This window comes from Pinus tabuliformis, chromosome 4_2 (genome assembly GCF_031772625.1).
Source record: "Pinus tabuliformis cultivar Carrire ecotype Pingquan chromosome 4_2, CPIR1, whole genome shotgun sequence".
NCBI lineage: Eukaryota > Viridiplantae > Streptophyta > Pinopsida > Pinales > Pinaceae > Pinus > Pinus tabuliformis.
In genome coordinates, this window is record NC_142304.1 from 830,088,506 (window position 1) to 830,232,684 (window position 144,179).

At 38.7% G+C, this 144,179-nt stretch overlaps 2 protein-coding genes and 1 pseudogene across 4 annotated transcripts; all 3 read right to left on the reverse strand.

The window, feature by feature from the left end:
• Nucleotides 1–3,502: 3,502 nt before the first annotated feature.
• On the reverse strand, nucleotides 3,503–90,612 carry LOC149172245 (protein HEAT INTOLERANT 4-like). 2 transcript variants are annotated; one of them, XM_089424272.1, is made up of 17 exons: nucleotides 90,358–90,612; nucleotides 89,987–90,199; nucleotides 89,763–89,801; nucleotides 87,160–87,468; nucleotides 86,902–86,940; nucleotides 83,209–83,262; nucleotides 82,942–83,005; nucleotides 82,700–82,758; nucleotides 82,470–82,594; nucleotides 35,993–36,052; nucleotides 35,457–35,515; nucleotides 5,764–5,840; nucleotides 5,619–5,657; nucleotides 4,792–4,854; nucleotides 4,609–4,656; nucleotides 4,002–4,130; nucleotides 3,503–3,807 (listed from the first exon to the last, which is right to left on the reverse strand). In XM_089424272.1, the coding sequence occupies exons 2-17, from the start codon at nucleotides 90,167–90,169 to the stop codon at nucleotides 3,760–3,762; spliced, it is 1,395 nt and encodes a 464-aa protein (XP_089280398.1). In that variant the 5' UTR covers nucleotides 90,170–90,199; nucleotides 90,358–90,612; the 3' UTR covers nucleotides 3,503–3,759. The 2 variants fall into 2 exon arrangements, with proteins under 2 accessions (XP_089280398.1, XP_089280399.1); XM_089424273.1 differs by lacking the exon at nucleotides 89,763–89,801.
• A 6,287-nt stretch (nucleotides 90,613–96,899) lies between these two features.
• LOC149172246 (chlorophyll a-b binding protein 8, chloroplastic-like) lies at nucleotides 96,900–111,204 on the reverse strand (annotated as a pseudogene). The gene is made up of 3 exons (XR_016259261.1): nucleotides 111,114–111,204; nucleotides 99,088–99,169; nucleotides 96,900–97,521 (listed from the first exon to the last, which is right to left on the reverse strand). The product of XR_016259261.1 is annotated as a chlorophyll a-b binding protein 8, chloroplastic-like (transcript).
• Nucleotides 111,205–118,109: 6,905 nt separating this feature from the next.
• On the reverse strand, nucleotides 118,110–122,861 carry LOC149172247 (photosystem I chlorophyll a/b-binding protein 3-1, chloroplastic-like). The gene is made up of 3 exons (XM_089424275.1): nucleotides 122,555–122,861; nucleotides 120,506–120,564; nucleotides 118,110–118,949 (listed from the first exon to the last, which is right to left on the reverse strand). Exons 1-3 carry the CDS (start codon nucleotides 122,738–122,740, stop codon nucleotides 118,334–118,336), a joined length of 861 nt encoding a protein of 286 aa, XP_089280401.1. The 5' UTR covers nucleotides 122,741–122,861; the 3' UTR covers nucleotides 118,110–118,333.
• Nucleotides 122,862–144,179: the final 21,318 nt, after the last annotated feature.

Here is a 144,179-nt window from a genome sequence, read left to right on the forward strand (position 1 = left end):
AGTTACCAGTCAATTTGGAACATTCTTTGGGAGGATATGGGAAGTTGTGGTTGCTCCATATATATGAGATCTATAATCTCATCATCCATATATCAACCTCCAATCTAGTCTAGAACTTGCACACGTGGAGTTTTGTTGCTCCATATATATGATATATGTAATCTTATTATCCATATACTAAGCTCCATTCTAGTCTAAAACTTGCACAACTTCCTTAGATAGCCTTAGATATGGTTGGTAGAAAATGTCTTTAGAAAAAAGTAAAAAATTCACTAAATAAATTTTAATAGAACCACATGTACTTGTGTTCTTATGGATCCTAGCAAGATACTTGAAAAAGTAGACAATTGACATCCCATAACCAACCCATCCCATGGAATGCATTCGCAGCAACACCTACAATGTTCAAAAAGTATCAAGGATGACCACATCAAGTTATGAATATGATAGTAGTTATGAATATGATACCTACAATGTTCAAAAAGTATCAAGGATGACCACATCAAGTTATGAATATGATAGTGATAGTGATAGAATGGTTGTGCAATTGAAAAAACTTATTTCTCCCATAATAGTACAAAAGTGAAACCCATGCATCTATGAGATGTGTCAATTCCTTTTTACAGTACAACCTACTTACCAAGGCAATTGCATACATGTATTATGCTTATAGAATAGTGGGGTATTATTTTTGTTATCTTCATCTTTGAATTATCCATCCTCATTATTTCATTTACAAATAATTTTATGATAGTGCTGATTGGAGGCAAATTCCCATCTGCAAATAATTTTTTTGTTGTGTTACCTGCCTGGAACGATGTTACGCATACGCCTTCAATTATCTATATAATTAAAATTCAATGGGACTGTTACAGCTACTTTCAGACTCTAATTGTTCATTCAACCCAAATATAGATATATATTAGTTATAACTCTATATATTAATTATAACTCTATTTTATCTTGTTGCATTAAAGGTTGCTGGTAACCACCAAAATGAAAGAGCTTAAAGGGATCAGGTTGTACATACAGTGGTTCCAAAAAGGTTTGTAATCAAAATTTTCTGAGATATATATATATATATATATATATATATATAAACACGATGAATTAATTAATCACATATATAAGCGCAAGCAGTATGGCCACACGCATAGATTAAGGAATGCATGGCTGTACATATTGATAATGAATTGAATAGTTATGTATCACGTCAGTTGTAGCTAGAGATTAAGGAATGCATGGCTGTACATATTGATAATGAATTGAATAGTTATGTATCACGTCAGTTGTAGCTAGATATTCTCATGCACGGCTCGAGGACGTTTGATTGTGTATGTACTGGATACATATGGCCGAAATAGCGATATCGTTGCAGGTGTCTTTATATGCTTGGTACAGAGCATACGAAGCAACTTCACGTTATACCAAAGCTCCCATCCCGTGCACAAACAGTTAATGAATGGATTAACGGAAGAATCGAGTTATTGGAATTAAAAATGCGATCAGGCCATCGCAATTTTTTGTCTTGTTAGCTGCCAAACAAATGAATAGCAATGATGTAGATGTGTATTATTCAGCATTTAAACAACTTCAATATGTCAATCATCAATTCAATTTCAGGGTCGCAGTTATCATTCACCAATCAGACGAATTGACAAAAATGAATGGCATTGTAGCTTATTTAATCAACTCAATCATATTGAAAAACAAAGTATACCTAAAAACATAAATGGAAAATCAGGAAAATGGGTTTTATTTTATGTTCATGAATTTATAATGGAATCTGTACATTTTTCTCAAGCATTCATGTATTGTTAATTGCTAACCACAATTGTGCAAATTCCTTTGGTTTACAGACCATATTTATTCACTATGAACCATTTTAAAGTTCCTTTATCTTTTAATCTTATAATGGACTCCATTTTTCTACTCCTACCCACTCTTCTTTCCAAGCTGCATTTTTTCTCTCTTGGTTGTCTTTGCATCAAGAAAGAATTGTTGTGTATTTTATTTTCTTGGAACACCAACTATCAAGGGATTCATTTCTTTGATATGAGATGTATTATTTGAGAAAGGTCATTGGACGGAAAACATATCATGCTTCTCTCAGTCACAGTGTTGGTTTATGTAATTGCAATTGAAGGTACTTGTGGTTTCCTGGTCTTTTGGAAAGCTACATGTAGCTTGGCTGGTGCCATCTTCTTCGTTGTCAACTCTAGGTAAAATTGAGCCATCATTTGGATGAGCCTCAGTTCTTACCAATCGTCCAACTAAATAACTTCCTCTCCCAAATGCAAGAGTTAACATTTCTCTTGTTCCAATTTGTGTGCGAGTGTCGTAGCATTCAACAAAGTGTTCCTTTAACAAAGGAAATAATTTTGCAAAAGGCTCAATGTCCTTTTCCAGTTCTGCTATTCTTCCCTTCAAATGCTAGTTATCCTACTTCAATGTCCTTTTCCAGTTCTGCCGTTATTCCGTGATGGGTCTACTTTCTCGTCAAAGTTGTCATGGATTCAATTGCTATGATACAACATAATTCGTAAATGGTAGGTTTATGGTTCATTTGTCTCATCAACACAGATGCTCTACAGAATAAACTCAATGTCTCTACTATGCCCATTTTCAACACTTAGTTTGTGTCTGAGTAGTTCCAAGGCCAGTGCTTATCCATCCAACGACAAAAAATCATTTAGAGCTTTGATTAATAGTGGAATTCCATCATATGTTGTTGTGATGAAGGACGTAAGTAATTGACATAGTGATATATCTTAAAGGGGTCCTTGTAGATACCATCTATTTATACATAGAGTGGTTTCAAAATAGTGTGCAACCCAACTTAATTTAATATATACATATGAGTTTTTGTCAATTCTTGAGACAATGAGTGAAGTAAATATACATATAGAAGACCAAACTTATATGTACATGCATGGATTGAAGAATACTTAAATATAGCTATTAAGAATACATTTAAATGGCCATGGATAGCATTCGCATTGGGTGGATAGCCCCACACGTAGCTTGAAGCAACATGATTGGAATAGCACAAGATTGTAGGTGTCTTCATACACTTGGTACAAAGCATATAAAGAAAGTTCAAGATGTACCGAAGGTTGTCATCTTTGCAGGTTGCCCCATTTGGGTTTCTGGGGTTTATTGTTTAATATGGTTGATTCTTGTGTGATTGAGTTGATTAAATCATTGCCTGCTATGGATAATGCTGACAAATGAGTAAATGCAGCATTTTATTATGCATCTGTCATTACAGGCAAGGGAAGCAATTGTCTGTCTACCTCCCAAATACTCAGTGGGTATGCTCCTCATTCATCAGCTTTTGAAGTGCTTAGTTTAGCCCATATGCATGCTCCTTCGGACTAACAAATCATTTTAACGTTGCAGATTGCAACATGGACAATTTATCTCATGCAAACATTAAGCTCGTTAGATGATAATATTCAATGCTACTATACAAATTGGTTGCACGATGCTCATTTCTGAGAAAATGTTGCATTTTATTATTAAGTACAGGAACTATAATACCTTTGGTACAAAATCTATCTCCCACTGCAGACAAGGCAAGCAAATGTTAGGCTTGCTCTCAAATACTGTCAGTGGGCACGTATGGCATTCATCAGGTTGTGAGGTGCTTTGTTTAGCCCATATGTATATGCTCAAACGGAGCAACAAATTATATTTTTTTGGCAAAATACAATATTGACAATTTAACCGTTCCTATAAGCAGCTTTCCTCTGTGCCTTACAAGACCTCATGGGCTTTTCCATAATATCTATTAATAAAGGGAACCTGCAGTAATAAAATTAGTACTTACAAAAGAATTCAAAAAAGTCCAATAACTACACTGCAAACATGACAAATCCTAGAAGAAACACACATACAGGATTATATGTAACAGGAGTGAGTACAAAAGAATTCAAAAAGTCCAAACAACTACACTTCAAACATAGCAAGTCCTAGAACGAACACACACAGAGGAGTACCTTCACATTGGAAATATCTGGAGTGTTTGGAGACTGGACAGGATAAAATTTGTAAAACCTCATGTTCTCAAAAGCAGCTTTGGTCTCTGGACTCGTGCTCTCGATAGCCTTTTTCCTAGCCTCCCGCACCTACAGAATGACAAAGCTTACTAGGCACTTGCCAAAATTGAAAAATTTAAATCACACATCAAACACACACAAAAGCTAATGGATGCAGCAATCCACAGATTATACAGGATAATTTTGAGGGTGTATATGAAGAGTGCAAAGACCAACGATTTCAACACTCCATGATTAGATGGCACTTAACTCCATGTTTTAAAGTTTTAAACTAAACTTGAATACATCTCATATCAAACTTGTCAAAGAAACTCAGATAAGATCATCATAATTATTTCAACCCTTTTATAAGAAAACTCAGTTGCATGACAGACACTTAAACCCAAAGAAGACTTAGCTATCTCCTTGGAATAGTACTTGAAAACCTTCCGAGAAGAGTTAGAAAGTAAAATCTATAATCTACCCATTTTTCTATTAGACCATAGGAGTCTTTGACTTGAAAATGAAAATACAATCGGTAAGATAAAAAGAAGTTAGGGTCACGCACTTCACGTTGCTTCTTTTTTTCTTCCGTTACCCGCTCAATAACAAATTTCTGCATCAAGTCAGTTGGCAATTCATAAGAGAAGGAGATGGTAAAATGTAGAGCCAAATTACTAACCACACCGGCGTAAAAAGATCTTAAGTGATCCACACTAAAGGCAACTAAAATTAATTTGAATTAACATACCTTGAAGTCCTCTTTACTGTCTTCTGTTAAAACTTCTTCTTGAACTAAATTGTCTGTAAATTCCTAATGTCATGAAGGAAAGCCATGAGAATGTAAAACAAAATTAACGCTCTCACACAGCATGCAAAACAGATATAGACAAGTAACTGCTGTGAGATTCTTCACATATAGACAAGTAACCACTGTGAGATTCTTCACATAGACAAGTAAACCCTAACAACAAATTTTAAAATTGACTGCATACTGAATCAACCATTAGTGTATGCACCTTAAATTAGTTTTTACATATTGAAAAACAAGACCCCTGGCCTTAAGGGTTAGCTAAATTGGTCCAGAACCAGACATGATTTTTTTTTATATTGTTGTGAGTTGTTTTTTTTTATATTGTTGTTAGTGGTTGCTAATCACCGGTAAATTACTTTTTACAGATTAGAAAAAAAGACACCTGGCCCTAAGTGTTAGCTCAATTTTTTTTGATATTGTTGTTAGTTGTTGCTAATTACAGGTTCAAAATTCCCTTAGGCAAGAGCCGATGGCTTACCCAACTTACTATCCACAAAATAAAGAGAAGTACCCCATATTGTTGTTAGTTGTTGCTAATCACAAATTTAACATTCACTTAGGCAAGAGCCGACAGTTTACCCAACTTACTATACACAAAATGTAAAAAAGTACCCCATATTTCCGATGCTTTCATTCCAAGTAAAAAAAATAAAAACAAGATCCACACCCATCATAAATTCACAACTAAATACCAGCATGAAATGCAACATAAATTCACAACTAAATACCATCATGAAATGCAACATAAATATGAAAATGATCACCTCAACATCATCGAGATCCCAATCAAAATCGCACACAACCTGCACAAAGATGAAACTAAGTTCAGACGATCAGTGTCTTTGCATTGGACTTTTGTAATACAGACAATATTTTATACAAGTTCATCAAAGATCCAAAATATTATACCGGAGGCTCTTTGGGGTACATGATTTGTACAACTGTGTCTTGCTCTATCTCATCCTCTTTGAAAGGTTGATAGAAGTCTAAATCAAAGAAGTAGCAGTTTAATTTCTCATATTCTAATAAAGAGAATAATGCATAAATTTTAAATTTTGGAACAAAATATATAAGATTTTAAGACTACCGAGTAAGAAAAGCTAATTTACTATAATATATGACACAAGTTTCAAGGCCCAACCAACGATACTATAAACCGGTTTCTTAGCATCTTTGAAATTGGCATACTGATCCCGAGGTTAAAATCAACCCCTGCAAGCTTTTATCTTCGGGATAAATTTATATAATCATCGATCATATTCGGATACGATGCGGTAAAGGAGAAAAACAATGTAAAGTAAAATATATATATATATAAATTTATTTATTTATTTCTTTATTTATTGTTTAAATATTTTATTTTTGAGTTTTTTTTTAAATTTAAGCAAATTGTGTGGTAAAATTAATTTTTTTATTAAATAAAGTTTATTTTTAAATATATAAATAGATTTAACATAATATATGTTTATAAAATATTAGAATTGTACATAGTTCACACATTAAAATTGTAATTTTAATAAATTTTTGTTAATTTTTTAACAAATTTGATTAAAAAATGTACTGAAAAACCTTCAAAACTTAAAACAGCATTAAAAAAATCTTGATAACTAATCCTTACTACCACCAATTTTTTGAAAAGCTAAGGTCTAAACATCACTGAGAAATAACAAATATATATATATATATATATATATATATATATATTCTTAAAATTTTCAAATATATTTATATAAAAGTTAAATTTTTTATAATGTATTATTTAAAAATAAGTTAATGAGACATAGGGCAGATAATAGGCTGTTTTGCAAATATCATTGATTCAAAATTTTATGAAAAAAAATCCAACCATGCTAAATCCAAGTATGGTCCCCAATTCATTTTGACGAACTAAAATATTTCTGAATCAACTAACCCCTCTATATATATAATAACTTATATTAAATATTAATTCAACCTGAACCATTCAATAATTTCGCTGCCGGGATCAGGTTCAATTATTTCGCTTTATTATTTACTTAAAAGCCTTACATTTTTCGTTCTCCATGTATTTCGTTGTCCACATCATGCTATCACGCCCCAAAAAAATTACATTTTTCTCTCCCCCTCACAATATCTCTAGATGGGCCCTCACAATATCTCTAAATGGGCCCACTTAAAAGAGGGCCTCATACCCCATCAATCTAATTATGGGTCTAATTCTGACCTAAATACGCTGAGAGACCTAAAGAGAATTGAACTCACATCAAAATGCTAATGACTTAGCAAAGAGTTTCAACCAATCACAACAAATCAAGACTTCAAAAAAAATTACATAAGCATACTCACTTCACTCACTCCCTCCCTATGTGTCGCCAAAAATGAAAAGTCTGCCAACTCATTGAGGGAATTAGGGAAGGTGAAAAGTCTACCCATTCATATGCAGGCCTTGACGTTTGGTGCCTTCACTCTAGCAATACAATAAAGGTATCTAAATAAAAAGTCTGCCGATTCGTCGAGGGACTTACGGCAGGGGAAAAGTCTACCCATTCATATACAGGTCTTGACGTTTGGTACCTTCACTCTAGCAAGACACTAAAGGTATCTATCACAATCGAATCAAATCAGAGGTATCGGGCCAAACAAATAGAATAATAATCCAATTCCGATCCGTTTCAAAACACTTACAAACCAACTTTGCCACGGAGCAAGTTTTTGATTAAGGGATCCGTGGATCCAGCCCCTCAGTCGCACGGATCCGGTAATGTAGAGAAATCCAGCCCTTCAGTCAAACAGATCCGTTTAACCTTAATAATGTACTACTATAATAATAATAAAATTATTTCTTAAAATTTTGGGTTTTTTTACATTTATTGGTTTTCCAAAATTTTATTTAAGTATTTATTGAGTTGTTGGGTTATTTTTTTTTTTTGTTTATGGATGAACTGATATCACAGAGATGAGGTTTATCATCAGAAATAATCAAAAACTAAGTATACCATATGCGCCAAATTTCCATATAGCAAAGGTCAATACAACTGTGTAACTATCACATTATAAAATGTCTAACAATATTATCTCTTTTTTGAAGAGAGGCAAACATGATATAAGTTTTATTTTAGGTTGTTGAGAGGAATAATTGTTATCTTCCCCACTTCCCCACAAATAATATATTGAACTCGTATTAAATATACTGTTTTAAGAGCTTTGAATTTTGTCATTGAATGACCTTAAAATAATATCTTACCTTTACATGAGATGAAAAGTGAAATACTTCTTAATTACATGGAAGAATACTTCTCAATTTCAAATTACCAATAGTCCAACATTATATATCATTCAATAATATAGGGCACACATTATTGAATGATAGATCTTGGTGATATTCCCTATATAGGAAGAAGTATAGCCAATTATGATCTGGTGTCAATCCAATAATTTAAGGAACACATCACAAATACAAGATCCTAGTAATCATAGAAACTTAGGTGATCTTTCATACTTAGGAAGAAGAAAAACCAACTGTGATTTGATTCTGCATTGACGTTTATTTTTGGATGGTTTTTTGAGTATGAAAAAAAAAAAAAAAAAAAAATTGCAAAGTTTTAAATCTTTTGGAAATGCAAAATTTTTTCCATAAGAAACCCAAATTCAAAATTAATCTTAATAATTAAAATTCTAAAACAACATTTATTATTGTAATTTTTGCATTACTTGAAAAAAAAAAACTAACTAACTAACTAACTAACTTTCTTACAAAGTTTTCAACTTTTTGGAAATGCAGAATTTTTCCAAAAAAACTCAAATTTGAAATCAATCTTGATAATTTAAATTCTAACAACATCTATTATTGCAACTTTTGCATAGCAAGATTAAACCATAACATCCTCATAAAACTACTAAAATACATTCAAAAACTACTTAAAAAAAACTAACTTACTTTCTTGCAAAGTTTTCAATTTTTTGGAAATACAGAATTTAAAAAAAAAAAAAAAAACTCAAATTTGAAATCAATCTTGATAATTTAAGTTCTAACACAACATCTATTATTGCAACTTTTACATAGCAAGATTAAACCATAACATCTTCATAAAACTACCAAAATACATTCAAAAACTACTACTCAACTACATTCAAAGAGGGAACAATTTTTTTTTAATGAAGAACAATGCACAAAATAACGACCTCTACTTGAGAAAAACCCAACTGTGACAATTATAATCATATTGACTCAGTGGCTCAAGCTCAATTACACCATAAGTTTACTTATTCCGATCTCGCTAGACATTCTCTGTTTATTTTTTCCACTATATGTGGTTTAGCTTGGTTTATATATATATATAAAAGTTATTATATATATATATATATATAATTGCTTATTTATATAGTAGATATGAATTAATTATATATAAATATGCATTAATTATATATAGATATGTCGCGATTATATATATATATATATATATATATATATATATATATATATAATTCTATTATATAGATATGTACATTTAGTCTTTCTTGCAAGTCTGTTTATATAGACAAAATCTAAATCTTATAATGGATATTTTAATTGCGCCGAGAAGCGCACTCTACAGCCTATTATGACGAGTATGATGTGTAGGGGCAAATCTAAAAACAAAAATAATTCATTTAAATGTTTTATATAATCAAAGTTGAAATTTTGCTCATGTAGCGAAAATTTAAAAAAAAAAAAATATATATATATATATATATATATATATATAATAATTAATTAATTAATTTAAATGTTTTATATGGTTATTCAAATTCAACATATATGATAAAATAATAACTATTAAATGCATAATATAATTGTATTGTACCTTCTTTTATCCTTTGAGGAACCAATAAAAAACAAACTATAATACAATTATCTTATGAATTTAATAGTTATTTTATTAAAAAAACTAAAAATAAAAATAATTAATTTAAATGTTTTATATAGTTATTCAAATTCAAGGTATATGATAAAATAACTATTAAATGCATAAGATAATTGTATTGTAGTTTTTTTTAATCTAAGAAACCAACGAAAAAAACTATAATACAACTATCTTATGAGTTTAATATTTATTAAGTTAATTGAACACAAAGAATTGAAAATCTTGCTCCAAAATATTTTAATTAAATATTTGTAAAATGAATCTTCAAAAGGAAAACCATATCCTACAGATACATTAAAATCTCTAGAGACATAAATGTCGAATATATAAATATTTCAACGTCAAAGTTGTAATATTTGAAAATTTTGTTATCAAATGTAAAAAATATCATTAAATCTAATATTAATATTATAAATTTAATAACTTAGGATTAATACTATTAAATTTAATATAATATTAAATTTGTTATTTTATAGTATATATTAATATATCATGATATATATTAACTCTAGATATATATGTGAGGGAAGAACAAAGGCAGAGTAATAGTAGTGGAGAGATAGAGGGAGTGAGAGGAAGGGAGAGAGATAGGAAGGAAGAGAGCAAGGATGTGAGAGAGAGGAGAGAGGAAAGGAGAGAAAGAGGGATATAAGAAAAAAGACACAGAGAGAGAAAGGTGGAGAGAGAGAGGGAGTGATAAGGGAGATGGAGAGAGAGAGGAGAGCATAAGGGAAGATATATAGAAGGGGGAAGAGAGAGAGAGAAAGCGAGAGAGGGAGGGAGAGATATAAGTATGGAGAAAAGTGTCTATGTTTTGGGGGTGATATATGTTAGTTTTTGTAGCATCAAATGTGTTCTAGCAATGAAATTTGGTGGAAAGGCTAGGATAAATGTACTCTCCAAAACCGAAAAACCGTTTCTGGAAATTCCACCTAGAGACGACTTAATTAAAATAATTAATCAGTTTTCTAATGTTTCTTAAGTCTAAAGTTAAAAAATATGATTAATTAAAGGGTATTAATTAAGTCATGGTGAGAATCTTCTACAAAAAGACATGGATCGAGTTCTAGTTAATCTTAGCCATCGATTAAGTTTTAATCATGGTCGTTGATGTCTCACCAAGAGATTATAAGAAGAAACTCAATGGGGCTCGGAGAAGACACACCAACAGTTCGATTTCACTGGCAGATCGATTTCTAGAGTAGCAACACTAAGTTGCGCCAGAGAGACAGCTAGTGAGCTCAAATTAGTGATAGAGGGGTAGGGATAGTAAGGTCGGAGGAAGATTTTTCAGCTCCGATGAGTGCATTGCAGAGAGGCAGTGAGTGCCACAAAGAGGCAGCACAGAGCCACATAGAGGCAACGCAATGCTTCAAACGGGATTCCGTATTTTGCTTGCGAGAAGCAGTGATTCAGTGCCAAAAGTCGGATAGAGAGTCTGGAGGCCAAGAGGATCCATCTTCCAAACAGTAGTTGATCAGATAGCGAGAGGGAAGCAGTTCCGAGTTGTGGGACGCACAGTGACTGCGCAAAGGTAACAGAGTGCAGCTCAACTCGAGCCAAGGTCAATGTCAGATCGCCAGTGGGAGTGGGATTTTTCTCACTAGATTTAGTGTCAGTCATTTCTCTGTATGTATTGCTAGATTTGAGCATCAATAGTCTTGTACTCAAATTTACTACTGCATAATATTAAAGCCCTTAGTTGTTGCACCGGTTTTGTCAGATCGCCAGTGGGAGTGGGATTTTTCTCACTAGATTTAGTGTCAGTCATTTCTCTGTATGTAATGCTAGATTTGAGCATCCATAGTCTTGTACTCAAATTTACTACTGCATAATATTAAAGCCCTTAGTTGTTGCACTGGTTTTCCCGAATTGGGTTTTTCCAGGGACTTAGTGCAAAAATAATTGTGTATTTGCGTGTGTGTGTACATCTATTCTTCCAGCGTTTTTATTTCTTCCGCAGTATTTATTTTGTGAAGCTTGTGTTGGACACGCATTGTCATTGATGTCAGTATGGCAATATTCAAGGAGTAGACAGAGCCACTAGAGGAGCAGATGGAGACGAGAGGAGCAAACAAAGCCATGGGACGCAACAAACAGAGTATTGGAGCCACAGAGGAAGCAGACACAGCGATCGGGATCCATATATCCACAGGAGCTATCGGAGGAGCAAAGGAGGCATTAACACTATCAGCCAAGAACTATGCATATATGGCAAATATACTATCGGAGCGGAAGACTTGGTTATATATGCAAATACACAATTAACAACAAAGAAACATGAGCCGTCAGATTTCTAGCGAAAAGATCTGACGGCTACCGGGGGATAAAGATGCACGGGAGATAGCGAGCGGGGATGGCGATAAACGGTATTGTTCGCACTGCCTTTGGAGGGTGCGCGGTAATCGTATGCGAGCGAGTGATCACAATCACCAGGTGACGCGTGGCAAATGGGACAGGGCAAAAACCGCTTTATCGCGAGTTAACGCCCGGGCAGTTCGCGGGATCAGGAGGAGCAAACGTCGTCAGATCACCTGATGAATGATCGGACGGCAGGTTTAACTTCACGTGGTTTTTGACTAATGTGACAGGAAATCGGCGGAGAAGTTTATATATATATCAGCGAAACCCCCGATTGCGATAAGATTGCGGACCCGACGGGAATATAAACCATGGTTAATACCATATCGCATCCGGTTCATCGGAGCAGTGGAGTATCGGCCCATCGACCATCGGTGATATCATGGGGTTGATGTATAAAGGACCTGTGGAAGCCTTGCGACTGCCGATTACGATTTCACTGTGAACCCGACATAGGTATAGATACGGGTGCAATGATCCTTGAAGTCCGCCCTTTAGCATGTTCACCTGTTTTTTGCTCATATTTCTTGTGTAATTGATTATTTGTCTTACACAGCATTTGGAGGGCAAAATACACTAAGGGATGCTTAGGATGGTTCAAGAAACCTGAACGATAGCTCAGAAAGTTAAAACCAAGCCAATTGCGATTCCGATAGGACGTGGCATGTCCGTTAAACAAAACAGTCTCGGTGGATGCCTGTTATCATTGAAAAAACGGGCCTGGGTTACAGTTTTAACACACAGTGACCGTAAAGCCAAGAAGTTGAATGGAAAGCCAGCACAGAGGAAGCCACAGCGACCAAGGAGGGAAGCTGAAAGATCAAGCGAGTCAAAGGAAACGACAGCGACCGAGGAGGAAGCCAAAGAGGCGGTGGAAAGCGGAAACGAAGAGTCAGAGGCATCTGAAATACATAAAAACATAAAAACAAAGTGAGATGGTGATTGATGGATGTATAATCAATGAGAGAGGAAGCCAAATAACCAGCAAGAGGAAGGAGTGGCCAAAGAAGCAAGAGTACAGGAGAAGAGCAGAAGCTCAGCAGGCTTGTGAGTAGAGAACAGCAGCAGAACAATTTATATTAGGGTTGGGTCGGAGCCCAAGAGGTTGGAGCCTCAGAACTGAACAGGACTAAAGTCATTAGGGGTAGGTGCTCCTAAGTGCAGAACCACTGCTAAACAGAGTTGGTGCTCTAGGTTGGAGCCTCACTAAAGTTCAAGTTAAAGCTTGGCAACCATTCACAATCAGATATATACTTATATTGTATTTATTTCATTGCACTATCTTGAGTTTTAATAAAAGCATTAATTACAGTTGTTGACTTCTGTGTTCAGTGTATATACATATCTATATATGCTTTTAACACAGTGACCGTAAAGCCAAGTTGAATGGAAAGCCAGCACAGAGGAAGCCACAACGACCAAGGAGGGAAGCTGAAAGATCAAGCGAGTCAAAGGAAACGACATCGACCGAGGAGGAAGCCAAAGAGGTGGTGGAAAGCGGAAACGAAGAGTCAGAGGCATCTGAAATACATAAAAACATAAAAACAAAGTGAGATGGTGATTGATGGATGTATACTCAATGAGAGAGGAAGCCGAAGAACCAGCAAGAGGAAGGAGTGGCCAAAGAAGCAAGAGAACAGGAGAAGAGCAAAAGCTCAGCAGGCTTGTGAGTAGAGAACAGTAGCAGAATAATTTATATTAGGGTTGGGTCGGAGCCCAAGAGGTTGGAGCCTCAGAACTGAACAGGACTAAAGTCATTAGGGGTAGGTGCTCCTAAGTGCAAAACCACTGCTAAACAGAGTTGGTGCTCTGGAGGTTGGAGCCTCACTGAAGTCCAAGTTGGAGCTTGGCAACCATTCACAATCAGATATATACTTATATTGTATTTATTTCATTGCGCTATCTTGAGTTTTAATAAAAGCATTAATTACAGCTGTTGACTTCTGTGTTCAGCGTATATAAATATCTATATATGCTTTTGGCAATCACTAGAACAATTAAAAATAAGAAATATTGATTCACCCCCCCCCCCACTCCCAGTATTTCCAACAATTGGTATCAGAGCAGGCTTCTTCATACTAGCCTAACAGCTTGAAGAAGGATCCGCAGCCATGATGAGAAATCACGAAGCATCGGGAAGACCTCCTTTGTTCGATGGCACTAACTTTGGTTTCTGGAAGAAAAGAATGACCTAATACTTAATGTCCCTTGGACCTGAAGTCTGGCATTTCGTTTAAAATGAATACAAAACGACTATCACTCTTCCAACAGACCAAGACGATAGGAAAGCCTACATCGCAAATGCAAAGGCCATGAACTCCATCACTAGGGAATCACTGATTCCAAGTTTGCAAAAATCATGCACTATACATCTGCCAAAGAAATGTGGGAGAAGCTAGTTGGCTTGTACGATGGAGACTCAAAAGTAAAAAAGGCAAAGCTTCAAACTCACAGAAGACAATTTGAAAGTTTGAGGATGGAAGATGAAGAAGATATTATAGCATACCTCCTCCAAGTCGCTGAAGTGGTAAATTCCCTAAAAGGATTGGACGAAAAAATTGAAGAAAGTACCATTGTTCAAAAGGTATTAAGGTCTCTTCCAGACAGATTTGTCTCCAAAATAAGCGTTGTAGAAGAAGCAAAGGATCTAGATACCCTCAAAATGGATGAACTCCATGGAATTCTCATTGCCTATGAAATGAGGAAAGGTGGCCCAAGCTCCAAAGATGCAGCATTCAAGGCCTCAAAGTCAAAGAAGGGGAAAGAAAGGAATGACTGTAGTGATGAGTCAAATGTGGAATCCGAATTGGCTCAATTTGTACGAAAGCTGAAGAGAGGATCTAAGCTTAAAGGCAAGTATCCTCTTATTTGTTTTAAATGTGGTAAAATAGGTCATTATGCAACAAAATGTCCTCATAAACATGACAATGATGATGAACGACATTCTAAAAGAACGACACACAAAAAGAAAGGGTTCAATAAGAAAAACTTCTTCTCCAAACAAGATGAGTTTGATGAGGATGAGTTTATGGTCAACAAAAATAAATCAGATGAGGAAAGTGATCATGATGAAAGCCAAGAAGCATTATTCATGGCACTGGTAGATGATGATGACTCAGGGCTGGAAGGAAATGTAGATGAATTGTTAATAAGCGCCATTGAAGAAAATGAGAAACTACGGAACAAAATCATTTCTCTCAAAGTGGAAAACGAGGAAATAAGAAGGAGAGAAGATCAATTGGAAGCAAAGCTTAAAGAAAAAAGAAGAGACTTGTGAAGAACGCAAGGCCGAAATAGTGTCTCTGAGAAAGGAGTTGGAGCAAATTAAAAAGGGTTGTAAAAGCTCTCAAATACCTGAGACTATTCTGAAAAATCAAAAACCTCAACATGACAAGTCTGGAATAGGTTTCAAAGGAGAATCCTCAAGCACTAAGAATAGTGCGAAAAGCTATACTGATGCACTTTCCTGCAATCCAAAAGATGAAAGAACATGTTATCGAAAGTGCATCCCAGATCCCAAGAATGAAGAGAGAGTTACTCCAAAGAAGAATGTGGAGTCGAAACATGGACACTACAGCAAATGCAAACCTGTACTCCACCAAGGGCCCATCGCAAATCCAAAGAACGAGGGAGGAGTAATTCCCAGGAAGGAAATCGACCTCAAACCGTGGTTGCTTCAACAAGTACAAAATCATCTTTCTTGGGCACTGCTTTCACTGTAAAAACTTCGGTCATCAAGCCAAACATTGTATGGCTCGCAAAAGTGAAAAGACAAAGCTAAAGGACCGAATAATCAACTCATATGCCCCCAAAAGGCAGGGACAAATCAAAACCTTCAATTCATTTGATCCCTTGACCAAATTTGATCTGATTTGCTCTTTTTGCTACAATAATGGACATTATGAACAAGACTGCCCACTCAAAGGAAGAAAGACGAGTAGCAAGAACTCCAGTACGGACAAGTGCGGCCTAGCTCTATATGCTCAAAATAATGAAAACCAGTGGTTTGTAGATAGTGGGTGCTCCAGACACATGACAAGAGACAGAAGGAAGTTTGTCTCATTGAGCAAAAAGGAAGGAAATGTGTCCTTTGGAAGCGGATCTGGTAGAATTGCAGGAAAAGGAACAGTTACTCTGATCAATGGAAAAGGAAAAGCTCAAGATGCTCTGCTGGTTGACGGACTCAAACACAACCTCCTGAGTGTCAGCCAAATCTATGATCAAGGACATAAGGTTGTTTTCAGCACCAAAGACTGTGAAATAAGGAACTTTGCCTCAGGGAAACTTGTGGCAAAAGAGGTGAGAGCACCAGACAACATTTACATCCTGAACAAGATTCAATAAAATAAATGCTACTTGAGTCAGACAAATGAGAGTTGGTTGTGGCACAAGCGACTTGGACATACAAGCTTCGAAAATCTGATCAATATTAGCAAGATCAAAGCTGTACGAGACATCCCAAGGCTGTCCAAACCAAATCAAGCAGTGTGTGGTCCATGTCAACATGGAAAGCAGACCAGAACCAGCCACAAGACAAAGGAGCTCTATACATCGAAGCCCTTAGAGATCATCCATGCTGATGTGTGTGGGCCAACTAGAAATCAAGCACTCCAAGGAGAAAGGTACTTTGTGTTATTTGTTGATGATTATACTAGAATGATGTGGATATATTTCATAAAGTATAAATATGAAACTTTTGAGTGTTTTAAGAATCTAAAAGCCCTTGTAGAAAATGAAAAAGATTTGAAAATTAAGTGCTTCAGAACAGACAGAGGAGGAGAATTCACATCAAACGAGTTTAGTGAGTTCTGTAATATTCATGGAATTAAAAGGGAATTCTTCGCTGCCAAAACACCTCAGCAAAATGGGGTAGTTGAAAGAAGAAACCGAACAATCCAAGAAATGGCAAGAACTATGCTATTAGCAGCAGACTTACAACCTAAATTCCGGAGAGAAGCAGTAGGAACAGCTGTCTATACACTGAATTAAACTCAATTAAGACCAAATTGTGAAAAAACTCCTTATGAGCTATGGAAAGGAAGACCTGCTTCAGTGAAGTACTTCAAGATCTTTGGAAGCAAGTGCTTCATAAAAATAAATGATGGCTCACCTGGAAAGTTTGATTCTCGGGTTGATGAAGAGATATTTCTTGGATACTCTACACGGAGCAAGGCTTACAAGTGCTACAATTATCGACTAAAGAAAATAGTGGAAAGCATTGATGTAAAGGTTGATGAAGATCTTCCAAAAAGGGAAAGTGAAGAACATGAAGATGACTCTCTCATTGAAGAAGAAGAACCTAAAGAAGAAGTAATAGATGAGGAAGAAGAAGAGGAAAGAGAACCACCTAATACCCCTTCAAAGATGAAGTATGTCCAAAGACATCATCCAGAAGAGCAAATCATTGGCGATAAAGATGAAGGTGTGCAGACCCGAAGAAGGATAACAATCACACCCAAGAGAAAAGTCATTGCCCTCCTATCTATGATAGAACCAGAAACATTTGCAGAAGCAAGTAAGGATCCTCATTAGGTAAAAGCCATGGAAGAAGAAATGTCCCAAATTGAGAAGAACAAGACATGGGAGCTGGTACCTCGTCCAAAGGACAAAAACATAATAGGAACCAAATGGGTGTTCAAAAATAAAATGAATGAGGAAGGACAGGTTATCAAAAACAAGGCAAGACTTGTCTGCAAAGGCTATTCACAAATTGAAGGAATTGACTTTGAAGAGACATTTGCACCAGTGGCCCGTATGGAAGCTATCAGGATGTTCTTGGCATTTGCTTGTTCAAAAGGATTCAAAATCTATCAAATGGACGTGAAATCAACATTTTTAAATGGGGAACTCAAGGAGGAAGTCTACATGGAGCAGCCAGAAGGTTTTGATCTAACAGCAAGAAAGGAATTAGTTTGTAAGTTGAAAAAGGCTTTATATGGGTTGAAGCAAGCTCCTAGAGCTTGGTATGCAAGACTTGATCACTATCTACAACAACCAGGCTTCAAAAAGGGAGTGGCTGGAAGTAATCTATACATTAAAGACAGATCAAGGTAAGTTACTAGCTGCTCTTGCTTATGTCGATGATCTGATTTTTGCTAGTAATAATGATGAAATGAGCCATGAATTTTCTCAAAACATGTCAAAAGAGTTTGAGATGTCAATGATAGGAGAGCTGTCCCACTTCCTTGGACTTCAAATATCTCAAACCAGAGCAGGATTGTGTATATCTCAAACCAAATATCTAAAAGACATGCTCAAAAAAATATGGAATAGAGGATTGTGCACCCATGAGCACACCTATGACCACAAACTGCACACTGAGCAAAGATGATGACTCCCCTCTAGTAGATGCAACTCATTACAGGTCAATGATTGGAGCCCTTCTATACTTAACAGCTACACGACCAGACATAATGCAAGCAGTAGGAATGGTGGGAAGATTTCAATCTGCTCCCAAACAATCCCATTTATTAGCTGTAAAAAGAATTCTCAGATATCTAAAGGGAACTTCTGATTTCGGTCTTTGGTACCCAAAGAACTCAACACTGACTGTAACTGCATACACCGATGCTAATTGGGCTGGAAGTATAGATGATCAGAAAAGTACTAGTGGAAATGCATTCTTCCTAGGAGACTGTTTGGTATCCTGGCTCAGCAAAAAACAGTCATCCATATCATTATCCACAGCCGAAGCCGAGTATATTGCTGCAGCAGACTGTTGTACTCAGATACTATGGATGAAGGAAGCTCTAAAAGATCTCGACATATGTACAGATCAACCAATTACCGTTTATTGTGACAACACAAGTGTTATCAGTCTCAGCAAAAATCCAGTGATGCACTCAAGAACCAAACACATCCCAATCAAGTATCATTTCCTCTGTGAGCAAGTAGCTAAACAAAACATCGTCCTAGAATATATCAGTACAAAGGAGCAGATAGCTGATATTTTCACAAAACCTCTTCCTTGACAAGCATTCAAACATCTGCATCAAAAGATGGGGGTTATTTCTTTATCATCACTCAAGTTCATTCATAAAGATGTAGTAGGACAAGGGGAGCAGTTTGACAGGGGGAGTCTGTATGCATTCCTTTGCCATTGATGTCAAAGGGGGAGAGAGCAGAAGAATATTGCCATCAATAACAAAGGGGGAGATTGTTGGACACACATTGTCATTGATGTCAATATGGCAATATTCAAGGAGTAGACAGAGCCACCGAGGGCCACCGAGGAGCAGATGAAGACGAGAGGAGCAAACAGAGCCATGGGACGCAACAAACAGAGCTATTGGAGCCACAGAGGAAGCAGACACAGCTATAGGGAGCCATATATCCACAGATAACACTATCAGGAGCTACCGGAGGAGCAAAGGAGGCATTAACACTATCGGCGGCCAAGAACTATGCATATATGGCAAATATACTATCGGAGCGGAAGACTTGGTTATATATGCAAATACACCATCAACAGCAAACAAACATGAGCCGTCAGATTTCTAGCGAAAAGATCCAACGACTACCGGGTGATAAAGATGCACGAGAGATAGCGAGCAGGGACGACGGTAAACGGTATTGTTCGCACCGCCTTTGGAGGGTGCGCGGTAATCGTACGCGGGCAAGCAATCACAATCACCAGGTGACGCGTGGCAAATGGGACAGGGCAAAAACCGCTTTATCGCGAGTTAACGCGCGGGCGATTCGCGAGATCAGGAGGAGCGAACGTCGTCGGATCGCCTAATGAATGATCGGACGGCAGGTTTAACTTCACGTGGTTTTTGACTAATGTGACAGGAGATCGGTAGAGAAGTTTATATGTATATCGGCAAAACCCCCGATTGCGATAAGATTGCAGACCCGATGGGCATATAAACCATGGTTAATACCATATCGCATCCGATTCAATGGAGCAGTGGAGTATCGACCCATCGGCCATCGGCGATATCATGTGGTTGATGTATAGAGGACCCCTGGAAGCCTTGCAACTGTCGATTGCGATTTCACTGCAGACTCGACATAGGTATAGATACGGGTGCAATGATCCTTGAAGTCCGCCCTTTATCACGTTCACCTATTTTTTGCTCATATTTCTTGTGTAATTGAATATTTGTCTTGCGCGCCGTCTGGAGGCAAAAATACACTAAGGGATGCTTAGGATGGTTCAAGAAACCTAAACGATAGCTCAGAAGGCTAGAATCAAGCCGATTGCGATTGCGATAGGACGTGGCATGTCCGTTAAACGAAACGGTCTCGGTGGATGCTTGTTATCATTGAAAAAACGGGCCTGGGTTACAGTTTTAACACACAATGACCGTAAAGCCAAGAAGTTGAAAGGAAAGCCAGCACAGAGGAAGCCTCAGTGACCAAGGAGAGAAGCTGAAAGATCAAGCGAGTCAGAGGAAACGACATCGACCGAGGAGGAAGCCAAAGAGGCGGTGGAAAGTGGAAACGAAGAGTTAGAGGCATCTGAAATACATAAAAACAAAGTGAGATGGTGATTGATGGATGTAAGTGAGATGGTGATTGATGGATGTAAGTGAGAGAGGAAGCTGAAGAACCGGCGAGAGGAAGGAGAGGCCAGAGAAGTAAGAGAACAGGAGAAGAGCAGAAGCTTAGCAGGCTGGTGAGTAGAGAACAGCAGCAGAACAGTGTATATTAGGGTTGGGTCGGAGCCCAAGAGGTTGGAGCCTCAGAACTAAACAAGACTAAAGTCATTAGGGGCAGGTGCTCCTAAGTGCAGAACCACTGCTAAACAGAGTTGGTGCTCTGGAGGTTGGAGCCTCACTGAAGTCCAAGTTGGAGCTTGGCAACCATTCACAATCAGATATATACTTAAATTGTATTTATTTCATTGCACTGTCTTGAGTTTTAATAAAAGCATTAATTATAGCTGTTGATTTTTGTGTTCTGTGTATACATATACATATCTATATATGCTTTTGGCAATCACTAGAACAATTAAAAAATAAGAAATATTGATTCACCCCCCTCTCAGTATTTCCAACAGCTTGTAGTGTATTTTATTCGATATTTGCCGTAGCACAGAAAATAAATTGTTTAATCGAATTAACATCAGTTGATGCAATAGATTCAGAGTTTTCCAAATTTTCACATGGTATCAGAGCACAAATTGGATGTCGGAGAGCTCAGTGACAGAAGGGAAGAGGAATTTCGAAGCTCTGTATAGGTAGCAATTCGAAACCCTCAGAGGCAACATGGTATTTAATTCGATATTTGCCATAGCACAGCAAATAAATTGTTTAATCGAATTAACAATTAGAAAAATTTACAATAGTTTATGCAATAGATTCGGAGTTTTCCAAATTTTCACATGGTATCAGAGCACAAATTGGAAGTCGGAGAGCTCAGTGGCAGAAGGGAAGAGGAATTTCGAAGCTCTGTGTAAGTAGCAGTTCGAAACCCTCAGAGGCAGCACAGTCCCTTTAGGCAGGAGGGTCAATTTTTGAGGAAACATTTATTTCTCTAAGAGAGTTAACAAAGAATAAATTTTCCATATCAAAGATTATTAGAGGCAGAGGGAGCAGTAGTATTTTCCTTGCAGAGCAAAACTTCAGCTAAGACAGGTATTTTGCATCAGTTTGTTGGTGCAGAATAGTGTCTGGAGATAGGAAGAGCACACACTAAGGGAATTCTTTCCTCAGGGAGTTTTCCAAATTTTCACATGGTATCAGAGCACATATTGGAAGTCGGAGAGCTCAGTGGCAGAAGGGAAGAGGAATTTTGAAGCTCTGTGTAGGTAGCAGTTCGAAACCCTCAAAGGCAGCGTAGTTCCTTTAGGCACGAGAGTGAATTTTTGAGGAAAATTTTATTTCTCTAAGAGAGTTAACAAAGAATAAATTTTCCAGACCAAATATTATCAGACGCAGAGGGAGCAGCAGTATTTTCCTTGCAGAGAAGATCTTCAGCTAAGACAGTTATTTTGCAGCAGTTTGTTGGTGCAAAATAGTGTCGAGAGGTAGGAAGAGCACACATTGAGGGAATTATTTCCTCAAGGAACTTCTAGTCTAGAAGTTCGATTTTTCATTGCAAAGCAACAGTGGTTGTGAGAATATTTTCCCACTCCAGCAGGAAGTGTGTAGAGCCAATCAGCAGCTGCGCAGAGGAGAAGAGGAGTTCAATTTTTTGTAGAGATGGCATCAGCAGGGCTGAGAGATCAGGATCGATTGGAACGAGCTTCCAACTATGTGATCTAGAAGGCAAGAATTTCCTGTCTTCTAGATGAATATGAACTCAAAGCCTACATCGACGTAGTGGTAGCTATCCTCACAGATGCAGATCAAATGAAGACCTACAAGAAGGAGATGGCAAAAGCAAAGAGGTTGATTCTTGATGAGGTCCGAGATCACGTGGTGTCTCACATAGTGGGCAAAGATTCTGCCAGGAAGATGTGGGAAGTTATTGCTACGTTATACCAGGGATCTTCTTAGCAGCGAAAGATGTATCTTGAGGAGAATTTGAGATGTACCAAGATGCGGAAAGGGGAGCGCATAGACCCCTTCCTCACTAAGATTCAAGATGTCTGAGACCAACTGTCTGCATTAGGGTCAACGCCCCAACTTACAGAATTGGTGTGGTTAGCTCTAAACAGTGTTTCTGAAGATTGGCAGGTCTTCGTCCAAAGTATTCTAGGTAGAGACAAGTTGCCATATTGGGATCGAATGTGGGTTGATCTACAAAAAGAGGAGATGACGCTAGATTTGGTGAAGAGCACCAGCAGCAACAGTGGGATGAAGCAAGTGAAAGAAAAGGAGAATGTGGCCCTCACATCTAAGGGGCAATAGGAGCAGCGCAAGAGGAAGAAGGACCTTTCCAAGGTCAAATGCTTCAATGTGGTGAGCTTGGCCACTACAACACTCAATGTCCTCTCAAAAAGAAGGACAAAGAGGAGAAGCAGGATCAGCAAGCTGCATCCGCAGAGATCGACAGGTTGTTCTCCAAATTGGAGGAAGAATTTGCCATGATCACCAATATAGTTCCACGAATGAGGTGTGGTGATTTGGTTTTGTAGCACCAAAGAGCTCCAAGATGGGCAGGATTCTTGAGAAGGTCCACCTCATGAATCAATACCTTGCTACGGGAGCCCATAGCATGCAATAGCAGGATGGATCAATGGCAGATAGTGTAGCCAAATGCTAGAGTGACAGATGTAGTAGCTAGTAGCAGTTAGATACCGGACAGTGCAGTGCAGAGTTGGCAGCAGTGCAGTTGGCACAGAGTAGGGTTAGCAGCAACGCAGAGGCTTTAGTGACAGCGCAGAGACTAGTAGCATTCACAGACTTGGGAGACAGATGCATCATACTGATCACAGTTGATTCAATATTTTGGATGTTTTTCAGTTGCAGAACAACAAATGGAGGGAGTTGCAGTGCAATTGCAATGTTGGCAATAGTTCTGCAGGGCCAGCAACAACACAGATACAGCGTATATCAGAGTTGCGCAGTAGTTGGTGGGCAATAGTAGCTAGACATCAACAGTGTGACAAGAGGTGGTGCAAAGACAGGGTGTTGCTTCAGTGGGTTGCAACACTAGAACACATTCCTCACTAAGAGGGAGTGCTATTTTTTGTAGCATCGAATGTGTTCTAACCACGAAATTTGGTAGAGAGTCTACGATACATGTATTCTCCAAAACCCATAAATCGTTTCTGAAAATTCCACCTAGAGACGACTTAATTAAGATAATTAATCAATTTTTTAACGTTTCCTAAGTCTAAACTCAAGAAATATGATTAATTAAAGGGTATTAATTAAGTCGTGGTGAGAATCTTCTAGAAAAATATATGGATCAAGTTCTAGTTAATCTTAGCCATCAATTAAGTTTTAATCATAGTCGTTGATTAAGAAGAAACTCGATGGGGCTTGGAGAAGACACACCAGCAGTTGGATTTCGGATTTCACTGGTAGATCAATTTCCAAAGTACCAGCACTGAGTTGCTGGAGAGAGAGTTAATGAGCTTGAAGCAATGAGAGAGGGGCAGGGTAGGCCATAGGAAGATTTTCCAGCTCAGGTGAGTGCATTGTAGAGAGGCAGTGCGGGCCACAAAGAGGCAGCGTAGAGCTAGGCAGAGGTAGCGCAATGCTTGAAAGGGGATTTTGTATTTTGCTGGGGAGAAGCAATGATTCAGTGCCAAAAGTCGGAGAGAGAGTCTGGAGGACAAGAGGATCCATCTTCTAGACAGCAGCTGATCAAATAGCGAGAGGGAAGCAGTTCCGAGTTGTAGGACGCAGTACTGCGTAGGCTAAAGCATTGACTGCGGAAAGGCAACAGAGAGTATCTCAACTTGAGCCAAGGTCAATGTCGGATCGCCAATGGGAGTGAGATTTTTCTCACTATATTTATTGTTAGCGAGAGGGAAGTAGTTCTGAGTTGTGGGACGCAGTATTGCGTAGGCTGAAGCATTGACTGCGCAAAGGCAACAGAGAGCAGCTCAACTTAAGCCAAGGTCAATGTCGGATCGCCAGTGGGAGTGAGATTTTTCTCACTAGATTTATTGTCAATGATTTCTCTATATGGATTACTAGATTTGAGCATCCATAGTCTTGTACTCAAATTTACTACTACATAATATTAAAACTCTCAGCCGCTGCACCAGTTTTCCCAAGTTGGGTTTTTCCGGGGACTTACTCCAAAAATAACTATGTATTTGTGTGTGTGTGCATATATTCTTCCAGCATTTTTATTTCTTCCGCAGTATTTATTTTGTGAAGATTGCAATGTATTTAATTCGATATTTGTCATAGCACACAGCAAGTAAATTGTTTAATCGAATTAACATCAGTTGCTGCAATACGATTCAGGGTTTTCCGAATTTTCACAATATAGAGAGACAAAAAAGAGACAAAGAGATAGATATATAGATGGAAGGTGAAGGGAGGGAAGAAGAGAGAGAGAGATATGGAGGGAAAAAGCATGTGTGTTTAAGGGTGATGGGTGTTAAATTTTGGTAGCATCAGATGTTCTCTAGCCATGAAAATTGGTGGAGAGTCTAAGGCACATGAGATCTCCAAGACCCAGAAATTGTTTGGGGAAATTCCGCCCGAATGGAGAGATATTAAAATAATTAATATTTTTAATGGGGTTCTTAAGTATAAACTTAGGAAAATTAAAATATTAATGTGTATAATTATAATATGGGTGAGAAAGTTCTAAATAACGAGGATCAAGCCAGATCTAATCTTAGTCAATGATTAGGGACTTAATTTTGGTTGTTGATTCATCAACAAGAAAAGTATAAGAGGAGGCTTGAGGGTCAGTTGGAGATACACCAAGTTGATCAGTCAATTCAATTTTATGGGGCAGGGTTGGCTAAGAAATCAAGTTAATGATCTATTGCAGCGAGGGGCAGTTCGACAAAAGGCCGAGAATAGCAGAGAGGCAGTGAGAGTGTTGAAGAGACAGCGCAAAGCCTAGGAAGGCTAACGCAGAGGCAGCACTGATGCAAAGGTTGAGGAGGCCAGTGCAGAGGACGCTGAGGGCCAAGAGGCTAATGCAAAGGCTAACGCAGGCAGCACAGAGGGTTGTAGAGCTGACGCTGGGTTGAAGAGCCAACACAGAGGAATTTTCGTGGGGCAAACTAAGAGTTGGTTAGCTGACACAAAGCCGTAGAGGGTGACGCAGTCTTTGGAGGGTGACGCAATTCCTGAGGGTAGCTTGGAGCAACTTTTGCTGTCGAGCTAAGGGAGCAGTCGAAGTCACTGTGAGGCTATTCATCCAGTTGCTGATTAGTCGGAATATCTGTCTCCGAAGAAAGGTACTTCTGCAAAGGAAAATCTCTAAAGGGTGAGCCATTTCTGGCACCCTAGTTGTATTCAAAAAACTTAATAATAATAAAATCCCCATATCTACTGCATCAGTTTTACCGCATTAGGTTTTCCCGAGGACGATTGTCCAAAAATAACGGTGTCCCTTGTGTTGTCTGAGTTTATTTCATTTGTTGATCTGTATATTTTTGAAGGCTGCTATTGTGTTTATTACAATGTTTATATGATTAAATAACTTGTTAATGTAAAGAACAAGTAGGAGATAATAAACTAGAAATAGCAGTAGGGATTTCTGATGTGTTAAATTCATAAATTTTCACATGGTATCAAAGTTTATTTCATTTGCTGATTTGTATATTTTTGAAGGCTGCTATTGTGTTTATTTCAATCTTTATATGATTAAATAACTTGTTAATGCAAAGAACAAGTAGGAGATAATAAACCAGAAATAACAGTAGGGATTTCTGATGTGTTAAATTCAAAAAATTTCACATGGTATCAGAGCGAATGCAAATCGCAGGAGGATTGAAGACGCCAGCAAGAGAAATTTGAAAAATTTGCAACAGAAGTAGTTGTCCAGAGAGTGTTGTTCCATAGCAAAAGCAGCAAGAGAGGAAGTGGCGTAGAACCTGCGTCATCATTTCGAGCCAAGGGAAGGGCCAGCGCAGAGGCAAAGAGAGGCAGAAGAGGCTCACGAAGAGCCACGTCATCCTGCTCAGCCAAGTAGGATTGACGCAGTTGGCCGGAGGGGCAGATTCAGCGTTTGTCGGGATTGCGCAGAGCCTAAAAGGCTCAGTTTCTTCAGTTGCCGGGGCTTGGGGAGCTGTGGGCAGATTGTGATTTGAGGAGCTGGTGGGACGTTGTTTTTGTCGATACAGAACAGTGTCTAAGGAGACGGAACCAAGGTAGAGGGAATCACTACCTTGATGGATTTCTAGCCAAGAAATCCAGATCCGAGTTGCAACGGCAAAGGAGGATTGGAGAGGAGTGACTCGACAGTTGGCAGGAGGATTTCCAGGAGGGAAGTCGAGACTCAGAGGGAGTCTAGAAGAGGATCAAAGATGGCAATCAATGGATTGAGAGATCGGGATAGATTAGAGGGAGCTTCCAATTTTGTCACCTGTAAGGCCAAGATCCTAGCAATCCTGGACAAACATCGCATCAAGGACTTTGCCTTGAAAACCGTAGTTGTCCCAGTTGACCTGAATGCTAATGAGAAGTATAAGTTGGCCAAGGCAAAGGCAAAATGCATGATCCTAGATGAGGTCAAAGATCATGTCATACCACATATTGTTGAGAAGAACACAACAAGGGAGATGTGGGAGGCATTGACCACCTTATACCAGGGGTCTTTCATGCAACAGAAAATGCTATTGGAGAATCAATTGCAGTCATATCAGATGCAGAAGGGAGAGCTGAGAGATCCATTCCTTCTCAGGTTGCAGGAAATTCGCGACCAACTTACTTCCGTGGGGTCTACAATGGATCCAGAGTTTATGGTCAGGACTGCCCTGAATGTAGTCTCTGAGGAGTGGAAGACATTTGTCCAAAGTATTTTGGGCAGGGTTAATCTTCCCAGTTGGGAGGAGATGTGGCAGCTTTTCACCAGAAAGAGATCAAGAGGATGACCAAGGCGGGGAGTGGTGGCAAGGGAGGTCGAGTCAAGAAAGAGGAGGAGGATGCGGCTCTAGCATCTGCAGGACAACAAAGGAAGATGAAGAAGAAGGACATCTCCAAGGTCAAGTGCTTCCAATATGGGGAGCTGGGACATTATGCATCCCAGTGTCCCAGGAAGAAAAACAAGGGAGACGCTTTTGATTCAAAGGCAACTCCAGCTAAGGCGGAGAAAGAGGTCAAGACGGATGACGATTGTGCCATGAGTGTTCATGCACCTCTAGAGAAGAGGTGGGGAGACATCGAGTTATAGTCAAGAGGACTACATACTAGGGGCGGGATCCTTGAGGTGCCCAAACTCTTAGATCACATCCAGCTACGAGAGCCCTTAATGACAGTAGCATGATGACAGGTGTCGGGAGGAACAAAGTGTGATGGAGCGGTAAGGTAGGGCTAGAGTGCAAAAGGTTGTAGCAGCGCAATAGAGGTTGCAGTAGTGTGAGAGGCACAGAGGTCTTTGCAACAAAGGGAGCACAGAGGCAACTTCAGCATCACGAGGCTTCCAGACTGACCAAGATGTCAGTGGTTGGATAAAGTCAGTTACTTACTTCTCAGAAACTGAGTTCCAGTGCAACAGTTAGTAGTGGCAGTGCTATGGGCAGCATGATGCAGCATGTTGAGATGGAGCTGCAGTACAGATGTAGCAGTGGCAATGGCAATGGCAATGTCATGGGTAGCAGTACAAGGAGCAGCAGAAGATGTGAGGCAACAGACCAAGCATCAGCACAGGTATCGATGTGGAAGATCAATGTGACGTTTCTGTGGTAAATCATTACTAGAACACATTCCTCGCTAAGAGGGAGTGTTAATTTTTGGTAGCATCGAATGTGCTCTAGCCATGAAAATTGGTGGAGAGGCTTGTTAATCTAGGTTGTCATTGATGTATGAAGTAGCTGGGATGGAAAATATTCTTGAGATGCTACAATGTCATTGATGAAGATACCAAGCCACTAATGAAGAAGTGCCAAGTGTATCTTGATGATCTAGGAGCTCTTGATGATCTATGTCATGAATGTCCTTACCTTTGATAGTCTTGATGATCTTATGAAGTCATAACCTTAGATGTCCTTACTGTTATCACTCAGGTTGTTCCCAAAAGTTGTAAGAAAGGGAATACGGCCGAGGTAACCACAAACCAATCTTTTAGATACAGATTCTAGCCAATCTGCATCCAGAGAAAGCTTTCTCTTTATGATTTAGCTTTGTTTTTTAGGGTATTAGGCTAGTTATGAAGTTCAAGGGTTTTGTTTTGAGTTTGGGTGGTGAGATTCAATAGAACAGTGAGGTAAAACTGAAGAGTTCAGTCCATTGGGCATGATGGAGTCAAAGAAACAAGCTTCCTGGATTCGGTTTCTAACAGAGGATGGCATCACAAAGCAAGGTAGTCAAAACATGGAACAATTAAAAGGTTGGAATCAGATGGAATGGATGCAAACGAGTGAAGGGCAATTAAGAATCCTTCATCATATTGAAAGAGAGAAAATGGGTGATCACTGTTAAGGAGCAATTAAGAATTCCTTAGCAAATAATCAAGATGAGAGAATCAGAAAACAGGAAAAATTAAGAATTAACTGCTTATACTAATTCTGAAGAAAACACAGAGAATAATAAAGACTAAAAACAGAGTGCAGCTAAGCAAATTCTGAATTAATCTTTTTCTTTACTATTCAGATCATGAAACATAGATGATATAGTAAACAAGATACTGTAAAACACAAGGTAGAAAGTACTCATTGATCCAGGGGTTGATTCAAGAATTCTGTAACAAGTCCTCAACATCAATTCCTCATCCAATAGTCCAGATAACAAATGTTTCCAACAGTTTTTTATTCCAAAATATCTGAGTTACAGCAAAGTCTAGAAAATCTACACAGACCCAACCTCTTCAAAACTCTGATGAAGGAGGTATTTATACAACAAAAATATGTACAACAGATATCTCATAAAAGCTCTGAGATAATATCTAAGTTTAACCTAAAATAATTTACAAGAGAAGATAGAAATGGCTCGGAAAAGATATCTGATACTGTGCTGGAGGCTAGCTCTTTAGGGTTCGGCTTGCAGGTGTCCTTTGTAGCTCTGTGCCGACTATTTGTCTAAATTGCTCTTAACTTCTAATCTGCTTTTCTTTGTCGGCTCTGATACTCTTTAATTCTGATTTGATTTGCTTTTAATTCTGCACTGATACACTTTATGGCTCCTCTGATACTCTTTGACTTTAATCATCTTCTTTAATGCTGAACAGACCCTGCTCACCGCTTTTCTGGCACAAGCAAGACTGCGACATGTTATCTCACCGCCTTCCTATGGTAAATCATGTCTCTGAAGGTTTCTATTGGCCGGAGTAACAAAATATCCCTGTATATCTTCATTTCTTTCTTCTGTGAACTGGGAATCCTTCGGCGTTGCCTCGAACTATATTTAAAAGGAAGAAGACTGTGAACTGGCGGTTTGATTGAAGCCGCGAGCTCATTGATGGAGCCTTTGTAGTCCACAGGCAGTCGAAACGTTGGAACTGAGTCAGACGATTTCAAGCCTGGAGCGCCACTCGCAGAAAAAATACAACAAAATGACCTTTTTTACCCTTTATTGACAAAAATGAATTTTGGCGAGAAATATTGGTTCGAAGGACAGATGACGTCAGCGTGACATCAACATGGGGTATGGGACAGATGACATGACAGTGACATGGCAGTACGGATGGTGACATGGCGGGTGACGTCAGCGAGGGGTGATGTGGCAGGATGACGTCAGCGAGGGTCAGCAGGAGGGTGGTAAGTTGTTTTGCCCGCACCGCTTTCGGGCTTGGGCGGTTTCGGGCGGAGGGGCAGCGAACATGCTGGGCGGTCGATGCGTGGCACCTGTATGGCGCCGAAACCACCAATTCCCCGCAGCTTAACTTTCGGCAGTCGGGGGGTCGCAATATAGATCTCAGCTGTAGGATGGTGAGGTCCAGATCAGACGGCGGGCGTTGAATGGAAATGGCAAGGAGTTAAACAGCGGGGACCCAATCATTCAAACTGTTATTAATTATATCGGGGGCATTCTCATTGGTCTGCGGGGGAATGCTTAAGTTATTAATTAACCAAATGTTAATTAATCCTTTGCGCGGGAAGGGTTCTTAATAAATTCCAAACGAATGTATTAATCCCATTGGTGCAGTGATATGGTTATAGTTTAACCAGAGTTGGGATATTAACATTTGGGGATTTTTATTATAAATACATAATACGAGGATTGGTTATATTTACATGGGATTTAATATAATAAATGTTAATTTGTTAATATGAAATTTGAATTGAAGCGCTAAGTATAATGTTAGGCTTAGGGTAAAAAGAGGGGTTTATACAAGGAAGATGGCTAATCCCTAAGTAGAACAGATTCTTACTTACGCAATCATTTTGCAATGGAACGAGTGATTTTTAGGATATTAAGCAAATCTTAATACCTTTGGGGGGAATTAGTAAATGATTTGGGGAAAAGGAAGAAGGGGAGTTAGTCATGCCTCGCTTGAGCTGCTCCAAAAAATGTCTGCCACTATTCTTGTGATAGAGATGATAGTTAACACATTTTAAAAGACAAAACCTATCACAAGTCTCATTCTGCAACACCAAAACTGCCTACCCAGCCTACTTTGCCTAGCATTTTTTCCTCCTTCCACTTGGGTGCACTTAGACTAGCAAAGCCTCTCAATTTTTCTTTTCTTTACATTGTAAGCCTACCTAAGTCTACACTTATTTCTTCCAAGGGCTCCGATTAAACAGTTGAGCTTCCTTTGCTTCTCTACCTATCTACTTGTCTGCCAAGATTAAACAGTTTGGACAAAATTTTATTCTCTATCTCTAAAAACATGAAATTCAAACATGAACTGGCCAAGATTAAGCTGTTTGGCCATTCAACAATTGTGGCATGAAGTTAACAAGCTGCACACAATGCTTATTTGCAACAATGAAAAAGTAGTGGCATTTGGACTTGCACACTTTGCTGGTCTATTTTTATTTGGGGTTCATCTCTTTTCATTTTTTCTTTTGACCATTTTATTTTTTTCACCCTTTGATTATTCTTTGAGGGTATACCCTCTTTACATTTTTTAAATTTTTTTTTATTTTTTCATAATATGGAAACCTTTACAGCAAGGAAAGGATGAACATATTACAGAGCTCAACCAATCAATCATAAAATATGACACCTATTACTATAGGGGTATAACACTTACCTCCAATGATCTTGATAATGGAAGACTATACGATGATGACGAAAGACTACATGCTGCATATGATTGATGATACATCACTATCTTGGGGACATGATGACATTTATGAGCCTAGGAGCCTTGATGAAGAAACCAAACAAAAGTAAGCTCATCCATGAGAAGCCCATCCATGAAAAATGTTGTTGTCCTATATTTCTGCACTAAATAACGACCAGTCACATTAAAAATTAGTTTTCACCTCCTTAGAGGCAGAATCTTTCCATGAGACCTACACCATCTTTTAGAGCATAATTTTGCCTTTCCAATGAGCTATTACACAGCCCAAAACTCAAAGAGGTTTGAAAGTTATGAATTTTTGAGGTTAATTTATTAAGTCTTGACAGTGAGCCAACCTTAACTTGGCTTACTCATGTCGGCTAGCATCAGAGATGTGTCCCTTCATGTTTAATCGAAAATCACTATAAATATATGTCTAAATCTTCATTTTTCACCATGAATTAGATCAAGATTTCAGAGAATAATCACAGAAGAAACAAGAGGCCGAGGAGGACTACAATTGGGCAAATACTTTCTATGATTGGGCTAAACAAGGACGTTCTCCATTACAACTCGGACAGTTAAAGGACAGTCAGCATTTAGAGAAGCTCGGATTACTTACAAGCCTGTTGAAAACTTTACCTCACCTCAAATTGCACCTCCTTAGAACCTGTTCAGAACTCAAACAGTGGACTGCTACCACTCCATTACAACTCAGACAATGGTCTATAGCATGAACAGAACTGTAATTTATTATAAGTTCCAAAATTGTGCTATATTCTGAGCTTGGATCTATTATGATCCTTCTTCTGAAGATCCAGTGAAGTCTATTTTTTTTACCTGTGGTGGATTTTGTGTGAACTTGTGGTGACTTATTGTAGATTTGTGAGTGTTTGGAGGACCTGTAACAACACTTAGTTGTAATATCTTGTTATAGACCTGTGGAACCTTAGTACAGACCTGTGAAGGTACCCTGTTGTAGACTTTATGGACCTAAGTTGCAAACTTGTGGAATATCTTAACCAAACTTACCTCAAGGAATGCTCTGTTGGAATTAAAGAAACATTTGAAGGGTTCATTTGAGTGTTTTTCTGGAAGCCATCATTTGTGGGAGACTAGTGAAGACTGGAACTGATCTTGAACTAGACTTGAAGCAATATTTTGGAGCAGATCAAAATAATCTTGTGAGAAGTCTAAAAGCATATGTCAAAGACACCTTGTAGCAGCAAGATTGAAGGCATCATATGAAAATCTGTTGTGCATATTTGAGAGAAGTCATTCGAAGACTGTTTTGGAACAAATCCTTGTTGCAGCATCCTTGAAGACAACTTAAAAAACCTTGAAGTCATCGTTGAAGAATTGTTTTGAGCAACACTTGAAGCAGCGTTTGAGGACTCCTTGAAGCTGATCTTGACTTATTGCACAAATATATTAAGAATAATGGTTGGAAGTTCTTTAAAGCAGGCTAGATAGCTGGAAGTAGCATATTGAAGATTCGTGGAGATCCTTGGAGACATGATGCTTTGTTGAAGCCCTCATGGAGTAACCTTGAAGATCTTTGCTTGGGTACAATGAAGAGCAGTGGTGACACCCTCTATGAAACAAGGTTGTCATTGATGATATGGCGTGACGATTAAGTGAAGGGATTGCTGAAGATTGACAGGGCTCGTTGAAGAAGACTTTGCGAGCCGTGAAGTTCAACCTAACTTATCTTGACAAAGCAAAGCTAAAAGATTGGTGTCCTTGGAGTTGGAGCTCCTAAACTCAAGGTTGGTGCCTTGGATAAGATAGAGTCGAAGCCCTAGAGGTCGGAGCCTCACTAAAGTCCAAGTAGGTGCTTGGCACATCCCAGGTTGGACCCTGGGTGTCTTCATCAAGGGTTGGAGCCCTACCCATATTGTACTTGATTCGTTATAAAGATTATATTAATAAAAGTGTTTACTTCTATTGTTCATTTTTGTGTTCTAAATATAAGTGATCTAACTGGTAAAAGTAACAATTGAAAATAAACGTTGATTCACCCCCCTCTCAGTATTTCCAACAAGGTTAAGGCACATCAGATCTCCAAGACTCAAAAATCGTTTGGGGAAATTCCACCCGGATGGAGAGATAGTAAAATAATTAATATTTTTAATGGGGTTCCTAAGAATAAGCTTAGGAGAATTAAAATATTAATGTGTATTAATATAATATGGGTGAGAAAGTTCTAAATGATGAGGATCAAGCCCGATCTAATCTTAGTTGTTGATTAGGGACTTAATCTCGGTTGTTGATTTATCAACAGGGAAAGTATAAGAGGAGGCTTGAGGGTCAGTTGGAAATACACCAAGTTGATCAGTCAATTCGATTTTCTAGGGCAGGGTTTGTTGATAAATCGAGTTAGTGATATGTTGCAGCGAGAAGCAGTTCGGTAGAAGGTAAAGAATACATAGCAAAGAGGCGATGAGAGTGCAGGAGAGACAGCACAGAGCCTAAGAAGGTTGACGCAGAGGCAACCAAGATTGACACAAAGGTTGAGGAGGCTAGCGCAAAGGACGCAAAGGGCCAATAGGCTGACGCGGAGGCAGCAAAGGCTGACGCAGACAACACAGAGGGCTGCAGAGCTGACATTGGGATGAAGAGGCAGCGCTAACGAATTTTCGTGGGGCCGTAGAGGGTGACGCAGTCTCTGGAGGGTGATTGTATACTGTGAGCTGATTGCAATAGCTAAATGATGATAAGTCTAAGCCAATGTTCGAACTATGTGACACTGTTTGCAATAGCTAAATGATGATAAGTCTAAGCCAATGTTCGAACTATGTGACACTGTTTGCAATAGCTAAATGATGATAATTCTAAGTCAGCCATAAAGAGTTTGTGGACTGATTCCTCACTATTCCTTCTACGTTTTAATAGTTAAGGCAAAAGTGAGTTGAATTTTGAAAACTTATTTGTTATATTCCAGTTTTGGAGTTGTGAGGGCATTCTTTGTTTTAGATTTTCAAGCCTTCCAACAGTTATCAGTCTGAATTATGGTCACTTGACTTTTGAGAAAAACTGTTAGGCATAAGCCCAATATTTGTATACATCCCCTACAAAGAGGCCTCTACTAATAAAAAAATTATCTTTTCGGAACAAGGAAAACAAAACATCCTTTTCTTGAACAAAACAAAAAAAAGCAATTTATTTATATTTACAGATTGTCCCACATTTTGGCTCTAATTTTCTCTGTTGAGTAAAATTAAAATTACCCCTTTGTATCTTCTGCTAATATCCCTAGCAAGTTGCAATAAAATAAACATAGATACCAAATACTTTCCAGTTAGTGCTCTTTTGAATCAGGATAATCAGCATAAGTTATTTGTGACTAACTCTAACCGGTTTACTTGAACAGGAAATATGAAGCTATTTACAATGAAAATTCAGTGATGCATATTATCAACTGCAGGTGTACTGTTGAATAGGGAAGTTCTGAAGCAAGCAAATATACACAACAACAATTAAAAAGACAGAAGTCTCAAATCACCTTAACAAAAGGAAAATTAACTACATTCCAATAAGAATTTGAAATCTAGAAAAGGTATGTGTTTATGCAATGAAGAATTGAGAAAAAATGTTTACTGGAAATGACGATCTGAAATGAGTGTACTCAAGTTGGAAGCAAGGTGAGATGCTCACAAGGTAAGCAATATTCATATTTCTTGATGCGCTCTTGTTTCAATTGATTCAATGAAGCTCTGCAAAAAAACAGAACAAGGTACCAGGTAGAACAAAGAATAGGTCATTTTCCTCCATAAAAGATAAAGGACAATTCCGTAATCATATCAGAATGCCAAAACATAAGTACGGTACAATAATCAGAGAAAGATCCAAAATTCAAAATCAAAGGACATAGAGGAGTATTGAATTCAAAAACAAAGGAAACAGAAGAACTGGTCCACAGCTGCCAACAAGGTCAAATAAGACATAAATCAAACGGACTACATCTAAGAGGCAAGATTCAAAATGCTTTCGGCAAAAATATTATCAAGCTAAAAAGCGTTATTATAACAGAACCAACTCAAGACTTTGATAGTGCTTCCCTTCATAATGGATTGCTCTTTGACAAGACTTAAATGGTTATCAATATTGAAGAAATCCAGAACGAATTGAAGGATGATGTGTCATGACAAGACAGATAGCTACAATTATTAGAGGTATCAAAAGATACTCACCTACGCTGCATACATTGCAAGGTATAAATTCGAGTCTTCAAATACTCAATTTGAAGAGGCCTACAATTGCAAATTTTAAGTTATAAATCAATGAATGCAATAGCAGTGTCTTATCAAACTTCATTTAAATATACAATCACCAAAAAAATGGAGATTTGGGTAGAAATTCTATAGCACATAAAGTAAAATACAATTTTCTGATCTAATAATTAATGTTTAATGATTTTCAAACAGTACTTCTCATGCCACTGATATCATTGAATAATTACACAGAAAATATCAACTGTAAATGCAGCGGAAACAATAAAGATCATAGAAAGACAACCATGTACAATAGACAATATTTTTCACCTAGGAAATCCAACCTTGGGAGAAAATCCAACAATCTTTTCTTAAGGAGAAAATGTCATTTCAGCAAGGTTTACAAATTAGGAATTTGTAACAATATTACAAGTCAAAACAACAATCAAACCTGGTCAAACTGCTGCTAAATCAGTGAAAAGTCAACTCAATCAATGCTGGTCAAACTAGTAAAAATCAACTCAAAAATCTACTGGGTGATGGTCAACAATCAAACTCTACTTGTGGTCAAAGTCAAACTCAACATGCGATCAAACCCACAAGTGCAGATTGCGGTCAAAGCTTACAATCAACCCACACATGTGGCCTTGTGGTCACCAATCTACGATCAAGTCAAAATCTGCTTTAATAGGCTCAAGGGTGTGTCAAGATTTACGCCACAATTCTGATTTATGCTCAATGTAGTTTATCTCTCGACTAAGCCAAAGGAAGACTCTAATTTGAGCTCTATGTTAGAGCCTAGAAGGGTTGTTTCAATAGAGATATGTTCAACCACAGGAAGTTCGAAGTTAAGAGGGTGTCGAAGCTCATAACAGAGTCCCTCTCAGCCTACACAAACAGTCCTCCAATAGTGTTGTAGCTACAACACTTTATTGCATCCTTGTCTACAAGGAAGACACATCCAAACACAAGATATAAACACACCAAACAGTCCACTTATCCTTTACATGGGCTGCCTCAGAGTTGCGGCTCTCTCACCCAAGGAAACTTGCACCCAAACAGATATACTTTCTCTACAAACACAACTCCTTACTCTTGGACGCCCTTGCCTCAGTTGTTGTCCTGTACTTCTTTTTTTCTTCTCTGAATTCTCTAAACTTAATTTTTTTCTCCTAATCCAAACTAGACACAAATATACTTGTTTGCACCTGTGCAAAGGGACATGTCTATTGGAGGGACACGTCTATGACTTAATGAGCCTACCTGAGTCGGTTGACAGCCATGGTTAATGTGACATATATTGCATTCAAAAATTAATATCTCTATAATGACATGGAGTTAGGAGACAAGTTTATGCTCGTTGGAAGGGGAAAATGTCCTTTATAAGCTGGTGGAAGAATCATTTTAAGATGATGTCTTGAATGATAAGAAATATATTTTTTCTTTATGACAGTCCTAGAATATAGGACAGACCTTAGGATTTTGGAATAATTTTCTAGATAAGGGTTTATAAGGATTTCTCATTTCTCATACATTAATGCATTAAGACTAGGATATTAGAGTTAGGGCAAGGTACAAGGGTTCCTAGAGTTTGCATCAACAAAGGCAAGGGTTTCATTCATGCATGTGAAGGTCTTCTTCATAGGCTAAGGGTTCCATACACTTAGGCTTTCATTTGGTTGAGGGCATCATAACTAAGGCATCTTCTAGAGCTTAGGGCATCATGTAGCAATCAAACATCTAGGGCATAAATGCACTTAGGATCTAGGGTTTGCTCACCTAGGGTTTGCACATGCACATCTAGGGTTAGGGCATCATGAATTTGGCACCTAGGGTTTCTTCACAGTGTTAAGGTTTCACCTTAGGGTTCTCAACAAGCAATGCTAGGGTTAGGGCATTAGCATAGACCTAGGGTTTCCATCGTCTTCAACAATGACATCATCGTATTGACATCAATGACAACTTTGTCCAACAATCTCCCCCTTTGTCATTGATGGCAATACTCTCCCCCTTTCAAAATTCTCTCCCCCTTTGACATCAATGAAAAATGGGGTGCTTTTTCTAATAGTACCTTTCCATTAAGTGCTCATCATATTTTCTCCCTTTCTTCATCAAGGATAGTTCTTCATGATAAGTACGTTGCTCTCCCAGTTCATCATGTTGGTCTTTTTGTCATAGATCTACTTCTACTATTATAGTATTTGACTAGTGCTCCCCCTAATAGTATGCATGATCTTATTATGATGCTCTTAATTGATCAACAACAAGTATTGATGCCTTGAGTATTCAAGACACATTCGTTATGTTCTTTTGGTGCAACCTGCCTCCTTCTCCAAACCTTTCTGACTCTTTCCCCATCCTTGGTTGATGATTCTTCAGATTGTCTAAGGACCCACTTTGATTGGCAATCTCTAGCTAAATGTCAAACATTATGGCATTTGAAGCATTCAGTTTTGTACATGAATGGCAGAGCATAACTTCTGTCGGTAAGCTCATTGGAGTATCTCCTTGCACTTTATCGTTGGGGAACTGATTGGAGTCCTCTTTGTTATATGCCTTGCAATCCTTTGCCGTGAGCTAAAAATTTGTACAAGAGTAACAACAACCAAAAAATATACTTTGATACCTAGAGAATAAGGATTGTCTTTGTGCACTTCTGAAGTTGTTTTGTCTTGTCATTCTCTAATGATATTTATTGCTACCTGCAATATCAACATTTTTTCTTGGAGCATAGGTCTTACCAATGTTATTTTGACTCTTCTTGCTTTTATTGGAGCTGGGGGTATTAGCACAACTTTGAAGCTTCTCCGTGTTAATATCTTTTGATGCATTAGGGTTTGCATCATTTTTGCTAGAAGATTCACTTGCATAACCAAGACTGGATTTATCAAGAGGAGACCCTTGACGATTTAGTATATCATCCAAGGTTTGAGAACTCTTTTGATTCTTGTTGAGATCAACTTCTTTCCTTACAGAAACAATCTCTTAATTCATCTTTTCACGTTCTTCATCTTTCTTTACTAGTTGGTTTTCCATTGCTTCCTTCATCCTTATTGCTTCACATTTTTGGTCCTTAAGAGAGATGACATCTAATTTCAATTTGAAGATCTCTTCATCCTTTTCTTCTGGTCAACATGTCATGACATTTCTTTCCTTTTCTACTTCATCAATTTGTCTTTCCAAGAGGATTAAACCTTCCATTACATTGCGACTCCTTGTGCTTCTTTCTTCACCTATTCTAGTTGAGCTTTAAGGGAGGAGACTTCTTTCTTATATTGACCAATTTCTGCTTCAAATTTGCTCAATTCCTCAAGTCTTTGTCCAAGATGATTTGACAGATTATCTTCCCTTCTTTTTGCTTCTTCCAATTGACTTGTCATGGAGATGACTTCTTCATTGTGCCTTTTCTCAAATTCATGCAATTCCTCCTTAAGTTGGGTGAGATCCTCATCCTTTTCTTGTACTTCATGCTTTAAAAGAATAACTTCCTTCTTTGTTTTTTCAAGGTCATGATCAACATCTTGTACCTGCTTCTTGAGTTCCTCATTTTCCTTATTCAATCTACTTATCTCTTCTAGAGCAACTTCAAGTTTTTCCTTGAGATCTTCTTTGAGGTCTTCTTCATTTTCTTCATCTTCTAGGTCTTCCTTGCTCTTGGTGTCTTTATCTACCTCTTTTAACTCTTGATTAACTTCATGTTCTTGCCCACCATCTTCTATATTTGAGGTCACGAACAAAAGTCCTTTTGAATGAAGAAATTGAAGATTTTCCCAAAGCTTTTTTGCTGAAGAGTATTTCTTCATTTTGACTTTAATAGGATCTAGTAAACTACTCAAGATTGCCTTAATTACTCTTGCATTATATTCCTTGGACTCCTCTTCCATTGTGCCTTCGATAACTACCAATTCTCAAATTTCAGGGCCTTGAGCCATCAAAAAGAATTTCATTCTTTGTCTCCATGACTCATAGTTTGTCCCATAGAACAACAGAGAGCTTTCCCACATGATTTTCTTCTGTTTTCACGGTTGAAGAAGAGACATCTTTAGAAGGATTGGAGGCTTTCTTCCTTGGCTTTGCCATTTGTGTTCTAAGGATCTACCTTCCAACTGTTAGGCTATGAGTGAAGCTATTGGCTCTGATACCAATTGTTGTAAATACTAAGAGGGGGGGTCAATCAGTATTTTGTTTACAATTGTTACTTTTATGCCAGTTAATATATCTTAAATAGAACACAAAAACTTTACAATGAATCAAGTACAATAATAGATCAGGGCTCCAACCCTAGATGAAGACTCTGATCTTCAAAACACCAGGCTCCAACCTGTACTTTGTCAAGCACCTACTTGGTCTTCTTAAGTACTCTAATCCTCTAGGGCTCCAACCCTCTTAGCTAGATCAGGCTCCAACCTGGTCTTCTTGAGGAATCCAATCCTCTAGGGCTCCAACCCTTTGCTTTAGATCTTTAATATGGATTCAATGGTTCTTCAAGGTTCCCAATATCTTCTACATAATGGCCTAACAATATTTTCTCCTTCAACAATGCCCTCAATTGATCTCCAATACGCTTATCTCATCAATGACAACTTTACCATTTGCAAAAGGTGCCTCCAAGACTCTTCATCATACCCAAGTAGACTTCTCCAAGGTTATTACATGAAGGCTTCAATTATGCATCATGAGGTATCCACTAATGTCTCCAAGTAAGCTTTTAAAACAATTTTCAACAATACTTGCCCCAACAAGATGTCTTCAAGATACTCCCACTACAACTTTCAAGATGGATTTCCAAGATATACTAATCAAGAAGATCCCCAAGACTTCTTCAAGTTCACTTTAGGATGTATTCACCAAGAGTCTTCTTAAACAATGGTCCAAACTATGCCCAATATGTTGCTCTCAATGTCAATCCAAGTTTGCTTCGAAGATCCTTCAATAATTGCTCCAAGGAAGTTGCTCTAGGTCTTCAAATGCTTCAAATAGTTGTCCAAACTAAGTCTTCAAACCTGCTATAAATCCACCTTCAAAAGGTCTTCAATGTGCTACAAAAGGGTATATCATGACTGTTTGAAAAAAAAGACATTCAGCTGTTGCTACATCACTGTTTTTAATGCTGGAGCAAAACTGGATTCTAATAGCCTTAAAAATGTCGCACAAACACCTTCAATAAACTGTTATACAAAGATCTCTCCCAAACTGCCTTTAAGTCAATGCCCCATTGAAGCTAAGATAAAGATAGTCTGAGAAACGCTGCTTCTTCCAAGTCAAAATCAAGGGTGTGTCAATATTTACTCCACAATATTCTCAAAGTAGTTTAATATCTCCTGAACTATTTAGAATATGAACAAACCCTTTCTGGTTATTGGAGCTCTCATGTGCCCCAACATCTCCACCAAATTTCGTGGCTAGAGCACATCCAATGCTACCCCAAATCAACACTCCCCCTTAGCGAGGAGTGTGCTCTAGTAATACTCCTCACTGAATATCACCCTGATCATTCGACATCAGTGCCTGTGTTGATGCTAGGCCCGCTACCCACCATCCTCTGCACTACTGTATCCTGTACTGCTGCCCATGGCTCTGCCACTGCCACTGCTGCATTCGTGCTACTGCTGGTCCTTTCTCCCAGCATTGCACCTCCTCTCATCATGTTGCATCGTGCTGCCCATTGATGCAGTGCAACTCAGTCACTGAGAAGCAAGTAACTGATCTCCCAACTCTGACCTCTCAGTTGGGCTAGAGACCCTCCTAATGCTGAAGCTCCCTCTGCCGCTAACAAGTGTTCCCTCCCTGACCTCTACGCTGCTGCAACAACTCCCTGCATCTTGCATTTTTGCACACCTCTCTGTGCCATCCTACACTGGTGCAACACTCCTATGCCTCTCGCACTACTACAGCCTGCTAGCCTCGCGTTGTCTCGAGACAACTGCACTGTAGCTTTCTCTGTCGCTGACAAGTGCTCCCTCTCTGACCTCTGCACTACTGCAACAACTCCCTGCATCTTGCACCGTTGCACACCTCTTTGTGCCATCCTGCACTGGTGCAACACTCCTATGCCTCTTGCACTACTACAGCCTGCTAGCCTCGCGTTGTCTCGAGACTACTGCACTGTAGCTTTCTCTGTCGCTTCATCCGCATCCGTCTCTACCCACATCAGCCAGTCCTGCTACTCCTCCTCGAGGCTCTCGTAGCAAGGTCTAATCCAAGAGGTTGGGTACCTTGAGAATCCTGCCCCTCATCGTCTGTAGTCTGCCTGACTACAACTCGATGTCTCCCCACTTCCGCTCAAGTGGCGCATGTGCACTCATGGCACAGTCATCGTCTGTCAACACTTCCTTCTCTACCCTTGTCGGTGTTGCCTTAGTCTCGAAAGACTCTCCCTTGCTCTTCTTCCTTGGACACTGGGTCGCATAATGACCCAGCTCCACACAGTGGAAGCACTTGATCTTGGAGAGATCCTTCTTCTTCCTCTTTTCCTACTTTCCCTCAAATGCTAGGGCAACACCTTCCTCCTCCTACTTGACTTTGATCCCCTTGTTACTACTACCTGTCTTCGACTGCCGTCTAATCTCTCTTGGCGAAGAGCCGCCCACATCTCATCCTAAGGTGGAAGTGTCCCTATGCCTAGTATACGCTAAACAAATACCTCCAATCTTCTGAGACTGCATTCAGGGCCATCCTCAACATCAACTGTTGATCTGGCGTGGCTTCTATAGCAGTCAACTGATCTCGGATCTCGTTCAGTCCTCCGAGGAAGGTGTCGATCGGTTCTCCCTTCTCCATCTACTACGACCTAAACTAATTCTCAAGTAACATTCTTCTCTGCACAGAGGTATGTTGGTACAATTTCTTGAGAGCCTCCCACATCTCATATGTCGTTTCCTTCTCGGCAATGTGTGGTACTACATGGTCCTTGACCCTATCAAGGATGATGATCTTGGCCCTCGCCATTGCCTCCTCGTACTTGTCGTTATCATTGGGATTGATTGGGATAGCTATAACCTTTAAGGTGAAGTTCTTGACACGATTTCTGTCAAGTACGGATAAGATTTTGGCCTTCCAGACTGCGAAGTTCGACGCTCCGTCCAGTTTATCCTGGTCTCTTACTCCGTGTAGTGCCATGATGCTCTTCTACTTCCTTCCTAGAAGTTCTCTGTTCGACTCCTCCGAGTCTCTACTTCCCGTTTGGAATTTCTCTTCTGGACTCCCTCTGAGTCCTGATTTCCCTCCTAGAAATCCTTCTGTCGTTGTCGAGATGCCCTCTACTCTAATCGTCTTGTGCAACCGCACCATTGATCTAGGTTCCTTGGCTAGAAACCCTCGGTAGCAACTCCCTCTTCTTGGCTTTGCTCTGTCAGGTATTGTTTTGACTACAGTACCTCACCAACTCCACTTTGCAATATTCCCAAAGCCTTCTAAACCCCAGCAACCTGAAGGTGAGAGCTCCTAGGGTCTACGCAATCCTGGCACCACTCCTCATCCAACTGCGTCAGCCCTCCCAGCTTCTATGTGGCTCTACATGAGGCTCCCTTTGCCTTCCTTAGCCTCTGCGCTGCCTCTTCCCAGATCACCCTTGATGATGCAGGCACTGCATCACCCTTCCCTTGTTGTTGTTCTGCTAGAAACAGCTTCTGTCACCTCGGGACAACTATTTTCTGCTACTATTGCTCCGCTCGGTTGATGTCTTCAGTTCTCCAGTGATCTGCAATCACGCTCTAATACCATGTTGAAGTTTCTAAATCTACTTAGTTAGAAACCCTCCATGCACTTTATCTGATGTATTCCTACCTACTTGTTCCATTACTTACAAGTTATTTACAATGTAAATACAGAAAATAAACACTAGTGCATGCTCAACATATTAGTGCATGCTCAACATATTACAGATCAACAACTCAAAGAAACAGAAACAATCACACCATATGACACCATTATTTTTGGACCAATGTCCCTAGAAAAATCCAATGTGGGAAAACCGGTGTAGCTATCTAAGGGTTTTCTTATTAAGTAATATCAGAGTACAATCTAGGTGACGAAACTGACCTACCCAATAGAGAATTTCCTTGGCAGTAATACCTCTCAGTTTGAGACAAATCTCCAGGCTGAAACCTCGCATAATCCTTCTGGCAGCTCCTCAGCGCCAATCTGCCCCTGAAACCCCAGCGTCTGCCCTTTCTGGACTGCGTTAGCCCCTCTCTACCCAGCGCTGGCCCTGCATCACCCTGAATGGGTCTGCATCAGCCTTAGGAGGCCCTGTGTCAGCCTTCTGGCCCTCTGCATCAACAACGCTGGCCTCTCTAAGGCTCTGCGCAACTCCCAGCTGCCTCTGCATGGCCCTATGTGAGCCTTGGCGGCTACTATTGGAATTTCTAAGTCTAACCCATTAGAAACCCTTCATGTACTTTCTGATTTATTCCTACGTACTTGTTTTGTTAATTAACAAGTTATTTACCATGTAAATACTGGAAATAAATACAAGTACATGTTCAACACATTACAGATCATCAATTGAAGGAAACAAAACAAGCACACAAGTGACACCGTTGTTTTTGGACCAATGTCCCCAGAAAAACACAATGCGGGAAAACCGGTGCAGTTATCTAAGGGTTTTATTATTATGCAGTTTCTGAATACAATCTGGGTGCCAAAACCAGCTCACCCAACAGAGAATAATCTCGGCAGTAGTACCTCTCCTTCAGAGACAAATGCTCCGGCTGAAACCCAGGATAAACACTCCAGCAACTCCTCAGCTCCAATCTGCCCCACGAAAAACCCCAGCGTCAACCTCTAGGATTGTGTCAGCCTCTTCTGCCCTCTGCATCATCTTTCCCAGCAGTTCTGGCAGTTCCACAACTTCTGCCCTCTACGTCAGCCTTCTCGGCTGTTCCGGTAGTTCCCGGCAATTCCGGTTGTTTCTGGCAGTTCTCGCTTCTGCCCTCTGTGTCAGCTTTCCCGGTTGTTTCAGTAGTTCCGGTTGTTCTGGTATTTCCCACCAGTTTCGATTGTTCCTAACAGTTCTAGCTTCTGCCCTCTGTATTAGCTTTCCTGGCTGTTCCCGGTAGTTCCAGCTTCTGCCCTCTACGTCAACTTTCCCGGCTGCTGCGTTGATCCTCCCGGTACTATCTCTACCTCTCTGCTTCTGTATTCACTGCCCCTCAACTGCAACTCCAAATTACTCTCTCAACTTTCTCAGGAAACCCCGCCCCAGAAAATCGAAATCTTGATCTCTTGGTGTATTCTCCAAGTGACCCTCAAGCCTCCTCTTATACTTTTCTCGTTGACAAATCAACAGCCGAGATTAAGTCCCTAATCAACGGCGAAGATTAAATCTGGCTTGATCCATGACTTTTGGACCATGCTAACACAATTTTATATTAATTCACATTAATATTTTAATTTCCCTAAGTTTAGACTTATGGACTCTATTAAAAATATTAATTATTTTAATATCTCCCAAACTATTTAGAATCTGCCCAAACCCTTTCTGGGTATTGGAGATCTCATGTGCCTTAGCCTCTCTACCAAATTTCGTGGCTAGAGCACATCCGATGCTACCCCAAATCAACACTCCCTCTTAGCAAGCATTGTGTTTTAGCCATACTCCTTACTGTGTATTACTCTGATCATCCAGCACCGGTCCCTGATGTTAGGCGTGTTGCCCATCATATGTATTGCTGCATCTCGCACTGCCACTACCACTGCTGCATCTGTAAGACAGCTCCCTTTGCATCCATGTTGTTGCCCATGGCCCTGCCACTGCCACTGCTGCGTCTGCACTGCATCCCCTCTCATCACGTTGCATCGTGCTACCCATAACACCACCACTACTAATTGTTGCACTGCAACTTAGTTACTACGAAGTAAGTAACTGATCTCCCAACTCTAACATCTCTGTCAGGATAGAGACAGTCATGATGTTGAAGCTCCCTTTGTCGCTGACAAGGGCTCCCTCTCTAACCTGTGCGCTGTTGCAACAACTCCCTGCATCTATCATTGTTGCACACCTCTCTATGCCATCCTGCACTAGTGCAACACTCTCGTGCCTCTCGCATTATTGTAGCCTGCTAGCCTCGTGTTGTCCTGGGAAACCTGCACTGTAGCTCTCTCTGTCGCTCCATCCTCATCCGTCTCTACCGACATCCGCCAATCTTGCTACTCCTCTTCGGGGCTCCCGTAGCCAGGTATAATCCAAGAGGTTGGATACCTCGAGGATCCTGCCCCTCATCACCTGTAGTCCACCTGACTATAGCTCAATGTCTCCCCATTTCTTCTAAAGTGGCACATGAGTACTAATGGCACAATCGTCATCCCTCAAGGCGAAGGCCTTGATATGATGTTTATCTAGAATGGACAGGATCTTGGCCTTCTAGACCACAAAGTTGGACACTTCGTCCAGCCTATATTGATCTCTCATCCCATTCATGGCCATCTCTCTACTCTTCTCTGTCGACTCCTCCGAGTCTCTCTACTTCCCGCCTGGAAGTTCTTGGTTCGACTCCTACTAAGTCTCTCTACTTCCCATTTGAAGTTCTTTGTTCAACTCCTCTGAGTCTCTCTACTTCCCGTCTGGAAGTTCTCTTTTGGACTCCCTCTGAGTCCCGATTTCCCTCCTGGAAATCCTTCTACCAACAGTCAAGTTGCCCCTCCCCGATCGTCTGTGCAACCACACCACTGATCTGGATTCCTTGGCTAGAAATCCTTCTCAGCAGCGACTCCCACCCCTTGGTCTTGCCCTATTAGGTATTGTTCTGACTACAGTACCCCACCCGCTTCACTCTGCAACTTACCCACAGCCTCCTATACCCCTACAACTGAAGGATTGAGCCACTTGGCTCTGCGCAATCACGACATCGACGAATCAACCCCCCAGCCAACTGCATCAGCCCTCCTAGCCTCTGCGTGGCTCTGCGTGAGCCTGATTCTACCTCCCTTAGCCTCTGCATTGTCTTTCTCTGGCCCAGAATGATGACGCAGTCCCTCTACGTCACTCCTTCCTCTGTCGCCTTCTGCAAGGATCAACTCTGTCACTCGGGACAGCTGATTTTAGCTATTGTTGCTCTGCTTGGCTGATGTCCTCAGTTCTCCTGTGATCTGCAACCACACTCTGATACCATGTTGGAATTTCTAAGTCTAACCCGTTAGAAACCCTTCATGTACTTTCTAATTTATTCCTACCTACTTGTTCTGTTAATTAACAAGTTATTTACCATGTAAATACTGGAAATAAATACAAGTACATGCTCAACACATTACAAATCATCAACTGAAGGAAACAAAACAAGCACACAAGTGACACCATTGTTTTTGGACCAATGTCCCCGAAAAAACCCAATGCGGGAAAACCGACGCAACTACCTGAGGGTTTTATTATTATGCAATTTCTAAATACAATCTGGGTGCTAAAACCAGCTCACTCAACAGAGAATAATCTCGGCAGTAGTACCTCTCTTCAAAGACAGACGCTCCGGCTAAAACCCTAGATAAACACTCTGGCAGCTCCTCAACTCCAATCTGCCCCACAAAAAACCCCAGCGTCAGCCTCTAGGGACTGCGTCAACCTCTTCTACCCTCTGTGTCAACTTTCTCGACAATTCCGACAGTTCCCGGCAGTTCTAGCTTCTGCCCTCTGCGTCTGGTTTCCTAGCTGTTATGGCAATTCCCGGCAGTTTCGGTTTTTCCTGGCAATTCTGGGTTCTGCCCTCTGCATCAACTTTCTCGGCTATTCTGATAGTTCCTGGCACTTCCGACTGTTCCCGGCACTTCCGGCTTCTGCCCTCTGCGTCAACTTTCCCGGTTGTTCCCGACAGTTCCGGCTTCTACCCTCTGCGTCAGCTTTGCCGGCTGTTCCCGACAGTTCCGGCTTCTACCCTCTACGTTAGCTTTCCCGACTCCTCGTTGATCCTCCCGGCACTATCTCTACCTCTCTGCTTCTGTATTCACTGCCCCTCAGCTACAACTCTAGATCACTCTCTCAACTTTCTCAACAAACCCAACCCCAGAAAGTCGAAATCTTGATCTCTTGGTGTGTTCTCCAAGTGACCATCAAGCCTCCTCTTATACTTTTCTCGTTGACAAATCAACAGCGGAGATTAAGTCCCTAATCAACGGCTAAGATTAGATCTGGCTTGATCCATGACTTTGGGACCATTGTAATACAGTTTTATATTAATTCACATTAATATTTTAATTTCCTTAAGTTTAGACTTAGGGACTCCATTAAAAATATTAATTATTTTAATATCTCCCAAACTATTTAGAATCTGCACAAACCCTTTCTAGGTATTGGAGATCTCATGTGCCTTAGCCTCTCCACCAAATTTAGTGGCTAGAGCACATACGATGCTACCCCAAATCAACAACTACTGCATCACTCTGTCTGGCTACTTGCTGCTCTTTCAGCACTATCTCTGCCTCTTTGTCTTTCTATACTCAATGCCCCTCATTTGCAACTCCTGATCACTAATTCTATCTCTCTTAGCAAACCCCGCTCTAGAGAATAGAATGATTGATCACTCTAGTGTGTTCTCCAAGTGACCCTCAAGCCTCCTCTTATACTTTTCTCATTGACATATCAACGGCCGAGATTAAGTCCCTAATGAACGGCTAAGATTAGATCCGGCTTGATCCATGTCTTTTGGACCATTCAAACACAGTTTCATATTAATCCACATTAAAATTTTAATTTCCCCAAGTTTAGACATAGGGACTCCATTGAAAATATTAATTATTTTAATATCTCCTGAACTATTTAGAATCTGCCCAAACCCTTTATGGGAATTGGAGATCTCATGTGCCCCAACCTCTCCACCAAATTTCGTGGCTAGAGCACATCCGATTACCCCAAATCAACAAGATAGTACAAAAGTCAAATTGACTTGCAAAATTCAAAGTCAAAACAGCCTTGTAAGTTTCTATAGTCTACTACAATCAAACTTCAACCCTAACCAAAAGTCACAGATCGTAAATGCAACATTCAAACTCCTCCTTTGAAGCTCAGTCAAAGGAAATCAAACTTGACCTCCAACAGTGATCAAAGTCATCCCAAAACAGTCAGAAAATTTGTGGTCAACCTACGATCAAACAAACCTGCGATCAATGCCGGTGAAAGTCCTTTTACCTTTGTTCTTGTGCCCAAAAATGTCACATGTTGAGATAGAAATTCACCTAGAAAATCGAATTCAAAGGAATCAAAGTCAAAGGATGCCCAGAACATCAAAGTCAACATTGGTCAAACTATAGAATTTTCTGAGATTTTTAGCCTTGCAATTTTGTCATGTAATTCGACTCCTTGTGCCACACATGGGAGAGAGAGAGAATGCCCAATGTTGTACGAACCAATGAGAGAAGGAGAGAGAAGAATGTGAGTGATAATGATGCCAAATAAGGTGAGAGGTCACTTGTATTTATACAATTCGTTGAGGGTGAAGAGTCACATCCATTGGGCTTCATCAACCTGCGTGATGATGTGGTCGACCTGAACAAATTGCACATGTGTGGGCATAAATTCAAAAATGCACTTCTGCTTGTCCAAATTGGATGATCTTTATATCAATTTTGGTCCTCTTGAAAAGAGGAATTTAATGCAATCATCATCTCCATCAAATGAGTTGTCCCAAAGTGGAATTTGGCCCTAGTTGCCATTTTTAACACTCCCTCTCAACTACGGAGAATTCCACCTACCAATCCATCCATCATCATCGATCATCATGCCATATTGTTGTCATGTACCATCTTTGTATCTCATCTCATCTCTACTTTGTTGAACATTGATATGAATAATGAAAAAGAATTGTTCGAGAGTGAGTCACAAGATCATACCACTCTCCACATACAAAAGTCAATCCAGAGATAGAACCTCAATCAGACTTGATCCCAGATCAAGTTTTTGAACACCATGCATCTTAGACATCGGGAGTACCAGTACACGATGTGTTCATCAGTAGTGCGATGGACCCTATCCCACTTTTCCCATGAGAGGTACTTCCCATGAGTGTCAGACTACATGGGTAGGTAGGATGTATGCTGGGGACATTAGCAGGAGAAGGTGAACCACTCATCCTGCTCATATGCCATAGGAGAAGGTGAACCACTCATCCTATGCATATGTCAATCATAGGGGAAGGTGAAGCACTCACCCTACACACATGTCAACCATCATGGGGTATCACAACAGAAGGTGAACCACTCATCTTATACACAGCGCACCAATAGGGGAACGTGAACTACTCACCTTATACACAACGCACCAATAGGGGAAAATGAACCACTCACCCTATGGTCTCTCATAGCTCCAAGAAATATCCCAAGCCCCCAAGAGCTCCCAGAGCTCAGTGTCCAACTCAAGCGAGACCCTCATAGGAGGGTCTTTCCACGACTCCAAGTCTTTTTCGGAAGGCTAAGAAATAGACCTTCCCTAAGGGCTTCGTGAGGATATATGCGACCTACTCATTAGTCCTAATGTGTTGGACCCTTATTGCACCCCGTTGTACCATATCCCGAATAAAGTGGTACCTGATATCAATGTGCTTGGAGCGATCGTAGAACATGGGATTCTCTGAAAGGCGAATCCCACATTATTGTCGCAGTAGATCATGATGGTATCTAGCACATGCTCAAATAGCTCACTAAAGGGCTTCCTCAACCAAACAACTTCACAACAAGCCATACTAGCAGCGATGTATTCAACCTCAACAGTGCTTAGAGTAACCGATTTCTGCTTCCTACTCATCCAAAATATTGAAGCAAACCCCAATGAGAAGCAAAATCCAAACGTGCTTTTACGATCCACCACACTGCCACCCAGTCAGCATCAATATATCCATGTAACCCCAAATTCCCGACAGTGTATCTCAGTCCATAGTTAATTGTGCCACAGAGATATATTAAGAGATTCTTAACAGCAATCCAATGTATGTGATGAGGCTCAACCATGAATTGACTCAATGTATTTACAACGAAGCATATGTCCGGACGAGAGTTTACCAAGAAAATCAAGGCCCCCACAAGTTGTTGATACTTGGAAGGATTTGCCAATGCAGGCCCAGCAGCGCTTCCACATAGCTTCTTGAAGTTAAGTTCCATCAGAGTAGACACGGACTTGCAATCCACCATCCCACATTTCTTGAGCAGCTTCACAATATATTTTCCTTGAGAAAGGAAAATCTCACTTGGCTTTTGCCAGACCTCTAGGACTAGAAGGTAATGCATCAGACATAGGTCCTTCATCTCAAACTCGGAAGCCAACTCCATCTTACATTGATAAATGAGAGGGTTTGCACTTGCCAGAAAGAGATCTTCTACATAAAGGACCAGAATGAGAGGCATGTCCTTTTCAACTTTGAAATATAGATTAGGATCAGCGTCACTCCTTGTAAAGCCCAACTTCATAAGATAGTTATCAATCCTCTCGTACCAAGCCCTAAGGGCTTGCTTCAACACATAAAAGGCTTTCTTCAACTTGCATACGTGTGTCCTTCGATCTTGTACTTCGAACCCCTGAGGTTGTTCCACGTATACTTCCTCCTTAAGCGAGCCATGAAAGAAAGCAGTTATAACGTCCATTTGGTGTAGGCTCCATCCTTGAGAGGCAACAAGAGGAATAACAAATTGGATATTGGTATATCAAGCAACCAATGCAAATATCTCAAGCAACGAACTTGGCCTTGTATTTTTCAATAATCCCATCAGCTCCATGTTTAATTTTGTATATCCATTTTGAGGTGACTACAGACTTGTCCTTAGGTCTAGGAACCACATCCCAGATATCATTCTTCATGATTGATTTGTATTCCTCATTCATCGCATCCTTCCATACTCGATGTTTATGGCTTCTTCGAACGTCCATGGCTCACATTAAACAATAATACTCATAGAAACTAAGCATCTATGATACATGTTCCGCTTCTTACTTTCACGCAATGTCCCTCTTGGAGCAATATGTCTTTTAGCATCTTTGAGAGTGTCTTTGAGCCACAAAGGTATTTTGCTCGAGGTAGAGGGATCACCAAGAGGTGGATCAATGGGATCCATTGGACCTTCAACATCGGACATTGGTCCATCTATTGAAGGTTCATCCTGCTTTCCTGCAACATCGTCATTGTCCTTCCTTGGGATAAGAAGATCTTTGGCTTTCCCAAGGGCAGAATCTTCATCAAATGTGACATGATGGCTTATTTCCACTTCTCTTTGACCAGGTACATAGATTCTATATGCCTTTGAATTTTCACTGTAGCCCACAAATGTACCTTTCTTCCCAGATGCTTCTAACTTGTTTATTTTCTCTTTAGGCACATGAAAATACACGGGACATCCAAATATTCTAAAATGAGAAACATCAGGTTTCTTACCAGTGAAGACTTCTTCGGGTGCCTTGAAATCCAATGCTTGATGCGGGCTCCTATTTTGAACATATATGGCAGTGTTGGCAGCTTCTCCCCATAAGAACTTTGGTAGGCCTTGGTCATGGAGCACGGCACGGGTAGCTTCTATGATTGTTCGATTCTTCCTTTCAACAACTCCATTTTTCTCAGGAGTATATGGAATGGTGGTCTCCCTTTAATGTCAGCCTCTCTACAAAAGTCATTGAATTCATTTGATTCATATTCAGTTCCATTCTAGGTCCTCAATATTTTGATCTTCTTCCCTATTTGATTTTCCACCAAGGTTTTAAAATAACGGAACCATTTGAACACTTCGTCCTTCTTCAAGAGATAGATCCACATTTTGCGAGAAAAGTCATCCACAAAAATTGCATAGTATAAGTATCCTCCTAATAATTTTACGGGCAACATACCAGATATATCAAAATGGACCAATTGAAGAATCTCAGTAGTTTGACTTTCACTTGAGGGGAATGGTCCCCTCGTAAGTTTCCCGACAGCACAACCCTGACAAGCACCTTCATGATTCATGTTGAATTTGGGCATACCTGTGACCATCTTCCTTAACCCAAGTAAGGCTTTGTAATGAAGGTGAGTCAACCCTAAATCCAAGCGTAAATGCATATTTAGGGTTTCTTTGCCAAATACATACATTTCCATCAATGAATGCTACCTTGAAGCCTTTATCTTCCATCACAGAAATAGACACCAAGTTCTTATTCAAATTACGTACATACAATACTTCTTGTAGATGAAGGGTTTGACCTTGATTTAAGTGAAGAGTAACAGTCCCTATCCCTTTTGTGGAGTAGGTGGCATTGTTTTCAAGTATGATCTCTAAATTAGTCTTCTTTTCAATCAAATTTGAGAGGGCCTCCTTGTACCAAGTGAAGTGCCTTAAGGCTCCACTATCAATCAACCAATGATCCAAAGTATCCAGAGGAGCAACAGTGGTGAGGGCAGAAATAACATAAAATTCCTTTTGTTTTCCTACAACAATAGTTTCCTCGTACTTGGAATTTCTTGTCCTTTTGGGAGGTCGACCATTTCCGTATTGAGCAGCAAGAGCATTTCTCTTTCCTTTATTGTTGAACTTGTTGTTCCTTTGATTGCCATTGCCTTTGAAATTGTTGTGGTTATTTTTGTTGTTATCATCATCTCGTGGAGTATCCTTCTTGTGAGGATACTCTCTAGCATTGTGGCCAAACATGTTGCAATTGTAGCACTTTCCTTTTTTTCCTTCCTTGAATCCTTGACCTTTGTTTCTTTGGACCCTTTTCTTCCTCTTTACATGAGCGGAGAAAGCAATAGGTTCATTTCCATTTGAAAGCTTGTCTCTCTCCATCATCCACGTCTCTTCTTGAGTGCATCTAACCAATAATTCATCGAAACTAGGAATCCTGACATTGCTGAGAATGGTGGTGTTAACACATCCCATGCTCTGAGACCTCCAAGAGCGATGAAAGTGAGCTCCTTGTCAACAACAATTTCTCCAATAGATAGAAGATCATTCTTGATTTCTGTAATCCTCATGAAGTAGGATTGAATAGATTCCCCTTTGCCCATCTTGATGTCCTTCAACTTGTTCTTGAGAAAGAGGATTTGATTTGCATTGTTTACTTTGAACATCCCAATTAGATGTGCCCAAAAGGCAACCAAATGCTTTTGAATGGTTTCAATGATAATTCTTTTAGCTTTGACCTCACCTTTATCATACTTTGTCTTTGCAGCAACAGGTGCATTTGAAGGAGGCTCCAGCACTTTTCCTTGCACATAGTCCATAGAATCATGCTCTTCCAAAGTCGATGAAAGTGAGCTCCCTATCAGCAACAATTTCTCCAATAGATAGAAGATCACTCTTGATTTCTGTAATCCTCATGAAGTAGGATCGAATAGACTCGCGTTTGCCCATCTTGATGTCCTTCAACTTGTTCTTGACAAAGAGGATTTGATTTGCATTGTTTACTTTGAACATCCCAATTAGATGTACCCAAATCAGAAATATAGGCAACCAAATGCTTTTGAATGGATTCAATGATAATTCTTTTAGCTTTCACCTCACCTTTATCATACTTTGTATTTGCAGCAGCAGGCGCATTTGAAGGAGGCTCTAGCACTTTTCCCTGCACATAGTCCATAGAATCATGCTCTTTCAAAGTCAAGTCCAAAGTCATCTTCCATGCATGATAGTTAGATTTGTCCTTGAGCTTATCCTCATATTTGAAGTAAGATGTGGTAGCCATTGAAGCTAGACCAATATTCTTGTCTAAGAGCTCTCTCTTAATGATTGCTTTTCTCTCTCTTGCTTGGGTTTTGTCTTCACTTGGGCTCTGATACCATGTTAATTTTAGTTAAAAATGGTATGTTCTATGCTTAACATAATTATTTCAATGTTCCTTTAGCAACCCAATGACAATTTCCAATTTAGATTTCCAGTAGCAATCACATTAACCATTAATCACATTGATAGTAAAGTAGATAGAACATGAAATAAAAAGCATAAAACAAGCCAAGACAAGAGGACACCAGATTTTGCGGATGCCAGGGAAAAACCCCAATGTGGGGAAAACCCTTTGATCAATTCTTCTTGTTATTATATAAAAATGTTCAGTAGAAAGAGAGTAAAAAGTCAAATTGACTTGCCAAATCAAAGTCAAAACAACCCTGCCAATTTCTACACTCTACTGCAGTGAAACTTCAACCCTAACAAGAAGTCAAAGATGGTCAACGCGACAATCAAACTCCTCCTTTGAAGCTTGATCAAAGGCAATCAAACTCGACCTCCAACAGTGGTCAAAGTCAACCCAAAACAATCACAAAATATGCATTCAAACTTGGTCAACCTGTGGTCAACACAGGTCAAAGTCCCCCTTTTGCCTCAGTTCTTGTGCCCAAAAATGCAGCCCGCAGCTTGCTGAGATAGAAATCCACCCAAAAAATTGAAGTCAAAGGATGCCCAAAAAGTCAAAGTCAACGTTGGTCAACATTGGTCAAACTGCAAAAAATTCTTAGATTTCTAGCCTTGCAATTATATCTTGTAATTCAACCTCCTTGTGCCACACGTGGGAGAGAGAGAGAATGACCAATGTTGTACGAACCAATGAGAGGAGAGAGAAGAATGTGTGAGTGATGATGATGCCAAATGAGGTGAGAGGTCACTTGTATTTATTTTATACAATTCATGAGGGTGAAGAGTCACGTCCATTGGGCTTCATGAGCCTAGATGATGATGTGGCCGACCTAAACAATTTGCACATGTGTGGGCATAAATTCAAAAATGCATTTTTGCTTGTCCAAATTGGATGATCTTTATATCAATTTTGGTCCTCTCGGAAAGAGGAATTTAATGCAATCATCATCTCCATCAAATGAGTTGTCCCAAGGTGGAACTTGGCCCTAGTAGCTATTTTTAACACATACTCCAAGAAGAAGTATATGTTAAGCAACCACAGGGTTTTGAAGGGTATGACAAGAAGACTCGTGTGCAGGCTAAAGAAGGCTCTCTATGGATTGAAGCCTGTATTGACGGCTGCCTGATGAAGCTTGGTTTTACCAAAAGCAATACCGACCTGAACCTCTACTTCAATGTTGTACAACATATGCCTCTAATTTTGGTTTTATATGTTCATGACTTATTCTTTACAGGTGGTGGGCCTTTTGTGCTCGAGTGCAAGAGGGAGTTGGCCTCTGAATTTAAAACAAAATACCTTGGATTGATGCACTACTTCCTGGGCTTAAAAGTGTGGCAGATGCCTAATGAGATTTTCCTTTCACAAGGGAAATATGTTGTGAAACTGTTGGAAAGATTTGGAATGGTTGAATGCAAGTCCATGGCCACACTGATGGAGATAACTTCAAGAAGTTATGTGGAGAAGCTATTGGACCTGACTTGGTGAATCCCTCTAAGTATCGATAGTTGATTGGAGCACTAATGTTCCTTGTAAACATGTGATCGGAGATATGTTTTGTAATCAATACTCTGAATCAATTTATGGACGAGCCTCTACGTGCACACGAGGCCACTGTTAAGCATGTTTTGAGATACTTACATGGAATGATTAATATATTGGATTGAGATATACTGTCAGAGATGTGATGTTACATGGATACACTAATGTTGACTAGGTCAGAAATGTTATTGACGGGAAGAGCACATTAGGGTGTTGTTTTAGTTTGGGATCTGCCATGATATCTTGGATGAGCAGGAAGCAGAAGTTTGTTGCTTTAAGCACGACCAAGGCAGAATACACTACTGCTAGCATCGCTAGCTACGAGGAAGGTTGTTTGAGAAATCTCTTTGGAGAGTTGTTTGAGCAAGTTCTAGATACGACAGTTATATATTGCGACAACAAGAGTGGGATCCAATTGGAAGAGAATTTTGTGTTCCAAAACAAGTCCAATCATATTGAGATCAGGTATCACTACATTCGAGATATGGTGAAGAGAAGAGCAGGTCATGGTTGATCGAGGACACTGAGTTATGATCTTCCCCCTTGTCTGAGCTCCCAGGGAGAGGAATTGATCCATAAGAGCTCCTAGGTTAAGGGATCTTTGAATAATAGGATGTGTGATCCTTGTCATTTATGGCAAGTTGGGATATTCTGCCTATTGTTACTGTAGGGTGTATGTGATCCTTGTCATTTATGACAAGTTGGGCAATCCTCCCCTACCATTGATAGAGTATACCCATGTATGCATCCTACCCACAAGATGGTATTGTCGAGATTGCCACCCATCTAGCCAGTGGGTGAGGAGAGACTTGGGAGTGTGCGATCCTTACCTCAGGTAAGTTGGGTATCCTCACCAAGTGAAAGGATGCAGGTTCTACCACTTGATTCTTGAGGGTTAGGTGGGAAGATCAACGGGAAATAAGATGTGTGATCCTTGTCTCTCTCGACAAGTTGGGCTATCCTGCCTATCGTCCTTGGATATAGGGCGGTAATTGAAGCTCCCCTATGATGATGATTCTTCGTCTTTAGATTGGAGTGTTCAACAAATGAGCAAAGATGAGTAGAGATGAGCAAAAACAAGATATGACTTGTTAACGACATCGAGACATTTGAGATGGGACTTAATACAACTCAAATTAGCAAGGGTCCTAAAAGGGGATCCTTGTAGGGCTACCACTAGGTCAAAGGCAAAACCCAAGCAATAGCCCACCATTGTCACCTCGATTAAGGCTCCCTACTTTTTACAGACTTTCACCGATGGGAAGAGACCCTTGTAATAAGGATCACAAAATTGAATGGACCAGTGATAGGATGAAAGGTGATCCTAAAAACCTATTCACAAGAGAAGCTCAAATATATGACTTGCTTGCTTTGAAAGCAAGATGAAAGGCTTTCTAGGAAGGGCTTAGGGGAATTCTAAGAACTAGGGCTTGAGTATAGGACTTGTCAAAAAGATTCTTATCTCCTAAAATCTTGGCTTCCGAGTGGTCTTTGTGAAATTGGCTTCAACAAGTTGTGGGACCACACAAGACCAACTGGACGTGAGGTTAGGTCAAGGGAATGGGGTTGAGTAACCTATGATGTGCTTGACCTAATCAAGGAGTAGGGGATCGAGGATGAAATTTTCAATGAGGTAATGCAATGATCCCAGTGAGGTTTCTAGCCAAAGCTAGGGCAAGGAATGGTCTTCGAGCTAGGGCTTGCAGTATCTTGAGATCCCACTATCGAATTTGCATGAAATTTGGAGGGCCTCTAGATCAAACTCCGTCGCAATTGTGGACCAAAAATCGAGTTATTTGGATGGTTAGATTGTGAGATAAGTGATGCCCTAGGAGACCTACTAGGCTAGGCCTAGAAAAAAAGGTGAGAGAAGGAAAATAAGTTTAAGGTGATCACCTTTATGCTGACCAATGACTAATCCTTTGGGAGATTTGGATTCAAGAGTAATTATGACTATGGATATTGAATTTTCTATGTCAAGGAGGCTTCAAAGACAACTTCACATAGCATTAGAGCAACACCAAAAGTAGCTTCAAGAGCTTTATACTTCATTTTGCAAAATAGATGGCTTATTAAGATGAGTTTCAATGAAGAAGCATCTCTAGGAACATTCGTTCATAATACATGCCCCATACATGAAAGCATCACTACCTAGAAACCAAATTTCCACAACTTCACATAAATGGATGCAGTAGATTAGCCCCTAGTATAGCAAAATCCCAGCAACAATGTATGTGACAACAATAGAAAGAGAAAATAGCATTAAATTGCACTTACATGTATTAAGAGTATATCCAACCATCAAAACTTTGCCAATCAAGAAGCTGGCAAGAGAAAATAATCCAAACATAAAAATTCATTCCATGCTCCAAAAATTCGTCCTCCAAGAAGGATAGTGAAGTTCTCTAAAGAGATACAAGTCCAATCCAAGCGATGATGCTAAAATGAATTTACATCACTTGTATTTATACACTTCTAATGAGTTTGATTTAGCTAATTAGGCCTACATTAGCCCCTAGAATAAAATAATGTGCAAAATAACTAACTTTTGGTGACAAACCCACCAAACTAGCTCATAAACAAAAGAATAAGCCTCTCAAGAGGTCGAATGATGAATAGTACATTTTGGTGGGCACTTCATAATGGCATGCCCTTCCATAGTGGGCTTTGGCATGCACTAATGTCTCCAAGCTCCAAGGGGGGTTAACCACATACCCTAGTAGGTGGTTTCTACCTTTGAAGGGGGCAATATGTCCAAGGCACATCCTTCAAATGGTGGTGGCATGTGATAAAGAGATGAATGGAATAGGGAATAAAAGGGGCGATCCTAGGCCACATGTTGGGGTACAAGGGTAGCTAATGAATGGAAGCCCACACCTGGGTATATAATGTATAGGAGGGAGCAATCATAATACATGTCCCATACAAGAAGCATCACTACTTAGAAATCAAATTTCCACAACTTCGCATAAATGGATGCAGTAAATTAGCCCCTAGTATAGCGAAATCCCAACAACAATGTATGTGACAAAAATAGAAAGAGAAAATAGCATTAAATTGCACTTACATGTATTAAGAGTATATCCAACCATCGAAAATTTGCCAATCAAGAAGCTCCAAGGCAAGAGAAAATAATCAAAACATCAAAATTCATTCAATTCTCCAAAAATTCGTCCTCCAAGAAGGATAGTGAAGTTCGCTAAAGAGATATAAGTCCAATCCAAGTGATGATGCTAAAATGAATTCACATCACTTGTATTTATACACTTCTAATGAGTTTGATTTAGCTAATTAGGCCTACAGTAGCCCCTAGAATAAAATAATGTGCAAAATAACTAACTTTTGGTGACAAACCCACCAAACTAGCTCATAAACAAAAGAATAAGCCTCTCAATAGGTCGAATGATGAATAGTACATGTTGTTGGGCCTTATAAGAGGCCTGATGAAGTCCATAGGTGACATGATGTGAAATAGGACTCCCAAAAAAAAGTGGACAAGAGGGTGGCCCCTTGTTCTCCGAAGGGTAAATTTGTGGTGCTCTCACTAGGTGTGGGGCCACACAAATAACCTCATGGGTCTCCAAATAAATCAAAGACATTTGTAGACCATCTGCAAAGACTCAGATAATGGTGTAAGTGATGCCACATCATCATACAAGTCATGGGTCTTTTGCCAAGTGCATGGTACAATTATGGGGCCCACTGAGCATGGTGAACCAAGTGCACCTTCCTCGTCCAATATGTGAATCTCGAGCAATCTCTAAACATCTCCGAGGATCCATGGCATGTTGTCTACTGTTGTGGAGGCCCGTGGCCTTCTACACACACCCTACATGTGCCAATGTAGCAATCTGGAGGGTTAGGACCCCATATAGGGAGACCAAACCCAAAATGGAGACTATCTGCAATCTTGCATATGATCCAATGTGTCCCCTTTCTTTCCAGTACAACAATTCATTTAAAGAAATAGAGTTATAGAGCTTACAAACCATGTACAACAGGTGGGCACTTCATAATGGCATGCCCTTCCATAGTGGGCTTTGGTTAATGTCTCCAAGCTCCAAGGGGGGTTAACCACGTACCCTAGTAAGTGGTTTCTACCTTTAAAGGGGACAGTATGTCCAAGGCACATCCTTCAAATGGTGGTGGCATGTGATAAAGAGATGAATGGAATAGGGAATTAAAGGGGCAATCTAGACCACATGTTGGGGTACAAGGGTAGCTAATGAAGGGAAGCCCACACATGGGTATATAATGCATAGGAGGAAGCAATCATTGTGCATGAGATACGCCGACCTTGATTTTTCCACTCTTCTTCATGTGACTTTTTCCTTTTATGATTTTTCTTGATTAACTGCTCGAGGCTCAAGAGATAATAGCATGATGTGTAAGGTATAGCAGTGGATATCCCCTTAAAGGTAGGGTGGTTCATTGCCCACCAAGGGATTCCTAAATGATAGAGGAGGCTCGTCTAGGGCCTATAGGAACCAGGGTGATGGCCACAGGAATGGGGTAGAGCTCATGTATAAGCTTTTGCCCACGTGCTAAATGTTTTTATCCCAACCATCTTTAGCATTTTGTGGTACATTTTCCTTTTGAATGTGGCCAATTATGATTTTTCTTTTCTTTTTAGCTACATCAAGCTCCAAGGCATTGTTCTAGGCCCGACCCAAGATGTGGACAAGGGGAAGGGGAGGCTAACCCTATGTGGACCTAGTGGAGGAATGTGGACCCAAGTGGGAAAAATGATGAATGGGGTTATAATGAACGAAGGGGAGTGATATATGTGGATGAGGGAGCGGGACCACACAACCAAATTTAGGGTTTTCCATGTAGTACCATCCCTAAAACCCAAAAGTTAGTAAAAGAGATCCCATGGGACTAAGATCCAGGGGTAACGTCCAAAAGAGGTCTAGGGGACAAGAGCACAGACCCAACCCACTCTTTCCATTGAATCCCCCCATTAATCCATGCCCAAAAGTTTCCAAGATAAGTAAACTACAATACTCAACTACCAAATGACAAGGCATACCTTTAGGTTCGAGAGGCCCACCTTCAAACATACAATCATGACAGATGGGTGAGGGATCACATGGTTGGCTCAAGTGACAGAGAAATGGCACAATGAGCTAGTTGGTGGCTGCAAATGGGCTGCTGGCTGCCAGCTGAGGACCAACCTTAGATAAGATAGAGGGTCCAAAGCTCTAGTCGTTGTCTTACTTAACTTATTCATAGCACTTTCTTTCAATTGCAGCTAACCCTGACATAGAAGGAACTCACCTTCGCTGGCCCTTAGGGATGGTCTGGACCGAAAATAAGCGACTCGAATTCCTAATCAAGAGCAGAAAAGCTCTAGTTGTTGTCTTACTTAACTTAGTCATAGCACTTTCTTTCAATTGCAGCTAACCCTGACATAGAAGGAACTAACCTTCGCTGGCCCTTAGAGATGATCTGGACCGAAAATAAGTGACTCGACTTCCTAATCAAGAGCAGAGCTGCAGCCCTTCCTAAAGCAGTTGATCTGACATGTGGTAGTACAATGAGAGAATTTCTTCCTTATTATTCATCCTACAAAACTCGGCGTCATTTACTGTACTTGATTTTGATCCTGCTGTGACAAATAGACCCATATACATTGGCCAAAATTTCCCTTGATACCTGCGGCTCACCCAACAAAAGAATCTCAGCCCTAATGAAGAAGAGAGGCCCAAAAACAAGAAGCCCTTTGACCTCCTCCAAAAGCTCGACTACCTCAGACATAATGAAGCCTTTTTCATGTGTAAAATAAGGTTGGAGGACACCTCTATATATACAAATTGGTGAGGGTCAAGAGACATGTCGATTGGGTTTTATGATCCTACATGGAGGTGAAGGCGACTTTGACAATTTGCATATGGGAGGTCATAAATTCAAAAACCCATTTCTCCTTATCCAAATTCGACGATCTTTAGGTCAATTTTGGTCGTCTGGAAAAGAGGAATTTAATGCCACAATTATCTTCTTTAAAGGAGCTACCCAAAGTGGAATTTGGACCTAGTTGCCAATTTTCAACAATGTTTCTATTACATAGCTAATTTGTGAAGCAATGGAAGTTGTTTGTTGGCCTGTGTGATTTGTACTGAAATCAATCATGGACTTAGGTATGTCTCTAATAATGATATGAGACTACATGGGTATACAGATGCAAATTGGTTGTTACTGACAAGAAGAGCACATCAAGAGGTTGCTTTAGATTGGGATCTACCATGATTTCCTGAATGAGCAGGAATCAAAGAGATATGTCGCTCTCAATATAAGGCAAAGTATATTGAAACTAGTATGGCTAGTTGTGCAGCAATGTGGTTATGAAAGCTCCTTGTAGAGTTGTTTGGTCATGTGCCAGGTACAATTGTGATATATTGCAACAATCAAAGCAGGATAAGACTTTCAAAGAATCCAATGTTCCATGACAAGTCAAAGCACATCGAGATCAGGTACCACTACATCAGAGATATGGTACAAAGAGAGAAGCAATGAGGCTCCAACACATCTCAACAAATGAGCAAGTTGTGGTTATTCTCACCAAGCCATTGCCCAAAGTAAAGTTTTTGTTCTTCAGAGATCAACTTGGAGTGCAAGAGAATGTATCCCTCCTTGAGAGGGAACACTGTTGATTGAAAACATTGAGCATGTGCTCTTCCCCCAAACTTTTGACTAGCCATGGACTTGGTCTAGGGAATGAGCAGAGTAGCTCCTGGGTGTGAGGGTACTCCTTAGAGCCAAGGACTTGGCTAAGTACATGCCCCTGTATGCATCCTACTCGCAAATCACCTTCGTGTCATTATTGACAAAGGGCCATGCTGAGATGGTTAATCTTGTTGGGATTGCCACCTATCTAGCCAAGGTCAGACACGACTGACATGGAATTGGTTGTGATAAATTGATCTCCCTAAGTGTTGGATGCAAGTGTTCTACTACGTTGAGAATCAGTCAAGGAAAATAAGGCGTGTGATATTTACCAAGGTCATATATGACAACCATGGAATCAATTTTGGTGAATTGATCTCCCCTATCTCAATTGTGGATCATTCTTCTTATATGGATCAAGACATCATTATTCAGCTGAGATGAGATGATTAGACATGAATTCCATCGTCATGAGATGATGAGATGATGAGACATGAATTCCATCATCAATTGTCGAGAAATCATTGTTCAACCAAGATGAGATCTATGTTACAACTGAAGTATGCCTCCCATACTAAGAGGGAGTGTTGAAATTGCATTGTGATGTTGGTTGCTTTCCTTATGATGAGACATATGAGAGAGAATGAAAATATCTCCCTTGCTAAGAGAGAGTGTTGAAAAATTGTAGCCATGGTCAGTGTTTCCATCAATGAAAATAAAAGGAAGAAATTGGAAAATTTATATTTATATTTATATTTATATTTTTGCCTCCAAAATTGTTCAAGTCGACCTCCCTTTTGTTCAAGTCAATTGGGCCCCTTAGAGGCATTCATTAGACCCCCTCTTGATGACTATATATAAGAGACACTTGCTCCTTATTTAAGTATTCGATTTTTCCCATAAGATCCTTATTCTAAGGAAGGAGAAGGAAGGTTTGGAGGCCGAATTTCTAAGGAACTATTGATACTTGTGGGAGGACTCAAATCCTGAGAATGAAGGTTTGGAGGCCGAATTTCTGAGGAACTATTGTCACTTGTGGGAGGACTCAAATCTTTCTTAATACCCTCTTTTTGGTTGATGTACTTGATTTAATGAATATTCTCTCATAAGGAAAGCTTTTTAGGTTTTCCCCCTTCTGTGGTTTTGCCCTGGCCTCAAGCCTAATTTCTGTGTCTCTTGTCTCTTTGTTGCATTGTTATCTTCACTGCTTTTTTCATATGTTAATGGTTGAATTTTCTTTTGCATAACTACTTACTAATAATGGATAATGAATATGTAATTAATGCTAACTAATCATCAATAAGAGTAATTTGTTGAAGAAAATGTTTTTAGTTTGTGTGTGTCAATTTTAGATAACAATGGTATGTTCTATGCTTTAGAGTAATTTACTTCAATTTTTCTTATTAGCCCAATATCAATTTCCAGGTCAGCAATCACATTAACATTGATAGTAAATGCAAATAGAACATAAACAATAAGCAGAAGACAAGCCAAGACAAGAGGACACAATATTTGGCGAATACCAAGGAAAAACCCCAATGTAGGGAAACCCTTTGATCAAATCTTCTTACCAACAAAAAATCTCCCCCAAATGAGCTCGGTCAAACCCAATCAACTCGGCCTCCAAAGACAATCAGAATCAACCCAAAACAATCCTAAAATTCTCAGTCAACACTGTGGTCAAAGGTCCTGCGGTCAACACAAGTCAACCTACTCCATATACCTCGATTTTCGTGCCATGAGATACGGACCCTTTGATCAAATCTTCTTACCAACAAAAAATCTCCTCCAAATGAGCTTGGTCAAACCGAGTCAACTCAGCCTCCAAAGACAATCAGAATCAACCCAAAACAATCCTGAAATTCTCAGTCAACACTGTGGTCAAAGGTCCTGCGGTCAACACAAGTCAACCTACTCCATATACCTCGATTTTCATGCCATGAGATACGGCCTCAAAAGATCAGATTCCGCTATGGTTAAAGGTCATGCGATCAACGCAAATCAACCTGCTCCAAATACCTCGATTTTCATGCGGCCTCAAAAGATCAAATTATCTACCTGAAAATCGTAATCAAAGGAGGTGATTTAACCCTCAGTCAACATTGGTCAACGTCCCTACAAATGGCCCAAAAACAGTCCTGCAATTTCTACCTGCAATATTCAGTCAACCCAAGTCAATGTGAGAAGTAAAATAGTTGCTCCTTTGCTATACGAACCAATGAGGAGAGGAAAGAGAGAAAGATGTGTTAAGTGATGGTGTCCAAATGAGGAAAAGGTCTCTCCTATTTATACACAACGTTGAGGGTGAAGAGACACAACTGTTGGGCTTCATGAGCCTACATTAGACTTCTGGCCGACCTTGACAATTTGCACGTGTGAGAATTAAATTCAAAATCTCACTTCTGCTCATCCAAACAAGATGATTCAGTCAACCCAAGTCAACGGGAGAAGAAGAAGAGTTGCTCCTTTGCTATACAAACCAATGAGGAGAGGAAAGAGAAAGACGTGTTGAGTGATAGTGTCCAAATGAGGAAAAGGTCTCTCCTATTTATACACAACGTTGAGGGTGAAGAGACACCACTGTTGGGCTTCTTGAGCCTACATTAGACTTTTGGCCGACCTTGACAATTTGCACGTGTGAGAATTAAATTCAAAATCTCACTTCTGCTCATCCAAACAAGATGATCTTTAGATCAATCTTCCACCTCTCAAAAAGAGGAATCCAATTAAAATATCATCTCCATCATATGAGTTGTCCAAGGTGGAGTTTGGCCCTAGTTGCCAATTTTAACAGTGTGCTAGATATCAACACCATTTAGACATTTGTAAGAAAAAGATATTTGAATTTTATTTTTGGTCATTAGGCCAAGTCAGTCTAGTCCTCCAAGAGACACCCCAATTCAATCCTCCTGGATAGCTATATATAAGAGATAGTTCGACCTACTTGGAACAAATTCACAAGAAGCAATTTTTGAACCAAGCAAAGGAAAGAAAAAGTTGAGTCAAAGGAGAGAGAAATAAAGTCAAAACTAGAAGAATATTCCTTTTATTGACCAAATCTTTAACTATCGCAATTTGCACATGTGGAGGTTTAATTTTATATGAAAGAGGCCAAAAATTTTGAGGTAGTTTCAAGCTTAATTCAACCCCTTGTTGTAGGTCCGAATTTCAAAACGTTAACCATATTTTGGAACAGTTTATAGAGGTGACTTGGAGGAGGGTTGGACTTGGTATCTTGGTGGAAGTCTGATCGTTGGGTTTTCCCCTTGTGGGTTATATATAAAAGATAGTTTGACCTACTTGGAACAAATTCACAAGAAGCAATTTCAGAACCAAGCAAAGGAAAGAAGAAGTTGAGTCAAAGGAGAGAGAAAGCAAGTCAAAACTAGAAGAATATTCCTTTTGTTGACCAAATCTTTAACTATTGCAATTTGTAGATGTGGAGGTTTTTCTATGAAAGAGGCCAAAAATTTTGAGGTAGTTGCAAGCTTAATTCAACCCCTAATTTCAAAATGTTAACCATATTTGGAACAGTTTATAGAGGTGACTTGGAGGAGGGTTGGACTTGGTATCTTGGTGGAAGTTTGATTGTTGGGTTTTCCCCTTTTGGGTTGGCTATTAGCCAAGGGTTTTACCGTGGCTACTAATTTTGGTGTCTTCTATCTTTGTGATCTTTATAATTTCCTAAAAGATCAAACATCATTTGTATAATTGCTTAATGAAGAAGACATCTCGTAATAAGTAATATGAAGATATCTAATATTCACAAGTAATTATCAAGAAGAGAAATTAGGTGTTAGACTTCACTACACTTGATTTCTCAACACAACCAAGTTGAGAATGATTTCCCATAAACTTGATTTCTCAACACAACCTAGTTGAGAATGATTTTCCCTAACTTATTTATCCTCATATTTTTTGTTCATAGTAACCACTTACTACTATTATTGTCCTAGGAGTGGAGCACATGAGTGTAGGAGGCTATTTTTGAGTTGGAGGAGCTTTTCTTTTTTTTTTCTTACAGTAACCACTTATTACTATTATTTTCCTAGGAGTGGAGCACATGAGTGTAGGAGGCTATTTTTGAGTTGGAGGAGCTTTTCTTGGAGTATCCTTATTTTACACGTGCTTGGAGTATTGTTATTTTACACATGCTACCATGATCTAGAGATGGAGTAGATGAATTGGAGGAAGCTTTTGTAAATTTTCCTTATTTACACATCCTATTTATTCCTAGAGATGGAGTGCATGACATGTGGAGGCTTATTCGTAATAAGGTTTGATCTATTATGAATGGTTTTCCTTGTATTGTGATGGGACCCTACCCTGATTACCTATGGCATATCATTTATTTGGATTTCATGGATGATTTGTTTCAATGTGTGGTTTTAAGGCGCGGTACTATGGTTTGATTGATTTGAGGACAAGTGTCCTGGTCTTAGGGCTCGCTCCTCCCGCCTCTTCATGTACCCAAGAAACGCTAGCTCAGCTCATTCCACTGTTACTCCGATCTTTTGTTGCGTCGTCGAGGTGAGTGTTTCCGCTGTCTCAAGTTGCTACTCCTCAGGGTTTCGCTTACACACTCAGCAATGTCCTCTGTTCTGCACCCCGTTCTGAAGTTTCGGGACCCCTGGTCTCAGTCGTGGGTTTCTGTTTATTCGGCTCTGGTTATGGTCTTGGGTCCTTGTTGTTCTCTGGTTTCGATTATGCTACTAGTTTTCAGATGTCCGCCTCATTGTTTGACTGTAAATTTGGTTCTTTTCTGCAGGTCATGGTTGTGGGGCAGCTCAACTCTCAGTGTTATTCCAGGATCTAAACAGAGGTAAGCTCTCTCCCTCCATGTTTTAACATTTTGCCTCGTTTTCGACTATCGTTGACTGTTTTTGCTCCTAGCGATGATCCAAGTGGATATTGGTGGCCACCTGCCAAGTCCACTTGGACCCCCACCATTGTTTCTTTCAGCTTTTCAGTTTCCTTAATTGTAGCACAGTTTACTATTTTTAGCAGTTTTTCGGGTCCTGAACTTCTGGAGCCATTTTGAGGCCCTAAATGACGTTTTTTGGGAAAAATGGGAGCAACATGGGTGGACCCATGTATGTTGCTCTTCCCAAAGTTGTAATTCTCGGATAGATCTTTCTAACGAGATATTGTACACGTCCAACGGAGATCATATGCCAAAGTTACGACCTCGGGAAGTTGGTGGCCACCTGCCAAGTCCACTTGGACCCCCACCATTGTTTCTTTCAGCTTTTCAGTTTCCTTAATTGTAGCACAGTTTACTATTTTTAGCAGTTTTTCGGGTCCTGAACTTCTGGAGCCATTTTGAGGCCCTAAATGACGTTTTTTGGGAAAAATGGGAGCAACATGGGTGGACCCATGTATGTTGCTCTTCCCAAAGTTGTAATTCTCGGATAGATCTTTCTAACGAGATATTGTACACGTCAAACGGAGATCATATGCCAAAGTTACGACCTCGGGAAGTTGATGTACCAATTTACCCAAACGGGGCCCACAGTTTGGCGTTTCATCTTCTAGGGTTAGGTTTTTGGATGTTTAGGGTTTTCCATTGTTTCTCAACAATAAATAGGCCTTCGAGCCTCATTGTAACACAGTTCAGAGGCATGTAGCCACCACATCTCTTCTCAAAGATAAGCAACCATCGCCCTAGCTATTTATTTCCATTTTCTGTTTGTAAGCAGATCTCAGTATTTTACATTAATGAAATGAAGTATTATTTCCGTTGCATCTTTGTGTTTATGGTTATCTCTATAAGTTGTTGCATTCTTGTTTAAATTCGGATCAGTGGTATCAGAGCGGTCTGCTTTTTCTCTATTTTTTTTTGCATGTCCCCAACAAAGTTGGGATATAAGGAGTTAGGGCTTGAACTGGTCGAACCTTTGCAAGACCAGCCTCGCAAAACTTGATGGCCTCCCACGACGGATGAAAAGAAAGACGAGGGAGTATGAGATCCTATCAAAATATTGCTCGAAGAAGCCCTCGAGCAACAAAGGAACGCAATGATGGACAACTTTGCCCAGATCCTTCAACGGCTACCCAGGGGCGACGTATCGGCTTCCCACAACTACTCCGGAAATGCCACACCGTTTAAGGTACAAGTTAATTTTGAAATCCCCATATTCGAAGGTCAGATAGACGCAGATGCCATCGATAAATGGTTAAATCTGCTAGAGGGTTATTTTTCTGTTCATGATTTTTCTAGTCGAGAAAAGATTATTTTCGCTCTTCTCAAAGCAGCCCCCCACGTCAAGGACTGGTGGGAAACCTACTACGAGCAGAAGGATGAAAGTACCGACTCACTATTTTCAACCACGCCCACCTGGAATTCATTCCGGGATGTCATCAAGGAGCAATACTACCCTGTCGGAAGCTATGAGGATTAATACATAAAGTGGACCATGTTGCGGCAGGGAAGGGACCAAGACGTGTCAGAGTTTACCAATATTTTCCATACCATTGGCACAAAGTTGGGTATCAAGGATTCGGAGCAGCATTTGATACTCAAATACTGCGGCTGCCTGCACAAGTACATCCAGGAAGAAATAGAATTCCTGAACATCTCCTCGCCCGGCACGGCATACCGATATGCCGTCAAGTTCAAGCAAAAGTTTAAGCAGAAGAAGCGAGACTTTGGATCTGTGAATCCAAAGCAAGGGAAAGGTGGCCCCAAACCGCAAAACAAAGGACAAAGCCAAGGCGGGGTGGCCCAAGACAACCCGCCAAAGCTGCAAGCAAAGAACAACGCCGCAAAGCCGAAAAAGGACACCAGAAAATGGTGTGAGTTCCATAAGAGCTCCACTCACAACACAAGTGAGTGTCGGGCCAAGCAGTCACTGCTGGCTGAGCTAAAGATTTCAGAATCAGATGCATGTTCCGACTCTAATCAGAACCTGACAAGGGGAATGACAAAGGGAAGCACATTAACGATGCAGAGCTCAGCGCCACTGTTTCCACCACGAAGATCCAGAAGGAGGAACCCGAAGATCCAGAGGAGGAGGTCCACTCCCAAATGTGGGTAAAGGGATCCCCTCTACAATGCATTGTCGACAGCGGGAGCCAAAAGAACCTCATTTCGGCAGAGGTCGTGAAGCGGCTGGGCTTATCGACCACAGCACATCCACAACCGTACACCATCAGGTGGCTTCACCAAGGACGGGATCTTCGCGTGAGCCAGCAATGTCGCCTTCCATACAACATCAAGCCCTTCACAGATAAGGTATTGTGTGACATTGCTCCCCTTGAAGTTTGTGATGTATTATTAGGACAACCATACTTGTGGAAGCGACATGTTGTGTATGAATCAAGGCCCCGTGCTGTTATTATTACTTTGGGAAATAAGTTGTACAGGATACCGAAGGTAGCACTGCCTACCGCCATCTCTTTGGTTACTGCAAAACAATGCAGTAAGCTCATTTCCAAAACCGGGAAATTTGTTTTCCTGATGATGATACTCCCTCAAGAAAGGAAGAAGATGGTGGCCATGACCTCCAGACAGGGCCCCTCCGCACGACAACTACAAATGGACAAGGTCATGGAGGAGTACAAGGACATCTTCACCTCCCCTGCCAGGGTCCCTCTATACTGTCAGGCCAAGTACTCCATCAATCTGACCCCAGGTGCGCCGCTGCCTAATGGACCAATCTATCGGCGCTCCATTCTAGAGAACGATGAAATCAAGAGGCAGATTCAGGATCTACTGCAGAAAGGTCACATCCGTCCGAGTTCATCACCCTGTGGGAGCCCGATCGTGTTGGTACAGAAGAAGGATGGGACTTGGAGACTCTGTATTGACTATCGGGCGCTAAACAAGATCATTGTCTGTAATAGGTACCCGATCCCACAGATTGATGACCTCCTGGACCAACTAAAGGGGGCAAAATATTTCAGCAAGATCGATTTGAAGTCAAGATATCACCAGGTACCAATTGAACCCTCCGATGTGTGGAAGATTGCCTTCAAAGCCAAGGAGGGCCTTTTCGAATGGTTGGTTATGCCTTTCGGATTGACGAATGCTCCTGCAACCTTCATGAGGCTAATGGATGACATCTTGCGGCCATTCACCAACTCATTTGTAGTGGTATACTTGGATGACATCCTGATCTTCAGCCAGAGTTGGGAAGAGCACCTCCACCACATCCGACAGGTTCTCCAAACACTGCGGCAACACAAGTTATGTGCCAACTTGGAGAAATGCACTTTTGGCATGACCCAAGTTCAGTATCTGAGATACATTATTGATGAACAGGGGGTGCATGTGGATCCAGCCAAGATCCAAGTCATTCGGGATTGGCCCTCTCCAACCACTCTAACGGAGCTCCGCAACTTTCTAGGTCTTGCCAACTTCTACCGCAGGTTCGTGTTGGGATTTTCTCATATCACTTGGCCCTTGAGTCAAGTCACCAAGGGAGGAGCGAAAGCAAAATTCTTTTGGTCTGAATCTCAACAGAAGGCATTCACAGAGTTGAAAGATCGCCTCTGCTCGGCACCAGTGCTCGCATTGCCAGACTTGCAACAACCATTTGAGGTCGAGACAGATGCCTCTAACTATGCTATTGGGGCAGTCCTTACTCAACACGAGCATCCAGTGGCATATCACAGTGAGACACTTTCAGACACAGTCTCGAAGTATCCCACTTATGACAAAGAGATGTATTCGATTGTACAGGCCTGCCAACAATGGAAACATTACATTTTGGGGAAGGAAACAGTCATCCACACAGACCACCGACCCCTCCAGTTCATACAGACCCATGGGAAATTGTAGAATGATTTCCATTAGAAGTGGTCCACATACCTGCAACAGTTCCATTTGAATATCAAGTATAATAAAGGCAGCACCAATAATGTTGCAGATTGCCTTAGTCAACCACCGATGATGTCATTAACCATCGTGCTCAACTCTTGTGGGCACGAGACTTCTGATTGGCCACTTCTCTACAAAAATGACCTAGAATTTGGCCACACATACCAAACACTCTTGGAGGGTCGGCATGTTCCAGATTTTCACCTCCAAGATGCCCTGTTATGCCACCTAGGTCACCTTTGTGTTCCTTTAAGCGAGCGTGCCAAGATGATTTGGGAAGCACACTACAGTCGAGTTGTTGGGCATTTAGGGGTCGAGAAAACGATGGCAGTACTGCAGAAGTATTTCTATTGGCCGCATCTTCGACAGGATGTCGGAAAGTACATCAGATCATGCACTGCCTACGCCATTGCCAAACCAACAATCAAGAAGTAAGGCCTCTATACCCCGTTGCCTACCCCTAGTCGACCTTGGGAATCCATCTCCATGGATTACATGTCAAGCCTTCCTTCCACTAAGCATGGAAACGACTTTGTTTTTGTGGTCATCGACAGGTTCTCGAAGATGGCCATTATGGCGGCCTGCAAGAAGAATATCACAGCAGAAGCCACTGCTAAACTCTTCTTTGAACGAGTGTGGGTACACTTTGGGATCCCACAGTCTATCATCTCAAATCGAGACAACAAGTTCCTTAGTACATTTTGGTCCAGTCTCTGGTCGATGTTGGACACCAACCCACTAAATCCACAACCTTCCATCCTCAAACTGATGGCCAAACAAAGGTTGTCAACAGGATGATTGTACACATTCTACGCATTTACAACTCAAAGTATCCACGCACATGGGATGAGAGCCTCCCTTATGTTCAGCACAGCTACAACCGAGCTCTCCACAGCTCGACTAGCCACAACCCTTTTTAGGTGGGCTTGGGATTCCAGCCACTATGTCCCATTGATGTGGCCATGCCATTTGCAACTACTCACGCAGATTCGACTCATGTCCAGTCTGAAACAGATAAGGCAAACAACTTCATTGAGCACATCCAACATATTCGCCAGCAAGTCCATGACATTCTGGAGAAATCAAATGCCAAGTACAAGCAGCAACATGATCAACATCGGGTGCCACACAAGTTTCAGGTGGGCGACAAAGTCTAGTTGCATTTGCAAAAGGAACGCCTTACCGAAGCCTATCGAAAACTCAGACCACTCCAATATGGTCCTTACACCATTACCAAGGCTGTGGGAGACAATGCATTTGAGCTCAGCATTCCCCCATTCCTTGGCCTGCACCCAGTGTTCAATGTGGACCGCCTTCGGCCATACTTTCCACCATTACTAGACACATCCGACATTGCAGAACAGCTCACACCCATAGAGTTAAATCCAGATTGCATGGAACAAGCTGCAACTGATCGGATCATGGACACACAGATCAAGCACACTCGCCAGCAGAACATCCAATTGTATCAATTTGTCAAAGCAGACCAACTCCTTCACCAGGGCAAGTGGCTCACCAGGGACCAAGTTCAACAGAAGTTTCCTCATCTCATGGAGGAACTCAACGTAATGGGAACCATTGCTTCTTAAGGGGGGAGGAATGATCCAGGTGGATATTGGTGGCCACCCGCCAAGTCCACTTGGACCCCCACCATTGTTTCTTTCAACTTTTCAATTTCCTTAATTGTAGCACAGTTTACTATTTTTAGCAGTTTTTCGAGTCCTGAACTTCCGGAACCGTTTTAAGGCCCTAAATGACGTGCCCTGAAACCTACGCAAGTATCGGGTAGGGTCGCACCTTATTGTTCCTCTATCGATTTGTTTGAAGGGTTATGCTTCTTGCTTGGTCTATTTTCGAGGGCAGTGACTTCGGCCTCCCTGGTTCGTAGCCTGTAATTTATGCCTCCAGGCTGTTGTTGTATATGCGACTGTATTTATGTTTTTAGGAGACTGTGCTCTTGTTGGTCCTGTGGGAAACTCGAAGTTTTGTTTGGCACTGTTGTATAGGACCTCTGTTCTGTAACTTAGCTATATTTTTGGGCAGTTGTATCTTGGACTGTAGGTATTCGATATCGATGTATATACACAGTGATTTCTTTTTGATAATTAAATAGTAAAAGGAAATGTTATGAGTTCTATTGGTACTTGTAGGAATTTGTATATTCCTTTGACAGTGATTTACTTGATTCTTCTGCAAGCTCACTCCGTTGTTTTGCTGAACTTGTCTGCGTACTTTTTTTGCTCATGTGTTAGTTATTCATTCTCTGTCTTCATTATAAAATGGATAAATAATCTTTGTTAAGTTAGGAAAAAAAATACTCAGGCTATAATTTATGGATTCAGACTTTCTTGTTTGTTTTCAGAATGATTTCATGCATGTTTCTATTCAGTACTATGATGATAATCACAGTAGTTTTTTTCCTCTTTTTTTTGTAAAGATCATTGTACGGTTATTAAACTAACACTAGTTACATTTAGTTATTCCTTGATAACTGTTCTTTCTTGACTGTATTCTAAAAGTAAATTTTTAAACAAAAATAAAAAGGACGTAAACAAAAACAAATAGTGGGTTGAGACAGCCTCAAACCTAACATAAGGTCCGAAATACCGTTAACTAGAAATTTAAATGAAAATTAAAAAAACTAACTGAAACTCCTTCTGTTTGCAAAGACAAACACTCCAGCCATGACCTCCCTTAACTGGATGCTCCTGCATCAGGCTCCCGGGGTAGATGAAAATTCATGGCTCCGGTCCATGAGCTCCTCAATAGAATACCCTGCACGTTGTATCTGTCCTGCGTCAAGCCACAAACTGTCCTCAATAGGGCAGTTCTTCCACTTGATGAGGTACTGTAGGTACTCCTTTCTTCGAGTCCGCCTGGCCACCTGTGTATCGAGAATTCCTTCGATTTCAAGTGGCTGAGCTGAAGCCATTTGTCTCATCCACGAACTACTCTCTTCCTGGGTATCCCGTTTTGGCTGCGCCGAACTGTCCCCTTCAGGACTAGCAGTGTATGGGAATAAATCTGCCACATTAAAGATGGGCGATATTCCTATACCTGGAGGCAATTGCAGCTCATAGGCATTTGCAGACAAAATTTTGCAAGGTCCAATTTTCTTAAATTTCAACTTATTGTATTCGCCCTTAGGGAATCTTTCTTTGCGCAGATGCGCTAGGACTTGATCCCCCACGTTAAATTGTACCTCCCGTCGTTTCAGATCTACTTTCTGTTTGTACCTTTGACTATTGTCCTGTAATTTTGACTTCACCTGCTCATGTAGGTCGTTAATTGCTCTTATGAAATCTTCCCCGTCAGCACTACTTCTCTCTAATTGTCCCAAATCTCGTAACTCATGCACTCGTCAGGGATGCATTCCATACAAGATCTAGAAAGGACTACTTCCTGTGCTTCGATTTGGTGAATCGTTGTAAGCAAATTCCGCTTGGGCAAGTACACAATCCCACATTCGTGAATTTTCCCCAACTAGACTCCGCAGCAGGTTTCCTAAGCTTCTATTCACCACCTCCATCTGCCCATCAGTCTGTGGGTGATAAGCAGAGTTGAAATTTAACTTTGTATCCAGCTTTTTCCACAAGGTGCGCCAGAAATGTCCTGTGAATTTCACATCCCTGTCGGAAACAATGGACTTGGGTAAGCCATGCAGTCTGACGACTTCAGTGAAAAACAAGTGTGCTACATGGGTAGCGTCACTGGTTTTCCTGCAAGGGATGAAGTGTGCCATCTTGGAGAAACGGTCCACCACCACCATGATGGAATCGAAACCCCGCTGTGTTTTTGGCAGACCCAGGACAAAGTCCAGACTGACTGAATCCCACGGTCTGTTTGGAATAGGTAAGGGTGTATACAACCCTGTGTTCTGACTGTGCCCTTTCGCCAACTGACATATCTTACACCTGGTCACATATCGTTGCACGTCTCTTCGCATCTTCGGCCAGTAATAAAAATGACTGAGCTGATCCAAGGTCTTATCAATGCCGAAATGTCCAGCTAGGCCTCCACTATGTTTTTCCCGGATGATGTTCTCCCTCATCGAACATTCTGGAACACAAAGCTGTCCTCCCTTGAATAGCAACTCCTCCTGCAAGTTATAGTCCAGCCATGGACTATTATTCTTCAACAAGGGATTTTGGCAGGCTTCATAAGCCTCCTTGAAATCTGCATCTATTTAATACAAGTCCTTCAGGTGTTCAAAACCCAACACTTGTATCGTGCTCTCCTGTAAGAGTAAAACTCTTCTGCTTAGTGCATCTGCTACCTTGTTGGCTTGACCATTGATATGCTTCAATACGAATGTAAAACTCTGCAAGTACTCCACCCATTTTGCGTGTTTATGATTCAGCTTATGTTGCTGCATAACATACTGTAATGCAGAATTATTAGAAAACAAGACAAACTCATTACCCAACAAATAATGTCTCCAATGCTTCAAGGCTTGGACGACGGCATAAAACTCCTTGTCGTAAGATGTGTATTTTTGCCTGCTTTCATTTAATTTTTCACTGAAATAAGCTATTGGTTTGTCTTCTTGGCTGAGTACGGCTCCAATGGCTGTACCACTGGCATCACAACGAACTTGGAAAAGTTTGTTAAAATCAAGCAACCTCAAAATTGGCCTTTCAGTGATCTTCTTCTTCAATATCTGGAAGCTCTTCTCTGCAGCTTCAGTCCAATGGAAAGGTTGACTTGCCTTTTTGATGGTATCCAACATGGGTGCGCAGATTCCACTAAAATTATTTATAAACTTGCGATAGAAACTTGCCAACCCGTGAAAACTCCGAACTTCGAACAAACTCTTAGGGGATGGCCAGCTAAGTATAGCTGCAACTTTTTCTGGGTCCATTTTCAACTCATTTTCTACAATCACAAAACCCAAATAGACTAACTCCTTCTGAAAGAAAGAACATTTTTTAAAATTTATCAGCAACTTATTTTGCTGCAACTTCTCCAAAACATATCTAACGTGTCGAAAATGTTCTTCCTTGGTCTTGCTGAAAATCAGTGTATCGTCAAGATACACAATTACGAATTTCCCAATGAACTCCTTCAACATCTCGTTCATCAGGCGCATGAAAGTGCTAGGGGTGTTACTCAACCCAAATGGCATCACCAACCATTCATACAGACCTTCATTGGTTTTGAAAGTTGTTTTCCATTCGTCCCCCTCTCTTATTCTAATTTGGTGATATCCGCTCTTCATATCTATCTTCGAAAAATATGCTGCTCCACTCAAGCAGTCCATCATGTCATGCATTTGTAGCAATGGAAACCTATACCTGATAGTAATTTTATTTATTGCTCTCGAATCCGTACACATCCGCCACTCGCCTCCTTTCTTGAGAGCTAAAACTGTCGAAACCACACAGGGACTTAAACTTTCCTGTATCAATCCTTTGTCCAACAATTCCTGTACCTACTTCATGATCTCTTCATTGTCCTTAGGACTCATCCGGTAAGCAGCTTTGTTTGGTAAACTAGCTCCAGGAATGAAATCTATGTGATGACTGATACTCCGCTTTGGTGGTAACTTATCCAGTAAATCATCCACCATAATGTCGCTGAATTCCTGCAACAAATCCTGGATTTCTTCAAGCAAGTCAAAAATTTTAGTGTGCAACAGCACTGCTCTCGGTCTCCTTACAAAGACATACTTTATCTCATTATCATCAATCTGTTTTAAAAATTCTTTTCCTCACATCAACAGCACTTTTGTCCCACTAGTTTCTGTTGTTTCTTCTTCCTTGATGGGTACTAAGGTATGCTTAATCCCATCCTTGACAAACTTGTAACAGTTTGTTTTTCCATCATGAACAACTTTTCGGTCATACTACCATGGTCTACCTAGCAGAATATGACACACATCCATGGGCATGATGTCACAAATCACCTTGTCCCTATACTTGCCAATATGGAACTCCACCTCAAACCGCTCATCAACTAGTGGTTGATGACCTTTCTGTAACCAAGACACCTTATAGGGAGTTGGGTGCTTCAACTTTTTCAAACCCAATTTCTCCACCATCTCTGTTGCAACCAGATTATCAATGCTTCCATTGTCTATAATCAGTTTGCAACATTTTCCATGTGACTTGCACACAGTCCGGAATAATGCCTTTCTCTGGGTTTGTTCAGCTCTCTCCTTTGCCGATTTCAGCAGTACCATATTCAAGACTAAGGCCTCTACTGTCTCTGGTACATTCTCTACCTCTTGGGGCGGTGCCTCTGCTTCCTCCGTTTGAGTAACATATGCTCCTCTTTGTCCAGCCTGTTCGCCTTCTGGACACTTAAAGGACCTGTGCCTCCACTTGTGACACTTGTAACACTGGTAGGCAGCCCCTCTACCTCTACCATTACCCCTTCCTCTCTGGTATGGCCTTCCTCCCCTAGTGCTACCTTCCTTTTATGTTGTCCCTGAGGTCTTTGAACTGCTGCCTTCTTCACTATTGTTGGCAATCCTTCCTTTGCCAAAGGATTGTCCTTTCCCTCTGCCAGATCCACGTCCTCTTCTGGCATTCTGCTTCCTTGCAATCTTTTCTTCTGCTTTTAAGGCACTCCGGTCTACTTCCTCCATGGTTTTTGGAGAAAGAATACTTATCTCGTCTAATATCTCCAACCTTAGGCCATTCACAAACCTTGTTGTCTTTTCTGGGGTGTCTTCAATGTAACCAGCTCTCAGATTCACCCGATAAAATTCTTCGGTATATTCTTTCACCGTCATTCCTCTCTGCTTCAAATTCTGCACCTGCCAATACAGAGCAATCTGGTAATCTTTGGGCAAAAACTTACCCTTCATCTTGGCGACCATTCTGGTCCACTTTTTAATAGGTAACTTATTTGATCTTCTCCTTTCTGCTTGGACACTGTCCCACCATAAGGCCGCATGTCCTTTTAACTTGGTGGCAGCGAATTTAACTTTCCTATCTTCGTTGATCTCCTCACATTCAAAGTATTTGTCTAACTCACTAATCCAGTCCAACAGCACTTCTGTGGACAAACTACCATCATAGTTTGAAATCTCAGGCTTTGGCTTACTACTAGCCAATAAAACTAACCTTAACAATCGGATTTCAGGTCCTTCCTCATCTGATCCATCTGTCGTAACTGCAGCTTCTTCATCACTGTCGTCTCCTCCTTCAAGATCCCTTCTCCTTCCTGCTTCTACTGCTGCCAAACAGGCATTCAGGATCCTAATCTCTTCTCTCAATCCTTCATCTACTACCCTTCAAATAGCTCTGCCACGACCTCTTCTTCCGACTTCCATTTTGTAAAGAAAAACAATTAACTCTAACCTGCTCTGATACCAAAAATTGATGGGACCCTACCCTGATTACCTACAGCATATCATTTATTTGGATTTCGTGGATGATTTGTTTTGATGTGTGGTTTTAAGGCGCGGTACTGTGGTTTGATTGATTTGAGGACAAGTGTCCTGGTCTTGGGGCTCGCTCCTCCCGCCTCTTACTGTACCCAAGAAACCCTAGCTCAGCTCATTCCACTGTTGCTCCGGTCTTCTGTTGCGCCATCGAGGTGAGTGTTTCCACTTTGTCTCAGGTCGCTGCTCCTCAAGGTTTCGCTTACACACTCGGCAATGTCCTCTGTTCTGCAGCTTGTTCTAAAGTTTCGGGACCCCTGGTCTCAGTGGTGGGTTTATGTTTATTAGGCTCTGGTTATGATCTTGGGTCCTTGTTGTTCTCTGGTTTCGATTATGCTACTGGTTTTCAGATGTCCACCTCGCTGTTTTGACTGTAAATTTGGTTTTTTTCTGCAGGTCATGGTTGTGGGGCAGCTCGACTCTCAGTGTTATTCCAGGATCTAAACAGAGGTAAGCTCTCTCCCTCCATGTTTTAACATTCTGCCTCGTTTTCGACTATCGTTGACTGTTCTTGCTCCTAGCGAGCAGTGGGCGCTCTGCGACTGTGGCCTTGGCCCGCGGCTTCCTTCCTCCATTAGCAAAACTCGGCTCTGGTAAGTGAGCCTTCCCTAACCCTTGGCTCTGTCTTCAGTTTTCTTGTTTCACGACTCTGTCTCTTGGTTGCTGATGGCTTCGTTTTGGTGGCCGTGACAGGAAATGGAGCTGGGCTCGCTGTTGGCTGGTCGCATGCCCTAACACCTACACAAGTATCGGGTAGGGTCACACCTTGTTGTTCCTCTGTCGATTTGTTTGAAGGGTTATGCTTCTTGCTTGGTCTATTTTCGAGGGCAGTGGCTTCGGCCTCCCTAGTTCGTAGCCTGTAATTTATGCCTCCAGGCTGTTGTTGTATATGCGACTGTATTTATGTTTTTAGGAGACTGTGCTCATGTTGGTCCCATGGGAAACTCGAAGTTTTGTTTGGCACTGTTGTACAAGACCTCTGTTCTGTAACTTAGCCGTATTTTTGGGCAGTTGTATCTTGGACTGTAGGTATTCGATATCAATATATATACACAGTGATTTCTTTTTGATAATTAAATAGTAAAAGGAAATGTTATGAGTTCTATTGGTACCTGTAGGAATTTGTATATTCCTTCTACAGTGATTTACTTGATTCTTCTGCACGCTCACTCCGTTGTTTTGCTGAACTTGTCCGCATACTTTTTTGCTCATGTGTTAGTTATTCATTCTCTGTCTTCGTTATAAAATGGATAAATGATCTTTGTTAAGTTAGGAAAAAAAATACTCAGGCTGCAATTTATGGATTCAGAGTTTCTTGTTTGTTTTCAGAATGATTTCATGTGTGTTTCTATTCAGTACTATGATGATAATTACAGTGGTTTTTTTCCTCTTTTCTTTTGTAAAGATAAATGATCTTTGTTAAGTTAGGAAAAAAAATACTCAGGCTGCAATTTATGGATTCAGAGTTTCTTGTTTGTTTTCAAAATGATTTCATGTGTGTTTCTATTCAGTACTATGATGATAATTACAGTGGTTTTTTTCCTCTTTTCTTTTGTAAAGATCATTGTACAGTTATTAAACTGACAGTAGTTACATTTAGTTATTCCTTGATAACTGTTCTTTCTTGACTGTATTCTAAAAGTAAATTTTTAAACAAAAACAAAAATAAAAAGGATGTAAACAAAAACAAATAGTGGGCTGAAATAGTGTCAAACCTAACATAAAGTCCGAAATACCATTAACTAGAAATTTAAATGAAAATTAAAAAAACTAACTGAAACTACTTCTGTTTGCAAAGACAAACACTCCAGCCATGACCTCCCTTAGCTGGATGCTCCTGCATCATATTGCCCGTGCACCCTAGTTGAGAAGGCTTTTCTTACACTTATGTTATCCTTCTATCTTCCATTCATAGTGATGCTATTTGTACAACTCTTTGCTTGTTCTATAAAGGACGTAGCAGGGAGAGAGAGTCACTTTTTGTTGTTGAGATAGGTGATTGTTTGAGTTCTCTTGTCTTCACACCCAAACTAGTCATTGACAATTAGAGGTTGCTCTCACCTTGTTCACATGAATTCATCCTTTCTCATTCATAAGAGAAGGTACTTTGGAAGTGATTTGACAACCCTTAGAATGCTTTGAAGTTCATCCTTGATCATTCATGAGAGAAGGTTCTTTGGAAGTGATTTGACATCCCTTAGAATGCTTTGAAGTTAGCCAATATCCCCAAACTTTGGAGTACTTGCAGCTTTGGAATAAAGGTACCATCTTATTTGGAAACTAAATCTCAATTGTTGGATGTGTTTGCTCACCTTACTTGAATGTTTGCTAACCTTGCGAATTACTCCCACTTAATTGATTTTCTACCCAATTTTCTACTTCATCGCCCACGGAATCAAGGCACTAAGGTCACTGTTACTAATTTCCAAATTTAAAGCTTGCTATATTTTATATTTTTATATGGAGATCTGAATTTTTATGGGCATAATTGAAGCATTCTAACTAACCTTGGGAATTGCTCCCACTTAATTGATTTTCTACCCAATTTTCTACTTCATCGCCCACAGAATGAAGGCACTAAGGTCAATGTTGCTAATTTCCAAATTTAAAGCTTGCTATATTTTATATTTTTATGTGGAGATCTGAATTTTTATGGGCATAATTGAAGCATTCTAACATAATTTGTATGATTTCCAAGGCACAAGTTCATTGTTAGGTTTAAATCTGCACTACTGCTTGCTGTTCATATTGATGTAACTTAGAATTCAGGTCTGATTCATATATAACAGCAAATATAATTGCTATTTGGAAGTGTTTTTTTGTCTTCCATGTTCATACTTTCTTTTCATATTGAATATGGATTCACCTTTGATGTTAGTAAGCACTAACCCAAAATGCAGATAGACTGTATAAGGTGACAGTGTACTCTCTAGTTGTCTTTAGCTCTTCCACTTACAAGTATAAACTCTTCCATAGTCTATATTTGGAACCAGATGGTTGAGTGTTAACACCTACAATAGCAGTTTATCAAAATTCATTTAAATATACAATATATGCAGAATAATCACCAAATAAATGGGCATTTGGATATATCTATCATAGCAGCTTACCAAACTTCATTTAAATATGCAATTATGTTCAAATATCACCAAATAAATGGACATTTGGATATACCTATCATAGCAGCATAAACTTCATTTCAATATACAATTATGTGCAAAATATCACCAAATCAATGGACATTTGGATATACCTATCATAGAATGGTATGTAAGGAACCCAATCCATCTTCATTTCCTTCATTGGCACTATAGTTTCACCCTCCATTTGAACAGACTTGATGCCAATCTTATCAGACGGAGGAAATGATGAAACAACCTGCCTAGAAATAAGGCTTTAAGGCTTGCAATTTATAATCAAATTACCAAAGACTTGACATAAAAATGCTTCAAAAGAAAAAGATATGAAAGCCAAAAAGCATACCGCCACAGTGACTGGTATGTGGACCACTTTTAATTGGTTTTCAAAAGGTACAAGTTGAGCTGCACAAAGAAGGAAAGATAACGCCTATACCAAGTTAAAATTCATGGAGAAAAACGAACTCTAGAACGCTGTAGAACAAAGGCATGGCCCTTAATCCTACTAATGATTGAACTCTTGAAAATGAAAAGAAAAAGTAAGTAAATTACAAACTCTAAATTGGAGACAAAATAGCAAGGGCTTACGTTCTGTACAGCCAAAAAGATAAACATTCTTCCCATAAAGTAGCCCACCTTCTTCAAGAGCATTCTGGAAACAATTAGAGGAAATTATAAATGGTAAGTAACAATGCAATAACTTTATGAGACACTAATAGACAATACACCAAAAGCTGTAGACACGAAAAATAACATTAATCCCACACTCCCAAATCATAGGAGAAAAATTTTCACAATAAGGAAAATAACTGGATTTAAGTGGAAACAAGCGTACCAAGCCAACTTAATGCTTACCTCCAAGTTTGAAAAATCCCACTGGATCTTGTAAAGGGTATCCAGCTTATCCCACTGTACATTAACACCAGATACAGTTAGAAAAGTTATTTAGTGTAGTGGAAGGGGTAGTAATTTTATATCTAGTATACCTACACAAATGACCTCATCCCCAACCCAAGTTGGCATCTCAAAATGCAAAATAAGTATGCAATGCCATTCACAGCTCTATTCAAATAGAGCATCAATACTTTTAGAATCATAGTAAGTTTTTAAATGCACATTAAAATATTTCAGTCCAAAGTGCGTACAGAATTACAAAGGGTTGACGTGTATCAAGGCATAGCACTCAAGCTTACATATTTTTGTCATGAGTGCCTACATAAGATGAGAAAATCACCGAAGCACAAAGCATCAATACTTTTAGAATCATAGTAAATTTTCAAATGCACATGAAAATATTTGTGTCCAAAGTGTGTACAGAAATACAAAGGGTGGACATGTATCGAGGTAGAGCACTCAAGCTTACATATTTTCATCACAAGTGCCTACATAAAATGAGAAAATCACCGAAGCACCAACTGACGGCTCATTGTGCTTTCTGGTAGATATTGCAAATCACAATTTAAGAAAATTAAAGTACAAATTGGCATCTCAAAATGCGAAATCAAGTATGCAATTCCATTCGCAGCTCTACTGTATGTACGCATCAATACTTTTAGAAGCACAATAAGTTTTCAAACGCACATGAAAACCTCTGTCCAAAGTGAGTACAGAAATGCAAAGGATGGACATGTATCAAGGTAGAGCACTCAAGCTTACATATTTTCATCACGAATGCCTACACAAAGTGAGAAAATCACAGAAGCACCAATTGACGACTCCTTGTGCTATCTGGTAGATATTACAAATCACGATTTAACAAAGCTAAAGTACAATTAAACGCAATTGAAAGGTCATCAATTTAATAACTCATTAAATGCATGCATAATTCAGACCATAGTGGCAATATTTGTATACGAATTCAAATTTGAACATGATTCAATATGGGAAGAATAAGAAACAACAAAAATCCAGTACAGCTCCAAGTACACATCTCATAGATATGAAAATATGCATTTTCTTTCACAGTTTGAGAGAGCTCAGCCTCAAATATCTAATACAACAGAGAAATAATCCAATTTTTGGGTTTATGAGCCCACAAGGATCAAATAATTAGTTTATGGGATCAAATTCAATCTAATGTGAGTTGATCGTACCATATTTGCAAATTTCCATGCAGAAAAGGTTAATATGGCCAAATCTTGCTACGTTTAAACTTCGATGGCGATGGAGATAGAAGCGGGCAAAGGAGACATGGATCCGAATCATCAAGCAAGCTCAGCTTAAATCTAGAAATGAAATTTACCTTGACCTTTAGCAATAGAGATAGAAGCAGGGAAAAGGAGACAGGGATCCGAATCATCCAGCAAGTTCAACTTAAATCTAGAAATGAAATTCACCTTGACCTCTATAAGATATATTTAGATTTCACAATAGGATTAACTGGCCATTTAAGATAATCTTACAAATCTAACTAGAACAATTCATAAATTATAATTATGAAAGGTTTAGTCTAGTGCCGAAATACACCACTCAAGTTGTATAATCTAGAAATGAAATTCACCTTGACCTATAGAAGATATATTTAGATTTTTTCTTATTCAAGCTTATGTGATCCATAATGAATTAAGCAAAGTCTTTCGATAGAAATCACATAAGAGAAAAATTTTTGGCCAACGTGTTTCAAACCAACAAGTGTGGTTCATCATCTGGTCCTGATGATGAACCACACTTGTTGGTTCGAAACACGTCTTATGTGATTTCTACCGAAATACTTTGCTTAATATATTTAGATTTCACAAAATCTAGAAATGAAATTCACCTTGAACTATATAAGATATATTTAGATTTCACGGCTCAAATCTAGAAAGTAAATTCACCTTAACCTATATAAGATATATTTAGATTTTTTCTTATTCAAGCTTATGTGATCCATAATGAATTAAGCAAAGTCTTTCGATAGAAATCACATAAGAGAAAAAAATTTGGCCAACGTGTTTCAAACCAACAAGTGTGATTCATCATCTGGTCCTGATGATGAACCACACTTGTTGGTTCGAAACACGTCTTATGTGATTTCTACCGAAATGCTTTGCTTAATATATTTAGATTTCACAATAGGATTCACTGGCCATTTAAGATGATCTTACAAATCTAACTAGAACAATTCATAAATTATAATTATGAAAGGTTTAGTCTACTGCCAAAGTACACCAATCAAGTCGGCCAGAAAAATTATCTTATGTGTTTCACGATAGGATTAACTGGCCATTTAAGATGAGAAAAATTATCTTATGTGTTTCACGATAGGATTAACTGGCCATTTAAGATGATCTTACAAATCTAACTAGAACAATTCTTAAATTATAATTATGAAAGGTTTAGTCTAGTGCCAAAGTACACCAATCCAGTTGTATCCACAGCTATGTTGCACGAAACTTCTAGGAACCCAAAAATTATCTTATGTGATTTCTACCAAAAGACTTTGCTTAATATATTTAGATTTCACAATAGGATTCACTAGCCACTTAAGATGATCTTACAAATCTAACTAGAACAATTCATAAATTATAATTATGAAAGGTTTAGTCTAGTGCCAAAGTACACCAATCAAGTCGGCCAGAAAAATTATCTTATGTGTTTCACGATAGGATTAATTGGCCATTTAAGATGATCTTACAAATCTAACTAGAACAATTCATAAATTATAATTATGAAAGGTTTAGTCTAGTGCCAGAGTACACCAATCCAGTTGTATCCACAGCTATGTTGCACGAAACTTCTAGGAACCCAACGTTCCAGGACATACCCGTACCCGCCGAAACTCGACCATAACTCGACCATAATGTACTCATCTATGAGAGTTAATATAGACTTGGTTTTCCTTGTAAATTGTCATCTATGGGTCTTATTCCCTTTTTTCTCGCAAAATACTATGTTATTCACTTACTTATAAATTTATTTATATATATCCAACTCCAAACCAACTTAGATCCACAGACACAGTGGTTCCATTCATGAAAGCGTCCTTAGAGAGGATATTAGTTGCCCTTCATACTCTAACAAGATCACATAGGACCAAGTTCATATCTCTCCTTCATACTCTTATAGGATGACAAAAGCCAAATTCAGTCGTAGGATATGGCAACTTGAAGCATCAAAGTACTCTCGCAAGATCACAAAAGACCAAATTCATATCTCCCCTTCATACTCTAATAGGATGACAAAAGCCAAACTGACTTGTACGATGTGCCAGCATGAAGAGACAGACATCAGATTTACTTTCTTGACAAACTAGAAATCTTAGTGTGGATCAATCAGGGAACTAGTTCTATCCTCACAATCCCTCAAAAACATATTAACTATGAGAAGTGTGTTCACCGGGATGCTAGTTTCATCCTCAAAAAGCATCAAAACTACCCAACCAAGAGAAGAACATAGAAAAGTTCCTTCTTACATTCTTTGACAGTAACAAAAAGCCCAATTGAACAGGAGAACCAGATGAATGAGCATTAGTTTCCATTCACATTTTTACAGAGCAATAAACAACACAACTGCATAAATCAGAAATCTCAAGTACTCGGATTTTAATGGTTTGCGAATTGTACCAACCTCAGTGCCAACGGGAAATGCAGCTTGCCACAAATCATCCTGGAAATACAAGCTTTCATATGAATTATAATAAATAACTATCAAAAAAATTAACTCTATTAGGCACAGGCATAATAGAAATTATGGGCCAAATATCACACCCTCATCTAGCAGAATGAGAATATAAAGTTTTAAATACTTCCGAAATCTCCAAACCCAAAAACTAAACAAAAAAGGCATTAAAAAGAAAAATAGGAAAACTTTAAAAAAGGAGCTTACCATATTTCTCCTGTGAGGGATAATCTCAGGTGGTGTAGCAGAAAACTGGACTTTTTTTGCACTAGAAAAGGTTGGCACAGAAACCCGTGGAAAACATGCCTCATTTGCAGTAGGCAAAGTCAGTGCAGAATCCCCAGGAGGCTTTGCCTCCTTGCTCTTTTTGGTTTTAGGTGGGGGTGCAGTAGACAGACCCTTTTTTGTAGAAGGCAAGGTCGGTACAACACCCTCTGGAGACCTTGCCTTCTCCTTCTTTCTTTTTTGAACTTTAGGTTTTGCCATATCTTCAATTGCAGAAACCTTCGATATATTCTGAAAAAAAATAAAATCAGATGGATATCTTACAAGACTGAAACTGAAATTGAAAACCAACAAAACAAGCACCTCACTACAATAAATTCCAATGTATATTTGATGAAAAAATAAAACAGATATTGGGAGAGAAGATCAGGAAACTGGGAGTTTTATAGGAGAGGAATTTTGAAGGACCTGCATGGCAGATGAAACAGGAGACCACAGGGCTTTCTTGTGGGAACGTAAAGCAAATCTTTAAATATTATTTACTATAAACTATGGGGAACACTGCCATGAATTTTGAGTTACTTTTTGGAAGGATATTTGAATTACAGGTGGAGATGGGCAGTATGTTTCACATGATTCTTCACTTGAAGAGGCAATTGAAATTGAAAAATCTTCTAATAATATGAATAGAGATGATGGTCTTAACCTAAGTAATACCTGGAAATCCTTGCTGAATAAAATAAAGTAACCTTAATTTTATATAAATTCTTCCTGGAGAGAGCATTTACAGCTCATAAATTTATAAAATTAAATCAAGTATATATATATAAATAAATATTTTAATTAATTAATTAATTAATTAATTAAAATAAAATTCAAACTAAATTTAAAATTAATATTAATTAATTAAATTGATTTTATTTTAAATCTAGTTTAAAATAAAATTTTAGCCGACCTCACCATCCCAAAGTTATCTCTCTATCCTTCTATTAATAGGTTCGATGGACTCACCTAGCTAGTCCGAAACGTCGGTTTCAAAAATTGCTCACAGGGTTTTTCCATTAATTATAATTCTAATACTTGAAGTGAGTTACAGTTGGGAAGAATATTTGAATAACAGATAGAGATGGTCCGCATGTTTCACATGTGGGCATTAGTTCCATCCACAGATAGGTTAAAATGATCCCATATATAAGAAGGGTATAAATTGCCCCTTATACTCGCAGGATCACAAAAAACCAACTTCATATCTTCCCTTCATACACTCGTAGGATGCAACAAAAATAAATTCAATTGTTGGAAAACTAAAGAACTTAGTTGGCATTCACCAGATTACTACTTCCATCCTCAAAAAGCATCAAAACATCCTCATAATGACAGGCACAGTAGGAGCAAAATACAAAGTCAGTCTGCATTCAGCAGGGTGCCGTTTATATCGTCATAAAGGCTTAAAGCCCAACAAGCCCAACTCATTGAAAAGCATTAATTTCATCCGATTCTCCTGGACACCAGAAGACCAAATTCAACTGAAAATTCACTGACTGCATCATCAGACTAGTCAGACGCTACAACCCCTTTACATTCTTACAGAGTAGGAAAATAATTAATTTACAAAATATATAACACACAATTCAACAAAGGATGCATGAGTTTCTAACATCAGGCACAAGGAAAAAGGCTCCTCATTATATGGTTTGGCATTGACCAAAAAAACCCGGCCCGACATTACTTCCCCTTTATAGAGTCAAGAAATAACAGATTTGAAGGTAAAATGCATTGCCAGAGTTATACATACGCAATCAAAAGGAAGGATGGATGAATTTATAACATCGGATAGAAGGATAAAAGTTCCTGTACACAATTTTTTAGAGACAAAATGCACACTGATATCACTTCCACTTTAGATTTTTATAGAATTGGGAATTAACCAATTTGAATGGAAGATGCAATCCCGCAATGTAAAGGATGTACGAGACTGTAACACCAGACAGGAGAAAAGTTCATGTTTACATTCTTTGACAGTCATAAAACAGAAAAACCCACTCTGATATTACTTCGCTTGTACATTCTTATGGAGTCTGGGAAATACTTTTCTTGAAAAAGAGACATATTCTAACAGTTGCAGAAAATACCCAATTCAACTATTAAATGTAAGAATTAGTAACATCAGACAGAAGAACAAAAGTCCCTGATTCAATTATTTGACAGATTAAAAAACCCAGTCCGACTCTGGTTCCCGTAGCATTCTTATGGATTCAGGAATGACCCTGATTAAGAGGGAAGATGCATTCACATAGATTAACAAATTCCCTATTCAATTTAAGGATGCACAATTTTACAGAGGGACAAAAGTTTGTGCTACCATTTTTGACGGTATTAACAAAATACCTAAATTCGATTTAAGGATGCACAATTTTACAGAAGGACAAGAATTCTTGTTTCCATCTTTGACAGTCACAAGTAACCCACGTCAACGGGTGGAGGAGTGAAGGGCACTGGTTCCCATTCACATTTTTATAAAAGACACATGCATAAATAAAATATCGCATGTCCCCAAATTGTAATGGTCAACAAATTATATTAACCTCACTGCCACCAGGAAATGCCGCTTGCCACAAATCCCTCTGCAAATACAAGCCTCTATCTGAATTAAAATAAAATTAAAAATACACGAAAAGATCTATCAACTCCAATTTCAGTAGAGATATAATTAAAATTACGAGACAAATACCGCACCGTCATCTACAAAGAATCAGCAAGCCCTGCCGAGAGCCGTAAACCTCAAAATTAAACAGGGGGTTATGATTACCATATTTCTTTCATCAGGAATGATCTGGTACTTTTTACCATGAGGCAAGATTGGCGCAGAACCCCGGGGAGACCCTGCCTCCTCGTCCTCCTTTTTTCTCTTTTTCATTATAGGTTGTGCGATATCTTCAATCACAACTGCCTCCTCCACCTCCTTCCTCTTTTTGGTTTCAGGTTTTCTCATATCGTCGATCAGAAAAACCCTTAATATATTCTGAGACATGCAAAAGAAACAATGAGATGGGAGTCTGACTAGAATGAATAGAAGCCCAACAAAACAAGTCCTTCAATACAATAAATTTTCACAAAATCTTCCTGAGAAAAACAAAAGAAATAATGGGACGAAAACGATCAGAAGACACAGGGTTTTACCAGAGGAGAGGCTTTATGGGCTGGGGAAGCAGAGGAGATAGGAGCCCCCGGGGTTTCGTCGTGAAATGCGAAGCAAACCCAGAAAGGTTTTTATTGGGAAACTGCGGCGAATGCTGATGTTTCTTGTTTTTGAAGTGTTAGTTGAAGGAAATTTTGAATTACCGGTACAAACGGTCGGGTACAAACTGTCGACAAATTTGACTAGAGTAGAAAAGTCTTAAAAAATATTCTTGTTTATAATTCCACCCTTTCCAAACTGAGATGCTATGGAATGCACAGAAGTATCCACATTCGAAAACATTGTATTTTAGTAAGGCTCTTATTAACAGTGTAAAGGTTCGATTTCGTTAAAGGTTCGATTTTGTCAATTTATCTTGTGTGTTAGAGAACATGGACGAGAATATTGGTACAAAAATACGGTCAGGTACAGCCTTGATTCAGGCCTAACTCAATCAACAGAGCAGCCTGCACCATCTCTGCACCATCTCAGAAAGGTCCCCCAAAATGGCTGACAAAGACACTTGAAAGTGTTCATCCTGATGAAATTGGAAAAACAGGAACCAGAAATACAAACCGACAAAATGGAGGTGATGTAGATAACTCTAATTCACCTGTTGATATGGATGTTACTTATGATTATGAATTGAACTTGTCTACAGATTTTGAACCAACTTCCTTCAAAGAAGCTGCTTCTCATGATGAATGGAAAGAAGCGATGCAGAAGGAGTATGATGCCCTCATAAAGAATGGCACTTGGAAGCTGGTTGATCCTCCATTTGGAACAAAACCAATTGGCTGCAAGTGGGTCTACAAGAACAAGTACAAAGCTGATGGCTCACTTGACAAGCACAAAGCTAGGCTTGTGGCAAAAGGTTTTGCACAGAAGGAAGGGGTCGATTATGAGGAAACTTTTGCTCCCACAGCAAAATGGGCCACCATCCGGACACTCTTTGCACTAGCTGCTCAGAACGGTTGGAAAGTCCATCAAATGGATGTAAAAACTGCATTCTTGAATGGAGATCTAAAAGAGAATGTTTTTATGTCCCAGCCTGAAGGATTTGTTGTGAAAGGACATGAACACAAAGTATGCAAACTTGTGAAGTCCTTGTATGGCCTCAAACAAGCACCACGAGCCTGGTATGAAAAACTAACTGAGCATCTTTTGAAACTCAACTTCAATCATTTTGATCTTGATGATGCAACTTTATTTGTCAAGAAAGTTGGAAAAACAGTTGTATATCTTGTGGTATATGTAGATGATCTTTTAATGACAGGGAACAATGAAAGCTATATTGCATCCATAAAGAAAGAATTAGGAAATTTTTTTGAAATGACTGATTTGGGCTATGTTCATTACTATCTTGGCATTGAAGTAACCCAACATCCAAAGTCCATATTTCTTTCTCAAAAGAAATACATTGGAGATTTGTTAAACAGATTTGGCATGACAGAGTGCAATCCCCTTTCTACTCCAATGGAACAAAACTTGAAGCTCACATCTATTGAAGGAAAGGAATTTGAGGATGCAACAAAGTATAGACAGCTTGTAGGAAGTCTCATCTACCTCACTACTACCAGACCAGACATTTCATTTGTTGTTGGAATCCTCTCCAGGTTTATGCAAAAGCCTTGTGAGGGACATTGGTCTGCTGCAAAAAGAGTTCTAAGGTACTTGAAGGGAACTCAAGACCTTGGAATCAAGTATACACAGGTGGACGACTTCAACTTGATTGGATACTCTGATTCAGACTTCGATGGAGACAAAGAAACTGGGGTATCTACTTCAGGATATGCTATGAGTCTTGGATCGGGAGCTGTCTCCTGGAGATCACGCAAACAATCAGTACCAGCAGATTCCACAACAGAAGCAGAATATGTGGCAGCAGCTGAAGCAACGAAATAAATTGTGTGGCTCAGGAAAATTCTTGAAGATTTGCAGGTAAAACAAATACAATCAACTCCACTCATGATTGATAACACATCTGCAATAAAGTTGGCCAAGAACCCAAAGTTCCATGATCGTACTAAGCACATCAACACTAAATATCATCTGATCCGACATCATGTTGAGGCCAAAACAATCCATCTCCGTCATTGTTCCAAAAACGAGCAAATTGCAGACATCTTCACCAAAGCGCTTGGAAGAGAAAAGCTTGAAAGATTCAGAACGATGCTTGGACTCACCAACATCCCTTCAGATTAAGGGGGGGAATGTTGACACCTAATCCGAAACGGATGGGTGAACTGGACAGTCATCTAGAAGATGAACTGATCCGTTGTATTTATGTATATAAATATAAGTTAGCTAATGAATAATATCATCAATTTTCTCTCCCGCTCATTCTGGAGTTACCCTGGCCTGACACATTTCTTACATAATGTGTTTTTCTATTTAATGGGTGTTTCTTGTGACAAGATGTTGCAGGATTTTGGAAGGTCCATTCTTGAGCAAGATGCTCATGCTTATCTTTCATTTTCAAATAATGACATGAGAAGCATGTTGAACTAGAAGATGATAGAGGCAAGAAGTGAAAGTGAATGAGATGCCAAAAATTCGCAGCCATTGTAAACCGTTGTGTGTGTTGACGCCAAGATTCTCAATGGGAAGGCTATCAGATTGTATCAATTTTCCAAGAACCGAGGGATCGATGTGGTACAACAAAAGTATTTTGTAGCTAAAAAGTGTCCAACATGTGTTGGATTGGATCAGCAGCAAAAGGAGAACATTGGTTGAGGAACATAGCCATTTGCAATGCAAGGCATGTCAGTGTACGCAAGTGGTTGTCATGGAGAATTATTCAAGTAGAATCAATTGATAGAACTTGGTAAATATAATATTATTCAACTCTCATCAGATAACCAACTTTTGTGGGTCCACAAGCCTGTAAGTGGAAAGGAGTGTTTGGAATCTGGATTAGGGGCAAAAATTAGCTCAAAAATAAAAGTGCTTGGAATTGTGTGAAACATGAACGAATGTGTCTGTCTCGTAAAAAAGATCCCAACGCAACTCGTTCTGCTCAAAATGGAGCTCGTATGAGGAAGTTAGAGCCTATTGACCGTTTCACTAAACAGGGGCAATTTTGAAAAAAAAAAGTTGACTAGGCATCTGTATAGCCCAATGAGCAAGGAGAATATTCCTTGGAATATACTTGTATAGGTGGCGAATCATATGTTGACAAGTGGCATCCCGTTATTGGGCAATTGTGGTTGAGTTGGACTAATGGGAAGGTGACACGTGGCAAGCCCAAAGGTCGCCACGTGTCCCTCCCACAAGTCAAATGGTCAAATGAGCAGTATATAGAAATTTTAATGGAGGGACCAGGGTTCGACCCCTCAACCTCCCCTCCACAGTGCATGCACCTTACCAACTCCATTATGCATTAGTTCTTAACAATTATGGCTTACCACACATATTTAAGTTTTCATATGATTAAGGTTCGCGGTTAGGAGGGCCAGCGCACGGGCCAGCCCTCCCCATGTGAACACCACTCAAAGTTACGGTTACGGTTAACCAACCAACGGTCAGCTCAAACCGAAACCGTTGGCGCAAATAGCGTATGTGACCACGCTGGAAGACCGCCGAATGCAACCTCTGGCATTTAATGCCACATAACCTGCCATTTCCATGTGACCAGAGCGACTTAATGGTCAATTATGCCGATAGTTAGTTTGGCGAACTCCGTTATTTTTTATCATGCCTCCAAAATTAGCGGCCCTAACTAGAGTTTCTCCAGATTTGGAGGAGATTTTTAGGGAAAAACTGTCTGGGTCATAACTGGAGCAATTTTCGACCAATTTTGAAAATTGAATAGTCATTTCTAGATGTTTTCAACATTCTGAACACAATGGAACATGTTTAAAGGCAATGGGACACTCTTTTATGTGATTTTTCCACATTTAAGTTTAATCAAGCTTGGGGCCACCAGGGAAGGAGGTCAAGCCCAGAACAATTGTGGCCCATTTACAGAGTTTGGAGAGTCATCTTAGGGGTTTTGGGATACTCTGAGTACATTGAAGTAGATTTTAGGAGCTGTAGAGCATTGTAAACTATACTTTTTTCCATTTTGAGAAAATATAGAGGCCCAAGCCATGGAGACTGGATCAAGAAGATGTAGCCTCGGAGGGGTGAATTCCTTTATCAAAACATTGTGTTAAGTGTTTTTCTTGATGGTTTGTTGTTCATTTGCTTATTGTTGTTCAATACTTACTTTCATGTTAATCTGTTCATGATTTCACATAAAACTTGACATAAATTTTACCTGTTTCCAACCACAAACAACATAAGGGAACCTTGCACATGAAGCAATAGACAAGCATGTGTTTATAAATCTGTAATTGAAATTAGTACAACAAAACTAAATCACCTTTTCAATATGAGCATTGATATGGATGGTCCCTTTTGGAGAGATCAAGAGTGGATTTTTGGACACCCTTCAACTCAGTATGATTTTCATAAGCTCTACTCTATTTTGCATTGACGTAATGAATTAGGACCAATTCTCAATGCTAAATGGGTTTTTATGAATGAATAAAGTCATTGGATTTGTCCATTACCTGATGTCTAGTCGATTAGAGTCTTTTACAAAATCTAGGTGGTTCTTGGTTACTGCTTTATCAAGGCCTGTCCTCCAAAGCTCAGTTGGCCAAAAGTTGCTTTATTGATGGACTATGCCATTTCTACTTAGGATTACAAATAATGAAGTATATTTTATGGAAATGTTCCTTTTGTAAGATCTTGTTTGTATTAGGTTCAATCTTAGTTGGATCACATTCCACAAGGCTATTTACATTGGTGGGCAATTTTGTTGGGAGATTCCACATCAGTGATTAGGGACTTCTTGACTAGTGTTTAGCATTGTCTAAAACTATATACTTTTTAACACCACTGCAAATGTGTTTTTGATAATAAAGTTAGTTCTTCAAGTGCTTTTTGTCAATTATGGTGTAATAAGGTACATATGCAACTCGTAAGCAAAGAAGTATTGATGATTAGAAATACCAAATAATTAAATCTGAATTTATTTAAATTTTATCTTTATTCTAATTATTTTATAATTACTTTTAAAAAAAAAAATTGAATTTTCTATATATCCTTCTTTTCCCTTTTTTCTCTCTCTTTCTCTCTTTCTAATAAATACAAACACATAAATAATTACTTATAAAAAATTACCAATACAAAACAAATAAACATACATTATTTATAATCATATCTAAACAACAAAACTACAATATATAAATTCTTCGTAATTAAAAACTTTCATCCTATCTTCTTTACCTTATAAACAATAATATTACCCACAACACAAATAAAATCAGAAAACAAAACATAAATAATAATAATCCCATACATTATATTCACCAAAAACCATCATTCATTGCCTGGAAAAAAGAATTGATCCGACACAATTCACATCAGTTTCTATAAATACAACAAAGATTTAGAAGAATCATCCTAACTCGTTTACAACAAAAAAAAACCAATCTCTAATCACGTATGGAAACACACGTTTCCACACATATTTCCTTATTCTCATGTTTGCAAGCCTTCATAACTTTGTTAGGTATTTTAAGCAGCGATTTAAATTTTTTCTCAAGAAAATAGAAGTAGATTTAGTTAAGAATGTTTTCATGTATATGATAATTTTGGTAAATTAATGGGTATATCATGTTTCATTTAAAATTTTTAAAAAGGTTGGTTAGTCTGAATAATTTTTTAAAAGAATAATTACATTATGAGTATATTTTTTTTATATACATAAATATATTAATTTATTTACGGATTAATTTTAATTTAGATATATTAAGTATTAATAAGAATAGATATATAAAAGTTTGTTAATTAAGTTAACTTTGAAAAAAGGTTTGAGAGTAATAATTGTTATTTTCTTCACCTAAATCTTTATCTAAAAATACTTATTCTCATGTAATTCAATATGGATTGATAAAAAGCAGTTACTAACAATATTAGACAAAATTGCAATAACAACTGTGAAAATAAGAAAACAAACTTTTGCTTGAATTTTGTGCCAGGGTGACTCAGTGATTACCTATACTATTTTTGTGCTGCCGATTTACAACCAGCTATGTTTACTTCCTATATGCCACACCAGGTTGTGCCAAAGGTACTGAATGCTGCTGTAACTACCGAGTAGATCCAATCTACAGCATACTATTGTAATAGCAACGACGGGAGACTGGAGTCGATGATAAATGAATCACTTTGCAACGGAATTTGATACGTTTCATTACACATTTCATAAACATTAAGACTGTTCAACATGAACGTGACCCATAGACACAGAGTAAAGGTATTCAAATAAAACAAAAATAAGTAGCCAACTTAAATATACTTAACAAAGATCCATGCACATCCTTCTATTTTTACATTGCAATTTTACAGATACAGAAGCTTCATCATACAATAGATTCGAAACATGAACGGATATGAATGAACCCGTCAAAGGCAAATGAAATTTCAGAGAGTAATTCCTTCGATATTTTTGCAGGAAATTTCAGAGAGTAATTCCTTCTATATTTTTGCTCTAGTTGTGGATCTTCAGGTTGGTGAGAAGGTTGTTGTTTACTGGATCAGCCAAATGATCCAATAGGTTCTGAAATGGCCCAACTCCGGTAACAAGGCCCTGAATGAAATAACCCAAGATAGCCAACATTGCAAGCCTTCCATTCTTGACCTCCTTCAGCGTCAATTCTTTCATGGACTTCTCGTCCTTACCAATCCCAGAGGATTGAATAAGGGACCTCCGGGGTATGCGGGATCCGGATTACCTGAACCACCCAAGTATTTCTCAAATCCCAAGAAATACTGTTTTCCCATCGATCCGGCGTTTCTGTAATCCTGTAATCTGCTGTGTTCTGCAAATCCCATCAGGGCCATCTCTAGCACAAAAAGAGTGAAAGGGTCAGCCGTAGTTATATGTCCCTGCTGGAGGAATGACGCCAGTTTGGAACCAGGGAAGTGCGGTCTCCTGTGGGATTAGCCCAAGCTTGCCTAAGGTTTCAGGAGCAATGGCTCCAACTGCACCCAGCATTGCGAATCGCCCGTGGATGATTTCTCCATAAGCGAGCCAACCTGGTTCGATAAAACCTCCAGGTCCTTCAGGATCCATCAAGCCCAATGGATCAAATCCAAAGTCACCAGGAAGGCTGCAATTACCCAAATATATTCAAATAATCCGAAGAAGAATCACCATTCCATATAACTCTTTGAGAATTTCATTGGTGCCCTAGTTCTATAGCTTTTTAAGTTTTTATGGATAACAAGGTGAAGAAGAGGACACTAAACAAAATTGTATGAATTGTCTAACCTTAACCCTTACAGGCAGCATGAATATACAAATTAGTTAAAAGCATGGGTAAACAACAGCAAAAGCTGTCGAATTTGGCATCCTTTTCAGATATGCTGCATTCAGTACAGTATATTAGCAAACAATGATCCCACAACAGTTACAAAAATTACCCCATACCCAACCAAGTTGGTCACCAAAGACCCCAAAATCAGCCCATCTTGAAATAAACAAGCAATCAAGACCTTACCTTCACTATATCAGTTAAGTGACTTTACGACATTCACTTTTCATGAGGTAGGCAACCCTACCTAAGGGAATTCATAGAAAGGGCTGGAAAGAAAATCAGCCCGTTCTCCCCCACCCCAGTAAGCTTCAGCCAAGTTTCAGATAAACAACATGAACATGGGGAATCCATTAGTGATATGGTAACCAAATAAGAAAACTCGTATTTGTAGGTAAGCAGAGGAAGAAGGGATGGATATGTTGAAGTGGCAAAAAAAGGGTTGATAAAACCCGGGATGGTTTCAGGAGAGATTCACAACAGACAGCATAAGTTCACCCCTTTGTTAACAGAGGGCTTGCTGGTTTAGTGAAAGTGGGGTGCTGTTAATGCTATCACCAGGATTCAAGTCTCTTCAAACATATGCCTGTTTACTGTCGGCCACTTTTGGGTGTGTTTGAACTTTTGCTAGTGCTTGTGCTTGTATTTGCAGTTGGGGCCAAGTGCAAATCCTAATCAATTTTGACCAAACAAATAATTCCACTCATGACATTTTAGCCGAAAAAAACAGATTTAAATGTTGCAAACTGACTCCATTAATTCTAATACTGCCAATGCTCCCACAATGGAGAAGGGCCAACTTGCCACATTGAGATAAAAGGAAATTAGTCAAAGAAAAACAAATTACCCCTTTGAAGCTTACCTATCGGATAAGCACCATGAAAAAGAGAAACTCGTAAAAGGGATCTCCATTGTTATGAGATCAAAGGATTGACAAAACAATATTCTTGTCAAATATTGGATCCAACCAGCTTGAACTTGGATCACATTGGTAGCTAACAGCATTTGCCATCAGATTTTCACAACTTTAGTAAGTTGAAGAATCGTTTCATACACAAACAGTATAGCACCAACAATAATGGTTTGAGCCCTGCACTTCACCAGCTAAAAATTAAAAAGCACAATTGAGCCTTGAGCTTCACCGAGCTAAAAATTAAAAGTGCAATTGAGCCCATAGCTTCCCCAACTAAAAATTGGAAAGTACAATTGAGCCCTGAGCTTCGCCAGTTTAGAAACAAAGTCAATTAATGTTATGCAGTACAATGCCCATGGTCCAGGACTGTAATCATCATTCCCTTTCTTATTCAGCGGTAATTTCAGGCTGAGAATGAAAACAAATGGAATCCGGATTAGGAATATCACCTGCCATCCAAGTAGGAGAGACTCTGTTGTGATGCAAACCAAAGCTGCCTGTCTCCTTGCTGCAGAAAGTAGGCAGAAGTTTCTTAACAAATATACAAAAAGTAAATTGCCAAGACAGGCCTACAACAACATTTCAAATGCTACAACTCATAAAATCAGCCATAGGCATCATTGCACAGTAAATGCAAAAATTAGCATGACAGGGTATAAGCTATTCAATCTCAGAGTTGGAAATACAGATTTAATATTTGAAAAAATATTATGGAAAGAAGGCCCTCATTACACAACAAATACATTGGTTAATTTGCAAACAAAAGCACAATACAAAGTTCAAATAAAAAATAAAAACAAGATAAATCTGTAAATCATTACTGTTTCAAAAATTCAAACACAGGACAGTACTTTCTAACGAAAGTCTGCTGGCATTAAGTTTTGCTTTTGTTTTCCTATTTAAATTTTGGTGATGTACGAGGACTTCCCCAATCCTCTTGCTTAGCTTAGTAAATTTTGGATTGGCCTCTTGGGTCTCAATATCCTAAGGTATTATAGGCCACCCATATGAGGTCTGCGGTACCATTAATTGGGTATGGTAGTGAGCTTAGCAGAGTCTTAGCAGCTCGACATAATTAGTATGGTAGTCTACTTTTTAATTCTTGAAATTTCAGAAATGTTATCTTTAATATGATTATAAAGATGTTTTTCTTTAGTTGAGTAAATAAAAGTCACAATACCACTTTCAAAAATTCCAAACAGTATACAGGATGGTTAAGAGTCACAATAGCAATTTTTAAAAAATCCAAACATTATAGAGGATCGTTAAAAGCATCTCTCTCCTCTAAAGAGGTTATAGGGTTAAACTTAGAAGAAGTTAGTATATATTATTTTTTAAAAGTGGGTCTTTTTCTTACAAACAAGGGGGTCTCATACACTAACATAATGTCTAACTTGGCCATGACCTTAAAACTGGATTATTATTATTATTAAAAGAGAAATCTTCATTTTACAACAAAACAATAGATGTTGCAAACATACACTAAATAATAAACAATAGATGTTGCAAACAGACACTAAATAACAGAATAAAAATAAAAGCTACAAATTGTTCCCAATTCATCTTGATTTAAACCCAGTGAAGCAAATTTTGCAAACTTATTTTAGCTTCCATGTTGATTTGAACTTAGCAGAGCAATTTTTGTGAACTTATTTTAACCTTAATGTAAAGCATTTAATTTGGTGTAAATCAGTTAATTTGTGTGGGATTTAGTCTCTATCAAATCTGAAGTTCAAACTTTAGAAAGAAAAACCGATAACAAAAGCCACCTTTAAAGAAATAATACTCAAACAAACCTCAGGAAAAAGAATTGAGAATAAAAACCACCTTCAAAAAATAGTGTTTAAACTATGTATAACTATACATAATATGATTATTTATACATAATGAGTTTCCATATATATTTTTGTTTAATTAACAATTATATTAGTTATTCTTTATTATTATAAAAGTTATTACAATTTTCTTTATATTTATATTTATAATTTTAATAATCAAATTATTATATAAAATATTTAAAAAAAATTATATTTAACGTAATTATAATTTTAAAATTAAATTATTATTTCTATTTTTATTAGTAAATTAAATATGTATATATATGAACATGAGCATAAAATTATGCAGACCAAGTCTCATGTGCACTTCAAAGTTCCAATCCTTAAGGATGGAGATCCCCAATTCAGACAAATACCTTACATATTAAATCTTATAACAATCCCAGGTGCATATCTGACCAGGGAGATATATATAGAGAATGTAAATGTACACAGAATAGAATTATCTGAACCAAAATTATCTGAACTTGATCGACTTTGCCTATGTTTAATAAAATCTAAGTTCTCTTTATTTTGTACTTGTTGATATGTGGCTTTAATATCTGTTATCTAATTATTATTTACGTGGTTTAATGCCGGTCATAAGCACAGTTATATGACTAGTTATTGTCATGGTTATTTCATGTATTTACTTGTAACTGAAAGGATAATGGATGCACGACCTAATTGATGCAAAAAAAGTAAGGGAAGAGGTGGTGATCCTTCTTGTCAAGTTCCATATGAGTTATCAGTCATTTATGCTCTGTCTTGTATTCATTTCCTGTATATTACATTGATGGCAAGTGTTTGACAAAAGGTCATTCTCGGTTGGGGATGGTCAAGCCTAGTTCTGGAGTCAGTTTTTCATTTGTAAGTCTTGTCATTGTGTAAATTATGGATTCTGAAAGTGTCATTGAGTTATGGGCAATGACCTGGGCTCTGGGCTTGGAGAAGTGGCTCAAATCCCAGAGAAGTAGGCACAACACTAGGTAGAAAATCCCCTGGATGCATGCATACACATGTTGTGGAGTGTCTGGAGCCTTCTAGACACATGCTTATCCATATCAAGTGAGCGTATGGGGGATGTAATTATCTAAAAACTCAGTGGGACCCAGGGCTGATTACTTGAGTGGTTGTGATGGTTCCTAGGAGTCCTGTTACTGATGTGGAAGGTTTGTATGGTGTGTTTATGTTGGTTCCACTTCCTTAAGGTGACTTAGGAGGTCAAATCATATCATAGTAATTGCTCGTCACGTATATATACATGCCGAAGCATCCAATACCATGGACCGAAAACCATTGCGTCCAATACCATAGACCGAAAACCATCACGTCCAAAAAACATGTGCGAAAATCATGCACAAAACCATAGGTGGGTCCGCCCATCCTAACATAGGGTCCAAAACCAAAATTTTCCGGGGTGCTACCCCAAACCCCATAAAGTTGGGTTACGGGTACGCCTCAAACCCCCTGTGACCACCCCCCGCTACACAATCAGCGCAACAAAGGGGGGCTCCGACCCCCCTCTAACCCCCCAGTTAACTACTTGGGCTAGTCGTGGAAATAATATAACACAACCCAACATTCTCCCACTTGTTTTTTTCTTTCCGCAGGGGGCCACAAGAGAGCTTAGTCATTTTTCCAGCCCTGAAACACCCATTATCTCTCTACACCAAGAGAACTTCTCAGAGCTCACAGGTTTTGTCAATGCATCTGCAGTATTCTTCAAAGTGTCCACCTTTACCAGCAACACATTTTTGTCTTCTATCATATCCCTCACAAAGTGATACTGAACATCAATGTGCTTTGTCTTTGAATGATATGCAAGGTTCTTTGCCAAGAAAATTGCACTTTGGCTGTCACAGTCTATCCTTATAGCTCCCTGTACTAACCCCATACTTGAACACAATATTTGCAACCAAACTGCTTCCTTGCTTGCATGATTGGTTGCCATGTATTCTGCCTCTGTAGTTGATAGTGCCACTACAGATTGTTTCTTACTCATCCAACTGACTGCACCTCCAAATAGGTTAAACACATACCCACTTGTAGATCTTCTCTCATCCAGATCTCCAGCCCAGTCTGCATCAACGAAGCCATGAATATCCAACATTCTATCCAATCCTGATCTTCCTTGGTAGCACAAACCATAATCACTAGTGCCATGCAAATACCTGAAAACCCGCTTCACTGTTGTCTACTGTTCCTTCCCTGGTTTTAACATAAACCTGCTCAATACTCCCACTGCATGTGCGATGTCAGGTATAGTACAGACCATTGCATACATCAGGCTACCGACTGCACTTGCATATGGAACACGGGACATATCCTCTTCCTCTTCTTGTGTCTTGGGACACTGTTCAGCAAATAACTTTACACCTACAGGGATAGGAACCTTCACTGGTTTACTATCCTGCATATTAAACCTCTGCAATATTGTCTCGACATACTTCCTCTGGTTTAACCAGAGCTTCCTCTTTGCCCGATCTCTTTTAATTTCCATGCCCAAAACATAGTTTGCAGCACCAATATCTTTGATGTCAAATTTGGAGGACAATTAGGTCTTCAAATCCTGGATAATTTCTTTGTCATTTCCAACCAGCAACATATCATCCACATATAAGACCAGATAAATAACACGGTCACCAATTAATTTAAAATACACACAGTGATCTACTTTGCTTTTGGTGAAGCCAAGTCCCCATATAAATTTATCAAATTTCTGATACCACATCCTTGGTGACTGTTTTAACCCATACAGAGACTTCTTTAACTTTCATACCAGTTCTTTCTTACCCTTCACCGTAAACGCTTCAGGTTGCTTCATGTAAATCTCCTCTTCCAAATCCCCGTGAAGAAATGTTGTCTTCACATCCATTTGTTCTACCTCAAAATCAAAAGCAGCAGCAACAGATAAAAGTAATCTAATAGAAGTTACCTTGGCAACAGGAGAAAAAATATCACCAAAATCAATTCCCGACACCTGGGAATAACCTTTTGCTACCAATCGAGCTTTGTATTTCTCCACCTTTCCTTCTGCATTTGTCTTCTTCTTGAACACCCATTTGCTGCCAATGGGCTTCCTTCCAGCTAGCAACTCCACCAGATCCCAAGCCTCATTTTTGTGCAAAGATGCCATTTCATCAACCATGGCCCCTTTCCAAAGTTTTCCATCCTCTGAATCTACTACTTCCTTCACAGTTCTGGGATTATCATCAGTAATAGATAAAGCAAAATTTGAACAGAAAGCAGATGGACTATACCTTTCTAGCTGCCTTCTTTCTCAAACTGATCTTCTTACACCTGGAGTTTGTGGCTCTTCATCTTCTGATTCCTCCTCTGTTGTATAGTATGATTCTTCCTCCTTTAGCTCAAACTCTATCTTCTCAGGTTCCTTTCGTTGGACTTCATGTTTAATAACATCTTTCACCTCTCTGAACACCACATCTCGGTTGTACACAACCTTCCTTGTTGCCAGGTTCCAAAGCTTATAACCCTTTAAACCATCCTTATACCCAATAAAGATGCACTGTTTAGATTTACTATCCAACTTGGTTAGTTTCTCCTTTGGAACGTGTAAATATGCATCAGATCCAAATACCCTCAGATGTGAAAGAGAGAGTTTCTTACCAGTCCATACCTCTTGTGGAGTCTTATCCTCCAACGCTGATGAAGGTGATCTGTTGACCAGGTAACATGCTGTCTCCACCGCCTCTGCCCAAAATTCTTGTCCTAACCCGGCACCACTGAACATGCTTTTTGCCCTTTCCATCAACGTCTTGTTCGTTCTTTCTGCAACTCCATTTTGCTGAGGTGTATATGGAGTAGTCTTCTGCCATGCTATACCAAAATTATTACAGAATTCTTCAAATTCCTTACTGCAAAACTCTCCATCGTTATTTGTCCTCAGCACCTTTATTCTCTTCTCTGTTTGGTTTTCCACCAGAGCCTTAAATTCTTTAAACCTGTCAAAGACTTCAGATTTCTTCTTAAGGAAATATATCCATGTATTCCTTGAAAAGTCATCTATAAATGATACATAGTACACAGAATTACCCAGTGATGGAACCTTTACAGGTCCAAACACATCACTGTGCACAAGCTCTAATATCTGTTTCGTCCTCTTACCACCAGAGGGGAAACTCACACGATTCTGCTTCCCATATACACAATTTTCACAAAAATCAAAATCTAGAGAGCTATTACTCATACCTTCTACCATACCTTTACCATAAAGTATTCGAAGGCCCTTCTCTCCAATATGTCCAAGCTTTTGATGCCACAACATGGTCTTCTCTCCAAATACTACTAGATTTTCAACTCCACTTTCAGGAACCACAGAATTGTTGCACCCATCAACAACAGTGCTACCTTGCAGCTTGTATAGAGTTCCAATCCGAACTCCCCGCATCAATACCAGTGCTCTCCGAACCATCTTGTAGGTATCTTTCTCGAACACTGTCTTTACACCTACATCATCTAGCTTGCTTACAGAAATCAGATTTCTAGCCAATGCAGGAATATGTAGAACACCCGGAAGTGTTCTAACCCTTCCACCTTGCAACTTCAACTTTACTTTTTCGTGACCAACGATTCTAGCCTTCCTATCATCCCCCAAGAAGACATCACCACCATCGTATTTATCATACTCGCAGAACCACTCTCTATGGGGAGTGAAGTGAAAGGATGCACCTGAGTCAATCAACCATGCTTCATGATCTACATGTGTACTTGAAGAAGCCAAGTACACATCCCTACCTTCATCTGAGGTGGTTTTCGCCTCTATAGAAGGAGCATCATCAGATCCCTTTCCTTTATCAGGAGCTTTAGATTTACAGTCCCTTTTGAAGTGCCCTTCCTTTCCGCATTTCGAGCACACCACCTTTACAAGTTTTCCTGGAAATTTAGATCTCCCTCTAGATTTAGATCTCCCACTCGATGACTTATTTTTGTTTCTGTTCTGGGACCGTCCTCGTACAGACAAGGCATCACCATCCTCCATATTTTTCCGTCTCATCTCCTTCGTCAACAAGGATGAGACTATTTCATCAAAGTGCAAGGCAGTTGCATTGCTACCTATTGCAATAACCAGACTATCCCACGAATCTGGTAGAGAACACAACAAACTGACGCACTTATCTTCATCTGAAATTTTAATATCAACAGATGCTAACTGACTTACCACAATATTAAATGCATTCAAATGCTCTGTCACTGATTCTCCATCTTTCATCCTCAGGTTATACAACTTCTTCTGCAAGAACAGTTTATTCACCAGAGACTTAGATTGGTACAAAGTCCCTAACTTGTCCCACAAAGCCTTCGCCGTACCTTCCCCTGATACATTCAGCAATACTGAATCTGAGACACAAAATCGTATTGTGCTCTTTGCCTTCCGATCCAACTTCTTCCATTCTTCATCGGACACTCCCGTTGGTTTAGTACCCGGATCTACCGCGATCCACTGATCTTTATCCACCAACAGATCCTCCATCTTGAGTTTCCACAACTCAAAACTCTGACCATTAAATTTCTCAATCTCTATCTTTCCATTGCTCACCATCTTCTTTCACCACCAAAATCGATCTCGTAGATCTCCCACTGAACAGGGTCTACCACAGGCCCGAGCGAAACCCCTCAGCAACAAAGGTGTCCCCTTGAAGCCAAAACAACTCCGATACCAAATGTAAGTTTTAACCCCGTACAGAAATTACCTGCATACGAATTCTAAAACACAGAAAATAAACAATGCGAGAGCATAACACATAAAACACAGAAAATAAACAATGCGAGAGCATAACACATAAAACACATATACACAGAGATTTCCCCCTGGATCCCAAAACCGGGACAACCAGCCTGATTTTTCATTATATTTCTTTCAATGTTACAATACATATATATACATGCCGAAACATCCAATACCATGAACCAAAAACCATCGCGTCCAATACCATGGACTGAAAACCATCGCGTCCAAAAACATGTGTGAAAATCATGCACAAAACCATAGGTGGGTCCGCCCATTCTAACATAGGATCTAAAACAAAAAATTTCCAGGGCGCTACCCCGGACTCCATATAGTGGGGTTACAGGTACGCCTCAAACCCCCTATGACCCCATCCCCATCCCCGCTACACAATCGGCGCAACAAAGGGGGGCTCCGCCCCCCTCTAACCCCTTGGTTAACTACGTGGGCTAGTCGTGGAAAGAATATAACACAACCCAACATGCACAACCGATTGAGAAAGGGTTTCATTAGTAAGGCTTCCTGTGTTCAAACCTCACCGGGATGCTAAGCATGTACACTGGGAGAAGACATCTGACTTACGAAAAAAAATATAGTTACATTCTCACAACATTAGTTGCAAAGGCTAAGAACTACTAGATAATTGAGAAGTGTATCAAGTAACATGGTCTCTTGTGGTAGTTGTCAAATTTTGCTAGTGTGATTTCTCTTGAAAGGCCTCATTTTGTATGACAATCCAAGTAAACTCCATGGTGACTAGGAAGAGACACCTAAAATCCAGCCATGTTAAGAGTTGGTGTGGCCTAGGCCAAATGCAATCCCTCGAAAATTTTTACGACACAATTTCTTATATTACAAGCTAGTTTCACAAGTCACGAACATGCTAGCAAACAAAAAGTGTCTCTTGTGATATTTGGCATAATTTATAACTATCGGAAATCAACGATTTAAAGTATGCATTAATGAAACTAAAGGTATACTTTGATAATTTCATCTTTTACTTTGTAATTAGAATTTTTATATTAAGTTAATGTTGTATATAAAATATTTAAACATAATGATGGTAAGTTTCAACCATTAAATACAATTTATATAAAAATAATTATAGGTTTTGACCATTTCTCAATGTGTGTGTCATCCTTGCACAGGGACCATGCTATGTGATTTTGGTGTTGGGTACATGTTATATTCATTACAGGACTTATATGTGCCACAAACATGAGGGTTGTCATAAGGGAGGTTTCCAGCCCCCTCTATTTTTTGGTTGGTTTTTTGCATCCATTTTTTGCGGTTTTTGTTACACAATATATTGTCACACCTCCTGCACTTCCCTGTGACATACTTCAAAGTGCCTGAAACATGACCATTATGCAGTGTACTCATTCATATATGCAGCTCAGATCCTTCCTAAGACATTGATTGGAAAATGCCTTGAGCTTTCCCTAAAAGAAATAGCTCTAAAACCCTAATTTGAGAATCATCGTGCTTATGAGGCTAAAAACAATGATGATCACCTGTTGCATTGTACTTGACCCGCAATGGCATCGCTCTATTCACTTGTATACCCGCGATGATCCCAAAAAGGCAATTTTCCCAAAGAGGATGAGAAGCTTCGTGATCTAGAAGCTTCCAAAGCGGCGAGCTGGAGGTTGTTTGGCATAGATGAGGTCGAATTCTCCCAACTTGGCCTCTTGGTCTTATCCCTATGAGCTACCTCCTTGAGATGAGGGCCTAATCCTATCTTTGGAGAGGTCTTAACTCCCTTTCCCAGCCTATATATTCATCCTCTCCCATTCCCAAATGGTTGGTCTTTGCCTATTTGCACCCTTATGCTAAGATTGTGCCTATATTCTATTCATTTGGCTTGGAGAGGGAGTGCTTGGAGAGCTTAGCTTGGACTTGGATATTCATTTAAGGAGAGCCTATCAACATCAAGGCTTGGTTGTATGCTTCCCCTTATTTTCTATTAATAAAAAACTGCTGGTTCATTTTCCCTAAATGTGTATGCTCATGTATCATTTAGCTTAACATTCCTTGATCAATTAAGTAGGTTGCTTTTGAATATGCTATTTGTATTTGCATGCCTTGTTGCGTCTTGATCTCTTATGCAAGTGCATAGACCCTGAGAGCAGCAGGAATGAGCCCATGACACAAGTGATTCAAGGTCTTCAACAAAGGAGATCAAGATAGAGTCAGAACAAGGTAGGTCATCTTCTTTGTCTCTCTTTTCAATTGCAACTTAGGAAAGTATCTAGTAGATTGTCACTTCGGTTGCTAGACCCACTCATTGGGCTAGAGGGATCGTCTCTGTCTGCAAAGAGGATTTACCTAGACAACATTTTCCAACCCACGGTTTTGCTAAAAGCAATTTTGTGGCACATGGTGGTTTTTCCCATGGTTTTGTATATTTGGTTAAGGAACTATGGTTCGATTGGTGGATCATGTATGCCACGAGATATGTATTGTATTGTAATACTCTACAGAGAAAATAATGAAAAAAATCTTGTTGGTTTAAATCTCGAGTTTGGGTTTCTAGGATAAAATCTCTATGTAAATTGGTGTGTTTTCCATTGTTTATTTTATGTTTGGTTAAAAATATGTTTTCAGTGATTAATTATACAAGGTTAAAATTTACAATTAGTGCTTGGATAGATTGAAACATAAGCTTCTTGTTTGGTTGTACAAGGATCTTCCCTTTGCTAGTAAGATGATACTAGTGAGTATAATTCTTCATGCCTCTAATATTTACTATATGTCATGTTGACTCCCCAATAAGGCTCAGTTCTGTCTACTGAAGAAAATTCAACATTCTTATCTATGGGCCAAATATGGTGGGTATCAGAGTCTTACCATGGTTCCTTGGGATTTTTGCATCATGCCCAAGGACTAGGTGTTGAAAATTGGTAGCTGCAATCGATATTTTCAGCAGCAAAATCAAAAGAGAATATTCGAATTTTTAATTATTGATTTATTACCCCGCAAGTGCTCAAATTAGCCCCTCAAAGATCAAGTAGTCCTACCCAAGAGACATGTCTTTTCACATGGACGAATAAATATAAATAGAACCTACTCGCTCTCCTTCAAGACACAACTTCAGATCTCTCAGTATAGCTCTGCGAAACCATGCAAACCTGAGGTAAGATACTTTTGTAGAACATGTAGACCAGAGGCAAGATATTTCTATGGAACCATGCACTGTTTGAGGCACCTATTTCTTTGTGTTATGTGAGCTTATCGAGGCACTATTTCTATATGTTATGAAAGCAAACTGAGACATTATTTCTCTGTGATATGAAAGCTTTGTGAGACACTACTTTTCTGTAATCTGCGAGTTGTTTGAGGAATTTGTTTTTTGTGGCTAAAGCAAATATTTGAAGGAATCATTGTATTGGATGTTAGAAGGTTGGCTTGGAACTTGTGGGAGGTCATCATGCTGGCCAATTCTTGTTTATATGTTTTGTCAAAGATATACTATTTTGAATTATGTACAATTGGATTGAATATGACACTCTCTCATAAGGAAAGACATGTTGGGTTTTCCCCTTTTAGGTTTTTCCCTCGCTGTTGACCTAATTCTTTGTCTCTTGTTTCATTGCCTCATTGTTATTTCTATTGCTCTATTGTAATTAATGGTTGAAATTTTCTTATGTATAACTGCTTAATGATATTGAATGTTATATGGAATTGATGCTAATAAATCATTTGAAGTAGTTATCATTGAAGAAAATTGTTATATTTTGTCTCTATTAGAAAAATCAACATGAGGGAGGTTTTGGTTTGATCAATGTGATGACTCAAGGTAGCGTTTTGGCTACCAAATGGGTGTTCATATGCTTGGAGGTTTCATCCCCTTTGAAAGTTGATGCAACACAAATTATTGTTAGCCCAATATGTTGGTAATATTAGGGGTCAATTTGGCTTATGTGACATCATTTATGCTCCTCATAATTTTCAGGTTTCTAGGTACATCATTTTTAAGAGAATTTGGGTAGTTTTGAGGAACGTAGAAAACTTGGTGTGTTGGAAAGGTTGGGTAGAAGACCAGGTTAGGATTTGACTAAGAGACCAATATAGAGTTGGAAATAGGATGGAACTTGTATTTCTAATATTCTTAATTCTCAAGCAAATAAGTTTAGAAAAATGGAACATTTTTCTTTGGAGGGGTATTTGGGATTTTAGTTCTTGCTCTTGGAATAACTAGTGTTCGGTGGCTCTGGAGTTTACCTTGTCCTTTTCTAAGTAGGCTACCTTTATTGAGATCATCAAGCTCATTCCTTAAGAAGACCTTTTGATCAGAATCTAGATTAGGGGAAAAAATTAGCTAAAAAATAAAAGTGCTTGGAATCATGCAAAACCTAAATCATTGCGTCCGTCTCGTCAAAACAATCCCAACACAACTCATTTCATTCAAAACATAGCTCGTATGAGGAAGTTAGAGCCCACTAGTCGTTTCACTAAACATGCAAAATTTTGAAAAAAAATTGACTGGGCATCCGTATAGCCCAGTCAGCAAGAAGAATATTCCTTAGAATATACTTGTACAGGTGGTGAATCATATGTTGACAAGTGGCATATTTTTATTGGGCAATTGTGGTTGAGTTGGACCAATGGGAAGGCGACACATGGCAAGCCCAGAGGTCGCCACGTGTCACTCCCACAGGTCAAATGGTCAAATGAGTGGTATATCAAAATATTTTTGGAGGCGTCAGGATTTGACCCTTCAACCTCCCCTCCACAGTGCCCGTGCCTTACCAACTCCGCTATGCATTAGTTCTTAACCACTATGGTTTAGCGCACATATTTAAGTTTTCATATGATTAAGGTTGGTGGTTAGGAGGGCCAACCCTCCCCATGTGAACACCACTCAAAGTTACGGTTACAGTGAACGGTCAGCTCAAACCGAAACTACCGGCGCAAACTACGTATGTGACCACGTTGGAAGACCGTTGAATGCAACCTCTAGCATTTAATGCCACATAACCCACCATTAAACCCGCCATTGCCATGTGACCAGAGTGGAATTAAAGGTCAGTTAGGCTGATAGTTAGTTTGGCAGACTCTGCTATTATTGGGCCTGCCTCCAAAATTAGTGGCCCTAACTAGAGTTTCTCCAAATTTAGAGGAGATTTTAGGGGAAAACTATTTGAGTCATAATTGGAGCAATTTTCGACCCATTTTGAAAAATGAATAGTCATTCCTAGATTTTTTCGATATTCTTAACACATTGGAACATGTTTCAGAGGCAATGGGACACTTATGTATGTGATTTTTTCACATTGAAGTTTAGTGAAGCCTAAGGCCACCATCGAAGGAGGTCAAGCCCAGAACAATTGTGGTCCATTTGCAGAGTTTGGAGAGTCATATTAGGGGTTTTGGGATGCTCTGAGTCCATTGAAGCAGATTTTCAGGAGATTTAGAGCATTGTAAATTGTACTTTTTTCCATTTTGAGCAAATACAAAGGCCCAATCCATGGAGACTAGACCAATGAGATATATCCCAAGAGGGGTGAACTTTTTTATCAAATCATTCTGATAAGTGTTTTTCTTGATGGTTTTACATTCATTTTCTTACTGTTGTTCAGTACTTACTTTCATGTTAATCTGCTCATGATTTCACATAAAACTTGACATAAAATTTACCTGTTTCCAATCACAAACAACATAAGAGAACCCTGCACATGAAGCAATAGACAAGCATGTGTTTATAAATCTGTAATTGAAATTAGCACAACAAAACTAACATTCAGCTACAGATCAAGTTGGTATCAGAGCAAAGGTTTATTTGCTTGATTGCTTGAGATTTGTGCAAGGAGAATTAACAGTGTGCAAGTTTATGTGATGGTAGCTTCAACAAGTGATGTCTCTAATCTCTCTTCCTTAGCAAGATTCTTTGATGAAGAGATGTTTCAGGAGTTTTTCATCATGACAGATATGGTGCAAGAAATGACTGAAGATAGGAAGAAGAACACTATACTTCAAGAGCAATTGATGGCCATGAAAGAGGAGAAGCAAGAGCTTCTTGAAAAGATGCATGAGATGGAGATTTTACTCCATGATGCCAAGGACACCCTAGCCAAGTGTGTGCATGAACATGAGGTGTGCAATTCAAGTTCATCTTCAATTTCCTCTCAAAATGAATGTTTTGGTGCTTTTGAAAGACACGCTAGAGGAACAGGATCCAAATTGTCGATGAAAATGGGCTATGAAGGTAAAGGGTTAGGCACACATGCACAAGGCATAGTTGAGCCAATTGTTGTTGAGGAAAGGCCTACGTATTTGGGTCTTGGTTATGGAGAACATGATGGAGAATGCTCTAAAGCCAAGGAGGCACATGAAGGTGTTCCAAGAGGGAATTTCATCACATTTTCATACCCTCAATCTTGTGAAGATTGTGTTCATGAGGAATGCAAAAGTTGAATACCCACTTTGCAAGAAGATTCTCATAAACATGCAACTAGTGGAAATGGAAAACAAGAGGACGTTGAAAGCTATAAGGTCCTTGAAACCATCGTTGGTATTCTGAAGAGAGCCACTACCTCATCAAATTCACCTCCTCAAAAAGGCAATAAAGGTGAATGTACAAGGTATAAATCTACCTTTAATCAAGTTTATTTTTATTATGATAAACATGGTAAATATTCACACAATATTAGGAGAGAAAATACATGTACTTTTTGTGGTTTGAATAACCATAATGTTTCAAGATGTTGGAAGAAAATGGCCACATACAAAAAACTTTCAAAGCAAAAGCAACAGAAAACCAGAGGTCCATTGGATAATGGAAAACATGTTGCAAAATAGATGCAATTGTTTTGCACTCATTGCCATAAGCAAGGTCATCCCATAAACAAATGTTGGAATTTGTATCCAACAACTCATCCATGACATTTGAAGATGGTGGAGAGAGATTTTAACAAAGATGGAAAAGGAGATTCCATAATTGATGTGGGCCAAGATGATGTGCAACTGCAAGAATCGCCATTAAAATGGTTTGGTAAGAGGTGGTTTGATTTCTTATCCAAATCAGGCTTGCATTTCTTTTGTTGATAAATGCAATTATTTGCCTTAAAAATGCATTTATTTGCCTTATGAATGCATTACTTTTCTGTTGAAAGTATGCTGCAACTTGTATGATGCAAGATGTTGAAAGTGGAGTTCTATTTGACTCACTTAAATGCAGCAAAGAAGGCAATTTATGGTTACAAGTTTGTATGTAAATGCAATTCTTTTGAATGCATTCTTGATGTTGCATATTTTTTCCATGAAGGCGTGTGAAAGTTGAGTATGTTACTCACTTCATTTGCAACGAATTTGTCATTCTTAATGTTGAATAGATTCGCCAAGGTGTATGAAAGTAGGGTATGTTAGATTCAACTCTTTATGTACCCATACATGTTTTTGGACTTATTGTACTTGTCTTTGTACTTGAGGGAGAGTTGAAGAATTGTATACATGCATGAGAGTTTGTGTGTGTGTGAATGGTGAAATGGTTGCTAGTTTCATTGTGCTTGAACATGCATGAGTGATTGACATGTGTTGGTCGATTGCTTTGTTAACATGTATGTTGTCAACTTGAGAATGTTGATCATTTGCACATGCATGAGTGTCGACTTGTGTCAATTGTTGTCACATGTATGTCATATTGACTTGGAAGAGTTGATTTTGTCTCCAAAGGTGAAAGGGAGACGTGGTGAATTGTTTCACGAAAATGTGGAATTCTTGTTGTAAATCGTCAAGTTGTGTACATGCTTATGTTAGCTCTCAAGTCAATTCAGTTGCTTGAAGAAGTATGTTTTGTTGACTTATGTGTAGTCGATGATGTTTTGTTGACTTGTTTAGTAAACCATCGACTAACACACCAAGATGGCTTTTACACCAAGATGCAAGAGTCCATGGTGATGTTACATGATGTGACAATTGTTGTTTAGAATGTGCAAAAGAAGAAGTCATCAATTTGCATTTCTTACATAATGTGTTTTTCCATTTAATGGGTGTTTCTTGTGACAAGATGTTGCAGGATTTTGGAAGGTCCATTCTTGAGCAAAATGCTGATGCTTATCCTTCATTCTCAAACGGTGACATGAGAAGCATGTTGAACTAGAGGATGATAGAGGCAAGAAGTGAAAGTGGTCGAGACGCCAAAAATTTGCAACCATTATAGACCGTTGTGTGTGTTGATGCCAAGATTCTCAATGGGAAGGCTATCAGATTTTATCAGTTTTCCAAGAACCGAGGGATCAATGTGGTACAACAAAAGTATTTTGCAGCTAAAAAGTGTCCAACATGTGTTGGATTGGATCAGCAGCAAAAGGAGAACATTGGTTGAGGGACATAACCATTTGCAATGTAAGGCATGTCAGTGTACGTAAGTGGTTGTCATGGAGAATTATTCAAGTAGAATCAATTGATAGAACTTGGTAAATATAATATTATTCAACTCTCATCGAGTTAACCAACTTTTGTGGGTCCAAAAGCCCGTAAGTGGGAAGGAGTGATCAGAATTTGGATTAGGGGCAAAAATTAGCTCAAAAATAAAAGTGCTTGGAATTGTGTGAAACATGAACAAATGTGTTCGTCTCGTCAAAAAGATCCCAACGCAACTCGTTTTTCTCAAAATGGAGCTCGTATGAGGAAGTTAGAGCCTATTGACCGTTTCACTAAATAGGGACAATTTTGAAAAAAAAGTTGACTAGGCATCCGTATAGCCCAGTGAGCAAGGAGAATATTCCTTGGAATATACCTGTACAGGTGGCGAATCATATGTTGACAAGTGGCATCCTGTTATTGGGCAATTGTGGTTGAGTTGGACTAATGGGAAGGCAACACGTGGCAAGCCCAGAGGCCGCCACATGTCCCTCTCACAAGTCAAATGGTCAAATGAGCAGTATATAGAAATTTTAATGGAGGGACCGGGGTTCGACCCCTCAACCTCCCCTCCACAGTGCCCACACCTTACCAACTCCGCTATGCATTAGTTCTTAACAATTATGGCTTACCATGCATATTTAAGTTTTCATATGATTAAGGTTCGCGGTTAGGAGGGCCAGCGCACGGGCCAGCCCCCCCCCATGTGAACACCACTCAAAGTTACGGTTACGGTTAACCAACCAATGGTCAGCTCAAACCGAAACAGTTGGTGCAAACAACGTATGTGACCACGCCGGAAGACCGCCAAATGCAACCTCTGGCATTTAATGCCACATAACCCGCCATTTCCATGTGACCAGAGCGACTTAACAGTCAATTACGCCAATAGTTAATTTGGCGGAGTCCGCTATTTTTGGTTCTGCCTCCAAAATTAACGGCCCTAACTGGAGTTTCTCCATATTTGGAGGAGATTTTTAGGGAAAAACTGTCTGGGTCATAACTGGAGCAATTTTTGACCAATTTTGAAAAATGAATAGTCATTTCTAGATGTTTTCGACATTCTGAACATAATGGAACATGTTTCAGAGGCAATGGGACACTTTTTTATGTGATTTTTCCACATTGAAGTTTAATGAACTTGGGGCCACCAGGGAAGGAGGTCAAACCTAGAACAATTGTGGTCCATTTACAGAGTTTTGAGAGTCATCTTAGGGGTTTTGGGATACTTTGAGTACATTCAAGCAGATTTCAGGAGCTGTAGAGCATTGTAAACTATACTTTTTTCCTTTTTGAGCAAATACGGAGGCCCAAGTCATGGAGACTGGATCAAGAAGATGTAGCCCAGTAGGGATCAATTCCTTTATCAAAACATTATGTTAAGTGTTTTTCTTGATAGTTTGTTGTTCATTTGCTTACTGTTGTTCATTTGCTTATTGTTGTTCAATACTTACTTTCATGTTAATCTGTTCATGATTTCACATAAAACTTGACATAAAATTTACCTGTTTCCAACCACAAACAACATAAGGGAACCCTGCACATGAAGCAATAAACAAGCATGTGTTTATAAATCTGTACTTGAAATTAGTACAACAAAACTAACATTCAGCTACAAATTACCTTTTCAAGATGAGCATTGATATGGATGGTCCCTTTTAGAGAGATCGAGAGTGGATTTTTGGACACCCTTCAACTCAGTATGATTTTCATAAGCTCTACTCTATTTTGCATTGACGTAATGAATTAGGACCAATTCTCAATGCCAAATGGGTTTTTATGAATGAATAAAGTCATTGGATTTGTCCATTACCTGATGTCTAGTCGATTAGAGTCTCTTACAAAATCTAGGTGGTTCTTGGTTAGTGATTTATCAAGCCCTGCCCTCCAAAGCCCAGTTGGCCAAAAGTTTCTTTACTGATGGACTATGCCATTTCTACTTAGGAATACAAATAATGAAGTATATTTTATGGAAATGTTCCTTTGCAAAATCTTGTTTGTATTAGGTTCAATCTTAGTTGGATCACATTCCACAAGACTATTTACATTGGTGGGCAATTTTGTTGGGAGATTCCACTAGTGATTAAGGACTCCTTGACTAGTGTTTAGCATTGTCTAAGATTATCTACTTTTTAACAACACTGCAAATGTGTTTTTAATAATAAAGTTAGTTCTCCAAGTGCTTTTTGTCAATTATGGTGTAATAAGGTACATATGCAACTCCTAGACAAAAGAGTATTGTTGATTAGAGATACCAAACAATTAAATATAAATTTATTTAAATCTTATCTTTGTTCTAATTATTTTCATAATTAATTTTAGAAAAAAGATTTGAATTTTCTATATATCCTTCCTTTCCTTTTTCTCTCTTTTTCTCCTTATATAAACTTTTTAAAATAAAATAGCTTTAAATAATTCCAATAAATACAAACACATAAATAATTATTTATAAAAAATTACCAATACAAAACAAATAAACATACATTATTTATAATCATCTCTAGACAACAAAACCACAATATAAAATTCTTCATAGTTAAAAACTTTCATCCTATCTTCTTTACCTCCTAAATAATAATATTACCGACAACACAAATAAAATATAAAAACAAAACATAAATAATAATAATCACATACATTATATTCACCAAAAACCATTATTCATTACGGGAAAGAATTGATCCGACACATTCACATCAGTTTCTATACATACAACAAAGAATTAGAAGACTCATCCTAACTCGTTTACAACAAAACCAATCTCTAATCACGTATGGAAACATACATTTCCACACATATTTCCCCATTTTCCTTATTCTCATGTTTGCAAGCCTTCATAACTTTAACTTTGTTAGGTATTTTAAGCAGCGATTTAAATTTTTTCTCAAGAAAATAGAACTAGATTTAGTTAAGAATGTTTTCATATGTGTATGATATTATTGGTAAATTAGTTGATATATCATGTTTTATTTAAAAAAATAATAAGATTGGTTAATTTGAATAATTTTTTAAAAAATAATTAAATTATGAATATAATTTTTTTTAATAATATAAATTCATATATTTATATCTATATATATTAACTTTGAATAAAGGTTTGAGAGTAATAATTGTTATTTTCTTCACCTAGTTCTTTATCTAAAAATACTTATTCTCATGTAATGGATTGATAAAAAGCAGTTACTAACAATATTAAACAAAATTGCAATAACAACTCTAGAAATAAGAAAACAAACTTTTGTTTGGATTTTGTGCCAGGGTGACTCAGTGATTACCTATACTATTCTTGTGCTGCTGACTTACAACCAACTATGTTTACTTCCTATATGCCACACCAGGTTGTGCCAAAGGTACTGAATGCTGCTGTAACTACCGAGTAGATCCAATCTACAGCATATTATTCTAATAGCAACGACTGGAGACTGGAGTCGATGATAAATGAATATCACTTTGCAACGGAATTTGATACGTTTCATTACACATTTCATAAACAGTAAGACTGTTCAACATGAACGTGACCCTCAGACACAGAGTAACGGTATGCAAATAAACAAAAATAAGTAGTCAACTTAAATATACTTAACAAAGATCCATGCACATCCTTCTATTTTTACATTGCAATTTTACAGATACAGAAGGTTCATCATACAATATATTCAAAACATGAACGGACATGAACCAGTCAAAGGCAAAGGAAATTTCAGAGAGTAATTCCTTCTGTATTTTTGCAGGAAATTTCAGAGTAATTCCTTCTATATTTTTGCTCTAGTGGAGCTTCATGTTGGTGAGAAAGTTATTGTGTACTGGATCAGCCAAATGATCCAGTAGGTTCTGAAATGGCCCAACTCCGGTAACAAGGCCCTGAATGAAATAACCCAAGATAGCCAACATTGCAAGCCTTCCATTCTTGACCTCCTTCAGCTTCAATTCTTTCATGGACTTCTCGTCCTTACCAAATCCCAGAGGATTGAATAAGGGACCTCCGGGGTATGCGGGATTACCTGAACCACCCAAGAATTTCTCCAATCCCAAGAAATACTGTTTTCCCATCGATCCGGGGTTTCTGTAATCCTGTAATCTTCTGTGTTCTGCAAATCCCATCAGGGCCATCTCTAGCACAAAAAGAGTGAAAGGGTCAGCCCAGTAGTTATATGTCCCTGCTGGAGGAATGACGCCAGTTTGGAACCAGGGAAGTGCGGTCTCCTGTGGGATTAGCCCAAGTTTGCCTAAGATTTCAGGAGCAATGGCTCCAACTGCACCCAGCATTGCGTATCGCCCGTTGATGATTTCTCCATAAACGAGCCAACCTGGTTCCATAAAACCTCCAGGTCCTTCAGGATCCATCAAGCCCAATGGATCAAATCCATAGTCACCAGGAAGGCTGCAATTACCCAAATATATTCAAATAATAGGAAGAAGAATCACCATTCCATATAACTCTTTGAGAATTTCATTGGTGCCCTAGTTCTATAGCTTTTTAAGTTTTATGGATAACAAGGTGAAGAAGAGGACACTAAACAAAATTGTATGAATTGTCTAACCTTAACCCTTACAGGCAGCATGGGATAGGCAGCATGAATATAGAAATTAGTTAAAAGCATGGTTAAACAACAGCAAAAGCTGTCGAATTTGGCATCCTTTTCAGATAAGCTGCATTCAGTACAGTATATTAGCAAACAATGATCCCACAACAGTTATAAAAATTACCCCATACCCAACCAAGTTGGTCACCAAGGACCCCAAAATCAGCCCATCTTGAAATAAACAAGCAATCAAGACCTTACCTTCACTACATTCACTTTTCATGAGGTAGGCAACCCTACCTAAGGGAACTCATAGAAAGGGCTGGAAAGAAAATCAGCCCGTTCTCCCCCACCCCAGTAAGCTTCAGCCAAGTTTCAGATAAACAACATGAACATGGGGAATCCATTAGTGATATGGTAACCAAATAAGAAAACTCGTATTTGTAGGTAAGAGAGGAAGAAGCGATGGATATGTTGAAGTGGCAAAAAAAGGGTTGATAAAACCCGGGATGATTTCAGGAGAGATTCACAACAGACAGCATAAGTTCACCCCTTTGTTAACAGAGGGCTTGCTGGTTTAGTGAAAGTGGGGTGCTGTTAATGCTATCACCAGGATTCAAGTCTCTTCAAACATATGCCTGTTTACTGTGGGCCACTTTTGCGTGTGTTTGAACTTTTGCTAGTGCTTGTGCTTGTCTTTGCAGTTGGGGCCAAGTGCAAATCCTAATCAATTTTGACCAAACAAATAATTCCATCGTGACATTTTAGCCGAAAAAAACAGATTTGAATGTTGCAAACTGACTCCATTAATTCTAATACTGCCAATGCTCCCACAATGGAGAAGGGCCAACTTGCCACATTGAGATAAAAGGAAATTAGTCAAAGAAAAACAAATTACCCCTTTGAAGCTTACCCATCGGATAAGCACCATGAAAAAGAGAAACTCGTAAAAGGGATCTCCATTGTTATGAGATCAAAGGATGGACAAAACAATATTCTTGTCAAATATTGGATCCAACCTCCTTGAACTTGGATCACATTGGTAGCTAACAGCATTTGCCATCAGATTTTCACAACTTTAGTAAGTTGAAGAATCGTTTCATACACAAACAATATAGCACCAACAATAATGGTTTGAGCCCTGCACTTCACCAGCTAAAAATTAAAAAGCACAATTGAGCCTTGAGCTTCACCGAGCTAAAAATTAGAAAGTGCAATTGAGCCCTTAGCTTCCCCAACTAAAAATTGGAAAGTACAATTGAGCCCTGAGCTTCGCCAGTTTAGAAACAAAGTCAATTAATGTTATGCAGTACAATGCCCATGGTCCAGGACTGTAATCATCATTCCCTTTCTTATTCAACGGTAATTTCAGGCTGAGAATGAAAACAAATGGAATCCGGATTAGGAATATCACCTGCCATCCAAGTAGGAGAGACTCTGGTCTGATGCAAACCAAAGCTGCCTGTCTCCTTGCTGCAAAAGTAGGCAGAAGTTTCTTAACAAATATACAAAAAGTCAATTGCCAAGACAGGTCTACAACAACATTTAAAATGCTACAACTCATAAAATCAGCCATAGGCATCATTGCACACTAAATGAAAAAATTAGAATGACAGGGTATAAGCCATTCAATCTCAGAGTTGGAAATACAAATTTAATATTTGAAAAAATATTATGGAAAGAAGGCCCTCATTACACAACAAATACATTGGTTAATTTGCAAACAAAAGCACAACAAAGTTCAAATACAAAAATAAAAACAAGATAAATCTGTAAATCATTACTGTTTCAAAAATTCAAACACAGGACAGTACTTTCTAACGAAAGTCTGCTGGCATTAAGTTTTGCTTTTGTTTTTCTATTTGAATTTTGGTGATGTACGAGGACCTCCCCAATCCTCTTGCTTAGCTTAGTAAATTTTAGATTGGCCTCTTGGGTCTCAATATCCTAAGGTATTATAGGCCACCCATATGAGGTCTGCGGTACCATTAATTGGGTATGGTAGTGAGCTTAGCAGAGTCTTAGCAGCTGGACGTAATTAGTATGGTAGTGTATTTTTTAATTTTTGAAATTTTATCTTTATTAGGATTATAAAGATGTTTTTCTTTACGTGAGCAAATAAAAGTCACAATACCACTTTCAAAAATTCCAAACAGTATACAGGATGGTTAAGAGTCACAATAGCAATTTTAAAAAATCTAAACATTATAGAGGATTGTTAAGAGCATCTTTTTTCTCTAAAGAGGTTATAGGGTTAAATTTAGAAGAAGTTAGAGTATATATTATTTTTTAAAAGTGGGTCTTTTTTCCCATAAACAAGGGGTCTTATACACTAATATAATGTCTAACTTGACAATGACCTTAAAACTGGATTATTATTATTATTAAAAGAGAAATCTTCATTTTACAACAAAACAATAGATGCTGCAAACATACACTGAATAATAAACAATAAATGTTGTAAACAGACACTGAATAATAGAATAAAAATAAAAGCTACAAATTGTTCCCAATCCATCCTGATTTAAACCCAGTGAAGCAATTTTTGCAAACTTATTTTAACTTCCATGTTGATTTGAATCTAGCAGAGCAATTTTTGTGAACTTATTTTAACCTTAATGTAAAGCATTTAATTTGGTGTAAATCAATTAATTTGTGTGGGATTTAGTCTCTATCAAATCTGAAGTTCAAACTTTAGAAAAAAAACCAATAACAAAAGCCACCTTTAAAAAAATAATACTCAACAAACCTCAGAAAAAAGAATTGAGAATAAAAACTACCTTCAAAAAATAGTGCTTAAACTCTGTATAAATATACATAATATGATTAGTTATACATAATACGAGTTTCCATATATATTTTTGTTTAATTAACAATTATATTAATTATTCTTTATTATTATAAAAGTAATTACAATTTTCTTTATATTTAAATATATAATTTTAATAATCAAATTATTATATAAAATATTTAAAAAATATATATATTTAACTTAATTATAAATTTAAAATTAAATTATTATTTCTATTTTTATTAATAAATTAAATATGTATATATGAACATGAGCATAAAAATATGCAGACCAAGTCTCATGTGCACTTCAAAATTCCAAACCTTAAGGATGGAGATCCCTAATTCAGACAAATACATTACATATTAAATCTTATAACAACCCCAGGTGCATATCTGACCAGGGAGATATATATAGAGAGTGTAAATGTACACAGAATAGAATTATCTGAACCAGAATTTTTCCATGGGTATACTCCATATAAGCATCCAAAATATAAAGTTTTCTCGAGTGGGTACATCATTAGGTTTGAACATATACATGATACAGTGAAGATATACAACCTAAAAGGCAAAAACAACAAACACAAAACAGAGAATCCGATCTAGGCATTTTCTGTAATTTGATATATTATATATAGAATTTAGAAATCTTGCAAGGATTCTTACCAACCTTGACGGGTTTGTTCGATGATGCCTGGCTTCTGACCGTAAATGAAGTCCTTCTTGATGATTGGCTGAAATACGGTGGCAGAACCAGAGCTTTTCCTCCCAACAGCAACTGTTGCCCGCGTCCAATATCCCCTCCTATGGCAGAGAGGGAAGGAGAAACCAGTGCTTTTGCTGTAATTGCTGCCATTTTAGCAGATAATTTCTTTGTGAACTTTCAGCAGAGAGAAAAGAGAGGCACCCAATAGAGAAAATAGCCCTTGCTTTGATGAGTTGGCGTATTGGAATTCGTTTACTACAATATGGACCATGCTATGATATCCTGATGGAAATTAAGAGGTGATAGAGTTTTAGCCAATGGAGAGGCAATGAAATTCCACTTATGGATATTATTGGATAGGGAATCTGTGGTTCTCGTTAGAGTTTTTGGGTCTACCTGGATTAATATTGGTTATGCGTCGGAGGATCAAAATATAACCTTTAGTACGTGATGGTGGAGTTTATAGATAGAGGAGTAAGTGCAAAATATTTATCATTTTTAATTAATTTAATTCAATTATTTGAATGGTATTATTACTGTGCTAATTGTACGGTTATATATAGATATATAATAAAATGTGTTTCTGAATTTAATATAAATTGGGTTTAGTCCGGATCAGATGGCATCCATGGTACGGTTATATATATAGATATATAATAAAATGTGTTTCTGAATTTAATATAAATTGGGTTTAGTCCGGATCAGATGGCATCCATGGTAACTATAGCAGAATACTCAAGCAAAACATGATTAATGAATTAGAAGTATTTATATTTCTCAAATAAGTTCTTTTTATATCATCATTTATAAAGTTTTGATAATAAGACCCGGTTGGGATTTGAAAAGTTGACGAAAAATGGTTTGTAGTATGGATTCTCCAGTAATTATGTCAAAAGATATTAAATCCGAAATTAAAAATAATTTTAATTTTAATTTTTTTAATTAAAAGAATGGTTTAAACTTTCTTTTCAATAATATTTTAATTTCTTATTTTACTCATCCTTGACATTTTACTCAAACAGTTGGATGGGTAGGTTCTTTTATTGTGGAGTGTTTTATATATTACAATATGGTTTTTTTTATTTGGGTGTGTTTCCTAGGTTAAAATATAAAATATATGATTATGATTATTTTGTTATGGTGTGTATGTTAAGATAAAAAGGGTTTATACGATATTAGTGACATTAAAATTTTTATTAATTTAAAAATTAACTTTAAAATTAAGTCATAAGATTGTTTTAATAATGTTTTTTCTCACTTTATTATGTTTAAATTGTGTTTGGAATTTCTTTATAATTATAATATAAAATTTGTAAACCATAATAAATTTCCATTGCGGCTATCAATCTTCTGTGGCTATTGTTAGTCTCATTGCGGCTACCAATCTTCTACGGCTATAGCTCTCTCCCGGTCTCCTTTGCTACAGCTCTCTCCCGGTCTCCTCCGCTACAACTCTCTCCCGGTCCCAGACAACCAAAAACAGAAAACAGATAACAACGTCCTGCCACAGGACGGCAATCAATCTTGTCTTCAACGTTGCAAGAAAGATCGGCCACAGAAAGCAAAGGCACTAACTCCCGACTTTCTGAACAAGCATAAATTGAACGTATAATACCTCATCGCCTTGCGATCTTAGGCGTATACAGTGTACAGTCCAACAGAAAAAGACCATGCGCGTTCGTTCAACTCAAGACACTTAGTCAAGGAAGGCGGGCCAAATAGTTTATGTCTCACGTTGTCTGCAGCTAGAGCTAGATCTAGATCTAATCTTCTGCCTTATTTCTCTGCAGCTGGGTCTTGGCTCCCACGCTGTGTTTCGGCACTCTCTGTTGTCTCACGCTGCAGGGTTATCAAAGGCAACAACCAATTTCATAAACAAACCACCTATTGAATCTTTTGCGTCCAAATCTAGATCTAATCTTCTGCCTTATTTTCTCTGCGACTGGGTTCTACGGGCAAGTAAAATATGGCTCCCAGCTTCGTGAAAATAGCTACTAGCTCAATTCCATCCGCCTCTAGAGGGCAAGCTCCTGCTCATATCGTCAGTGAAGCCCCAGCTCCCACTGTCCAGGTGGTCCATGCCTCACTTGATGAGGCTTTGAAGTTTTCTGAAAGTGCCCTAATCTGCCTGTTCAATGGTTTTTGGCCACAGCTGACAGCTCTCCACAATTGGATCTCGGAGGTATGGAAGCCTGTCATTTCTGATGAAATTAATATCTACCCCTGTGCTAAGGGTTTCTTTATAGTAGATTTTGAAAATCCTGAAAGTAGACAATGTATTCTAGATTCCGGCCCTTGGTTTTGGGAAAACTCATGCCTATTCATGAAGCCATGGAACCCATCATTTGATCCCTCAACACCAGTCATAACCTCAGCACCAGTTTGGGTGAGATTGCCAAGCCTACCCTTGCATCTCTGGAATCGATCCTCGCTAAAAGCCATTGGAAATGCAATTGGGAAATTTTACTGTAGGAGCCCAGAAACAGAGGAATATGCCAGAACCACCTATGCACGCATCTTTATGGAAATGGACTTCAGCACCGGATTCCCAGCTGAAATAAACCTAACAAGTAAAGACTATGTGTGAAACCAGAAACTTGATTATGAAAGTGTCCTCTTCAGATGTCGATCCTGCTTTGAGACAGGCCATCTAGCCAAAAATTACCCAAAAGCCTCCCAAAATAATTTTGCTAGAAAAAACCACCACAAATCTACATGGTGGGAAGAAGCACAAAAAGAACACTACACTGTCATCAAAGAAGAATACTCTAGAGAAAACTTTGAATCACAAGAAATCGGGCAAGAAAGAAACAACTCTCAAGACAAGCAGGGGGAAAGCCCCGCCCAACAACAAAAAAGTGAACTCGACAACCCCTCAAGATATTATGAGGATTCGAACACTGCACAAAATAAATCTTCATTTAACAGCAAAGCAGATCTCCTAGACCAAACTTCTTCTCTGACTATCTTCAAAAGGACGAACACAATAGAACGCGAAGCTAAGACACCAATGTCCCAAGAACCAGAAAAGATGAAGGAGATGCAAGATAAAGGAAGTTGGAAGACCATAGAGGAAAAAAAGAAAGCTACAGCACCAATCTCGCCAAGAAAGACGAGGAGCCAGACAATTAAAAACTAAGAAAATTATAGGTCCGATAGACCAATTTGGTCTCAGTGGACGTTAACCACTACCATCATCATCATCATCAAATATGTGGGTGTTTGATAAGCATGAAATTACTTTCAATCTTTATTTAATAATTTCATTTATGTAATAGTATATATTATTCATGTACCAAATCTATATGTGAATGTTCCTATGAATCTTGTGTATTTCAATATGAAGTTATTTTTAAGTCTCTATTAAGATTATAGTATCCATGCAACATTGTATATGAACGTTCACATGAATTTTTCAAACTATAAATAAAATTGTGGATCAAGAGAATTCTTCGGCTTGAATCACATGATAGTATATTTGTCGACGCGTTTCAAACCAACCAGTGTGGTTCATCATCAGGACAGCTGATCTTAAGCACGGGAGAACTAAGTCTTCCGCACTAGCTGAGCATGCGGAGAAGATCAAACATCATGTTTGTATTGAGGAGGCCAATGTCATTGCTAGAATTTAACAGTTCCACCACCGTAAATTTAGGGAAGCCATTGAGATTGAAAGGAGGCCAAGAAATCTCAATAGAGATGACGGTTGGAAGATCAGCAAATGTTGGATATGGCCCTCACCTCCTAGTCATTTCCTCCCCCTCCCTTTTTTAGTAGCTGGTTCTAGATTTTTTCCCCTTGTTATCCTTCAACCTTCCTTCTTTAGCCTTCTTCCTTGGTTTATTTTAATCCTTTTCTTTCCTTCAGGGTTAAATTATATGGTATAAGATATTTAAATAACTAATTTATGCTCTAATAAATTTATGTTAATTAGTTACCCATCCCTTAATTTAATTCTATTATTATAAAACTATAATAGATTCCTTACAATTACTAGTTCCTTAAATCTAGTAACTCAGGTTCCTAGTAGATTACTAAGAAATTGATACCCTATCCATTGATAGGATGATACCATTATCATTTTGACTTTTACTTTTAATACCAATATTAATATAATAATAATTGTGATAGTAGTGATCTATTATAATATCATTTTAGTTAATATTAATAATATCCTTAAATTTAGTTTAATTAGTTACACATGTCATTAACAATAAGGTTAACACAATTAACTTCATTAGATTAATAATATATTAATTATTATTAAATCAATTATTGTTCCTAACTATATTATTTCTAGCAATTTTCCCTATTTCTATTATTATCTTTTCACATAAATTACATATGATAAGTAATAGTATAACTAACTATTAATTTAATAATTCGACTTAATTAATATAAGAAAAGTAGTTTCTTTAATATTGTAACCATGATTTATTATTAAAATAATTTAACAATTAAATAAACAATTAAATATATTTAAAATTTAAAATATTAAAGATTTATTCTTACGATATAATACTTATATCAATTTATTTTAATATATATATATATATATATATATATATATATATATATATAATAAAAATTAAAATAAATATACCTTTTATGTAAATTTACTTTTAGCTATTAATTTAATAATAACTTTAACTTAATTTAAAATATAGCTTTGCCCCCCTTTCCTAGGTCCGGTCCAACTAGCCGTTTCCTAGTCTAATATAGCCGTTAGTTAGTCAATTTAGCTGTTGCCTGGTCAAAAATTATAACCGTTGGAAGTTCTGCTCTGACTATTTAACATGCAACCTAGATCTGATTCTTCAACTTGTCTTGACGATGAACCACACTGGTTGGTTCGAAACACGTCCTTAATCTTGACATAGATCACAGAAGCCTCAACTCAAAAATTGTGGATCATCAAAACTATTGCATCCATGCAATGAATCGATATATATATATATATATATATATATATATATATATATATATATATATATATTCCATCCGATATATGAGTTGGCCCAAACACAATCTAATATTGAGAAAAAAAATGTATATTCTCTAAGTATCAAATCCTACATATGAAAATCTACATAAATCTTTTCAAACCACAATAAAAATCTACAATACCACATGTAAGATCTCCCACCCCTTTTAAACATATGAGGTTGTGAGAATGCTATCTTTTCGACTCGATCTCCTAGGTCTATTATGAAGATGGAGTTACAACAACCTATTTTCCTCCAAGTATTTGAATAATATAACTAATGCCACAATTTCGTCTAGCTCATTGGGAGCTTTAGAGTGATATAAATTTTACCTCTATCCAAATCTCAAGTGGAAAGTTATGCATCTTAGAACTTTATTACATTAAGGAGGCAATTGTTATCAAGGGGAATCTACGTGGCACCCACGTGGTGCCACACCATTGCCACGTGGGAGTCCACATGGCACATGCATCATACCAATACCAACACACACTTCTAACATTTAGTTCACCTTTATCATGGTTCTTGATACTACCTTTCCTTTAGACGGTATTCTAACACTTTCCCTAGGTCCCGCTTTCCATGTTCACTTCCCCCTATGGCATTTACCTAGGTGTCATGATCCCCAACATTATATACCCCAATATTGCGTTCTTTGAGTCGGTATCCTTTATTCCCCTAATACTGCATATCCTTGGAGTACCATGTTCCCTAGTATTGCATCTCCCCGAGTCGATGGGTGTTACTTACCTCAACACAACGATCCCTATGCCAATATCATTTACTTTCCCCATGTGCCATTTACCCTCAAGATCATGTTCCCCAACACCGTTTTCCCGAGTGCCATGTTTCCTTATATCATTTCCATCGGGCCAATATTCTTTAAAACATTGATCATCTGATTTCTTTAATTAAGTTCTAACTAAGGTAATCATGTCATAATAAAAGGATTATTAATTAATCCCATGCATACACTTCACTAAGTTTCTTGTAGAAAGCATGTTATTTCAAGACTGTGGTCATTTGATCAATTCAATGAAACATTTAATAAATTATCATTGTTTCCCTTGTATAACTTGCAATCAGGTTAAACTTGTTTAGGGAGCTATGATTATCAATTAACTAAGCATGAACACACATGTTCTCATAACTCTACCAAAGGAGGCATTGTCCATCTATCAAACATTGCTAATACTATGAACAAGCTAAGCTACTATATTCAAAATCCATTGTTGTCAATTAAGAGAGCATAAACACATAGTTTCTCATATTAATTATAAGCCTAATGTTGAACTACACAGTCCAGACATTCATTGTAAATCATAGACACATAATATCTCATACTAGTTTATTGTCGCTGCTACAACACCCTCTAGATTTTGGCTTACATTCAAATTTTGGAGCCTCCCTTTGATCATTTGAATTGTCATTTCTAGTTGTTAGTATGATTCTACACTTGTTTTCTAAGTGTTCAAGTCCCCTTCTAAAGGAATCCCTAGTGTCATCTTTTGTTAAGGGAAGTGTCACTCTTTTGAAAGACAATTTTGGCATATCTTTAAGAGGCATATCATGTGCATTCTCTTGCATAAATCTATCCTATATATCATGGGGATATGCATTGGAATCAGTCCTAGAGTATTGCACACTTTCTCTGCATAGTCGACAGTTGTGTCGTAAAGTATATCTTAAGTGTCGCACTTGGAGTTAAGTATCATCTCGTTGTCATTTCAGTGAATGCATGTTGATTTTGGGTAGTAAGTGTTTCCTTGACATGTGGTTGATCATTTTTGAGTTTTGATTATGTTCGAGTCTTGTTATGCTCTCGTTCTTACTCTCTTGTTACACTAATCACACACTTAGTCATTTTCAGAGCTTTCACTATCTTTGCAACTTGCTCGATCATGGACCAACCTTTCTGCCACCTAGAATTGTGCATTGCACAATCCTAAGCCACAGTGAAGCATCCTATGCCTTCTAGAAATGCACACTGCACAGTCCTAGAGGATAGTCTCCCTCAACTGCACACTGCACAATCCCAGTGCTCAATCACTCAGATCTGCCAATTGCACTTGCCCAATGAGCAGTCTTGATTAGCCATGCCTTTTCCTATGCACTACACAATCACAATGGATAGTGGAGCCTCTTTTGGACCCTTGCAATCCTCAAATTTGTAGTCCCTTGAGTCTATCCTTTTGTCACTACACACTGCGCAATTATAGTGCCCAATCATGCCTCCCAGCCTCTTAGACTTTCCCACTACACAATCGTTGACTTGATTCTCTCAACCACTTTGCACTATGTAGCTACAGTTCTTAGTCCCTCACTCCCTGCCTCCTAGACTTTCCCACTATGAAATCATTGTCTTGCTTCTCTCAGCCATTGCACACTATGCAATTACAGTTCCTATTCCCTCACTTCTTGCCTCTAGCTCCTATGCATTGGGCTCAAGAAGGACTCTCTTCTCAATATTGTGCATTGTCCCATCATAGTTAGTATGTTGCATGAGGAACAAAGTATACAAGACGATTGCGGGACTGATATTGCCTTGTCATTATTGAAGTTCACTTGTAGGTGTTATGATCTTAATATAGCAGTTTAATGCCCAAGGAGGACATCAAGAAGATGCTACAAGAAGACACTTGTGGAGGTGAGATACAAAGAGAACAAATATACAAAGGGACAATGAACTATGACAGATGGATGAAGATCAAGATGATATGGAAGACTCTATATCATAACTATCCCTTTGGAGGATGAAGATGAAGTACAAGCAGATCTATCATGAAGATTTGAAGACAATAAAAAAGAAAAGAGCTTAGCATTGATACACCACAATGAAGTCTTATGTCATCGTCACCAAGTCATGGCTTCTCAAAGCATCACCACTAATGTCACATGTTGTCAATGTATTTTTCCATAATTTGTGGAATGTAATTGTATATTCGAAAAAATGAGAAAAATGTAAAAATGTGTAGAAGCCCAAGGGTCCCACATGGAATGTGAAAAGTCACTACAAAGGTATAAATTTGTGTAGAAGCTTAAAGGTCACAAAGGAATCTGAAAAGTCACATGGGAGCTCACCTCATTTCTTATAAATACACCCTCATAACTCAAGCAAAAGACTTTTCACCTTGGCTTCTCAAACTAGGCGTAAGGGAGGATATTAGTATTTTTAGGAGCAAGCAGTGGCTTAACATTCCATTATTGGAACTAGTATTGTATCATTGCCGATGAGCCCCAGTATTGCAATAAAAATGTTGCAACTCTTGAGGCTATCGACTTTAATTTTCAACTCGGGGTTCGTACAAACTTAAGAGGGGCCGAAACTGTATGTGAAACACACAACTCCCTATCCCTAGTCTGATTCCCTTTGATGCAAGTGAAAAGAGGGAATGAAATAACTTCAAATGAGAAAAGATCTAGGTAGGTCACCAATCTTAGGTTGCAAAAGGAAAATAACAATAAGAAAACATATTCTACTTTTGTTGGAAAGTAAATGGCCGAAAGGAAATCTATTCTATTTGCCAAAATGTAAAGAATAATGCCAACTAAGAAAATATAATCTATCTTGTTGGAAAGGAAATGGAATTAAAGGAAATATATTATATTTTTCAAGAAAGGAAAGTCCTATATTACTCTTACAAGAAGGAAATCACACTTTGCATAAAGTAAATTGCGAAAAAGAAATCTAGACTAATTGCAAAAAACAACATTCAAGAAGCAGGCAATGTAAGAGCTAAATGGCAACCTAACCAAGCCTCTTCTCAACCAAAGTGGCATCGGAGCATTCATAGGCTATAAATCTACTTCTATCATGAATTTAGAGTGAATATCGGCAAGGAAGATCTTGAAAGCAAACTGCTATAGGATTGCTACATGAGTGTTGTTTCTCGAGTTAACTTATCAAATGTCCAAACTAATCAAATGCAAATAAGATGGGGTAAATTGTGATATTAATTAGGATTTCCTAGTTATCCAATCCAAGTGGGATCACTCAAAAATACCCTTGCTAACCATGCTAAAAATTAGCAGAAATTTACTATTCTAAAAATAAGAAATTATGGAATTAGTGAGCTAGTTAACCTACCAAATGCCTAATCTGACCAACTACAAATGATATGGAGTAGATTTTGTTATTAATTAGAATTATTTTAGGACTCAATACAAGTGGAAACAACTCAAAAGAGCTTCATTAACACGTGCTAACATTCAGCAGAAAAATACTACTACAAACCATAAATTTCATAGCAATGAACTATTGAGCTAATCTAAGTACCCAAATGCTTAAGCTAATCAAGTGAAAATGTTGAGGGGTAATTTTTTTTATTAATTTGGATGTTTTTAAGCTTCAATCCATGTGGAATCAACTTGAAAGAACCTCATTAACACATGCTAGAATTTAGCAGAAAATTACCACTATTTTGTTACAAGATACTTCTAGAAATTCTAGAGTTGTGAACTGGTAAACCAATCCAAGTAGCTTAATGAAGAATATGACTTTGCAAAGCTGATATGATGGTGCATCATACTTGTAGCTATATAAATGACCTACAAAACCTATTATTTCAATCATTTAACCAATCTAACCTACAACAAATGAATCATGAATATTAAGTGCAAAACTAGGAAATACAAGAAGAATAAATGCAAGTGAATAAGAAGTGCAAAGAAGATAACAAAATTGTGCAACAAAGATTTGAGGCTCTTGGGGTGGCCAATCCAAAGGATACTCAAATTCCTATGAAAAAAACTAATCTTTAGATGCTAAAACTTGCACAAAACTTTATTATTAGAGTTAATCCAAGTACATCCCTAATAGAAATGAAAGTAGAGATGCTAAATGACAAGTTTTATTTTGAAAAAGACTAAGAAAATCATGCCCCTAGAGGATAATTCGAATTGGTACTTATAAAAATTGATGGGGAAGCATCCTCCTTGAAAGGAGGCATCTTTCCCCTCCAAAATACCTCAAAAAGTGGATATGTTTCCCAACAGTAGGAATCTTCATTAAATGACAGGGAGCAAATTCCTAGATTTTCTCAATCACTGGAGATCCAAAAAATGCCAATGATTTCATAATATTTTATTCATTTATTAGTCCATCCTGTAGCATCCCGTGGTAGGGAACAAGTCTCTAAATTATCTCATTCAGAATTTACTCAATATCCTCTCAATATTATGCAAAAATAAATAATATTAGGCACATAATATGCAATTATTTCTAAACCTTCCTAATGAACACAATATAGCTCAAAAAGATGTTATCAAATGCAAAGAGAGAGGATAAATGTGTTGAAGGATGGTTGGATGGGCCTTAATTTGTATCTAATTTGGAGGTCCATCAATTGCAACGATGTATCTTAGGATTTCACTTAATGATTTGAAGCTCTTCAAGTCGATACACTTTCATGCATGTGTCGTGAATGATTGTAAGACTATTCTTTCATTGTTTGCGTTGTATATTTATGTTTCTATATACTAATGAAAATGAATTATTTTGTTGGCTTTAATATGCATCTTTGAATTGTGTGTCTCTTACTTTCACGATTGTTGTTTCTTTGTGAACTATTTCACAAGATAAACTAACAACTATTTTAGATATGCGCATGTGCGTTTACTAGGATAGTATTATTAATTTTCTTTTAAAGGCTCACTTTCTCTTCCCTTTCATGAAATAAATTTTATACACATTGCAATTGAATACATCATAAGGCTAACTTTCTTTTTCATCTTAAAAATATATACATTCTCAATCATGTTGTTTATTGTAGCCAAGGAAAATACTTAAGAATATGGCAACTAGGCCTATTTCCCGAATGGGGCTCCTACTCCAAATGGTGTGAGGTCTAATTTGTACTTCATATCAGGGAGACCCTCTATATGTTAGTTATTTCCAACATTGTGAACATTCTAGCGTTAGAAGGAGGGAAGCCCTTTTATGGCTGATAATTCACCACATTCACATAAAGAACCTTATGTTCAAGGTAGAAATTGTCTAAACCCAACTCCAACTCATATATTTAAGAAAGGAGAGTCATCTCACCAAGGTCTAGACTGTGCATACGAAGTCACTTATGAGAAACTCTAGACAATTTGGCCTATTACTCATCAATTTGATAGAGCTCTTAGATTACCTCCTATCACATCTATTCTTCCTCATAAGCAATAAAGGAAAGAGACAACCCACCATGGTGTGTTAGTCTCTTCAATGGAGGAATTGGTTACTACAAACCTTGAAGATTTAGCTGACTCTATTAAGTAATCTCTTCATCATGGGGATCTTCCACCACTTATTGGGGAAAATATAGAGGAAGACGAGGAGGATTTTCACTTTTTTGGCAAAGAACAGTTAAGAGATAATGAAAAGTCAAATAATAATGAAAATTTGAACGGTGAAGGGGAAGACTCTTCAAGATCAAAGGGTGAAGAGGAGGAGGAGAACGAATACAAGGTTAATTACCAGTTTGATTGGATGGCCCAAGTGCCTCTTGCTCTTCTGGGAAATATTCATACTCTACCAAAGCACCCAGAAAAGCTACTTACAAAGTATGATCCAGAAAATAAAGTGAAGGTTGAAGATCACATTGATGACTTGTACTTGCATCTAAGGATACTAGAGGTATGTTTTGACGATATTGTTGTATTATTTCCATACACTCTAGAGGGTAGAGAATTAGTTTGGTACCATAATCTTCCACCAAATTTGATCCATAATTGGAGAGAGTTTAAACAATTATTCCTAGAAAATTTTGATGATGATAAAACCCCTGCCATGTTACTTAAAGAACTCAGAAACATTAAGATGGGGGATAAAGAAAAGGTTAAGGATTTTAATTAGAGATTTACATGTATTTTGTACAAGTTCCCCATTGATGTGCAGCCTCATGATTTGATCACTAGGGATTATTATATTGTTTCCTTACCCACTGACATTTATGTCTTTATTAAATGAGTGGAGAAGGAAACTTTGGCTCTTAATTTTGCAGAAGCAATAACTTTTTAGAAGGACTTAATGTCTTTGGGGTCATTTCCAACCAGGAAGATTCAAAAGACTCCAAAGACATTGGTAAAAATTCCCAAGCCTCTTCCACTAAAACTAAAGATAAAGATCCTTTTGATATGGAAAGCTTGACTAAATCCTTGAAGTTGTTAACCAACAAAGTATCTGAACTCAAAAGGAATTCAAGTGAGGCTTCTACTAGTAATAAGTCTTTTAAGCCACACCTTAAGAAGAACATCAATCAACCAACCAAGTCTACACAAAGATCTAATGTTGTATTTAGCGTTGAGAACTTGGGTATGGATAATTATTGTACTTTTCATCAAGAAGCACATTCTCAGAAAACATGTCCTCAATGGAAACACAACACAAATGTTGTAGTTGCTAATGTTATAGAAAGTTTGTCAACATAAGAGCATTCAAAGCATACTCAAGAGACCGATGAACCAATCTTGACAAAGGAAAACACAAGTGCTGGTGATTCAATTTTTACATTTCATCTTATCTTGACTAATGATCAACAAGGTGCTAGTGAACCCCCAACCAGTGAGGTTCCTCTTCAACAACCGACTAAGAAATATAATTTGAGGAGCAAAGGACTGGTGTAACAACCATGGTGAAAATTCCATGTAATAAAAGTTAATAAAGAAAAAATAATAACCATGGTTATGGGACACTTATTCCAAGTTTATTGTTGGGCAAGACATCATAGTGTGGGTGTTCATTTGGTTTATTATGGCTAAGGAAATTGGCAAAGACAATGGCAAAGACTTTGGAAAGGAAAAATGGCATTAATTGGCATTTTATTTATGAAAATAAAGGAAATTAGGAGAAAAGGAAGGTGAAAGGTCACAAATTGCATGTGAGGAAGAAAAAGAAGGAAAATAATGGAAAATGAAGAAAATAGAGGTCTCATTAATAAAAAGGCCTCTAAGGATCAGTTGGTACCTTCTGTTAGTTCAGTTTTGGAGCTCTCTCTCTATTCTCTCTCCATCACACTCTTGGACACATATAGTTTTCTTGGAGCACTTCAGCATTAGATCAAGAAAAGCAAAGAAGGCAAGAGGAAGTAAAGATCAAGCAAGGAAGAGCAGGATCTAGCAGCTACAACGAGATTATTTACAAGTATCGATTTGCATGTGTGATTTCCTTGTTAGATTTAGCATGCATGGTTATGCATGCGTGTTCTTGGTTCTCTTGATGTCATGGGCATGGGCTTTTCCAGGTGTGATAGTGTTTTTCAGCCTAGCCTTTCCATTTCTGGATAGCCATGGTGTGGTCGGTTATTTTATATGTGGTTGAGATGGATTTTCGGATGGACTTGAAGCTAAGCGGGGTGGCCCCAGGATTATTCAAAAGGCCTAGGAATCCCGGTATGGGATACACAGTATAGTCTGCATGTGAACACCTCGATTGAGACTAGGAATCCCTTGACTGGTGAATGGAGGGATACACGGTAAAGCTTAGTGGTGAGTACCCTTGATTAGGCATAGGAATCCCGAGATGGATACATAGTAAATCCCAGAGGGTGGAGACCTCGTAGGCCTAGGAATCCCTTGACTAGTAATGGCGGGATACACAGTAAAGACAAATTTGGGATAGGAAAATACCTCACGGTGTAGGTTGAGGGATCCAGTGGCATCCATGTTTGTTTTTGGCCTAATGATCTGGTGAGGATTACAGGTAAAGCCTTGTATTGTATGTTTATTGTTTATGGCCTAGTGATCTGATGGGGATTGCGGTAAAGCCTGGTTCTATTGTTGAGGGTGAGGTGGTGTAGCCTCAAGAAGCCCTAGTTGATTTTGGTTATAAGTCCCACATTCATGCTTGGAATATGGCGCGAGATTGATTGGCTGAAAGAAATATTTGGTTCAATCAATTTATGGTCATGTGGTACGTGGAATTCCTAAACCTGATTGGCCTAATCATTCATAAATAAGAATTATTTCTCCTTGGTATTTTACGAGAAAATGTGTTGGTTCATATGAGGCATTTATGGCTGATGTATCCTTGTTATTTCTATTCGTTATATGTTGGTTATGAGCATGTTTTATGACAATGATGATGTAAGGCTTTCATCATGTTTTGATTTGTAAATGAATGTATAATGAATATATGACCTAATAGATGATAATGCAACTAATGTGATAAGGAAACAATGCTTCTTAGTGATTCTCATATGAGTATGAGACCCCTATGCTCAAATTTGTTGTTATGACCTGTAGAATGCATATTTGTGACATGCTTGACGAAATGCCTATCATGGCTAGTAGGTGTCCAACCAAGTATTTGCATTTGTGTCATTGTTTTGATGTTACTTTTCATTTGTGAAAGTTTCATGGATTTATGGGCAGTGGTTTGAATCCTGGCCCTAAAAAAGTGGCATAGAATTCGGGGTTGCAGGTTCAGAAATAATTGAAAAAGACCCCAGTCGCTTACATGCCTATGTTGTGATAGCGACTAGAGGACCCCAATCACATGCATTCCCATGTCAAGGGAGTGAATGAGGCTCTAGGGTAGTGAAGTGTCAAGTTGTCACATGGGTTAATCATCTAGAAGGGTTGGTTGGTTCTTGTAGGTTCGATGGTATGTGTAGAAGGTGAAATTGGTTTTGTTGTCAGTTCCACTTCCTTAACTATACATGGGGAGTTGAATCATATTGTAGTAGCCTCTCGTCACATGTTTACCCCAATAGACTGATTAACTTGGGTAAATGTGGGAGGAGTGCGTTACAAAGTGGTATGAAAGCATGGTTCACCCTTGGACTAGATGGGCAGTGTGCGTTGGTCATGCATTCATGTCGGTTGCATATGTGTTACTTATACTTGTGTTCTATGTGATTGTTTCATATGTATTACTTATACTTGTGGTCTATGTGCTTGTTGCATATGCATGGTGTTGGTCATGGTTATAGTGATGTCACCATGTGAAAGTGGATGGTGTGTTGTTGGATGTGTTTATCATGAGTATAGGCCGGTTATGCACTAGTTATGCATGTCAGTGTTTGTATATATCGTGTATGCATGCATGACATCCATATGTTGATTATGCATACATTGATAAGGGTGTGGTTGTCACGATGTTTGGTTGATATGGTCATGCATTGATGACTAGACTATGGTTAGGATGATATCTATATGTTGTTATGATTATGTTTATACGTGTATTGTGCTTATATGGTTGATCTTGCAGATGAGATATCCTCCTCGAACTATAGAGAGGTATTTTGATTATGTTTATATTTTGGTTTAGCTGACATGGTATGCTTTGCAAGAAGAAAACAACAAAGATGACTAGCAAGATGGTAGACTACAGTTCCCAAGACTCTCCCTATGGATCATATGAGAAATGTGGTGTTGGGAATTATTCTGACTTAGTAGACACATTGAGAAGCTGCAAGGAAGAATTAAGGAGATGCAAGGAAGATAATGAGATAATCATGGAGGTACAAGAGAAACAAGCAGAAGTCAATGCAGTAATCCTTTAGAGTTTGTCAGACTTGCAGAGACAGGGACCACTTTGGATCAACCATGTACTAGAGAATAGGACTAATGGGGCATATGGTGGTATATATCATGGTGGGAACAGGTCATGTAGGGATGACATGATTAGAGATGGCAGGTTCTTGAAGACTCCGGATCGAAGAGGTGATGGACACAAGTACTATTCTAGGTCTAGTTCCGATAGGCACTATGATTGTCATCATTATCATCCTTACAAGAGGAGTGACAGGGGATATTTGTTGGATGAGTTTAAGAAAAATAAGATACCTACCTTTGATGCAGAATTGAAGAATCCATAGGATGCAAAGGCTTGGTTGCTTGGGATGAAGAAGTTCTTTGAGTTGCATAATTACACAAAAATTATGAATGCCAGAGTAACTATCTTCAGTTTAAAAGGTAAATCAAGCGTCTGGTGGGAAGATGTGAAGCAGCTCAGAGACATCAAGACATAAGAGTTGAGTTGGCATGAATTCAAGATACTTTTCAGGAAGAAGTACTTGTTGGAGAGGCACTACGAAAACAAAGCCAAGGAATTCTATGAGCTAAAAATGGGATTGATGACAAATGAGGCATATATGACTAAGTTCCTGGAGCTATTGAGGTATGTACCATATATTAAATATGAAAATGCTAAATTTCATATACTTGTCAGTGGAATTACATTAGCATTTAGGGATCATATTCAGTATGATGAGCCTCGATCATTGGAGGAAGTTATTAGAAAATTGAAGCATTATTATAAGCAGTCAAACATAAGACAAATCTCAGCGAGGTTGGAAAGGGAAAGACAAAGCTAAAGGTAAATGGAAGCCGAAAAGAACAAGGCCTGATAATGCAGAAGAGAAAGAGAATGTTGCACCATTCAAGAAGTTCAACGTAGCTTGACAAGGACATGGGTCACAACAACAGAATAGAGGTTATGGTAACGGAAAATTGGCGTGTTGGATATGTGATAAAGAGCATCTCAAGAGAGATTGTCTGCAGTATTAGGGTGGTAGGCCTAAGAATACAGTGCACAAAAGGCACAGACTATTGGGGATGTCGAGCAAAGCATTCCTCATATCTATGAAACACTGGATAATAGGCAAGCAGGTCACCAGGAATCTATCATTGAGATGGACGGTAAGCTTTGTGATCAAGTTGTTTCTATTTTGATTGACCCTGGCTATAATTATAGTTATGTTAACCCTGACTTGGTGGATAAGTGTAGTTTGAATAAAGAAGTTCATGCATAATCTTAGTTAGTATAGTTGGCTATAGGTACAAAGAAGAGAGTTCATCATTAGGTAAGATCTTGTGCATTTGATCTGAACTATATGCCTACATCAGCACATTTGAATGTGTTGTCGTTGGGATCATATATTATGTTGTTGGGTATGGACTGGTTGTATCTGCATAGGACCAAGGTGGATTGTTATGAAAAATACATTGAATGCTTGGATGAAAATGGGGAGCAAAGAATATTACAGGGTAAGAAGAAGGCAACATCAGTTACGATGGTGATAATTATGCAGGAAAAGTGCAATCATAGAAAAGGGTGTGTATTATTTACAGTACATCTCTAGTGAGAAGGGTAAGGAGGATGAGGATGTGGATGTATTAAGGAGGTACCCAGTTTTACAACATTTTTAGGATGTGTTCCCAGTAGAGATTTCAGAGTTGTCACCTCACAGAGAAGTAGAATTTTCTATTGAGTTGGTACCAGGGGCAACACCAACATCAAAGGCACCTTACAGGATGAGCACTCCAGAGTTAGTAGAGTTGAAGTTGCAGTTGAAGGAAATGCTTGAAAATGGATACATTAGGCCAAGTGTATCGCCTTGGGGTGCACCAATATTGTTTGTGAAGAAGAAGGATGGTACTCTCATGTTATGCATTGATTACAGGTAGTTGAATAAGGTGACCATCAAGAACAGGTATCCATTTTCAAGGATTGATGACTTGTTCGATCAGTTGAAGGGAGCAACAGTATTCTCAAAGATTGATCTAAGATCCAGATATCATCAGGTACGCATTAAAGAAGAGGACATCTATAAGACAACTTTCCAGACTAGGTATGGGAATTATGAGTTTGTTGTAGTTCCATTTGGTTTGACTAATGCTCTAGCTATTTTTATGTGATTGATGAATAGTGTGTTGCGTCCTTATCTGGACAAGTTTGTTATTATATTCATTGATGACATCTTGATATATTCTAAGAATGAGGAAGAGCATGTCGAGCATTTAACAATAGTATTGAGATTGTTGAGAGAGCATCAGTTGTATGCTAAGCTCAGTAAATGTAATTTCTTTTAGACATAGGTGCATTACTTGGGACATGTTGTTTCCAAGGAAGGCATAGTAGTGGATCCAGAGAAGATAAGGGCTATCATGGAGTGGGAAACTCCTAGAAATGTGGAAGAGGTAATATCATTTATGGGGTTAGCAGGTTATTATAGGAGGTTCATCAAGAACTTCTCCCGAATTGCATATCCTATTATGTGACTACAAAGGAAAGGTAAGAAATTTGAATGGGCAAAGGAATGTGCAGCGAGTTTTGAGCAATTAAAGCAGTTATTGACAAATGCTCCAGTGTTAAAGATTGTAGATCCAGATAAAGAGTTTGTGGTATGTACAAATGCTTGCAAGAGAGGACTTAGTGGAGTCCTTATGTAGGAGGGATAGGTAGTGTGCTATGAGTCACAGAAACTGAATGAGCATAAGTATAACTATCTAACTCATGATATTGAGTTTGTAGCGATCATTCATGCATTGAAGATGTGGAGGCACTATCTTCTTGGCAAGAGGTTTGTATTGATGAGTGATCGTAGTGGGTTGAGATACTTGTTTGATAAACCGAATCTAAATGCTAGGCAAGCTAGATGGTTGGCCACGATTAGTGAGTTTTACTTTGAGATCAGGTACATCAAGGGTAAAGAGAATAAGGTTGCAAATTCTCTTAGCAGGCAGGTACAGGTAAATCACTTTACAACTATGAGTTCTTATGGGACAAATGTACATGATTAGTTCGTACAGGAAGTTCAGCAGGATAACATGTACATGGAGCTCAGGCATAGGTTACATCATAGTACAAGTATAGGTAGTGGTACAGGTGCATAGGATGTGGACTATCATCTCTCAACAAATGGCTTGATCAGATTTAGGGACATGATATATGTGCCAGATAGTAGTGAGCTCAAGAAGATTATCTTGAGGGAGTTTCATGCGAAACCATATTCAGGACACTCAAGATATCAAAAGACATTGGCCGTAATGAAGAAGTTCTATTATTGGCCAAATCTGAAGAAGGATGTGGTAGATCTTGTGGCTAGGTGCTTGGATTATCAGCAGGTAAAGGCAAAGTGTAAGCACCGAGGTGTATTACTATAACCAATTCCAATTCCATAGTGGAAATGGGAGGTCATTTCCATGGATTTCATTACAGGTTTTCCAAGGAAACCTAGACAACATGATTCCATCATGGTTGTGGTGGACAAGTTCAAAAAGGTAGTTCACTTCATTCTAGTGATGTCCACTTATTCAACCAGTGATGTAGCACAAGTCTTCATCAGATATGTGGTCGGATTGCATGGTGTTCTGAAGAAGATTGTGTCAAATAGGAATGCTAAGTTCACTTATAGATTCTAGAAATATTTGTTTGCGGGTTTGGATACAGAATTGGCCTTCAGCACAACTTATCATCCGCAGACAGATGGACAGACAGAGAGGGTCAACCAGATATTGGAGGAAATGTTGAGGATGTATGTGATGCACCAACAGAGGATATGGTAGGAGTATCTTCCGTTGGTCGAGTTCATTTATAATAATGGTTACCAAGAGTCTTTGTGGATGAGCCTGTTTGAGGCACTCTATGGACCGAGTTACAATACTCGCATTAGTTAGAGTGATCAAGTGAACAAGGTGTTGATTGGACCAAATATGTTGGCAGAGATGGAACAGGAAATACAGGTAATCAAGAAGAATCTAATAAGACAGACAAAAAATTTATGCAGATCGAAACAAGTTGTTTAAGGAGTTTTAGGTTGGCGAATAGGTGTACTTGCGCATCAAGCCCAAGAAGAGTTCCTTGAGGATTGGATCATGTGCCAAGATGGCACCTTGGTTTTGTGGACCTTTCAAGATAATTGAAGGGATCAGATAGTAGCCTATCGCCTTGCACTGCCTTTGACAGTGACATTCCATGATGTTTTCCACGTGTCATTGCCTAAGAAGTATGTTAAAGATGCTAATCATGTGATTGACTAGTCTGTATTGCAGGTGGATCCAAAAGGAGAATTCCAACCGGAACCATAGTGTATATTGTAGAGAAAGAATCTCATGCTCGGGAACAAAGAAATCGAGTAGGTTAAAGTGCAGTGGAACCACTTTGGGCCAGATGAAGCGACATCAGAGATGGAAAATCAAAGTGGGCTATGTATCCTTCTCTATTCGTTGGTTGGGCGAATTTTTTTGGTATATGTTTGATGTGATGTTTTGGTATATGTACATATGTATATGGATGTACATATCACCATGAGATGTGTTACAAATCTCCAATAAGCGATATGGGTGTCATGTCATTATGGTTATCATGTAGGTATGATGTCATGTTCGTTTGCTTCTCAGCAGGTTGATCATTGCAAATACTGGATCGAGCTAAGTTATAAAGATCCGTAGGCAGTGTTTTGCTTTCAGTAGTCTTATTCATTGTAGGTGTCAATGAACATCGAGGACGGTGTTCCCCCAAGGGGAAGGGTTCTGTAATAAACTTGGTGAAAATTCCATGTAATAAAAGTTAATAAAGGAAAAATAATAACCACGGTTATGGGACACTTGTTCCAAGATGAATGTTGGGCAAGATATCCTAGTGTGGGTGTTCATATGATTTATTATGGCTAAGGAAATTGGCAAAGGAAATGGAAAAGGATTTGGAAAGGAAAAATGGCATTGATTGGCATTTTATTTATGAAAATAAAGGAAATTAGGAGAAGAGGAAGGTGAAAGGTCACATGTTGCATGTGAGGAGGAAAACGTAGGAAAATAATGGAAAATGAAGAAAATATAGGCCTCATTAATAAAAAGGATTTTGAGGATTAGTTGGTACCTTTTGTCAGTGTAACCTTTTTTCAGTTCAGTTTTGGAGCTCTCGCTTTATTCTCTCTCTCTCTCTCTCACTCTGGAACACTTAGAGTTTTCTTGGAGAACTTTAGCATTCGATCAAGAAAAGCAAAGAAGGCAAGAGGAAGTAAAGATAAAGCAAGGAAGAGAAGAATCTAGCAACTACAATGATATTATTTGCAGGTATCAATTTGCAAGTGTGATTTCCTTGCTAGATTTAACATGCATGATTATACATGTGTGTTCTTGGTTCTATTACTTTCATGGGCATGGGCTTTTCCAGGTGTGATAGTGTTTTTAATCCTAACCTTTCCATTTCCGGATGGCTATGGTGTTGTGGGTTCTTTTGTATGTGGTTGAGCTTGATTTCTGGACGAACTCGAAGTTGAGTGGGGTGGTCCCAGGATTATTCACAAGGCCTAGGAATCCCAGGACGGGATACATAGTAAATCCTAAATGTGAACGCCTCGATTGAGCCTAGGAATCCCTTGACTGGTGAATGGATGGACACACGGTAAGCTTAGTGCCAAGTACCCTTGATTGGGACTAGGAATCCTAGGATGGGATACAAAATAAATCCTAGAGGGTGGAGATATCGTAGGCCTAGGAATCCATTGACCGGTAATGGTGGAATACATGATAAAGCTGAGAGGATGGGATGGAAAAATCCCTCACGGTGTAGGTGGAGAGATCCAGTGGAATCCATGATTATTTTTAGCCTAGTTATATGGTGAGGATTGTGGTAAAGCCTGGTATTATATGTTTATTGTTTATGGTGTAGTGATCTAGTTGTGGTTATGGTAAAGCCTAGTTCTATTGTTGAGGGTGAGGCGGTGTAGCCTCGAGAATCCTTGGTTGATTTTTGTTATAAGTTCCACATTCATGCTTGGGATATGGCACGGGGGTGATTGGCTGAAAGAAAGATTTGGTTCAGCCAATCTATGGTCGGGTGGTACATGGAAGTCCCAAACTCGATTGCCCTAATAATTCATTAATAAGAACTA

Bases quoted from the DNA above. Each gene is read 5' to 3' on its own strand.
- LOC149172245 (XM_089424272.1), bottom strand. From the start codon at position 90,169: ATGAGAAAACCTGAAACCAAAAAGAGGAAGGAGGTGGAGGAGGCAGTT. The intron at 35,516-35,992 runs GTGAGTATCTTT...GTTTTTTTGCAG, and splicing joins TTGCAATGTATGCAGCGTAG to AGCTTCATTGAATCAATTGA. The intron at 5,841-35,456 runs GTGAGCATCTCA...TCTTTGATTTAG, and splicing joins ATATGAATATTGCTTACCTT to ACTTCTATCAACCTTTCAAA.
- LOC149172247 (XM_089424275.1), bottom strand. From the start codon at position 122,740: ATGGCAGCAATTACAGCAAAAGCACTGGTTTCTCCTTCCCTCTCTGCC. The intron at 120,565-122,554 runs GTTGGTAAGAAT...CTACTTTTGCAG, and splicing joins CATCGAACAAACCCGTCAAG to CAAGGAGACAGGCAGCTTTG. The intron at 118,950-120,505 runs GTGATATTCCTA...GGGTAATTGCAG, and splicing joins CTCTCCTACTTGGATGGCAG to CCTTCCTGGTGACTATGGAT.